At 42.9% G+C, this 115151-nt stretch overlaps 2 protein-coding genes across 13 annotated transcripts; both read right to left on the bottom strand.

The window, feature by feature from the left end:
* Positions 1-9241: 9241 nt before the first annotated feature.
* LOC115788596 (doublesex- and mab-3-related transcription factor C2-like) lies at positions 9242-12093 on the bottom strand. Its single transcript, XM_030741698.1, has 3 exons — positions 11533-12093; positions 10146-10375; positions 9242-10050 (listed from the first exon to the last, which is right to left on the bottom strand). The coding sequence occupies exons 1-3, from the start codon at positions 11924-11926 to the stop codon at positions 9913-9915; spliced, it is 762 nt and encodes a 253-aa protein (XP_030597558.1). The 5' UTR covers positions 11927-12093; the 3' UTR covers positions 9242-9912.
* An 8146-nt stretch (positions 12094-20239) lies between these two features.
* pleca (plectin a) lies at positions 20240-107107 on the bottom strand. 12 transcript variants are annotated; one of them, XM_030741671.1, is made up of 35 exons: positions 106980-107107; positions 58464-58525; positions 55906-55920; positions 53705-53794; positions 51363-51440; positions 51161-51253; positions 46708-46874; positions 42768-42883; positions 42272-42378; positions 41948-42067; positions 41751-41846; positions 41404-41531; positions 40751-40844; positions 40499-40653; positions 39991-40357; positions 39423-39500; positions 39076-39237; positions 38884-38988; positions 38688-38783; positions 38350-38475; positions 38086-38238; positions 37760-37914; positions 37537-37663; positions 37066-37249; positions 36880-36900; positions 36169-36326; positions 35893-36071; positions 35675-35813; positions 35228-35584; positions 34934-35017; positions 34735-34839; positions 34020-34118; positions 28666-32013; positions 21140-28131; positions 20240-21044 (listed from the first exon to the last, which is right to left on the bottom strand). In XM_030741671.1, exons 1-34 carry the CDS (start codon positions 107068-107070, stop codon positions 21925-21927), a joined length of 13662 nt encoding a protein of 4553 aa, XP_030597531.1. In that variant the 5' UTR covers positions 107071-107107; the 3' UTR covers positions 20240-21044; positions 21140-21924. The 12 variants fall into 12 exon arrangements, with proteins under 12 accessions (XP_030597531.1, XP_030597535.1, XP_030597536.1 ...); XM_030741675.1 differs by lacking the exon at positions 106980-107107 and adding an exon at positions 89698-89758; XM_030741676.1 differs by lacking the exon at positions 106980-107107 and adding an exon at positions 71024-71129.
* Positions 107108-115151: the final 8044 nt, after the last annotated feature.

Raw genomic sequence — 115151 nt, 5'->3', positions numbered from 1 at the left:
CTAAATTGCCCATAGGTGTGACTGAGGGCGTGAATGTGAGTGTGGATGTTGTCTGTCTCTCTGTGTTGGCCCTTTGACAGGCTGGTGACCTGTACAGGGTGGACCCTGCCTCTCGCCCTATGTCAGCTGGGATAGGCTCCAGCCCCCCCGTGACCCTGAACAGGATAAGCGGAAGTGAATGGATGGATGGATGGCTGGATGAACAAACTGCAAAACAGACACAAGCTGGTCTTTCACCAGTCATGTGAACACTCACTGATATCACACATTTTCTACAGCCAGATCCTGATTCACTCTTATCTGCACCCAAAGCCGACTGCAATAGTGCAGCAGTGTTATTTGAACAGGGTAAAGTTGTACACTGGCTGGAACTGATTGCAATATTTGATCATGATTGTTGCAACAAAAAAAGGCCACTTTTTTGCAACATATTATTACAAATCCAATTTTTAACTCGTCACCCGGAGACTAAACATCTAATTCTGTTTTTTCGTTGCATTGAAGAAGGTTGTTTAATGTGATGTGCAAAAACAGACTTGAGCACACAGCAAATGTCCATGCAGACCATCAGTCACATACTCTCACTTTATCAGAAACCTTAGCAGTGCTGTGTTGGGCCCTTTTTGCCTTCAGATCGGCTTCAGTTCTTCGTGGCACAGATTCAACAGTGTGCTGGTCTGAGCTCTGTGACATGAAAGCAGCCATCAGAAGATGGGTACACAAAGGGCTGGACATGGGCAGCAGCATTTGGTATCAGAGGCGCACCGCCACCACCACCAGCAGGCTGAACTGTTAATACACGATCCGGTGGTGAGTACTCACTGAACCACATTAACATCCAGTATGTTCTCATACCAGGGTGTCAGAAAAGCAGCATCCTGCTAGTTTGTTGGAAAAGTTCATTTTTAGCTTCAGCCGATGGATTTTCTGTGTGTAAAAAAATCCGCGACCACACCCGGCAGCTTTTTAGTACCGGTTGTGTTATCTCAGGCACGCCCAGCATCTCTTCACATACATGAATAGGGGACAAAAGTCCTGACAACGTGTTGACACATGTCAGAAATGCTCAGCTGCTCAAGAATACGTTTAAAACTCAAGGTTAAAACTTACAGTTGTTTCAGCTGCGTGCACAATCGTGCACATTTAGTGAAAGTCTGCTTAAAAATTTAACATGACTGCTAAGTTAGAGCAGCTTCTCTAAGCTCTAATAAAGAAACAGGATTCAGAAGTTTCTTATAGTTGCACAAATGCTGGCACATCACAGATATGAAATTAAAACATAGAACATAAAATAATTTTTATTTTAAGGAAAGTTTGAGCATTTTGGGGTAATGGTGTGCTAGAAACTTACTGCACATGGGGGTGGGGTGGGGTGGGGGGTGGGGGGGTGTCTTGCATATTAGTGTCAGTAAAAGCCAGAACAGCTTGTTTTACGCTCTGCTTTCTCTGGGAAAAGTGACACAGAGATTTAGAGGGTGATGGTAGATCAGGCACAGCTAGGCCTACTCTGTGATCGCTGCAGTTTTCTCAAAAAAAATGATCAAACTATCCCTTTATTTCAGTGTAGAAATGAATGAGAAAAAGCATGACATTTTGATATCATTGCTTACACTAATTAGTATAAATAAGTAGAACCATCAAGATATTCTATTTCTATTCTATTTTAAAGGTGACAGCAGTGAGGTAGAGGAGGGAAGAGGCATAGTGTCTTCTCCTGAGTGCATGTTATCTGAAAGGTCTCAGGATGATGCAGTTTTTTTACTTCTCATTGTTTCCCCTGCACAGCCGACAGTTACAATAAATCCTCACCGTCTGTGGCATGTGATGATTTATTGTAGACATGTTTTATGAGTATGTTGTTGGTGGTGCCATAAAATCTTTCTGTGCAAAGCAACGTGAGCACAAACTGAGATACAGTGAAACCTGAACTGAATATGGACATTTCTGTATTTCTATGTTCAACTCCACATGTGTTTGGTGGTGGTCAGAGGGGCCGTAGGCGCAAATTGGCAGCCACGCCTCTGTCAGACTGCCCCAGGGCATCTGTGGCTACATTAGTAGCTTACCACCACCAGGTATGATTGAGGTGTGAATGAATAGTGCATGACATTGTAAAGCGTCTTTGGGTGTCTAGAAAAGTGCTATATAAGACTAATGCATTATTATTTTATTATTATTATTTTCACTGTCAAAATAATAATAATAAAATAATAATGCATTATTATTTTATTATTATTATTTTGACAGTGAAACTGATTTTTGAGCCCTTCTTTTGCCCAACAGCCACTTATGGAATAAGATACACAGAGGGGAAAATTTGATACACTGTACTGTATTTGATACACTGATTAAATTCAAATAATTAATTTGCATTTGAAATAATATTTGATACAATAGAAAAACAGAACTTAATATTTGGTACAGAAACCTTTGTTTGCAGTTACAGAGGTCTGACATTTCCTGTAGTTCTTGTTTGCACACTGCAGCAGGAATCTGGCCCCCTCCTTCATACAGATCTTTCAGGTTTCGGGGCTGTCGCTGGGCAACATTGATATTCTGCTCCCTCCAAAGATCTTCTATTGCATTCAGGTCTGGAGACCAGCTAGGCCACCCCAGGACCTTCAAATGCTTCTCATGGAGCGACTCCTTAGTTGCCCTGGCTGTGTGCTTCAGGTCACTGTCATGCTGGAAGACCCAGCCAGGACCCATCTTCAATAATCTTACTGAGGGAAGGAGGTTGTTGGCCAAAATCTCACGATACATGACCCCATCCATCCTCCCTTCAGTACGGTGCAGTCGTCCTGTCCCCTTTGCAGTAAAGCACCCCAAAGTATGATGTTTCCACCCCCATGCTTCACGGTTGGGACGGTGTTCTTGGGGTTGTACTCATCCTTCTTCTTCCTCCAAACACGGTGAGTGGAGTTGATCTGACCACAGGACCTTCTCCCATACATCCTCTGGATCATCCAGATGGTCACTGGTGAACTTCAGACAGGCCTGGGCATTTGCTGGCGTGAGCAGGGGGACCTTGTGTGCCCTGCAGGATTTTAATCCGTGACAGCATAGTGTGTTACTAATGGTCATCTTTGAGACTGTGGTCCCAGCTCTCTGCAGATCATTGACCAGGACCCCCATGTGGTTCTGGGCTGATTCCTGACCTGTCTCAGAATCATCCTTACCCCACAAGGTGAGATCTTGCATGGAGCCCCAGACCGAGGAAGATTTAACAGTCATCTTGTGTTTCCTCCATTTTATAATAATTGCACCAACAGTTGTTGCCTTCTCACCAAGCTTGCCCATTGTCCTGTAGCCCATCCCAGCCTTGTGCAGGTCTACAACTTTATCCCTGGTGTCCTTAGACAGCTCTTTGGTCTTGGGCATAGTGGAGAGGTTGGAGTGTGTGTGTTTATACAGGTAACAAGTTCAAACAGGTGCAATTAATACAGGTAATTAGTGCAGAATAGGAGGGCTTGTTAAAGAAAAACTAAAGGTCTGTGGGAGCCAGAATTCTTGCTGGTTGGTAGCAACCAACTGCATCATCTTTAGTTCATGTCACTGAAATGCTGCAGAAAACTTGTTGCACATCTTGAATAAAGTTTCTCTGAATGATCAGAATTATTCACAAAGACACATAAAAGCATAAATGGACTGATCTTTTTAACTTACCTTGAACTTTAATACTGCAGAGCACGCCTGGCTCCACTCCCGTATAAATCAGTCTGAGACGCGCTCAGACTGATTTATCCAACATACCTGGAAGGTATGGAAAACAATATAGGCTGTATTCTAAGGATAATTTGCATCTCTTGTTGGTTTCCTTGGATGACACTAGATTGACAGCTGCGTGACAATCATCACTTTATTTTTCACGGGGTAATTTTAAAACCATTAGAGTGTTTAATCTCTGTACAAACCAAACCTGCCCAAGCAAGTATGGCTTTTAGATATTCTTCATCATTCATTAAGATGTTGGTGCTTATTCATATCAGGCCCCGTTCCCATTAACAGAAGAACAAATGAGAAATCAAAACATGCAACCTTACTGTCTTGATGGCTGAGCCACCCAGACATGCTGATTTCAATAAAAACTCATGTCTGTACAAAGTTAAGTTATTCATTGATGTGATTTCTTAGTGCATCTTTAAATGACCGAGCCGGTGTGGTCTCATTCCCGCTCACCCTGTTACAGCTTCTGTTTTGTCTATGAAGGTAAAAGTGAATTTTAGAGGAAACCAGTTCTTGTGAAAGTCTTTTTGTTACAGCGATGACACAATAAGATAAGTTTCTGTTATCTTTGGCTCACACCCAATCAGACGTGGTGAAGCACAGTTTTCAGCGCTGTTATCTCTCCATCTGCTGTCACTGCATTAGTGGATGCTTGTTCGGGGTGGAGATTCTGAGGAACAACAAAAACTCTTCCCTCTTACTTGTGGCCCGGCTGTTGTGCTGACATGCTTTTCAGGGGAGTTTTTAAAAGGTCATTTTTGAGTGCTCGGGTATGCTGCGGAGCATGCTTTCTGTAATGATGCATGAGATTTTGTTGTATAAGGTAAAACTTTGAATCGGCGCGAATTTATAGTATTTATTTAATCTTCGAGTGACTATAGCAACAGGAATATTTTATTTCTGTTTATCATTCAATTCAATTCAGTTTTATTTATATAGTGTCACAGTAACAGTCACCCCAAGGTGATTTATGTTGTAGGGTAGATCCTGGAAAGAAACATGACCACTCAGACAACCCCCTGTTGGGGGGGTGGGGGTAATTATTGGATCCCCTGCTGAATTTGTAAGTTTTAAGTTAGGAAACATTACACGAAAGTTATGAACCGATTCTTGCAGCCACAGGGAGAACATGCAAACTCCAAAGACCCCAGACTGATGTCATCATCTCCTAAAAAAATAGCATGTGACTGCCTGTATAAGCTTCTATATTCAAAACATAAAATCAGGTTATAATATGTTCTGTTTTATCCTGCAGGCACAATTAATCACATACAGGATAAAGACTACATTCAAAATCAAAACCTTAAAGCAACACAAGTGAATGCACATGTAATTTATCATTATCACTAATTGCCTTGCATTGTTATAAAAGAGACATGCTTGCACACAGTATGAAATTCCAGGAGCAGTAAGAAAACAGATTAAGGGACTTAATAAAGACGGGAGGGGCTGCATGGGCATTAATAATGAATGACGGGACATGAGCTGAAACACAGCTGCAGCGATGGTTAGAGGTGGAGTCGCATCACCAACAGCAACAAACAGTGCCGGAGCCTGACATGGATCATCACAGGAACTGCACTGTGACCCTGACCTCTGCGAGGGTCACACTCTCCGTGTGAGTGTGTGAGGTTTGGTGTGGGTCAGTGTGAGGCTCTGAGCAGATGACCCAGCTGTGACAGAGTCCAGATGCTGGTGGTGGTGAAGGTGAGACGGAGGCTCGGATGGAGGTCTAAGGGTGAGGCAGAGATGGGGAGGAGGTGGGTTGCCTGAATGAGTCTGGAAGGCAGATAGAGAGAAGATCACTGGGGTTTAACGCAGGTAGAATGGAAGCTGATTGGCTCGGAGAAGGCAGGAAAGAAAATGATTGGACTAGAGCAGTGGTTCCCAAAGTGTGGGCTGCGGCCCCCTGGTGGGCTGCGAAGGCACTGCGGGGGTGGGGGGTGGTGTGCAGTAATAACAGCAATCCGGTTAGAAATTACTCACAAGTATGTATAGTTACATATTTATATAAATGTGCTTATTCATATAGAAAGTGAATTCAAACTGGTAATAGGAGGTGATATCGGAATTATACCCGATGTGTTAAAGTAAAATATTTTTGTATTGCAGTTCTCAAAGGCTGCATGATGAAAGTAGGCCACACTGGTTAGTTTGCACTATTGTGATAGATTTTACAGTAGTGTACTTGTTGCATGTTGGATGGTGCAGAGCATGCAGTGGTGCTCACGCTCAGTGTGAGGTTACATCAGGAAGACATTCATTTCAATTTAAGGTGATGCTGATTACAGTCACTCACCAAATTGTAGCTTTGATACCAGCTTTGCGCTGCCTCGAGGTTGGAAATCAGCCTCAGATTGTGCAACATCTGGTTACATTTTCTTGAATTCAGTTGTGTAAATACAGAAAGATCAGAGAATCTCAGGATAGCAGCGCAGGCCAGCTGATCACAGCCTGTACACAAACACTGGGCTGCACTGTACTGTTCTGGAGCTCATGATGATAAATGACTTATTTCTAAGAGATCCTTCTCCTCCTGTGGCACCACGACACTCCATCTCAGGGTTCCTGAAGCTGCCAGATCCCACTTTCAGCCTTGACTGCAGCCACTGTTTGTGCTCTTTCATGGTTTTTTTTTTTTTTCTTGCTACATCCTCCAGAACTCTGCAGTCGCTGCTTTTCCTTTTCAAACCAACTTTCTAACCACTCAGCAGTCTGTCTGACCACAGACTTCCCCACAGCCCCTTTATCTGTGTCACCAAAGACAACCACTGAAGTGAGACCATAAATCCTGTTTGTTGTAAAACCTTGAAACAGGCACAAAATCTGCTTTAGAACCCTCGACTTTTGAAGCCCAGCTTCACGTCTCCTCTCTGCACTTATTGTTGTTGGTTGATGCATCGTGTCAGGTTTTCTTTTCTTTTCACTCTGTTTGGAGGAAAATGAAAAATAAATGATTTGAGTTAGAAAAAGAATATGAATTGGTCCAAAAATGACCTTTTACAGCTGTACACCAGTCTTAGAAATGCTCAGTTTTATAGGTTACAAATCTGCCAAGTTTAATGGTGAACACACCAGCAGACGTTTACATGCGCTGATGGGGCTGCTGATGGTCATTAACTTTAAAACTGAAGGGTCACAATTACACAAACAACTTTTCCTGTTGTTTTTTTTGGGGGGGGTGAGGCAGTTTTGTGAGAAAATGCATCGTTAGGCCTCGAGGATGCAAACTGTGAAACTCTGCATGGAAACAGTTTAGAAGAAAGCTCCACTGAGACCTTCAACATGCTGCAAACAGATAAAAAATCTAAGAATACAAAGATGACATGAGGCAGTGGCTGCACAATGAGTACTTTTGCTTTTTTTTTTTTTTTTTTTAGACAGAACTAAAGGAAATCTGAGTGTTTTTCCATTTCTGGTCTCCACAGACTGCGCCTGCGGCTGGCTTCAGCTCTGCAGCCAACAGTATAACCGTTTTATCACAGCTCGGATAAAATAAGTTCACCTAAGCTGTTTGTGTGTTCACTGCGACCGATGCCAACCTTACATAACTGGCTGACTCGGGAGACTCTTTCCTCAGTGCTGCCTGTGTTGCCATGATTTTTAAGATTGTGAAAGCTGCTTTTCTTTTTAGATTTAAAACTAAACGCTCCGTAACATCAGACCTGTCTGATCTTTTTATACCAAACAGGAATCTGAAGATCTTTGAAGTGGAAGAGCTGCATAAAGGTCAAGAAACTGAAAGTTGTTTGTGTTGTTTCAGTTACGTCGAGAATCCTTCGTGCGGATGGTAAATACACCTGCTTCACTATGTTTAAAGTTTATAAGCTGCAGACGGGCAAATACAGCATTTAAAGATCAGGGTGAGGGCAGAGTTTTATTTTACATCCTTAAGAACTGCGTGTTAGCAGTGTTGATCTTAAGAACCTGTTCTGCAGATTTGCATTCATGCAAGTAATGTTGTTGACTCACTTTATTTAATCTGTGTTGATTTCAGTTTGTTTCTTTGTCCTACTGAACTTTTCTTTAAAACCTTTAATCCTAATAATCTCAGACACGCTGTGAGCAGTGGAGTGAATCCTCAGCCCAGACGTAAACTCAGATTTTACATTTTCAGAGAAGAGCAGGACCCACACTTATCAGTTATCGCTATGATGAGTAACATTAAGTTAGCTTTTCTTTGCTTTTGATTTGAGTGTTAAAAAAAAGGGATTCAAGCTCTTAGTGCGTCTAAACTTCCTGTAAGTCCACTGGGACAAACAAAGGAAAAACCAGCAGGGATGAGGAAGACGGAAGAAGAAAAACAGAGAGGAATGCAGGCTGAAGTGATTCACTGGCATTCTCACGAATTCAGACAATGCCTCACCTCCTGGCTGCTGCGCTTTGTAGCAGGCTCGAAGTCGCTGCCGCCAACATTAATCGTTCTGATTAAGATCTCAGCAGCACAGTGAAACCACATCACGCCTCCTCCTGGAATTCCTCGGAAAGCTCCAAGTGCTAAATACTGCAGATCGGCATGAAATGGTGCAAGGGTCAGTGTACACCCACTCTACACTTAAGGTTAAGCCAAGAGTGCAGACAGGGCTGATTGAGATCCTCACTTTAGTACCAGCCATGACTCAATGCTGGACCACCGCAGTCCTGATGGATCTACAGTGTGCCACGGCTATTTTAAGACTTTCCTTGGAATTGTGAATTATTCCTCTTTAGTTAAATACCTGAAATACAGTGAAGTGACTGAATAGAGAAGTGGTCCTCATGCTGCAGAGCAAGGCCCTCTAGTGGGGTGCAGAGGCACTGCAGGCAGGATGGCCTGTTGGACACATTTCTGATCTGATGGAAAGTTTGACTTAAAAAAAAAAAAAAATTAATGCACAAACTATACAGATCGCTTTTTTTTGGCATTTAGCATGTCAAGAAAAAAAATATATGGTATTTTATTTAAATGCAACTTTATTAAGTCCACCTCTAGCTACAATAAGCATAAATGGAAGCTCAGTATAAACTGTGAGAACTGCCCTCCCCGATGGCTGTAGTGGAGGCGCAGCTAAAGCCTTCCCTCCTTTCTTCACAGCAGCTTCATTAGTGTCTGTCCTGCAGTCAAAATGGGGATAATGGGGGGAATAAGGCATAAAAATGCTGTGCAGTCTAAATTAAGTGGGAAAATTAGTCACCCTGACTGCAGGTGGGGTTTAAAGAACCTGTGGGAAAATATTTTCCATACATTTAAGAGCCTACTGATGCAATCGTGTTGACCTTTATTTCACTCAACTCGAATCCTTTCAATGTTTAATAAAACGCTGCAGTGGATTTTTCTGTCCCTCGCTGATCTGATCTGTGGTGTCACTTTTTCAGGTGTCCTGTTGAGACGTCTGTATTAAAACTGCAGTTTGGGTTAAAAAAAACAAACAAACAAACAAAAAAAAAAAAACAAAAAAAAAAAACCTTTTGAGGTGCAGGTGAGGCTACAGGAGAAATCAGCTGCACAACTCAGTGATTAAATCATATGCAGAACTTTTAATATATGCAAAGTTTACAGCAAGTATCAAACATGGGACTCTGGGGCCAGAACCGGCCCACCAAAGAGTCCAATACGAACAATGAGAACTGCAGTAAATATCTTCAGTTTTAGAATAAATGCAGCAGTAAGTGTTTCTAGATCTCGACAAACTGACCCATAGATTAAAATTACATTTGGTTTTAATAACTCACATATGAACATTTTGTGCTTTTGCAAATTGCAGAAGCAAATAAAAATTAAAGCAATATTTTTAAACCTTTTCTCTGCCCGTGAACGTTTTGGGGGGTGTGTGGCCGACTTAAAGCGTGCCTGCGCCTCCGTGTGGACAATTTACAGATTTCAGAAACCAATTCAAGGTCTTAAGAAAAATAACTGAAACCATTTGGTTCACTTATAAAACAAACTAAAGAGGAAATGCTGTGAGGCATCGTATTTGTCAACACAACCAGCTACACACACGTTTACAGACACCGAACAATAAAACCTGAGCAAACCTTCTCTGTAAACTCACTGAACCTAAATATAAAATCGTAATAAAAACTTTAATGTAATTCTGAAAATAGAACAGAGGTCTTCCCTTTCATTTTTAAACACTTCAAGGCTCTAAACTTTATCAAAAAATGAACAAAAAATAACAGCATAACAGGAAATATATAGGGGGGTGTTTATGATTCATTCCCCCTGTTAACTTGCTCTGCAGCGTCTTGCTCAGGGGTCTTGGGCACAGGAGGTGGAGGGCGCTGCTCATCCTTAAAAGTCTGTGAGACAGGTTGTGGGTGGCGCATGAAGACCTGCCTGCAACCCTGACACACACACACACACACACACACTGTATTACACACCTCTGTGTAAACAAGAACAGCCATCTGTTTTTAGTGTGTTAGAAGCAGTGGCTTACAGCTGGCGGTCTAGGATTTGGGGGTAGAGGGTAGTTCACAGCACCCTGGTGGGGGTGCGGGAACATCAGGGGTCCAAACCCAACAGCTACGGGGGGCACCCACTGCATGTTGGGCATTAAGTGTGGAGGTGGAGATGAATAGCTGCTGGGGTAACAACTTGGCATCCTAAATGGAAAGGGAATAAAAGGCAGAGGTCCCACCTGCCCGTGTTCATCGAAACCAGGTGTATCTGGAAGGGAAGAGACGGCATCATAAGCAACTGTGCGCTTTAACACAAATTCCTCCTTAAGTCTGCATTTTACAGTGAGGGCTTCAAAATATGGGGGAAAAAAAAAAAGCCAGGCAGAGAGAAGTTACTCCTCAGTCAGTTTATATTTTGAGTTTTTAAGCCTAAATTTTGACTTACGGATGAAATTTTTTTAAAAATTTTAATTCTGTGGCAGAAACATGCTTCCATACATCACCCATAATTTAAGATTAAAGCAAAAAATTCACTCTAAAACACCAGGAACACAAAAGACAAATCAATTAGCATGGAGGCACACCCAAATCAAAAATAATTGTGTAAATATAATCTATTAACAGAAGACTGAATGAGTAGAAAAGGGAGCAGATAAAATTATCCACTTAAAATATTCTGTTGAAATATTCAGAGCTGAACCGGTTGATCTAATAATTGATTAGATTATTAAATATTAGTTGGGAAATCTTCCTCCTTTTTTGCACATGCAGCTGTCGAATCCACCACTGATGACATCAGCCCCACTGACCACACCACCATTACTTTTACCCTTTATAAAAGAAGCTGCGGTAAAATGTAAAACAGTGGGTTGGATATATTTTTGTTCACATTTTTTAGCTTTGATTCTAAAGATTTAATTCAGGATTCAGGAACAACCAACAGAGCAGCATGTTTTTAAAAGGACTGTGTAAATAAAAAAATAAAAATAAAAAAAACACCACTCTGATCTTCTGGAGGCTCGTTTCTGCTACTGAAGAAAAGCAAACAAACAAACAAACAAACAAACATCCATAAGTCAAAATGTTGGACATTTATCTCAAAACTATGATTTACAAACTTAAGCTTCTGAGAAATAACTTCAAGTCAAAATTTTAAAATAATAAATGGAAATTTCTACTTATCACTGCCAACGTTTATTTATTTTTGGCTGAAACAAGCTTCCATAGCTACATGCTAACACAAAAAGCCTTTGTACACTCCCCACACCTAGTGAGTTTTCTATTTTGTATTTATTTATATATAATTCGTGTTTGTTGGTGTGAAACAATCAGCTTATATTAACTTTTCCCTGCGTCCTTGTAAGGAGGTTCACATTAATCCAGCCCAGTGAGCTCAGCATTTCCTAATTAACAATATTAGCTTACTGAGAGGAAGACGTTTCCCGCTAGTCGACGGCAGCTCATCCCTCCTGCTCGAACCCGACACGGGTTGTCCTCCCGACTCAGGCCTTCCCCAGGGGTCGGCGGGTGTGCCCTTCTCCGGGGCCCATCCGGATTGAGGGCCCATCGGTGCAGATGTAGATGGAGCTCGGCCGTCCCCACTGCCGGCTCCGGGTTGCTGCTCTTTCTTGGTCTTTCGCATTTCCCTCTGGAGAGCGGCGATCTTCGTCCTCTGCGTTATCAGGGAACACTTGGAGCACTCGCACTTGATATAAGGGCAGATTTTTGTGTGGCCCTTCTTCAGAGTAACGATACCGTGGTGGCGGCAGCGGGCGCATTTGGGCCTCCCTGAATTGTCGAAGCTGTTCGGCAAAGACATTTAGTTTACCGGGCAGCTGCTTCACTGAAGCTCTACTTGGTGTCCGCATATATATCAACCGAATGACCCCACTCACTTGACCCAAGCCGAACTATGTTTAAAAAAAAAAAAAAACGAGAAAAAAAAAGTATCATTTTCAAGCCTGGGAAACCTGTCACCGTCTTTGTCCCACGGGCGGGGAGCCAATCAGGTGCGGGTATCGTTGGGCCCCCCCTATTAGTGCTGATTGGTCAGAGCAGATTGCTGTTGGTGGGTCACTTGGGGGCAAAAATGTATTTCAGTATGAAATGTACATTTTTGACCAGTGGATGCTTTGGAGTGCATTTTTACATGAAAATTTTAGCCAGTGGACAGTTGTATGTGCAGTCAGACTGTCATTCATATAAATTTGTTAGCTTAGGTAACAAAACTATGCGTGGATAACCTGGGAGCTCTTTTCTCCACCCGTGCAGGTGTCAGCTGCAGTGGATTTATGCACAATAAGCTGTAGCATTTTATCAGGTTCGTTAACACCACAAACCAAAAGCTGTAGCTAAAGCTTATATCACACCCACCCGTGATAAAATAACCAAAGTGTAAGGAACAAACCTCATTTTAAAAAGCTTCTGGATATCAAGTGTTAATTGTCTGTTGCATGCTTTGTACATCATTTGAATAAATAGACTTTTAAAAAGATAACTGCACCACTTGCTCCTAACAAAGAACAAATTTATTTTATCCCACAACTTTAATTTTTTTCTGGATTTTAATCTATAGCAGGAGCAAACCATCCATTAGGGTTCAGCTAAAAATGAGACCATAAGGTGCCATGTGAGTTATTTACATCAATGATAAATGAAAATGAAAATTTTGGCTTACATTTCTATATTTACAGTTGTGTTAAAAATAATAGCAGTCCAAGATGACTAATCAGATCATCAATATTTTTTTTTTTTGGTTGAAATCATATAACTACATGACAAATAATTTACCAGTAGGTCTAGTAGAGTCATAGAAAACCAACAGACCCAACATTCATGATATGCGTGCTCCTGAGCCTGTAATTGAATAATTCATTGAAAGGGGTGTGTTCAAAATAATAGCAGTGTAGAGTCCAATCAGTGAGGACATTCTTTCTGTGAAAAAAAACAGGCGTCAGTCAGGTGGCCCTCATTTAACACATGTGGTACATGCATTTCTGGACATTGTTCAAAAGAAGAGCGTACTTTGATTAAAATGTTGATTGGAGAGGGGAAAAAATATAAAGAAGTGCAGAGAATGACAGGCTGCTCGGCTAAAATGATCTCCAATGCTCTAAAATGGAAAGAAAAGCTGGAGGGAGATGTGGACGAAAACAGAAGACTACCATTCAAATGGATCGAAGAGGAGCCAGAATGGCCACTGATGAGCTCAGACGGTCTGACGTTACCTGTGAGGACTGAGAAAATTAGAAGACACCTGTGTGAAGCTAATCCATCGACAAGAAGCCCCCACAAAACCCCACTGTTTAAAAAAAAAAAAGGCATGTGCTGCAGAGGATAGTTTGCCAAAGAACACATCGACTGGCCTGTAGAGAAATGGAGGAATATTTTGTGGACTGATGAAAGTAAGATTGTTCTTTTTGGGTCCAAGAACCACAGACAGTTTGTCAGACGACCCCCAAACACTGAATTCAAGCCACAGTACGCTGAAGCACGGCGGTGCAAGCATCATGATATGGGGATGCTTCTCTTACAGTGGTGTCGGGTCTATTTATCGCATACCAGGGTGTTGTGTTATGTAGCGTCACGCCACTCCACGCCACTAGGTGGCGCTGCTGATAAAATGAAAATGGTAGGCAGAGTGAGAATGAGAATGTTTACATATACCTTACGGGACTGTGCTCCTTCGTTTTAGTTTTGTGCCTGATGTGCTACGTTGAATAAATGCACTGAGATATACAAGAACGTGCTTTACTTGTCACACTACTACAAATTGGCGACGAGGGATCCTGCGTGTTTTTTTCTGCCGATGTTTTTTTCTTCCTGCTGAATTAGCATGGCTGCTAACGTTCATCCACCACCGTTGTTTTTACCTTGCCCAGGAGAACCTGCTTTACCATTCAACATGTGGATGCGTATGTTCAGCAATTACTTGCTGGTAATTAATGCAACAGGGAATGCTTGGCCTGATGCCCGGAAGAGAGCGACATTATTACACTGCTTAGGAGCCGAAGGTCAACGAACTTTCTACTGCCTAACAAACACAGGTGACACTTTCTCTTCCGCTGTTGCTGCTTTGGAAAAACACTTCTCGCCTAAAGTCAACATTGTTGTAGAACGGCATGCTTTCAGAAAGCGAACACAAGCACCACATGAGACAGTTGAGCAGTATGTGACTGCCTTACGTGACCTTGGTTCTAAATGTGACTTTGATGATAAGACAGAGGAAATGATCCGTGATCAGTTAGTCGAACACATTTCCAACTCCAGCATAAGAGAGAGACTTCTGCTCGAACCTGACCTGACATTAGATAAAGCTGTTACTCTCGCAGCACAAATGGAATCCGCAGCTTACCAAGCTAAAGCACAGTTAACAGCAACAGACATGTCCAAGCCATACAATCTCGTTCATACTCAGCTACACAGCGTAATAAATCTGGTGTTCGACCTGTTAAGTCACCTTCTGCTACATCAACGCCTGCTAAAAGTTGCTTTAGGTGTGGTTCAAACAAACACCTTGCTAATGCTCGCCAGTGTCCAGCTGCTAAAGCTACATGTAACCTCTGCCAAAAAGTTGGTCACTTTGCTCGTGTCTGCTGCTCATCTAAGACAAGACAAGTTCGTGAAGGTCAGCTACCAGATCTAACTGTGCTATATTTGGGAGACACTTTGCATGCATCAAAAACCCTACAGTGTGACATTGAATTAAGCACGCCTACTTCACCTACCAAGACCCTTCGTCTCACTGTCGATACAGGCTCTGCAGTTTCCATACTGCCTCATCAAACCTACAAAGAACACTTCAGTGGAACACCACTGTGCCCCCCTGACCTCCGCCTAGTTACTTATACAAAGAAAACAATCCCTGTACTAGGCTGCTTACAAGTTGAAGCAAGTAGAGGAATTACTACTACGCCAGCTACATTTTTTGTTGTAAAACAGGGAACTCCTCTTCTTGGCCGTGACTTGATGGAGACACTGCACATCTGCATCGCTGGAGGTGCTGTTCTTCCTCCATGCACTGCCCCTGCTGCTCCCGTGATGACAACAGATGGATCACCTACATCGCCCATCCCTGCTGCTCCTGATATAGGCTGTGTGAAATCCTTTGTTCATAAAGTAAAACTAGATCCTTCAGTTAAACCTGTACGGCAGAAGCTTAGACGCCTTCCTTTCGCAGTGAGAGCTCCAGTTGCAGCCGAACTGGACCGCCTCCTGAAAGCTGGAGTCATTGAACAAATCGATGCATCACCATGGGTTTCACCAATTGTGGTAACAGGACGTAAAACAGGAGGAATACGACTGTGTGCAGACCTCCGTGAACCAAACAAAGCTGTGATCACAGACTGCTATCCTCTGCCACATGTGGATGAGTTGTTTGTCAGTTTACAAGGTGCCACACTATTTTCTACGATTGACCTGGCCAATGCGTACTACCAGCTGCCTCTGCATGAAGATAGCAGAGATTTAACTGCATTCATTACACATGAAGGTCTCTTCAGATTCCGCAGAGTTCCTTATGGACTTGCCAACGCGCCCTCAGCTTTTCAAAAAATGATGTCTGAGATTCTCCAAGGTCTTCCTGGTGTCCAGAATTACCTGGATGACCTCATCATCTACGGTAAAACTCCTGCTGAGCATGACAGCAACCTGAATGCAGTGCTTCACAAGCTCAAAACTGCTGGCCTGGTGCTAAATGAAAACAAATGCCACTACAGAAAGACATCTTTACGCTTTTTGGGTCATGTCATAACAGCAGATGGCATTCTCCCAGACAAAGAACACATTGATGCTGTTTTGAATGCTCCTCCACCCACTGATGCTGCTGCATTGAGGTCCTTCCTTGGGTTGGTGTCTTGGTATTCCAAGTTCTTGCCCAACTTTGCAACTATTGTGGCTCCAATGCGTTCTTGTGGAAGTGGAACAAGCAACTATGTATGGACCACTGAAGCACAGAAAAGCTTTGAAGAAATTAAGCAGCTTCTGGTGAACAGCCCTGCTCTTGCACTGTTTAATCCTAACCTACGCATCGTGATATCCACTGATGCCAGTGATTATGGACTGGGTGCTGTTTTTGCCCAAGTTCAGCCTGATGGAACAGAGAAGCCTGTGGCCTTTGCTTCCCGCACACTTTCTGCACCTGAACAAAAGTACTCTACTGTCGAGAAGGAAGCACTAGCATGCGTGTGGGCTACAGAGAAATGGAGAACATACTTATGGGGTCGACGCTTCACCCTTCGAACGGACCATCAAGCTCTGACCACACTTCTGAGCACAAAAGGAATGAACAGAGCTGGAATGCGCATTGCACGATGGTCTGCCCGCCTGTTGTGTTTTGACTATGATGTCGTTTACCGACCGGGTTCTCAGAACTACACAGCAGATTGCCTATCACGCCTGCCTCTGCCGGTGATTTCGGATCTGGTACCAGACGCTGATCCAGAAATGGTAGCTCAGATTTCTGCTACTCTGTCTGCTCTTTCTGTTACTGACTTTGATTCAGCTTGCTCCTCATGTCCTGAACTGACAGGTCTGCGTGTGCAAATGGAAAAAGGCTGGCCCGCCTCCATTAAATCAGTCAGTGATTCACTTGCTCCTTACTACAAGATCAGAGATGAACTCTCCACCTACAATGACTACATTCTCAGAGGTACGAGACTCATCGCACCACTTTCTGTCAGACATGCACTTGCACATGAAAGTCACCAAGGAATTGTGCGCACAAAACAGCGCTTGAGAGACCTCTACTGGTGGCCAAAAATGGACTCACAGGTTCAGGCTGCCATAACATCATGTGTCATGTGCCAGTCCAATGACAAAACTGCTCAGACACGCCCTGCCCCCCTTCAGCCTGTACAGCTGCCAGACGGGCCATGGAAAAAACTTGGACTTGACATTGTAGGACCGTTTGACACGGCTATTCCTTCCTGCAGATTTGCCATTACACTGACTGATTATTATTCTAAATGGCCTGAGCTTGCTTTCTCACACACTGTAACTACGAATGACGTTGTTCAATTCTTATCATCGGTTTTCAGTCGTCATGGCAACCCTGAGAACATTGTGACAGACAATGGCACTCAATTTACATCTGAAGCCTTTGCATCATTCCTCCAGAATAGAGGAATATCTCATACCAGAACATCTGTCTACTATCCAGCTGCCAACGGGGCCGTCGAAAGGTTTCATCGCGCCCTCCGCACCTGCATTCAAACTGCAATCCAACAATCTACACCGTGGAAAGCCACTGTGTTAGAATGGCTACAAGTATATCGTGCAATGCCTCTCATCGCCTTGGGTTCCCTGGAGCCCTCGCTCCTCGACTGGGGGGGCTCCGTCTGAGACCACCCTCTCCCGTCTGCTGGGGTAGGTGTGCGGTTGTCTTTGGACTGAGTGGCCGGGGGTCTTCCTGGCTCTTGGTGGGCTGCTGGTGGCCTGGGGTTCCGGGGGCTTTCCGTACCTGCCTCTGGCTTCTGATGGGTGGAGCTGCAGCGTTTTGCCCTCATTGGTAAGTACGTTCCATGACACAGACACAAACATGACACAGACACAAACGCCCACTCAATCACAACTCAACAAAATTGTTGGTGTGCGTAACATGCTTTGTTAGTTTTGTTTTTCACACACAAATTTATTTTTGCAAGTATTGATAGTATTTTTTTATATGTTAAAGTGATGAAGTATCTGATTAATAGACTTGTGCTCTTTCCCCTTTTTTTTTTTGCTCCCTTTCTCTCTCCCTTTTTCTTCTCTTTATTTTCCTCTTCTTCAGCCTGTCAGCTCTGGCTGTTACATAGTATGTGGAAAAATAACTCAGATAAATAAAATAAAGGGTTAAAACATCAACAAGAAGAGCCTATTGAGAACCTATAGAGCTCATCTTGAAATAGCAAATATGTTTGGCACAACAACGCATTCAGATCACAGTTCTGCTTGCAAGATCTACCAGACATGACAGGCTTTAAAAAAAAAAAAAAAAAAGAATGGCTACAAGTATATCGTGCAACGCCTCATGCCACCACCGCCACCTCTCCATATGAACTTCTCTTTGGTAGGAAAATGCGTACTAAACTGAACATACTCCCCTTGTCTCCTGCCACATCTCCACTACATGACAGGGCACAACGTGAAGTCCTATAACATCAAACCAAAATGAAACGCTACACTGATGCCAAACGCAGTGCAAAGGTGCCTTCATTCCAGATAGGTGAGAGGGTGAGGATACGGAATCCACTGCACGTTCCAAAAGGTCACCCTAGGTTTACCCCTCCTGCAACTGTCAAAAAGATTAAAGGTAAACACACCTATATGCTGAGTGATGGAAGGAATTGGAATGCATCCCACCTAGCACGCTGTGCTCCAGTTGCTGAACAGGATCCTACTGCTACAGGACTGGAAAATGCCCAGCACGATTCACATCCTCTTCGGAAGCTTCCACGTGCAAAATATAAACCTAGTTGGCACAGAGATTTTGTCATGTCATAAACATTGTGTAGAAACATGTTGATAATTGTTACCTAAGATTATAGAATGGTTGAGAAAATGCTATTACCGCCGTTGGTTACAAAAGTCTTCGTTAAGTATTGACATGGGTTAATTTGTTCACTACAGGAGTAAAGTGGAGAGGACATTTCATTAAAATTACAGGATTACTTTTTGTTACTAGTACCTTTGATGTACAATGCTGTTGCTACAATGTGCAGATAATTTTCAAATGTATTTTCTTAATGGGTTAGCCTCTTTAGTAAATTCTGTTAAAGTATTCCTTGGGAGGAAATTCAAACCTTAAGAAGGGAGGAAATGTTGTGTTATGTAGCGTCATGCCACTCCACGCCACTAGGTGGCGCTGCTGATAAAATGAAAATGGTAGGCAGAGTGAGAATGAGAATGTTTACATATACCTTACGGGACTGTGCTCCTTCGTTTTAGTTTTGTGCCTGATGTGCTACGTTGAATAAATGCACTGAGATATACAAGAACGTGCTTTACTTGTCACACTACTACACAGGGGATCGTGGATCAATTTGCATATATCAAAGTCCCTGAAGAGGTCATGTTGCCTTATGCTGAAGAGGAAACGCCCTTGAAATGGGTGTTTCAACAAGACAACGACCCCAAACACAGCAGTAAGAGAGCAGCATGTTGAGTCCAGACCAACAAAGTGAAAGTTATGCAGTGACCAGCCTTCATCAAAAATGCTGTTATTGAGACAAAACCAATACATGCAGAGAATTGTGGAAAGTTGTCAAATCGTCCTGGGCTGGAATACCTGTCCACAGGTGCCAGACGTTGTGCCATGCAACACAGATGGGAAGCAGTTCTCAGAAACAGCAGTTAAACAACTAAATATTAGTTTAGTGATTCACAGGAATGCCAATTCCTAAAGATTTTTCAGTTCATACAGTAAATATTTGAGTTTATAAAGAAAAATGCAGACACTGCTGTTTTTTTTGAACAGTCCAACATTCATTTTTCTTCATTTTCTCTAAAGTAATTGAAAAATTCATACATTTTTCTTCATGTTTTGATTTAGAATATGATGTGCAGTGTTCCCAATGCCTGAAAATAAAAACTATTATAAGGATTCTGAGCTTTGCTCATGTTTTTAAATGCACTGCTATTATTTTGACCACAGCTGTATCTATTTTTTTTTTAAACAAAACCACTGGAGCTGGGCAGAAGAGCCTCAGGTCTGAGACCCCTGCTCTGCTTAAATCAACCATTTTTTTTTTTTTACCTCAGGCAGACCACCTTTAACTTTCATATACAGGCTACAAATAAACCTTCAGTCGTAGCATTTTTACATATGACAGAATAACAAAAGGAAAAATGTGTAATGGGAGCACCTAAACATTAATGGAGGTGCATCAAAACGAGTGTTTGCACTCGTGAGACCACTGAGTCAGTAATTTCAATCAGTGCATGTATTCCTCATAGCTGACTGAAAACTGATGGAAAAGTGCTGCATATTCTGCACTGTAATTATTATTATTATTATGCTCCATTATGAGGATAGTCGAGCTGCAAAAACACTCATTTGTTTCCCACAATCTGTTAATTCATATTTCATATCCGACCTGTTCTTTTTAGATTTACGTGCCAACATTTCAATGAACACACTTGAGCGAAAACATTTAATTTTCCTGTTTATTTACACACGGTGGGTATTACATTAAAATTCCATGTCACCATTTGTATTATAAATACACCATTTTAAACAAGGCTTGATGACCCTCAGTAAAATACATCCTTCAAACCTTTTGAAACATAAGAAAACAAAATGCTTTAATGGATACAGATGGATTTCGTTTTTGCACCTTTTAAATGTTAGTAATTCATGCAAAGTTTAGAGTACGAAAATAAAATGATACAGATCCGATGTGTTTACAAAGGAAATTTTAAATCAAACAGCTTTATGTAGTGTAAAATACAAATACTGGGTCTGGTGCGAAGCTTAAAGGTCTTTCTCAAAGAAATGCCAACTCATGGCTTATAGCAACTGCGCTCTATATAATCATCAATGTACAGTACAGACATTACATTTGCCACTGAAGGGAAAAAAAAAATACTTGAAATATTTGTGACATACTGTAACAGACAGTAAAAAGGCTTACCTGATAACAAACTATTCATTAAATTATGGGTAGCACTGCTTCTTCAGTCAGTTTACAGTGTGACCACTGCACCATCTCCTCATACTCATCATCCCAGTAAAGTGTTAAACAGTATTTTTGCAGGCACTTACAAAGCATGGTTTAGGCCTTTAAATGAGCTCAAGGTTAGATGCAAGTCTCAAAATGGTCCACTGTTAAAAGAAACTGATAAAACATCATATGCACAAATGTGTTTCAGTGCTGTTGCATAAAGTCCTCAATTACAGTGAAGGTCAAAGTCAAAATTACACCATGGGTCTCTGGAAGACATCTGAGCAAGGTGAGCTGTGAAACAGAAGAACACAAACATTAGGCTTCACTGGATCACACCAGCAGAGCGTAAAATCTAAAGTAATTAAATGATAAATGTGTCTACTTACCTTTTAAAGTGTCTGGAAAGGCTGGGATTTAATTGTGTTGGTCTTGAAGTTTAATATGTAGAGTCCAGAAGTGTCTGATGGTGATAATGGCCATATAAAGCTACATTATTGTTTCATTTGTGGGAGTTTACTCTTGGAAGTCCAGGTTTAAAGACAGACAAATGGGAATGGAGAAGACTTCGGATACTGGCAGAGTGTTTACGGCAGTGCTGCCCAGGAGAGAAAAGATCTTGAAGCTTGGCATCCTTAAAGTGTTATTCATCTTCAGGAGACTAGATATTCTGCTCTGCAGAGTTGCTTTTATCTTTCTTGCTTTCTTTACTAAAGTTTTCTCAATATTCAGAAATATACACATGTACAGGAATTTTAGTTTGTACATCCAATTTGGTTCTAACGGTTTAAGCTACGGGTCATGAACACTTTTGGTTACAGTGTAGCACAGTGTTTCATTTGAGTGTTTTTGGAACAGTAAATGCTTATGATGTTAAACTTAAAAATATCGTGTACGTTTGAAACATCTGTGATAGAGACTAGAAATAAAGAGCGGTTGCTAACTGCTTACAGTACATAATCAGAAAGTCTGCTGAGATAGCATAAACACTAAATGTAAATGTGACATATAAAATAAACAAAATTATTCAACTTAAAAATTAAATATTGAAAGTTATGTAACAGCCCCATGCAGAGCAGAATAAAGGTAGTCTTTATTCCACTGAGAGTTAGGCATCTGGTGAGCATTGTGGCTTTATAGCATATCCTTCCCTTAGAAATTCATTCCTTTCAGTTCAGTATCGGCGGCCATAGCTTGGTGAACTGTAGGAAGAAGAGGAGAAGGTTGTTGTTGTTGTGAAGCTTGATCCTGTGGCATCAAAGCTGCCTCTTCTGGAGCCTGACCTGGAACCAGTTCTAGAGCCAGATCGTGAACCAGTAGCAGAGCCGGACCCACTGATGCTGTAGGGACTGTAAAGGCCTTTGCTTGACTGAGAGGACGCTTCAAGTAGTCGCAGACCAGTCCCCTCTTCCGTCATGCTCCTTTCCATTGCATCCTTGTAGGAGATCTTCAGCTTGGTTTTAGGGCACGTGAGGTATTTTGAATATGCACTAACGTCTCGTAACTTCTGTGCAGTGCGCGCATCTAAGGCGCCCTTCCTCACGGCCTCATCTATGGAGACTCTGCCTGTAGCATCCGGTTCAATCAACCCACCGGTGAGATACTGGACCTCTAGGAACCGTTGTCCGGCCTCATAGTACAGCCAGCCTTTCTTCAGGGCTTGGGCTGCTGACATTTTGGTTTTAGTCCTGGGATCTTCAAATCCATTGTAGGCCTTCTGGGCTAAACTGATACGGTCCACCATAATTTTATCCACAAGCCCTTTATTCATTGCATCTGCAACTGTGAATTTCTCTCCGGTGTTTGGGTCGATGATGCCTCCTGTGCAGGCCTGAGCTTCCAGCAGCCGTTGACCTGTTATATTGTCCACAAGATTTCTGTGAATGGCCTCCGTGACAGACACTTTCTCCAGTGTGTCTGTGTCTAAGATTCCAGCTATAGGGCCAGTTTCCTCTGTTGGGTCGTTCCATGTGGTTGCTGGTGTTTTTATGGAAGGTATTGGGCTCATGGGGTAGGAGGAAGAGGAGCCAAAGGAGGATGACCGTGATCTACTTCCACTCATATTTCCAGACAGCATGTCTGCAAATTCTGTGATGGACAGCATTCCTGATCGGTACTGATCCAGGGCCGACTTATCAATCAAGCCCCTTGAGATTGCATCATCGATATCATACTGCCGACCAGACCTCCTATCAATGATCATGGATTTCACAACTCCATCAGATGACGTGATGGTAATTTCCTCCCATTCACACTCCTGCTCTGCAAGTTCTAGATAAGTCTGGTGGTCAATAAGTCCTTTCTGATAAGCCTCATACACAGACATCTCTTTGCCTGACTCTGGGTCGACAATAACGACCCTTCGTTTGCGAACAGAAGACTTGGACGATGTCTTCCTCTCACGTTTCTTTTCTTTGAGCAGTAGAAGAGCAAGGCCAGTCTCTGGGTCTATCATACATCGCTCCATCAGCTGCAGGTAGGTGAGGTTTTCCTCAGTGTTGGGGTCAAAGAAGCCCTTTGTGTCATCAGAAGGGTCAGTGAGAATAGCATTCATTTCTTCATCAAAGAGGCCACGTTCGTACGCGGTTTCTACTGGCAAACGAAGGCTCTCCTGTGGATCAATTATTCCACCAGTAGCGATCTGAGCCTCCAGCAGACGGATGCCATGGTCTTTCAGAATCAGTCCCTTTTTCATGGCCTGGAAAAGAGAGATAACCTTGCCAGAATAAGGGTCTTTGTAGCCTGTGACAGCTCGCTCAGCTGAGAGGAGTTTGTCTTTAAATTCTGGGCCAACAACACCCATTTTAACAGCTTCATTGACATTTAGTTTCAGGTTTTTAATTGGATCAATTACATAACCTGTGGCAGCCTGAGCCTCAAGGAGCTCAAAGGCAGTCCCTGGTCTGATCATGTTTTTCTTCATTGCTTGGTAAATTGACAGACGGTCTTTGCTTGATTCCACATACACGCCAGCAATACAGCTGATCCCCTCAAGGTACTTCTTGACGTCCCTGTTGACCTCCTCCATTGTGATGACCCCCTCAGTGAGCTCGTTGTATGTTTTTTGGTTGATAATCTGCGACCGGAGCAGCTCCTCTACAGTGATTTGTTTTCTGAGACCCTTAAAGAGAAGCCTTCTGTCTGCCAGCGAAAGCAGCCACAAACCGCTCTCTTTGTCCACTCTGCATCTTTTTAGTAGCTGGGCATAGGACTGTTTCTCATCAGTTGTTGGATCAGTGTAACCACGCACATCTGCAGTAGGCTCCGTTATTCTCTCAAGTGTCTCCTTGTTGATGTATCCACGCTGCATAGCAACATCTGTGGGGAGATGGAAGTAGTATTCAGGATCCATCAATCCTCCAGTGGCATTCTGGGCCTCCAAAAGCCTCAAGGCATAGTCTTCGGGTATGAGGTCTTTTTTCATTGCCTGGAAGAGTGAAATCACTTTTCCACTGTACGGATCCTTGTAACCTGTGACTGCTCTCTCAGCAGAGAGAAGTTTGTCATGAAGTTCAGGGCCCACGAGCCCCTTACGTACAGCTTCATCAACTGTTAGAAGTTCATCTTTAACTGGATCAATCATGAAACCTGTTGCTGCTTGGGCCTCGAGGAGATTCAAAGCAACTTCAGGCTTAATCTTTCCATTCTTCATAGCCTGGTAAATGCTGATCTTTGGAGGACTGTCTGACATAATTCCAGCAATGCAACCAGTACCAAACAGGTACTGCTTTACTGATGGCATTTCCATTACTTCCCGAATATTCATCTTTTCTTGTTTCAGGAGGTTGTATGTGTGCAAGTCAATAATTCGAGCATTGTACAGCTCATCAATTGTAACCCTTCTTCTGATGACATCACATGACATACCCTGCTCAGACTTTAGCGTCTCCCTTTGTTCAATTATTTCAATAATGACAATTAGCATTCTTTCCCTTGTTATTTGCCCCAAGCGATACTGCTCCATGAGACGGCGCCTCTCCTCTGCTGGAAGCAAATTTGAGTTCATGACTTCCCAAATAGTCATACTCTTTCCTGCAAAGCTCTTGAGTGGGATCTCAATTTGAGTATTGGCTAGATCTGTTTGGGCTTGCTCCTCTGAGTACTGGTAAGATTTCTCAACAGGAGCAGGAGCTTCGACTTTTGACAGAGGCAGGTAGCACAGACCAGTGTTGGGATCTCGTCTGCATTTCTTCAGCAGCTCCTTGTAAGTCACTCTTTCATTGGTGTTGGGATTAGTGAAGCCCTTAACATCACCTGTAGGTTCATTGAAAGATTTAGTCATTTGTTTGCTGAGGTAGCCACGCTGAATAGCCACATCATTGGGAACACGATGGCTGCAGACAGGATCAATCATCCCTCCGGTGGCAAACTGAGCTTCAAGAAGAGGAATGGCGTGCTCCCTCAATACAAGCTCTTTCTTCATGGCTTGCAATAGAGAGATTTTATTGCCTGTATATGGATCTTTGTATCCTATCACTGCTTTTTCAGCTGACAGAAGTTTCTCATGAAGTTCTGGACCAACAACTCCAACTTTCACAGCATCATCCACAGAGTATCTCAGGTTTTTGACTGGATCAGTTATGAAACCAGTTCCAGCTTGAGCCTCGAGTAATGTGAGCCCAGTGCTCTGTTGCAAAATACCCTTTTTCATTGCTTGATAGATGCTTAACTTTTCATCTGAATCTTCCATAGTGATACCATCAATGCGGTCTGTGCCCTGAAGGTACTTCTTGACTTTATCAGTTTCACTGACTTCTTTGGGCGTCTTTTTACCCTGTAGGAGTTGATCGAATGTAGCCTTATCGATTATGTTGGAATCGAGTAATGAGCTGGCAGTGACTGGTGCCCTTAAGCCATTAAAGCAGGCCTCTTCCTTTGTTTTGTCCTCCTTTTCATCAACCATTGTTATCACAATCTTTATCAGCTTCTCAATTGTCACGTGTCCCATTCTGTACTGGCGAATCAGTTGTATCCTTTGTTCCTCAGTGATGTATTCAGAGTGTATAATTTCCCAGATTGTGACTTTCCTCCCTTTGAAAGGTCCATACTCCAGCTCCATGGTGGCTTGGTTCAAGGCTTCCTTTGTTTTAGCCTCTGTAATCTGTTTGTCTTCCTTTGGCTTTGAAGCCTTCTTTGAGAGGGAGAGCAATGGGAGTCCAGTTTCTTTGTCTATGACACATTTATTCAAGAGCTGGGCATATGTTGCATCACCTTGTGAGGTGGGATCATAGAAGACCTTTGTCTCATCAGTGTTTGTGTTCAAGGTCTTGCTGATTTCCTCATCAAAATATCCACGCTTGCAGGCAATCTCATGTGGGATGCGATAGCTTTTAATGGGGTCAACAATTCCACCTGTTGAAAGCTGTGCTTCTAGCAGACGGATGCCATGTTCTCTCTTGATAAGGCCTTTATTCATGGCTTCAAATAGAGACACCTGTTTTCCTGTGTATGGATCTCTGTAGCCACTGACAGCTCGTTCTGCTGACAGAAGTTGCTCATGTAGCTCTGGGCCAACAAGACCCGACTTAACAGCTTCATCAACAGGGACTCTTTCATTTTTTACAGGATCGATTATAAAACCTGTTCCCGCTTGAGCTTCAAGAAGATTCAGGGCTGTCTCTGGAGAAAGTAATTCTTTTTTCATAGCTTGGTAGAAAGGCATCTTCTCCTTGGTTGGTTCATAAAACAGTCCAGCAATGCTAGGCGTTCCATGCAGCGCCTTCTTCACAGGATCCATCTCAGAGATCTCTTTAACTGTTATCTTTCCATTACTCAACTTGTTGAACAAGTCTTTATTTATAACCTTGGACTCTAGAAGTTCATTGGCAGAGACTGGAGCCCTCAACCCACTGAATACATTTTCATTGTTCTTCTCCTTGTCTTCCACAACAGTGATGACAATTTTGATGATCTTTTCCACTGTGATCTTGCCAGTCTTGTACTGACGGATCAGCTCTCTTCTTTGTTCTTCTGTGAAATATTCTGAATTTATGACTTCCCAAATGGTGACAGTTTTTCCTTTGAACCTTCCAAAAAGAACATCAACATTTGATTTACTGAATACCTCTTTAGTCTCCTCATCTGTGTATGTTCTCTCTGTTTGAGCTGCTTTCTCTGTCACTGGCAATATCAGCAGGCCAGTCTCTGCATCCTTGGTGCATTTCGCCAATAACTGTTTGTAAGTGAGTTGCTCCTGAGTGCTGGGGTCAATGAATAATTTGGTGTCATCGCTGGGATCGGTGAGTTTCTTGTTCAGGTCTGGATCAAACTGACCCTGCTTGTAGGCTGTTTGAAGTGGAACTCTGTGGCTATTGATGGGGTCAATAATGCCACCAGTTGCAAGCTGTACATCCAGGAATTTGGTGGCCTGCTCCTTCTCAATAAGTCCCTTCTGCATGGCCTCAAAAAGAGAGATTTTGGCTCCAGTAAAGGGATCTTTAAACCCAGTGGCTGCTCGCTCTGCAGACAGCATCTTGTCATGGAGTTCAGGGCCGATTAACTCCTCCTTAACAGCCTCATCTACGGAGAGAAGCTTGTTTTTCACTGGATCGACAATGTAGCCTGATGCTGCTTGAGCTTCCAGGAGCATTGTAGCAGTGTTGGGAGTAATCTTGTTCTCCATCATGGCTTGATAGACACTCATTTTCTCTTTGGATGGAGTCAGGACGCCTCCAACACAGCTCTCCCCCTTAAGATATGCTTTTATCTTCTCTGTTTTTCCGAGTTCTTGTACAGAGACTTTGCCCTTTTTCAATTTATCAAACTCCTTCTTGGTCAGGACACCGATATCATGAAGCCTTTCGGCGGGAACCTTCTCTCTTATTCCGTCAAACGCCAACACTGATTCTCCATCCTTCTTCACTCCCTCCACTTCAACAGAACCATTGAAAACCTTCTTTGTTGTTCCCACCATTGTCATAGCAATGAGCTGCTCCTCTGGGACCTCATCAGTCTGAACTTCGATCTCCTTCGTTGTGGACGCAGCCTGCTTTGAAGCAACCTCAAGATTCTGAAGTCTCTCTCTGAGCTTTTTGTTCTCCTCTTCTAAGAGTTTTTCTTGTTCGACCCTTTTCTTTTCAAGCACCTCCAATTCTTTCTGCTTGTTTTTCATTTCTGCTTCAGCCTCCTTTTGCTTCTTTACAGCTTCATCCATAATGGCCTGAAGTTTCTTCCTCTCCTCGTCCATTAGCTTACGCTGACGTTCTTGTTCATCTTTAAGAGCCCTGGCCTTGTTTACTTCATCCTCAAACTGCTTCTCGAGCTTCTTTTTCTCATCTTCAACGGCCTTTTCTCTTTTCAGCAGCACCTCCTTCTCCGTGAGGAAAGATTGCTTAAGTATGGCTTTCTGCTGCTCAATTTGCTCTTGTTGGGCATTTTCCATCTGTTAGAAAAAAATGAAGAAAAAAAAGGTGATAAACTAATAATTAAATTGATATTTGAAGAAATAATTCAATATATCCATATATCTAGAACATCAATACCGCTTTCTTGTATGAAGCTACAGTTAGTAGTCAGCATCTATCTTAGCTAGCTTAGCATTTAGACTCGGGACTTCAAGTCTTTCTTTGTCCAATGGAAACAAAACCCAGCATCTTAAATGTTATTTTTTTCTAACAGTAACTCTAATTTAATTAAGATTCACACTTACAATAAGACCATGCATTGCTCCTGGTCAAACAACAGCTATGCTAAGCTAACTGTCTCTTTGCTTTAGCCTCATATTTAGCATATAGAGTGACAGTGCTCCATTTGTCTAACGCTCTGCAATAAAATATTACATAAACTGAACAATTTCTGTCTGTAATGTATTTAAGTATGCTTCCACAAACATTGCACTGTGGTTTACGTGTTTAACAGGACTATATTAATTGTAAGGGGTCAAACTGACTAACAGTGTTAAATCATGTTACAATACCTCTTTAGATTTCTTCTGAAGTGCCTCTGCGTCCTTTTTCAGTTTCTCTTTCTCCTTTTCAAGGTCACTTAGGGCTTTTTTCAAGTCATCAGCTTCTCTTGTGCTCTGTAGCCTCTGTGTCTCCAACTTTTGCACGACGATTTCTGTCGTTTGTTTTTCCGTCTCTTTAAGACGAGTTTTTGCTTCATCAGCTTGTTTCTTGAATTTCTTTGCCTCCTCTTCAGCTTTAGCTTGAGCATAGCTGAGCTCTTTTACCTTCAGTTTCAGTTTCTCGGCCTCAGACGCAACTTCGAGCTGCCTCTTTCTCTCGGCTTCCAGTGATTTTTGGAAGTCCTCTGTCTCTTTATCAAGGCGCTGCTGGATCTGTTTTTTGTCCTCCAAAAGTTTTTTAGCCTTTTCCTGTGCCTGGTCTTTCTGTTTCTGGAGTTCCTCTGCTTCAGCTTTCAGTTTTGTAGCCTCTTGGATGGCCTGCATTTTCTCTTTCAGCATTTTCTCTGCAAGGGCCCTCTGCTCAGCCAAGTCAGACTCAGCAATCTGCCTTTGTCTGGCAGTTTCTTCAGCCTCCACACTGAGCCTAGCAGCTTCCTCTGCGAGGCTCTTCATTTTCTCTGCTTCCTCTGCAAGTAGTTTCTGTGTACTGTCTTTGTCCTTCTGCATCAGGTTCCGGTTTTCTTCCTCAATTTTGATCTTAAGTTTCAGAAGCTCCTCCATCTGGAGCTTAACTTTTGACAGTTCATCCTCCACCTGTGCTTTTTGCTTGACAGCATCATTCACTTCACCTTTGACTCGCTGAAGCTCCTCATCCAACACCTTCTTCTGCTTATCGGTTTCATCCAGCTGGAGTTTAACCAGTTTAAGTTCCTTTTCTACCTGCGACTTCTGCTTAAGTGCTTGTTCTGCCTCTTTTTTATGCTTGGCCATCTCTGCATCAGCCTGCTGCTTCTGCTTTAGCGCTGCTTCCTCAGCAGCAGCTCTCTTAGAGGCCTCTTCCTCCGCCTCTTTCCTCAGTTTTTCTGCATCTTTCTGAGCTTTGGCCTGCTTAGCAGCTTCTTCTTCAGCAGCTTTTTTCAGCTTTTCAGCCTCCTCGGCTTTTTGCCGGAACAAGGCAGCTTCTTGCTCTGCTTTCTCTTTGGCCTTCTCAGCAGCTTCTGCAAGTTTCTTAGCATTTTTGAATTCATCTTTCAGCTTCTCCTGAGCAAGACTGTCTTCTTTATTCTTACTGAGAACATCCTGAGCTTTCTGCTCAGCAGCACTGCATTTTTGTGCTGCCTCTTTGGCTAGAATGACCTGCTTCTCTGCCTCTTTGGCAGCTTGCTCTTTCTGCTTATTTGCTTCATCGGCTTTCTTTTTGAGGCGTTCAACTTCCTCCTGAGCAGCTTTGCATTGACGAGCTGCCTCCTCTTCTGCTGCAGTTATCCTCTTCACCTTCTCCTCGGCCTCTTTCCTCTTCTTCTCTTCCTCTGCAGCAAGCTTTTTCAGTTTCTCTGCCTCTTTTTCAGCCTGAAGCTTGCTCTTCTCTGTCTCATCTGCAATGGCCTTCAGTTTCTTTAACTCGCCCTCTAAATCTGACTTCTCTTTTGAGGCCTTGTCAAAGTTGATCCTGATGATATGAATCTCCTCTTCGACTACCTTCTTTTGCCTCAACGTTTCTTCCACAATAGTTTTTTGTCTCTCCAGCTCAGAGTCAGATGAGCTCTTAAGGTGTGTGATTTTCTCCTCAATCTCTTGCTTGTGCTGAGCAGCTTGGTCCTCCAGCAGCTTTCTTTGATAAGCTTCTTCCTCAGCTTTTCTCTTGAGTCTGTCATTCTCTGCTTCCTTAGCTTTGAGGGCGATCTCTGCTTCAGTCTTCAGTCGAGTCGCCTCATTGATGGCAGCCAGTTTTTCCTTGAGGATTTTTTCTGCCTCAGCTCTTTGCTGCGCAGCCTCGTCCTCTGCAATCTGCCTCTGCTTCTTTGCCTCTTCAGCAACTGATCTCAGTCTAGCGGCTTCCTCAGCAAGTTGTTTCATTTTCTGCACTTCAGACTCAAGAAGCTGTTTGCTCTTTTCCGTGTTTGACAGTGTCACCTTCTCGGCTTCAATCTTCATCTGCAGCAGAGCATCCATTTCTCTTCTAACTTTAGCCAGTTCGTCTTCGAGCTGTTTTCTCTGTTTTTCTGCAGCGTTCACCTCGTTCTTCAGTCGCTGGAGCTCACTGTCCAACAGGCCCCTCTGCTGTTCAGCGTGCTCAAAGTCAGCCTTTAGGCGGATGCATTCTTGCTCTGCAGATAGTTTTTGCTGAGCTATCTGTTCAGCAAATTTCCTCTGTTTTTCCAGCTCTGTTTCTGCATTGTCCTTCTGCTTAAGTGCAGCCTCTTCAGCTTTTGCTCTTTTCTTGGCATCTCGCTCTGCTTCAACCTTCTGCCTCTCTGCTTCCTCTTGAGCCTGACTCTTCTTTTGAGCTTCCTCCTCAGCTTGTAGCCTCAAGCGGAGGGCCTCGTTGGCTTTCTGTCTCCATGTTTCCAGCTCTTTCTCTGCTTGCTCCCTGGCTTTGTTAGCTTCCTCTTGTTGTTTCCTGAGTTTGTCAGCTTCCTCCTGCAGCTGAAGAACAGTTCCCTGCTCTTTCTTGAGAGATTCTTCCAGTTTTGTTGCCTGTTCGTTGAATGACATGGCTTTGGTTTGCAGCTGTGTGGCAGCAGTCTTCTGTGCCACCTCTTCTACAACTTTAATCTGTCTCAATTTTTCCTCCTCAGCTTGTTTCATGCGCCTCTCTGCCTCTTCAGCTTGTAGTTTAAACTTCTGCAGGTCATCCAGCGCTTTCTGCTTTTGTTTGGCCGCCTCTTTCTCTGCTTCAGATTTGCGTTTGAGCTCATCTTCGGCATTTTTCTTTTTCTGAGTCTCTTCAGTCACCTGCTTGCGAAGCCTTTCCGCCTCCTCTTGAGCAGCCTTCCTGAGCTTCTCAGCCTCACCAGCTTTGTCTCTGAGCTGCTGTAACTCATTCTCAGCTGTGCTCTTCTGTTTCATCGTTGTTTCCAGCTGAATTCTAATTATGTGGATTTCTTCCTCGATCTTTGTACGACTGGTTAGCGCGTCTTCCAGCTGCTGGTTCTTGGACTTGATCTCCTGCTCTGACAGACTCTTCAGCTGATGCAGCTCCTGCTGAATGTTTTGCTTCTGTTTTTCAGCATCCACTGCAACATCTTGCCTCTTATTGGCCTCTTCCTTCATCTTTAATTTGAGCTCCTCTGCCTCTTTCTCTGCTTTGGCCACAGACTTAGCATGAGCTTCAGCCAGCTGTTTCTGCTTATCTAGTTCCGCCTGCATCTCTGCCATCCTTTTCCTCTCCTCTTCTTTAACCTTTTCAGAAGCTTTCTGCATCAGTAAAAGCAAAGGAGGAGTGAAGGGAATTGAATGTTAGAGGTGTTAGATTATAAAATATAACTACAGGTACATGAAAATATGTTAGAGTTACGGCTCATGATACAGAACACTTTTAACTGGAGGGAAAATACTGTATTGAGAAATGCTTCTCATGTCCATTTAACGTATGGCACACAATGTATGACACTTTACTTCACAACACAGGACGACACTACACGTTGCTTTCATGCACAATCGGTGTAAAATATCTGGTAATATTTTACAGTTCTCTATATTATGGAGTTGCTATAAACAACTGCAAATTCCGTTTACAAGTGAACTCATCGCAGTGTCACTATCTTCAAGGTGTGAAGGTTTTGCTGCAGCAGAAATATTTTAGTGATAAACTTTGAGATGTTATTGCTGGGATTTAAATTGTTGTATAATTCAGTCACAATTTGATAAGTATGGGTACGGTTATTTCTATGAATAATTTAATTTCTTAACATAAACAGATTTTAGTGAAAAGTATAAAATAATTTTAAAAAAGGCAAAGAAGAAGAAATAATTGACAGCATGCAAAATGTAGTGAGTGCAGATGAAGCTGCCACAGACTTTTATATATATATATAAATAAAATAAAACATCAGCAAGAAGAAGAGCATAGTGATGCAGCAAACACAGCATGATGTCATGTACAATGACACAGATGATTTCTACTGTTTAGTTAGAAGGTGGTGTTGCTGTGGCGACTGATACCCTACAAGGAAGGTTCATCATTTTAGAAACCTGTCATATTGACCCTTCAACTGAGCTCTGGTTTTGGGAGCAGCTGATTTATTTTAAGAAAGCAACAGTTTCCTGATTTTATTTCCAGGAGAAAATCATTAGAAGTTTCCTATTTTGATGATCAGATACTTTTGGCAGCTCCCTTATTTTGAAGGGGCTGCCACAGCAGGCGGCTCTGCGTGTTTGATTTGGCAGATTTATGAAGCACAACAAGTGATGAAAAAAATAAATAAACGCTGACCAGATCTGCTGCCTGTTTTTGTCTCACTTTAAAACAAATCTTTGGGTTTTGGAAAAACAAATCAAGACATGTGAAAGCATCACTCCCATCACTCCCACTCCCACTCAACCTGCTGTTGATGTTTCATCACACTCAGCAGAATAAACAGTAAGTTATTCAAAAGAGTGGAAAAGCCTCTATGCCACTGCATTATACTTTGGTTTATTAAGACAATAGAAGTTATTATAATAACTTGCAAATCTCATTAAGTGCTGATATCTACACTTCCAAAGGAAACATCTTACAGTCAGTCGATGCCAACCGCTCAGCCGGGGAAATGAAAGTTATTAAACTGAGAACAGTCTCAATAATGAGAGATTTCCAAAGACTCGTGAACCTTCCCTTCACTGCAGGGACGGGGATCTGATGTGAAGGCGAATGAAATGGACCGAGAGGATTGTTTTTAAATACCTGGTGCTTTGGGGTTAATTCATCTCTTAAGCACGTGACTAATATTCATCATGAAAAAGCACTGCGAGCAGGTCAAAAGGATCAAACACAACAGAAAGTTAGAAAGGAAGAAAAAGGAGGGGGGGGGGGCAGCAAAGATAAATTTTAAAATAAAGCATCCGAGAAGGCAGGAAGCCAAAGTGAAGCCTTCAAACTGTGAGTGTGGGTGATTTCAGGAGGAAATAAAGACGTGAACATCAAATTAAAATTGTTGGAGAAGCAGTTTGAAAATGTGACTGAATTTAGGGCCAAAGCTTGAAGCCAAATCAGAGTCATGTTTACAGACTGTGTGACATGATTTGACTAAATACACAGAGTGTGAGGGAATGAGAGACATGTAGTGTAGTGGGGATGTGATGTGTGGGAACGCTAGGATGAAACATAGGTCCTAAAACGGGACTCTGAGTAACAGACTGAGAAATTCGACTGTATTTGATGTCACGTTACATTAGTGAGGATTTTAATTGCACTGCTGTGTCCACTGAGTGTGCACACTTACCTCCTCCTCCTCCAGGCGGCGCTGTGTGTCTATGATGAATTTGATGTACTGGCTGGTGAGAGTCATCAGCTCACTGTAGCGGGTTCTCAGCGTAACATACTGAAAGAAATGAAGTAGCAGGTTTAATTTTCTCACATTCAATTAAAAAAAGAACTCTTAACTAAACGGCATCAATGATGTTTCTTCTTTTATTATATTTTGGACTCTAACCCTCCCCCCTGCCCCTCCAGCAGGTAGACACTAAGCCATATACCTGCTGGCTAATCACCGCAGCTTATATTTAAAGGTATGGAATTCATATATGTTCATATTTGTTGCTTCCTTCTTACATTTTAATGTGGAAAATTAAGCAAACTATATTCCCAAATGCCAAATGAACGCAGTTGGCAGTGATGGTATAGTCAATGAGTTCGTTTCATGTGCAAAGAACGACGATATCTGATTTAAATGCAGCGTTCAGCTCTTTATTGTCACTGCCTTTGGATTATTTTGTGTTCGTCTCCATCAGGTTCTGCTGAGATCTGCACAGATTTCTCCCTGCTGGCAGCAAAAGACAGCGACAGATTAACCAGTTTGCCCCATCATGAAAGCCTTCCCTGCTTCCTTCACAGCCCGAGTTTGGTCCCGCTGTGGCTGACTGCTGAAAATTCAAGTGTCCCAATATGATGAAATAAACATGCTGTGCAGTCACCTGGCCTGTGTTTGTGAGCCCTACCTCCTGAATGATGTTATCTGATGCACACTCCATTTTGGGCTTTTTTAGAGGAGATGCGATGGGGTCCTGGAGGGCTTTGTATGTCAAGATCTGGAACTCGTAGTCCTAAAAAAAAGAAGAACCAAAAAAAAAAAAACCTCATGTTAAGTTAAGCAATGAACTTTACTTTATTAAAAAGATGAAAATTTTCAGTATATACCTTGACAGAGTCGATATAAGCCTTTGCATTTTTCTGGCAGTTTTCAATCTCCTCCTTGTTTTTCTCAATTTCTCCCAGGAGTTTCTGCAGATATGATTTAAAACAGAGAATATATCAATATTAAGAACAATTTTGTTACATTGTTATAGCACAGTTCAGACTTTTTCTGCTAAAAGCAGGGGGAATCGATAATATTAGTAGAGTATAATGTATTTTTTGGTGCCATCACAGTGAACAGCAGAGGGCACGATGACTCTTCTACCCCACACAGCTCATTGGTTCCCTCTGCAGTACCTTCTCCTGTGCCAGCTGCTCCTTGAGAGCCTTGCTGTCACCGATTGGTACAGCCTGGATTTTCTCCTGCCTCTGCCTCGCGTCCTCGAGCCAGCGGATGAGCCACTCGTAGCTTTCACGGTAAGAGTTCATGTTGCGCCCGAGGAGGCCTAGCTCCCGCTGCCTCAGGTCCATCTGTGCAAACACAGCTTGCCAGCGCTCCAGGAGGCTGCTAACCAGCTGCCGGTAATGCTCCAGCTCGGCATCGCGCTCGCTGTGAATCCTCGTCATTTTGTCATTGATGGCCGTCGCCCTCCTGAGCTCGTCCTGTAGGCGGTCGAATACCACCTGGTCGGTCTCTGCTTCAGCACGCATCGACTGAGCGGAGGAAACAGCAACGTTAGCACTAAAACGATGCAGCCGTCTGACACACAAACAAACCTGGAGCCTGTAGAAACATCTCGATACCTTCAGCTGACTGCGTTGATCCTCCACTTCCTTCTCATCAGCTGGCACTTTGCTGACGTCACGCAGACGAGTCTCGTAATTCTTCAGTGTGTCTTCTGCATCTTTAGTGTTTCTGATCACAATGTCGATGGTCTTCAGCCTGAAAACAAGATGTTCACCTTTTAGAAAAAACAGAACTGTGGCTTAAAATTCATCCTTGGCGAATCATCGAGCCTCACTTGTCCAGGTAGACGGAGGAGAGGCCGTAAACATGCTCCATCTTTTTAAGAGTCATGTCCAGTTCGGAGCGCAGCACCGGGGCGGAGCTGGACTGCTGAGGAGATGCCAGAACCTCCTCCGTCTTCTCAGCAATGGAGCTCAAGTCTTTCTTCAAGCCCTCCAGCTCAGACTGGACTTTCTGTTACAAACAAACAGGCAGATGACTTGTTAGAAGAACCCTTTCACGTTTACTCGTATTTATTTCTGCATTCTTCTTTGTGCTTTTTATTCCTCACCATTTGCTCTGCAGTCTTCAGGGCGCAGGCTTTCAGCGGCTCTTTGTCCACAGGCTGCCGAAGACGCGTCACCGTACGATTCTCGCAGCCCTCCAGCCTCAGCCGAAGGTCCTTGATCTTCGTCAGGTAGGTTTTGCACACGGTCTCGTCTTGCTCTCCTGGTTGGAGCAAAAACATACTGGATTTTATGTATCAAAGAAAACTAATCCTGCATATATGAGCCCTTTTTAGTTCAAGGCACCGCATGTAAGATTAGATTTAAATATCAAACAATTGCATCAAAATTTTAACTGTAAGAGGTGCAGAATTAGTTTTAGGGTCCTAAAAGTTATTCAACAGCTCACAGAGTCAGCCTGAATGAATTAGATCAGAATTATCCATAATTAGTGAATGCGTCTGCACACTGAATGTACTTCTTCATGCTTAATTGGTTCTATGTTGACAATTTTTCACAAGTGCTCATTTTATCAATGCTTTGGCCATTCACTGATTAATACTGAGGATCAGCTGCCATTAAACCCATGCAAAGAGACAGGAGTCCACTGATAAGTGATGTTAGGAGGGATACCCAGAATCTGAGAGGGTGATTAGGCTGATTGAGTTGAAGCATGAAACGACACACAAACAGTACAACAGCTCTCAGTGCACACACACTGTTCAGCCAGTCAAAGCTCCTGCTGCACTTTGGCCACTTTAACAGAAACACCTTACCTGCCCGGGGCGGCACATAGTCTGAAATGTTAACGCAACAGTCAACTTACACTCAACTGAAAATTCAACTCATGTGAATGAGGAATGAAACAAATAAATGCAAACAGAAGTTATGAGAATGTTTCGAGCCGTGCTAAAGGTGACGAAAGAAACCACAGAGACACTCGAGAGACAGACGGTGCACACCTTGCTCTGCAGAGCTGACCATTGTGTTGTAGTGCTGGTTGGCTCGGTTGTAGTTGGACTCCACCTGCATGCGGTCCTCAGCCCCGAACGTCTGAGAGTCCTGGCTGTCTCTCAGGAAGTCCTGATAGTGCTGCTCGAGGTTCCTCAGTGCTAGTCGGTACTCCTCCACCCTCAGGGTCTTAAACTAGAACGTCAACAATGAAGGAGAACAGAAGGTGGATATCAAGATTCATGAAAACAACAGTTCAACACAAATATTTAAGAAAACGGCGTTTTAACAAGTACTGTAAGTGTGTAAATTATCAACCTTAAATAGAAATAAAATGACATAAATACTGTTGTTAGCTGTTCCATTTAACAACTAATCTGCAAATGCATAATCTTCACCCATAAATAATCTTTGGGGAAATCTATTTTAATGAGCTTTTTTTTTTTGTTTTCCATAGTGATCGACGGGCTTTGTGTTGTTACCATGCTGATGTTCCAGCTGTTGATGATGTGGATGTCTCTCATCAGGTACTGCCAGGACAGCAGGCTCTTCATGTCCACAAACAGCACCTGCCACATGTTCTGCAGCCTCTGGAGGTTTCCGTCCAGCCTGAGGAAGGCGAGATGGAGGTGAGGTTGGAGGTCAGTCTCCAGTGTGTAGCTGTGTGCACGCATTACAATATCAGCCGGGTCACTTCTGACTTACCCAGCGACGCTGTTCACAGCATCCCTGTTGGCAGGCGGAATCAGGAAGCAGATGGATGGTACGGCTGCCTCGCTGCCTTTATCATTCAGCACTCTCCACTTGTAGGGTTGCGAGTTGTTCAGCAGAGTACATTCGTCTCCTCTGTGGACGGTGATCTGCAAGAAGATGAAAACAGATGCTTGTGACTGACGGTAAACAGAGGCCATTTACGCATATTCTGTAAGTCCTATCAGGTTATTAGAAGCCAACCAGAGCTGGACACAAATCTTACACGCAATTAAGAATTTAACAGTCGTCATAAACATCGTAGGATGCCTCTTGCTCACCTCCATCTGCTTGAAGTCACAAACAGCCTGGATGGGCAGCTTTCCCTTTATCGGAGTAGCAGGGTTTCGTGGTTTCAGCTGGATGATGGTCTTGGCTCTCCGCTTCAGGCCTTCCAGGTGAGTTTTAAACTCATTCAGCTGCTCCTTCTCATCCTGGGAAGAGCATATAAATTCCTCATAATTTCAGATTCCAATAATTCATAGACACGCAGCTTTAATGACATGGATTCATTTGCCAGTTAAAAACAAACCAAAACAACCCACAGCTGCATCCTGCAGTAGATCCTCCAGCCGCGTGACCGTGATGGAGCGGTCGCAGGTGTACTTCCTCTTCATTGTGTCTTGCATCTTTTTGAGCTTCTCCTCCGCCTCCTTCACGTCAGAGAAAAACTAGATGGAGAAAAAAGTCGATCATTTAAGCTACAGTGGTGCAAAACATCAAAACCTGCCTCACATGTGTGAGCAGCAACAGTAAGAAAAAAAGGGAGATGGATTTATAAGCATCAAACCTGATATCACACCCAAATTTATTCTATGTAAGTTGCACACTTTGCATTGGAGTGAACACTTAAAGACTGATAAAGTCAAGCTAGTAAACATACTTGGAAGTAGGCAGTGTTTTCTTTCAGGTGGGTTTCAATGCAGCAGCACAGCTGGAGGATCCAACTCCACTGAGTCTGCAGGGCTCCAGTGAAGGCCTGAGGAGGGAGGAGGAGGGAGGTGAAGCACAGATGAGAAGAACATAATCATGTAAGTTTAAATTTAACGTTCAACAAGGTGTCGTGCTCAGAGTCTCACCTCTATGGTCTTCTTGGCTGGGTGTCCGTCCCTCAGCAGTTTGTCTCCTGTGGTCTGGACACCGTTCACTTTCTTCTCCCGGAGCTCCAGCTCTCTCATCAAACCCTGCTCCACAGAAACATCATCATCATATCATTATCATCATCATCATCACAGCAAGAAACCAACGAGATCATCTCACTATTACTCTACCGAGTAGTTTTCCTTCTTGGCTGCCATGTTGGTGTTTCGCTCGCTCCAGTCGTAGTTGACCTCCTCTTCCTCTTTCTCATTCAGCCACATCAGCTCTTTGGTTGCTGCGGTGACAAAGGCATGAAGCTGGTCCATGTAGCGCAGACGGGCCTTTGAGGAGTTCTGCAGTGATGACACAGTGACACGACATGTTCAGAAACATGTTTGAGGGTTCAGAAGCAAACTAGTTAAAAATATTTTCAGGGTGTTTCCACGAGGCTGCTGGAGAATCAGCAGCTGTTCGGTTTCGACGTTTCTACAAGAGGACGGTGTGTTTTTCGACATTAGTGACTTTTTTTGTAACTTACCAGGAGCTTGCCATATTGTAGCTCCAGTTTTCCCAGATAGTCACGGTATGCAGCTTTACTGGCAGGTGACACCTGATTCTGGAGCAGGTGAGAGGTAATAAGACACCACAGAAAGAGAGCATTCAGAAAAACTACTGATTGTTACAAATAAATAATACGTTCTGTCTGTTTCCACATCAAAGTCAGTCCACATCCATCCATTTCAGTGCAACTGTCTGAAACACGAGGCTCTCAGGTCAAATCCACCTCTTTGCAAATTCACTTTAGGTTCTTGACCAGCTTAGCTGCAGTCTGCACAGCAATGTGTGCACATGCCAAAATAAATGCAGTTCTATTGGACCTGCAAGCTAACGAGCCATTTAACGTGAAAGGGCAGGAAAAAAAGAGTTCATACTGAAAACAGAATCTCTCCAGAGGTGGAGATACCATGTTTGTAACTGACTCAAGCATTTATGCAGGTGAAGGCTATATTGGACATCCATTTTTGATTAAATTAAAGCTAACGTGCTACTGCTAAATACCATTAACTCTCTCTCTCTCTGCACTTCACTCATACTTTATGGCATACCTCGTCAGCCTTGGCCCTGTCTATCTTTGAGCGGAACTCCTCCACACACTGATGGAGGCCTCGTTGGCTGCCCAGCTGGGACTCCACACTGGGCAGGTCGGAGCCCCACTGTCCTTCATCCACCCGGCGCTGGTTCTCCTCCACCCAGCTCAGCAGATCCTGGATATAGCGCAGCGTGACTTCATCCAGCTCGGGCCGCACCCTCACGGGAGCCTGCTGCAGGACCTGGGCGGTGTGGACCTGGGTCGTGTGGACTTGGGTCATGGGGATCTGTGTCATGGGGATCTGCGTGATGGTCACACCTGACTTGAGGCGCAGGTTATACTCGCTGCGGAGGTTTACGAGCCGCTCGTGGAGGCGATAAACTCTGAAGACAGAAACATTAAAAACACTGTGATTTTTAATTTTTTACCATTCGCCAGTTTAAAGTGCCTTTTTTTTGCAAAGTGATGTCAGGGGGAAGTCATTTAAAATGCTGCAGACTTTGGTTGGTTTATTTCTTTTGTACCTGCGATACATCTGCTCAGCTTGCAGGTGGCGTCCATCTTTTAGCAGCTGAACGTCATTGAAGAGGAGGCGGATCATCCCTTCTGCTTTTTCCAGATCTGCCTCCATCTCTGCTGTGTGCTGCGCAGGTTTCCCGGAGCTCATCAGCCTCACATCCTTCAACAAAGAGGGGGAAAAAAAACATGTTTAATTGACTGCAGATAATTTACAAAAAGATGCTTTCACGGTCCATCGTAAAAAGTTTGTGTCTCACCGTCTGCAGCAGAGTCTCCACCTGGTTGAGCTGCTCCTCGCACACCCCCGACTCCATCTGGACCTTGCTGACGATCCTCTGAAGTCGCTCCAGCCTGCAGGGTGGATGCAAGGTCAAAGGTCAGAAAGCATTTCAAACAAAGGAGTAGCCATCACCATACAGGATACTTTTTCTTCTTTCTCAAGAGTAAAATTGTTAACATATATTGTTACAAAAAAACAGTTAAAGCACTCACGCCGTCCTCCGGCGGAATAAATACTTTAACTCATATCCCTGATGCATGAAAGCCATGATGTCGCTCCTTTTGAGCTCTGTGTGCCCAGTGAAGCAGAGATGATCTGAAACAACCGAACTCACAGCTATGCCCCGCCTTCCTTGTGATTAGAAAACGAGTCTATGAGAGACTATTTTTTGTTAGATTGTCACCATGGCGATGGCGCAGCCATCATGTGTTTGCCCTAATATGAGCTTTACTTCCTAATCCACAAAGCCGACTCAGTTTAATTTCATTGCCAAAGTGGACGCTATCATTAGGAGATGAGTCATGCTCGTGGTCAAACAGTAACAGTTTCCTCAAGCTTTGCGGTTTCGCTGCAGTTTTGTGCTTTGGCAACACAGAGCATGTGATGAGGTTTGGATCGTAGCCTGGTTACCTCTCAAATTCAGTCCTGAGGAGACGCTCTCGCTCCAGGATGGCGACGTGCAGACGACCCCATTCTTTCTCCACGTCTAAAGGATGATAACCTGGCGGCACTTTGACCTGACCGGCCTGAACTGCACCCTGCAAAAGATAACACATAAAACCACATGAGAAAATATTTGTGGCCTGATTTTTGTTTTGCACTTACTGTACAAAAATTATTTCCTTTATTTGCCAAGATATCTTTTTTGCATGTGTGCGTTACAAAGGGGGGAAATGTATTTACAGCCAAGCTTATTTATGTATGTGCTACAGTTTGAGGCCTTCATTTCTTCATATTCTTTATGATTGCTGGCTCACCTCAAAAGACTTGAAGATGTGTTTGGAGCGGTTCTTGTCTGCCTCTTTTGCAGGGAGCTCCGTTTCCTTGAACTTCAGAAACTGACGCCAAAGAACCTGCAGATCAAATACGTAATAAAGGCATAAATAAGTTCATCACCAGCTTCTTGATCGGTGTCGCACTGATTCTTTCAGACTGCAGGACAGGATCCAGTCACCTCAATCTCCTCATAGCTGGTGGGGAACTTCCGCTCCTCAAAAACAAGGATGTGGTGCCTGATCCACTGCAGCAGCATGGTGACCAGCTCGTAGTACTCCTGCCAACGCAGCTCCAGCTCCTGAAGCACAGATGCAGACAGATGTTCAGATTGTGCACCTTACATGTAAAGGTGAGTACAAGTAAAGCTAAACTTACAATGGCTATAATGCAGACTCGTTTAAATAAGTCAGATTGCTGCATTTATATTTTGCTGCAGCTGCACGGTGGCACCTAAGATGTTGTCTCTGCTGCTAACAGACATTTAAAAAGAAGGAGGGCTCACATTGGCTTTGACACCATCTTGGATGTCTGGTACCCTGGGCATGGCATCATACAGAGAGGACACATATGTGATGATGGATTTCTCATCTGGATGCGGCACATCAACATCTGTACAGAGCGACAAAAAGAAAAAAAAACTGTCATGTTGCAGGGAAATAGAAAAAGCTGGGCGAGCGGTAACTTGAAATTTCTTACCTAATGACTTCTATAATAAGCTTATTTATAAGACTTCTCAAAGCAATAATTACAAATTGCTCTACAGAGTAAAGAAGCACCAAAACATTAAAAATAATTAAAATTTAAGATGTAATATTAAAACACAAAAACACTCACTGATGTTTTGGTTCCCATTTTGCAGCAGATAAATATCAAACTTGAATAACTATCAGAAGCTAATATGGAGATTTTTACTCTCACAGATGGGACCAAACACTGGTTCAAAGTGACCAAACCCACATCTAAGTATAAAGTAAATGTTTCCGGGTGACTCCGCTCACCTTCGGGATCCAACAGTCTGGTGACGCCCAGTTCTCTCTCTGCCACGCTGAAGGCCTGCTCCAGATTCTCCTGGTTGGACTGCCGGTACACTTGACTCATATCAATCAGAGTGGGCCTGCAGGCAGAGACCAACCAGGGAGAACAGATCAATACACTTTATTGCTGCTGATCGAGATTTCATTTAAACGATGAGGTTATGGGGAGAAAATGTCAGTGAGAGAAACGTTAGCCCAGATGATGTTTTATCCTTTCTCTCTGATTTCAGGTGGGCGGGGCTTAATCACTGATGGTGATTTGTTTGGTTTAAAATCTGGTTCATTGTCATTTGTGAAAAAGAAAAGCAAGAAAAACTAATTTAAAAGCCAAAAGCAGCAAAAATGCTTCTTAAAAACTATTATTTGATAGTGAAATTTTTCCATTAGCTGACTAATACAAATGTCTGCAGCTCTCCTGACAGGTTAAAAACACACTTGTTGCTTGTTGCATGAGTGAAGTTGCTGGAGGCGAGCTGGTCACGTGTAGTATGATTATTCTAATATGAAGGGCAAGCAAAGACTGGACTAATTACCACAGTGAAAATTAAAATTTGGTTCATACAAAAGCAACACAGATTTTCTCTAAGTGCTCTTTGCCAGGAAGCTAAATGCAATATAATAACAAGCAGGAACAAGATCAGGGCTTCTCAGACCTGTCAGAAACACCAGAGAGAAAGGTCACACAAGGACACAAAATATACAGGAAATTCTCCTCATACACTTCTACAACTCTCTGCATGTAGTACTCCTTCTGGGCTTCTCTGCCACCGTAGCAGGCCTGTCTGTAGGAGTTTCTGTCTCCACTCAGGTGGATGATGTGAGGCTGTGATCCTAGTCCCTGCTCCTCACTGTGGGAGCCTCGACTGGAGCGGGCACAGAGGCTGTGGGAGCTTTGGCCCAAGTCCGAGGAGCTCTCGGTGGGGATATCCTCACAGAACATGATCACCCGGTCGTCCAGATCAGTGATGGAGCCCACTGTGCTGCTGGAGGCGCTGTTTAGACGCCTCTTCGAGCGGAGCTTTCTCTTCAGGCTGTGCATTGTGGTAAGAGCCGCGTTTCCAAACTTCCCTTTTGCAAAAGCTGAAGTTAATTAAAAAAAAAACACGAAGCAATGGAAACCCGCTAGAAATTCCATTCTTGCCGCTCCCTGCTGGGATTGAAATAGTTTTCTTATTGTCCGAGGGTTTTGTTTTAGATTCCTCGCTGCAGTCATCTGGACATCCTTCTCTTCCTCTACCCAGAAAGAATCTGCGGCAGAGACGTTAGCGTAGCAGCGTTTTGCTGTAACCTGCCAAGCCTCCACCTCCAGGGCAGCCTTTTTTCCTCAAGTCAGTGTGAGCCATCCTGGCTCTTATTTCACAGAATAATGCCAGCTAAGGTCGACTTTCTAATAGTGTGTGCTGCTTTGTCTGCCGTGTTGCACAGAAGCAAAGTGGCACTCCACCCAAAGTGCATGTTTTGAGGATAAAGTCACCTCCTGTGGGTTTGATAGGGGGCTGTTAAACACTAGTTTCCTTACAGAGGAGGAGGATGGCAGCTGTAATCCACTGGATTCTTATAGTGACAATTTTTAACAGCATTAAACATTTATTTTGTTGCATTTTTGGTATAAAAAAACAAAATAAACTATTTCCTTTAGAATTAATTTCTATTTAACCTCTGTAGGATACATTTTAGGGGTCTCCATGTTCCTTTTTGACCGCAAATTAAAACCCAATTAAACCCATAGTTACCAACAAATCACAGGGTTGAGCAGGTTCTGATGCAGGCTGTTTATATCTCTCCGATCGAGGAGAGCCCGCGCTGAGATTAAGTATGAGTCCAAATAAAATCAAACTGTCCAAATGATCCATGGCAATGAGCAAGCTCTGTTGTTACTAGTACTTAGAAATATACAAACACAAAAAACAAAGGACAAAAAGCAAAAAGGTAAAAGCAAGAGGCCCTCCCGGGAGGTTGTGCCTTAGTAGTTGCTGGAAAAACGGACAACACGGACAAAGACAGTCGCTACATCTTCTCTCTCCTCCCTTCCCTCTCCTAACCGTGGTATTTATACTCTTTCCCTTTCTTTGTCTACGATTTGTGCTGAGTCTGCACTTTGCAAACTTTCGTTAGAAACTGCCATTAATTCTACTGTCAAAGGCACAAACATCCCGGAGCATTTTCAATACATCAACAAGACAAGAAAAATTCATCACATTAATTGTCAGCCACAACCTCCTTGAGGCCATCCTAAGGCACTCTTGGAGAAGGATTTACACTGCCCACACTTACACTTGACCAGATATGAGGGAGAATGACCAGATATGAGGGAGAAAATGAGGCCCATTTTGCCCCCGGACCTGTTGCATGGACAGATTTATACTTTCTTGATTTGCATTTCCAAAGTTTTTGGCTGTGCTACACAAGCAAGTTAGCCTACAGCTAGGTCCACTGGACAGAATTATCCCTATAACCAGTATAAATCAAAAAATGGGCAAACAGGATGACTGGTGTCCTGTACATGAACCCAAAAAAGGCAGCTTTATGAGCTGAGACCCCTAAGCATGAATTTGAATGAGCAACAGGTTCATCACGGGGCTAGAGCAGAAGATGAGTATGCTCTGAGGATGGTCTGAGAGGGCCTGCTTGGCCACAGCAGACTGTTAGGGAGGGGTAGCAGAGCTTCTGGGGCCCTGATCACAAATAAGAGCAACTCAAACAGGCCTCAAATCTTTCTGCTACTTTTAGACACACAATATGCATTTATTACAGTGTAGAAAGCAGTTTAGTTGCAAATAAACAGAAGTAGGAATAATAACTTTAAATGTCAGTATTGGATGATAAAAATAAATCCCAACACCTCACCGTGATGAAACAGCTATTTGGGACACATTGAAGAGCAGAATATGTGATTAAGCTTCTGTGGGAGTCACAGCAGTGAAAACTTCTGCAACCATCATGGTCAATTATATGCATTTATTTATTTATGGTCTTTTCTACGCTTATAGAGCACTTTGCACTAGAAGCTGCATTCACACATGAAACAAAGGGAACCACAGCTGCTTTTTAAAGCATCTTTTTAAGCCTGCAGTAAAGCGTCTGATATGTTTTCCCTTAAACTCCCCTTCAGTGCATCATTGTTACATCCAGTTTGCATGAATACGGAGTAAAAGTCTTTGGTTCCGACTCCAGCACGAGCAGCACGTGCAAAACAATGCATGATAAAATAAAATAAAAACAGTTAAAATGAGTCAGATATCATAACGGACTAACTGCAGAGACAGTTTATCACTGCTTCACTGACTGCACTGCAGGGTTAAAACGTACAGGTGGAATTAATAAAGGCTCAGGAGTAAATCCAGAGAGTGAAGAAGCAAACACAAAGGCAGGAGTGCAGCACTCATGAATGCACCTGTGCTTTTCCTGCTGCGACATGTCAGACGTCTGTTCCCGACCTCGGAGAAAGGTAAATGAGTTTTAAAGGTCAAACTCATAAATCCTAAACGGTGGAGCTGAAGCAGCAGATTTATAATTACAAAATGTTTAAATCTGGAATGAATGAGCTAAATAACGAATGAAAGAGGAAGTTACGCTCTCACTCGGCTTTTCTCTTACAGTAACTGTTCCACATTTTGTCCTGACAAGTCCAGCAAGCTACTAAAAGATTCAAATATGAATCTGGCATTCCTGCCTGAACCTACGGCAATAAATAAAAGAAGACACAACAACATGAAATATGCAAAAGGTTAAACGTGTGTAAAATTCATGTCCTGAGGTGTTACAAGATCCCCAAGTCCAGGCAAGTCGTCCCGACCTGAAAACGTGTGTGAAACTGGAAAAAACACCTCTGTGCCGCAAACGTCCTCGATCTCCATCCCTGCAAAGGCTGCGTGAGAATAAAGCTACAATCAAAACCCCTCACCTGTGTTTGTGGATGATGGCGTTGAAGAGCTTCCCGTCCCTCCAGCTGCCGGTGAAGTTGTCGCAGCGCAAGCCCTGGTATCCCTCCACCATCCTCTGAGACCACAGCAGCAGCTTCTCTTTGGCCGTCATGTCGTCCGACTGACCGTTCACCTGAATGTCCGAGATCTGGAGGCCGAGAGGGGCGACACATGAAGGAGGTCATAAACGTGTGCAAGAGCCACAGTGTGGCTTTAAATTTCATGCAAATTTCATAACTCCAAAATGAAGTCATGTGCAGAATAGCGTTAGCCAAGAGATCATGTCGTTTTTCTACCGTGTGACATGATGTGATGTAAAAATGTGCTTACAGGTCATCAGAGGCTTATTTAGACAACTTGCCCCCATTAAACTCTTTAAAGAAAGCACCACTAATATTAGTTTTTTGATTTTCCTGCTCGTTTCCTTTAAAGAAATGGGGAGAGACGCTGCACTGTATCATAGGAAAATGAAATTTCCTGGAAGAGCTGGAGGTGGTGGCCAATGAAATCTAATCTGGTGTGTCTGCTTAGACTGCTGTCCCTGCAGCCCCGACCCGGGTAAGCAGCGGAAAATGGGTGGATGGGATAATTACTTTTTTCCAACTTGGCATTAAGTATGAGTGAAATGCTAATTGGAAGGCAGACTAAAACTTTCCACTTTCCCTGCCGATTTCTTCCAGATTTGAGGTGAGTCACATTTGAAGAGTGTCCGACATCCATTCAGCTCACTGTTTGGAGAAAACGCTTTTTAATTACACGAGCACAAAACAGTAATTTTAGAGTGCGATCGTTTATGAGTCACAGAGTCACAGATCTTGTAAAGTTAGAGTGTATGTTCCAAACAAAACTTTAGGATAAATACCCCGGTGGCTGTAAATCAGAGCTGGACTGTGCAGCAAAACCTCCACAGAAAACTTTTTTAGGCGCTGCGAGGCTGAGCTATGAGTCACAAGAACAAGCTACTAAAATTTCCCACAGCAAAATGTTTGTTCCTCATAAAAGAGGAGAAAGCACAGAACAGAACACTTTCAGTGCTTCAGGTTTTGAACCACTGAGCACCCTCAGTGTGACCATTTGCATGAATCCATCACCCAGTAGTTCCCTGTGCCGTATCTATGATCAGATGGTGCTTTGGTATTTGTTTTGGTCTGGCTGACGCAGCAGACGGGCGGAGGTCTTGCCTAAAACTACGCACATACTGCAACAATCAAAGGAAACCTTTTGATAAACTCTTCTAGTTGCCTTTTTGACTCTTCGTAATGGAGACACACTGCCTGATGGATGATTTCAAACAATATCATCAGCTTCTTTCTGAGTATTTATCGTCTCCATATTAAAACATATTAACCTTCAATCAACCAGATGTTTCAGTAATTAAATATTTTTAATCATTCTGCACAAGAAAGATGTTTGTTCAGAGTTTACTTTAAACAGAAGCTCAGAAAAAAACCATCCTGACGACGACTTCATTGTAATTTGTTTTTGATCAAAATATTACAAAGTTACCAGTTCATCTATATTTGGTGTAAAAATGACACAATTTGCCATGTTAAACGTACCAGACAAGGATTGTCTCATTACATTTACACTCTTTTCTGCATAAAAAGTATTATATAGAGTTATTTAAGTGTTCGTGTATGACCCCGATCGGCTTGATCGGGGTCAACTTCCATCGCTGCTAAATTTCACGGAGTGTAACTGGAACAAGCTCGGCTTCATTACCACCATAATCTGTTTCCAGTGTTTTGGGGGGAAGCTGATGAGTCACAGCAGAGCTCATAATTTTACTTACATTTTTTTGCAGGAAAGGGTGGAGAAGGGAAAGAGAAGGCATTTCTTCCTTCTGCTATTTTTCCGTGATGAAGGAAGCCCCCGTGCTACAGCATGGGCACAAAGTGACTCAGAAACTGGGTGGAAACAGGACCTCCACGCCTCTCTTTTTAAAATGTTCCCCTTTCTTTGTCACGAAGCAGGGCCATCATGTTTTATTAATACACAAATCACCTGCGCATTAGTCAGCTGGAAGCTGCACCTGGGGAGCTCAGAGGAAATCCACCATTGTTTTCAATAACGAGCATGTGCTAAAACAAACATTATGGATTTGTTTTGCTGAAATAATGTCTGTCGGACAACTAAGTGCATCTAAATGGAAAGTTCTGCTTTACTACTTGAACAACAAACAGAATATTCGTCCTTTAATGGCACCGATTAGCCATAAGTTTCTGAGTGAGCCTCGAGCTTCCACGTCTCCTGCCAGCTTTCTCACGGGAATCACTGAGTCATACTGAGGGACACGGAAAATGATCCCACATGAGCATCTCAACATAACCATCATACTGATTATAGCATCAAAGAATCTTCAAGTTCTCCCACTTTTTCCTCCCAGAGCAGGGACACGACCGCCTGCTGACTGATACTTTCCTCCACTGTGGTTTGTGCCAGGCAGCAGAAGCAACTTTATGGTGTTTATATTATAAAATAGGAAGTGAAAGCTCTATATTTAGTTTAGTGGAAGCCTATATAGCTGTAAAAATGACCCTGAAATTCACTGGACATCTGACAATCCATCTTCTGACAAACATCTCCTCCATTTGGTGGACTTCACTGTAACCGCTGTGTCGACATCCGCCCACTCCGATCCCCAAAAAGGGAGCGGCACTTCAAATTTCTGTACCGCAAAACAGAAGCAAACTAATTACAATGAAGTGAATTTAAACTGTATGAAATATGTGGAATAACCTGATCTCCTGCAGCTCAGGGCGAGTGTGCAGTTTTAAAGTAAACACCACAGGAGCTGTGACTCAGCTGTGCCCCTCAGTCGGTTTATGCTGAATACAAAATTCCCGTAAATGCAGATAAAAGAATGAAAACTCAGAGTTTAAGCAGAAACACGGCACTGAATGTAAACTTACAGAACGATCAGAGGTGGTGGTTTTACCACTCCTCCCCCCAGTGAGCCAATCATCTGATTAATTTTACAGCTACACCAGGAAACATGACCTATGACCTTATATTTCTGCACAAATGCAAGAGTACAGATCAGGTTTCAACCATGTAGCACTAAATATGTCATCATCAAAGTAAAGATCCAAGTAAATATCCTTCTTGGCTAACTGTATTCTTAAGTAAAGGCTGTCACAATAACATTATAAATCTATTGTATTGATGAGACCATGTATATTTATTAATGACTTATCAATACTGTGCATCAATAATATTGCAAATTACTTAAATAAATGTGTAATTGTGGCTCTTCTGGCAACCTCCTTGCAACAAGGATAAAAATAGTTTGGTGACTGCCCAGTGATTGCATTATTTGGCAACCAATTGCAAGTAGTTGAAGTGCCCAACTGGTTGCCCAGTTGCCTCAACCTCTGGGCAACCATTTTTAATCACAAGACTGAAAATGCACAGGTGATCTGGTGGGAGGTCCCAAAATATTGCCGCTTGGACTGACTTCAATCAGTCTCAGACAGATTGGTGAAAGTTTGCAAAGAACTGCTGTCTAATTTCTAAACACAGACTTCCAACATGTTACAATCAGTCTGAGTCAGTCTGTACCGATGAGTACAACGCATCTGTGACGCGTCTCTCTGCAACAGGACAATCTAATCAACTGGGTGTGTTCCTATACAAAAACAAGGCTGCTGAGCTCCTACGTCATGTTGCAGAAACGACGTCACTTTGAAGACGGCGGCTGACTGCAGATCTGGTCTGTGTCTTCAAAGAAGTTATTTCAAAGCCAGCTTGACTGCAGGTTTAATGCACATGGTCACACCAACCCCTGATTCCCTTAATGTTCCTGGAGCATTAGGCAGGGGTCACATTTAGGCAGGTCATGCTAACTGCTGACTGAAGCTCTGTCAGTTACCTTATGAGCAGTTGGTTGTTGTTGCTACAATAATTGTGCTGACAAAGATCCCCCCCCAAACATTAGGCACATGCGATGCCGAAACACTGTATGAACCGTGCCTCATGGTTACAAACTCTTTCGCTTTCTGTGCATCTAATTTTTGGAGTTTAATTCATGTCTAAAAAAAAATTAAAGCATAATTATTGTTAACTTGAGATGAATTAGCATGGCGTTTGTTCAGTGCTGTGGTGGGGTGAGTCAAAGTTCTGGTATGAACCATAAATTAAGCTGTAATGTGGAAAAAAAAAATCATATGAGTACCAAAAAAAAAACTTCAAAATTTATTTGGCACAATAACTACCTTTACTCATTTACCTAATTAACTTTTTCATTAGATTTGTCTGTGTTTCTACATGTGCCACTTTTATTTTCTACTTTCACTGCAGTTGATTGGACTTGGTCTTGTTAACTTGAGATAATTGCCCAGAAGCATTTCCAAACTGGCTGCCAATTGCTTCTAGATTAATTTTCCTGCCATACAGTAATTTATAGCAAAATGCCTGCTGAGTGTCCTGCATTACCTGGAAGTGAAGAATGATGGTCCATATCAGGCCCAGAGTCAGCTTGGGGTTTCCATCTGCAATGTCATCATTCCTGATGTTGACCAGTTTGACCTGAAAGGGTGTGAATAATAATATTTTTACTCCACTGAGACACAGAGGTGAATACTAAGTCAAATAAAACATAATATAAATATGTATTTAAATAGTTTTTCTTTACTACCTGTCTGTGTTTGAGGAAGTCCAGAGCGATCTGGACGTTCTGCAGTTTGTGGAAGCGCATTCGGCCCTTCTCCCGAGGCTGAAAGAGACCAGAGGAGGCCAAATATGAAGAGAAGGGAACGCTTTAGGTCAACAAACAGCAAAGCCCCATGACTGAGGAACAGGTGTTTCAGGCTGGAGTAACACACAGATCTATTCTACCCTACATATTTTCACAGTCATGGACTCGAGAACTTAAATGAAAAGAAAGCAAATTTGAAGTGTGACTTAAATTCTGCGTGTTTGTGATTAAAGCATTCAGATCTGACCCTATGTGACCCTGAAGGGTATCAGAGGTCCAGCCGAGATGTCTGCAGGTAAAAGCATGATAATGATAATGAATGATAAACATTCTCAGTGATTCTCCCAATCATCAGTCACAACTCTCCTTTTTCCCAAAACCCGCCAAACACCTTTCCCTGCACAATGCACGGTTACATTTTGTCCCAGGTGTCAACTAATGACTGATAAATGCTGCTTTTCTATTTTAACCCAATCGAGCATAAACTCATTAACTCATTAACTCTTGGTCCTGACATCCACTCGTGCTTTACATTTTAAGCTGCAGAATTACTCAGCAGAGTTTGTAGTGATGATACTCTGGACTTTAATTTCACCACAGTGACAGAAACCACTGTTTGAAATTCTTGTTTGCCCCTAGATGTCCCAATACAAACAACTATTAAAATCACCATATAGTTGACTTCACATTTAAAGACAATTAACTATAAATTAAGTATAAAAACAGCAGATAGAAACTCATACTCAGGCATATTCCACTGACAAAAGTTTTGCTGGAAACTTAAACCCAGAAGACAAACCAATTCTGAAATCTGGGATGTGCAGCTTTCTCAGATATACAAGGCACAATCATAAAGTTGCAAGACTCCAACCATAAAAAAACGAATTAACAGCGTGATGTTTTTGGTGGGACAGCACGGTGGCGTGGTGGTTAGCACTGCTGCCTCACAGTTCGATTCCACCTTGGCCCTGGCCCTTCTGTATGGAGTTTGCACGTCTGCATGGGTTTTCTCCAACTTCCTCCCACAGTCCAAAGACATGCTGTTAGTGGGGTTAGGTTAACTGGTGATCCTAAATTGCCTGACAAAGGATAAAAAGCTGAGGCTGTCTTGTCATACTTGGAAACTGTTCACTCTTTTCCTGAAAACTTGTGTTGGGTCTCTGGGTCTGAGACGAGACGTGACATGAAAAGTCAAATCACAGAGACACATCGAGGTCCACGGGGAAAGTGCTGATGCACACATGCAAGCGGCCATAACATGATTTCCACAGATGAAGTGATCTAAAACTAGCATCCATGCTGGAGTGTGCACAGGGAGAAGAAGATACGGATACGCTTCTTACTTTATGGGTGGAGTCTGCACTTTGTATGGTATGGTGCTTCAACCAGAGCACATCCAACTATATTAGCAAGGATGTTCTTCTAAGCTTCTATTTCTAAAGATATTTTAAAGGTTAACTTAAATTTTAAAGACTGATGACTGCTCACTTATGAAAACTCTAAATATAAGTAATATAATTAAATATTCAGAATAAAGCCACCACTTTAACAACTCATCTGCTATCATGACTCCTGAACCTGCCGACTCACTGATAAAATGAAAGAGGACGATGTTGACACAGAAGGGGACAATACACAGGGAGTGTGACTGTCATCATGCACAACCCAGCAGCCACCTGGGGTGGTGACACATGCTACGCCCGCGGAGGCAGCCAGCCACAGTCCAGGCGCCACTCACCAACCGCACGTTCCTCACAACGTCACGTTCCCTCGGCTACCACAGCAAGAGCATCGCAAGAGAGGAAGGCGAGGCAAAGGGGGAAAGGTCAGGGCAAAGGTCAGCAAACAGGAATTAGAAAAAAGAAAAATCAGGGGTCAAACAAGTCAGTGCAGAGAGGTTACACGATGGAAGCAAAGAATGAAATTAGTGTTTTAAAGCTATATCACTAGAAGCTGTGTTCCCAAAAAGACCAGTGCTAAGGTAAGTAAAGTAAAAGTGTGCACAGCCTCAGCATCTACTGAAATGTCCAAAAACCTCTTAAGAATTAAAGTCAACACATGCAGAGGTGGAAACAAGAAATCCAGAATAATATCTGACTCAGATAAACATTGAAAGCAGTTGAATTAACAATGAGTAGACTGGACAGTAGAACAAATATTACAGCAAATAAATTCAGTTGGACAGTAGAGCTGGGATCATAAGAAAGGCTCAGACAGCACAGGGGGGTTACAGAAGAAGCAGGAGTTCTCATAATTGAAGTGAAATACCACCAAAAGCTCACCAGAGTCTCTCCGGAGAGCACCTCCAGCAGGGAGATGAGGTTGTGCCCATCTCTGAGGTCCTCGTACAGGTCGGTGATGTGTCGCTGGGCCTGCAGAGAAAGGGAGGAGGGTCGGTTTTATACAGGTACATCAGCTTTTTAAAATGAATAAATAAATAATTCAGACCCATCAGGTCATCACCAGCGCTGAACCACCGCGCACAACACAAACAGTTACTGAGCACAACAGACATTTAACTTCATAACTCTCAACATGAAAAGAAAAATGTGAACACACAACAGTGGGGGACTGCTTTTACCCTCTGCCTTCTGCAGCAGCAATCTGCTCCGGCTTTTTAAGGATTTCACCCCTTTTATTACCACTTATTTCAAATAATAATGACCTTAAAGTTTATTTTCATTTGAGACACCAAATGAACAACAGCGAGGAAAACAAGCTGCTGGATGACCGGTTATTAGTCAGCTCAGCTGAACTATTGTAGTTCGTGGACGCTGGAGTCTATATGAGATGTGATATGTTTATGATATCTTAATTATTTATGGCAATACTCATTAACAGGAACTAAGGAGTGTATCATTGTTTGCATGTTAAAAAATATAAAAATGTAAAATTAAATTTATGAATTCTATTGTTTTGTAACTTATTACAGTTTCCTCTAATCCCTCAATCTCACAGCCAAAAAACTTTATCATAAAAAAAGTTCATTCTTCACCAATATGTACAGTTTTACTAGTTTTCCACAATAATGTGGATTAAGATTATTCACACAATTTATAGTTCAAAATAACTTAACTAAACTTAATGGTTGCTAGCTAAATACCTATTCATGCAGGCCTATCAGTGTTTTCATGTTGCAGCTGGTTGCTAGGGAAGTGTTTTATTCTGCAACCAGTTGGCAAGTGTTGTTTAGAGGCTGCTGCTGTTAACATGAAATGGGTCCTAAAGAAGTATATGGTGCTGCACCAAAAACCTCCTTACAGCTGCTTCCTGGTCGCTAGCAGGTTTTACTGTGAATGCAAACATTCTCAGTTGGCGTCTTTCATGCAGACTTTGGGCCAACCGGTCAGGAAAAATACATTTCTCCTTCACAGCTGCTGGTTACCAGATGCTTTTGGCCTGCGTGACTGCAGCCTAAGATGAAACATTTATGGATATACATTATCTTTGACTTGTATATTAGTAAGTCTGAATTCTGAGCTTACTTAGTAGCTTACAAATGCTGAAGCTATTGGAAACTTTGGCCATGTTCACCTGTGTAACAGTATTTGTATGACAGAAAATAGGAAAAGCACAAAAAATCCACTGTAAGAAAGGGGTTGACTAAGTTATCCAATATCTTAATAAGCGGACAGGGAACTAAAAGAAGTTACAGGTCAAAGTTTCACAAAGATGTTGGCCTGCACGCCTTATTTAACTCGAAATTTTGACCTAATAATAATTTCGAGTTATTAAGTTGTAATTTTGAGTTAATAAGTCAAAATTTGGAGTTAGCTCCGTGAATCACAAAACTCCGTGAAAGAGGTCATTTCCTTATTACCCGGAAGCAGGTGACGCCAACGCATGCGCACCCGAAACCGGGTACCAACAGTATCAGCTAGCTAACAGTGTATAGCAGACGTGAACAAACTGTCACCAGGTTTTTGACCTTTGAATGTCTTCTAGCTGTATAAAAGGAATCAGTGTTTTCATGTTGAACTGTTGTGCCTTCACGGAGCTTCCTAATTAAAAGGGCTAATTAAATCCAATTTTTGAGATACTTGAAATTTAGAGTTATGGATGGCATGTTTTTTTTTAGTGTCACCTGTAAAATCCTTTTTTTAAGAAGACTCCAGGCAGTTTTAATATTTTTATTCATCTTCCAAACAAATGTAGTAATTTTGTTTCAAATCTGTTGTGTCCATTAAATAGTAATATTCTTATTATTTAAGAAGAATAATCTTCCTATGAGATTATTACCATGCAAACTGTAATTTGTCATTTTTAGCTGATGTAGCTACAGAACACATAGATACAGGCTGCACTGCAGAAAAGGCTCTAAAAGCAGTTAGAAAAGAGTTAAAGTCGGTGAGGGGAAAGATGAGAGGTTAGTGGTAAATGAGGAAACACTGAGGGTGAGGGAGGGTAAAAACGTCAACACAAACATGCAGGGAGCAACAAATGTGTGTGTCCACTCAGCACTCTGCTCACAGACAGCACCTACCTCTGCCTTCCAGTGCTGACGGGAAAGAACAGGATGAAGGATGGAAAGAAGAAACAGTTTGATGTGAGAAGATGTCAAACTTAAGGGACTTGTGAGGAAAAAGTGAGACAGAAGACAGATGCTGGTTTGGTCTGACGGACATTAGACAAGGACAGTTCATTTGATTCCTTCTATCCTGCAAACCAATGAAAAACGCATGAAAACATGTTTCCATTTTAATTTTATGAATATGAATTTGCTTTAGTTCTCTACGGTCCGCCCTGGTTGCAGTGGGATTAACCCTGATAAAAAGGAATTAAATAAAACACAGAACAGCATCTGGTTTTCATTCTCCACAATCTAATGTAAGATGTAAGCTTTGCTACAGTAGATGGCACTTTTGAGATACTGTAGCTGACCGTGAGACTTCTGGTTCTCATTGTTTAATCCCATGACTCTGTCGTGACCATGAGTCCAAAATGACTCGAGGGCCGGATTGCCTGGAGTCTTCGGGACCCAAATCAGAGGGATTTCCAGAGAAATACACAATAACTATTAACAAACCCTGGGAGTCATCTCAGACTGAGCCCCGTGTCACAGGACACACACACAGACAACAGCAGACATCCCTCACACTTTCACACGCTTCACCTTCCACGTGAAAACAAAAGTGACACAATAAGATCCAGCTGACACGACTCAGGCAGGACTGTTATTATTTTCTTAAGAGATGGTTAAAAAAAGGAAAATATAATAAGTTTGATGGCTGACGTGTATTGAAGGACTTCACACAAGTGTAATTTTGCTGTTTGTATTAAAGAAAAATGAAATAAATCGTTATTTGAATCTCTGGCCATGATTAATCATCCACCACTGTAACACTAATGATATGACAGAACAGGTACACTCTGAATAATATCACAGACCTGCTGCTCTTTTTTTTTCTCTTTTTAGTATTTTCCCGTTGTCATAACACAACATGACAAGTTGGGGTTTTTTTTAAGCATCCTTTTAAGAAATGCCTGCCTGTTTCCCTTATGAGTAACACAGTGACTCATAAACTGACTGTAAAATGTAAGAATTTGCTGTCTTATGTCATAGAAAATGATTTCTTGGATTTTTCTTACGTTTATTCCGAGCGACTGTCCAAAACCCAACAAGGCGTGAAAGGCATTTCATTACAATCACTGCTTCTTAAGGCCAGAAAAGAGGGAAAAAAACAACCTCACGTACTGATGCACCAAATGAGACACCATCCCTACTTCAGACTCTAAACTTTCCTTTTTAATATAGTTTATAGTCAGGGCTGGATCAGGTGACACTGAACCCTCCCTTAGCTCAGGCTGCAGGTGGACTTCCCATGATGCATTTCTTCTCCTCTTTTCCATCTCCAAGTGTTTATTCACCACTGCTGCATCTCATTAAATTGTATCTTCTCTCTTGCACGGTGTATCTTCTCCCCGTGCTCCCCCATGCTCTCCTTTTTCTTTCCCCTCACCCCTGGACTGTCACAGCAGACAGCTGCTCCTCCCTGAACTGGTTCTGCCTCTTCTTCCTTCACACCGTCGCCTAAAGCTGCTCATAGAGGATCGTCTGATTGGTGGGCTCTTCTCCAACACTGTCTTTAAACATTTAAAGGTGACTCCTGCTGTGATTTGGTGCTGTATCAATAAACCTGAATTGAACTGAACTGGATTAACAGGAGATTTAGATTTACTCGTTACAAACCACAAGTTCCTAGAACCAAAAATTTCTATATTAGATGCTAAATTACTCATTTTGTCAGAGCATCAGTACAAAACTCAAATATATTCAGTCTGTGATGACTATAAAATTTATGAGCAGCAAATCAGATCTCAGAAGTTGTTACTGTCTTGTTTTTTTTAATTAATAAATCAGCTTAATTATATTATCAGCCCAGATAATTAACTAATTAATAGATAATGAAAATAATTCCTTTTAAGGCTCATGGGTCAGAACGTTTGAAGCTGTTGTTTTACAGCAGCGTGGCCGCACACCCATTTAACACTGAAGCCCTCACATTGAATCCAATACTAATTCAACATGGAGTCCCGGAGCTTCCCGTTCCCCTGCAGAGCCCCGAGGAGCCGGCCCGACCATCTGGATCCCAGATGTGTAACCTGACCGAGCTCGGCCAACGATGCTGCTCTTCCTGAGCGCCGAGCTAAAGCGAGGCCAGGTGTGTGTGACTCACACGCATATGGCTAACGGAAAGAGCGCGGTCACTGTGATATCGATGTTGTTCACCTTTTCCAAAGCTTTTAAAAGGAGGTGTGGAGAATCGTAATCTGATTTAGCTTCAGATTCTCTTCCCAGTTTATCGTCAGGTAACGTTTCCCAGCAGTGGGATTAGATAGATTCCAGGTGGGACATGAAAGGAACTCCAGGGTTTTTGGTGTTATTTAAGGACAGCAGGAGTCCTTTAAGTATTACAGCTCTGCTACAAACTCCACACGACATGAAGTCAACACTTTATTCACTGTCTGGAGTTTTCTAATCTGGCAGTAAATTTGTTGTAAAAATGATTTTCATGGGTGACGGTTGTTGGAGGAACTCACCTTCACGAGGTGTTTGTTGACCCATTTTGTGAAGGTCTTCTTCTGAACTCGGTCCCGTTCATCTGTGGAAAAACACAGCAAATACACGCTCTGCTTAATCAGTGGATTAATATAACAGCTTTCACATACCTAACAGTTATTAATCATTTATTACAGACTCAATGGTCCAGACTTAAAACAAACATGTCAGAAGCACAAAGAATATTTTATTAAAAAGTCATAAAAAAACAAATCTTGTATTTGATTTTCCAAAAAAGACTAATTTATAACCGTCTAAGCTGCCAGCAGAGCCAGAGTTTCATTTATGGTTAAAACAAGACGAAAGCCTTGGATGATGAATGAATGGCAGTTAATCGCTGTAAATATCCTCCTCATCAAAGCTAATTTCCTTACTTAAACATAATTATGAGCAAACACGAGAGCTAAATCCATATAAAGTTGGAGAAGTTTAGAACAATGATTCCCAAACTTTCTCGTGTCCCGCAGTCACATGTTGCCCCATCTAACCCTCACAGTTCTTCTTCTAACCCCTCCCAGCCATCGTCTCACTGATAGGTTCGGATACAAGACGGCTGAAAGTAAATATAATTTGTATTTATTGAGCCCAAACCGCCATTATGGCCCCGCCTCTGATCTTTGGTTTATTTTGTTATCTGTTCGCCCCGGAGTCTCAGTCTGATAAATATTTATCTGCCCAGAGACAGAACCTAAAGTCGCATGTGACTTTAACATGAACGAGGACATGTGATGCCCAGCAGGGACAACACACTACAGAAGATGCTCCTGGTGACCCCCTCAATCACAACCAAACAGAGAGTCTTCCTATCAGGAGAACCTCAAGCAAATTCCCCTTGGCATCCTCTGGAGTAGCACTTCAGCTGGAACATGTTTCAGCCTGCAGGGCCATTGCTGTTTTGCTTTATATTTCACAGTCTGATTATTCTGAACAAGGCTCTCAGAGATATCATACATATACTGTGCAGTGTGCTTCTTAAATCTTAATCAACCATGCAGCAGCTGTGAAGAGATAACCACCAAATGTACACTTTCACCTCATCACTGCAGTGCTGCAGTTAGTGATGAGGATGCTTGTGAAATACAGAGTCTGAGAGAACACACAAATCTTTAACTGAGACTGGGCACAGTGACACTGCAGTTTTTATCCTGGTCGCTGACACGGTGCGTTATCTGGATCCGCTCTCAGATCAAAGCTCGTGTAACAGAAACGATCAGACGGAGAGGGAACCAAAGAGGAGGACGTGCCGTGGCACCAACGCCCACATCGCGGTGGCTTTAATGACTCACAGGCACGCTTGTGGATGAGCCGGTGTCTCAACAGAGAAGTGAAACAAACGTTAAAAGCGGAGAAATAAGTTCTGCTTTTTTCACTGGGTTTGATTTCACGCTAATGCCTAAATGGCTTCACACGTGCTACAAACCATAAAAGATGCTCTACTGCTCAGGACACATGACACAGACGCTCCTGAGTTTTGTAGCCCGAGGCTGCAGTATTAGCCTGGATTTATTCTTTCACTCTGTGACAAAGAAAAGGTGCGAGAGATCCGATCACCTGAAGACAAGTGTGTGTGTGCACGGATGAGTCATGTTGTCAAATCCTGTCACAAAATGCACCTGAAATGTTGATTTATGTGCTGCAATGATCAGAATAGGGTGTTCTCTTCCTTCTTAAGAAATTCAGTGTATCTGTCACGTCTTTAACAGACTAGAATTCGTCTGTGCCGCAAATGAGGTAAAACAAAACAGATTCTTTCTGTCAGTCAGGACAGATGCCCAGTAAAAAAGGACAAGCCAGGGCATAAAGGGGTGTGGCCCATTTGATAAGAGAGGCAGACCACTTCACCCAAGACTGGTTTCTTTGCAAATTCATTTAGACACAAGTTTTATACTTTTACATAACACAGAAACAACAAAGCCCACCCAGGAGCTGAAACACAAGCCAAACTGTTCCCAAGCCAAAGAATGCAACTGCAGAAAAACACAAAACTCAACAGGCAGCGCTGCTGAAACACTCTCTACCTTTTCTGTGGTCCATGGCCCTGAGCACCCCCTGGTAGTAGGAGTCCTCTATGAAGACCCTGTCACTACCCATACTGTCAGAGGAGTAGGCTCTGAATCTCTGCTCCATCGCCATGCTGCTGCTCTGTCAGCTACCAAAACCAAACAGAAGCTTGTGCAGGTTCACAGGCGATGTTGTGTACTTCTACTTTTTCTTATTGCCTGAAACACTGCTTCTCACTGAGGGCTCCTGGAGGTAAGTGGGAGTGTTCAAGCCACGAATTCAGTTCCTGAACTTGCTCCCTTTTTTCTCCCTATCTCCATTTGCTGTTACTGACATTCAACGCTAACCCCCCCCCCCCCCCCCCCCCCCCCCAAACACACACACACGCACACACCACCACCCCCACCCAAACAGCTCTTGCAAAATGCCTGCCTGCAGGCAGCAATGTCAGAGACCGTCGTTCACCACAGAGGTCTGCGGGGAAGATTCTCCTCCTGGCTCAGCCCTGTTATGAGCACCCAGACCCCACCCATCTAAAAACCCTCACAGAGAACCCAAACAAACCAGAGCTCAGACCTCAATTAACATTATTATTTGTATTTCTAACATAATTAGTGATATTTTCTGTTTAATCTGAGGATGAAATAAGCAGCTACAGCTAACTGCTGCACAAAGACTGCACAGATCACTAATCCAGAACAGGACACATTCCCTCATTTGGACCAAGCTGTACAGAAACGGGCCACTGAAGCTTGTTAACCCCAACTGAACTCCACGGCTCGAGCTAGCAGTCACCAGTGTGTGGTCAGAGCGGCGGGACATACCACACCACCACAAAGACTCGATGGAAAGTAAGACCGGGCGAGGAGGCAGCAGAAAAAACATCCTCAGCCATTTCCCAACATAGAACAATCACAAAAAACCTCGAGCGTGAAAGCGCTTCTTCCATCAGGAGACAATTAAGGCGTAACGGGTACTGCGGGGGCCGAGAGAATAATGAGAACAACCTGCAAGACTTCAGTTTTTATTTGAAGCATTTGATTTAGAATATTTTTCCTTAGATGGACCTCCAATACCCTGTCGTGCCAGTTCAATACCACAAAAACAGAAAAGAGTGGGGGTGGTGGTGGGGAACAAGCATCAGACAGTAGAAAATTATCCAAGACACAAAGCAGCTATTGTGGCTGCGCCTGGATAGACTGAACAGCGTGTGTGCACGATGAGAATCATTTTAATCTCGCTCATGCAAATAACCTTCAGTCAAACTTCAGTCAAACATCTCTGAAAAACAGAGCGCAGAATTTATTCTTTTTCCTTTTGGCTCCAGGTGCTCAAAAACAGCACCTCCACATTAAATACCTGCAGCACCTTTCACCCTTCAGAGCATCAATTTGACGCCATCATCAGACTGTAAAGAAAGGGAATTTTTTGGATGCCTACAGAGGGAGGTGGCTTGTTGGGGCCTGAGACGTGAAAGCTTCCTTGACTACACATTCAGACTTTAACCAACCCTGAAGGCTGAGAGGCTACAAATAAAAGCAAAGGCTTTATAATATGACTTAAAAGTCTCTAGATTGGGTGTAGGGGGACACACACTCACTCTAAAATTAGCCAGTAAGTTGGCTTTTGATCAACACACACTAGAATCTGTCGAATATGGTTTTAAATTTCAAATGAGAAGAGTATTTGTTCGCAGGCTTATGAACAGAAAACCTCAAATAATCACTTCCAGTTTCCAAACTTGCTAAACTGCATCTGCAGCGCTGGAAGTTAAAAGAAATCTTGGTGTAAACAGACTCGGCAGTTGGACTAATGAGATTTATTCATTTTTCCTTAAAAAACAGCCTTTGTGTCCTAAGGCTTTAAAACAAGCGTCCTATCAGCCACTATCTGAACGACTCTCGGGCCACACAGTGCAGCACTGTGTGGATATTACTCCTTTCTCTGTGCCTGAGAGCGCACAGTGATAATCCTGAATACTGAGAGCTGATGGGATTTGTAAGGTGACAGTTCAGCCATGAGGAGCGTCTGCATTCCTGCTGAGGGGGGGGGAGACGCCTCTCTGCTAGAAACCACACCCCTGTTCATGTGTTTTTTGCAAGCGACAGCACGCGATGTCAGTCACACTGAGGACGGGAATGTTAATCAACACCTTCCATCATCTGGTCCGCAGGTCCTGATGGGGTTCATGATGCTATGAATGTTGAATGATTCCTGAGGAAACTCTGCCAAAGTGAGGAATGGAAGCCCCAGGGCACTGTGGGGCAGATCCAGTCTGGAGCTGACAATAATGACAAGTGCACAAAAGCATGCAAGACAGAGCTCTGCCTGTTATTAGATCTGAGTGGAATTAATTGCTTTTAAAAGCAAACACAGCTGGACAATAAACTTAAAGACCCCAAAGGCGGCGCAAAGATGCTCCCTGACCAACGCTGTAATTTAAAGCTGTATTTTAACTCCCTCATATTATGTTTCGCCACCATCATTATAAAGGGCTCACTTTTGCAACATCAGTATCACTTTCAGGCACTTTGCACACAAAAACATGCACAATTAGCCGCACATGGTGTTTACGATCTCGCGGTTATGAAAAGATGGGAACTGGGTAGTTGCTGGATTTATGATCTTCAGCTGTGACAGCAGAGGCCAATCAAAAAGAATAAATAAATAAATAATTATTACTGCTCAGCACAGTTTGTCTCCCTCTTCTGGTTGAAAGGCCACAGCACGAAACACAGGAAACTGAATATTTAATGCTCTAATAAATCCATTTTAATGTCACAACAACAAGTAGCTGCAATCATCACTGCGCTGAGCTCCTAAAGAGACCCGGGACCACGCTCAAGAAAGCCGAAGGTCACTCGGGGCCCTGCAGTGTTTACACACGTCTGTGGGTAAATGATTTTTATATCTGGGAAGACTGGGCTGTGTACATGGTTGCCATGACAACCCAGTAAAAACACACAGTAGCTGAGAGTCCATCAGAGTACTGTTCTGGCCCCAAAACATCTGGGAAACACCAAGTGCGGGGGGGGGATTTCTGCTGAGAGCTGCAAATGTCAAAGTCCATAAAACATCTCACATTCAGAGGGTGTTATCAGAAGGCAAACACAAACATTAAGAACAGTTTCTTCTGATTACTCAGGTTCAGCCAGAGAACAACAAACTCACTGTTTACTCAGTCACTGGGGGGTGGGGGGGGGGGGGGTTGTATTTAAATTTAAATGTTGGTACAAGTGATCGCGTCAAGAAGCCACACAGAGGGAAACAAAGTAACCGTGTAAACACTTCATTGAGCTTTCTCTGCATTTCAGACCTCTGAAGGATTAAAACAAAGAACATAGTGAAGTGAACTGAGCCCAAAGAGGGGCATGAAAAAGGCTGAGTTTAAAAAGAAATCACCTAAGAACCTTTAAATAAATGACTTATTATCCAGAAGTGTTGCTGCTTAATTTTCTGTTGATGAACTGATCTACAGTTTATCAGACTGTCATCACTGATGCTGCTCATAAACAATATTGCCTTACTTTTGATTTCTATAAATCTGTAATATTTATATGTTTACTTTATTTGAATTTGTTGCCTGGATACAGCAGCAAACAGGATGGTATTTATCACGACACAAATCCATGTTTATCTGTTGTGGTCGACTCTGTGCTGCCTGAATGAAAAGCTGAAAGACTTTAAAAGATGTCAGTTCATTTTTACAAGTTTCTTTTTTCAAAAAGACAATATGGGAAATAAATTACAACAAAAAAAAACTAATAAAAATACCAGGATAGTAATTGGCTGTGTCAATAATTAAACTTCCACTAAGAGAGCTGGACGGCCACTGTTTTGGCCCTCGGGGCTTGTTGTATTCTGGGTGGAGGCATGGAAAAGGTTAACATCACCACCATCAGCAGCCCAGCAGCCCCTCCCAAGCGGAGCCTCCTCCTATTACCATCGCCGAGAGATGGAGAGAGCGGCGGCGCGCTCGGACCTACCTGCGCAGCACATTCGGCTGTAGAGATGAGACCCAACTTCTCCGCAGCTCATTTCATGGATGTAATTAGTTTGTCGATAAAAAAATCCGCGCTCCAGCCCGCCGTACCAAGACGGCCCGACAGCCTGCGCCGTGTCCTCCACTTCGGCCATCCCGGTGTGCGTTTGTGCGGCGCGTAAACGCGGTGCGCGCTGGAGTTTCGTTTTCGAAAACACCCCCCGACTCGCGCGTTTCTCGAGTGTGTAGTAACCAGCCCTCAAAACTTCTCCCTCTCTCTGAGAGCCACATGGAGGAGAGAAAACAGGCTCGAGTCAGATTGCAGACACTTTGTCACAAGCCCGGCCCACTCGTTTTGTTCAGCGAGATGAAGCGGAGAGCTCCCGGCTGCTCCATCCTCCTCCGATGTCATTTTCCTTCATGCTATGTGTGCCATTGAGGCGCGCCTGAGAGGGGCATGCCGAGGACGGCACAGAGTCCTTATTTTAGCATGTGTGATAACTTTGCCTTTCCCAAGCTTACATAACCGCCCCTCTCCCATTAATGCAAATCAGAAACAGGAATGACTCCTGGGAAGACACGAACACTGCCGGCGGTGACAAATGCTTCGTTTCATTGTTTCACAGGAGGGCAGAGTACAGGTTTGACGGCGCACACATTATTACGCTTCACCCCCCACCCGGTAATAAATCAGCACTTTCCCTCCACATCCACAGCAGCTGTGGCTCATAAAGATCCCAACAAAAGAGGCTTGTTTTTATGTCTTTCTTTGCGCAACTTTAAGAAATATTTCACATAGCTGAAAAGGTGCTGGCTCCTCGTTAATCATACGAGCAGAATACAACTGCCCTGACCCTGAATTAATTTATGACAGGAATTATATTTATTTTTATTGCAGGGTGAATTTTTTTTTTTAATGTACAATCTGACCTCAAGATTGCAGATTAAGCAATAAAATACCAGAAATTACTCTCAGGATGAACCGTGTTGTGTCTACAGATAACAAAGAACTAATTTTAAGTTGTATCATTAGTTACTTTGTTGAAAGGGAAACAGCTGAAAACTTGGCATACCTCAGCATGGTGTGCAGTTTGTCCTAAAAAAGGAGATTGAGGGAACTGGAAGTGGAGGACAAAAGAAGAAGTGGCAGGTCTAAAAAGCAATCCACAGTATCTGAAACTCACGCCTTTAAGACAGTAGAGAGAAAACAAAGACCTGACAGGGTCTGAGAGATGCACATGGCCCTTCAGTTAATCCATCTGCTTTTCACCAAAGACTCATCAGAGATGGTCTCAGTGGAAGGGTGGCTGTCAACCAGCTATTCTTAAGTAAGGAAAATAAGGAGAAAAGGCTGAAGTGCCACATTAGAGTAGAACTGGACGGGTCTGGAGGAGGTCAGGAGAGAGGTGCAGCAGTGAGTGTGTACAGCCATCTGCAGAGCACAGTGGAGGCCCTGTCGTGGTTTGGGGCTGCTCTCCAGCTGTCAGCTTCATTTCTGAGCCTGACAGTGACAGCAGAACAAAAGGCAGAAACATCCAAAGAAGAGCTTTGAATGTCCTTCAAGAAGCCTGGACTTGTTGCCTCAGATACTGTATTTCCATGCATGTTTGCACATTTTTCAATAAACTGCTGCATGTATTTTCCTCCCAAAACAAAGAAATGAGGGGTGGCTCAAGACTTTTGCACAGTACTGCATGTGTCCCAAGATTTTAGCGAGTGACCTACAAGAAAAGATCTGGGCGTGTACAGGGACACGGTTTCTAGTTCACCCTGTGAAATATGAACAGAGATAAGAGCCGCAGCCCTGCCTCAGCAGGGACACACACTGTAACGTATGTATGACAGACAATGAAGCCGACTACTACTGAAGTTTACCACTAATACGCTTTATGTGAGGTTGGGTATTGGGAAGGGCATGTAGGGACACGGTGGGTGTGTGTTGTTGATTGTTTTGGTGTCCTTTAGTAACAGCATGTTCTCTCAGTTTTCAGTTATAGCCCAGCGGGGCGTCCTCCCTCCCTCTGTTATTACCGCCACAGTGAAAGGAGGCAGGAAAGTGAGTCACAGCTGAACACCACGAGACAGACTCTGAAACCGATCCTACGCTGCGCTGTCTGTGTGGCGTGTGGTTTAGCAGACACGGCTGCCAGTCTGTTGGGTCTTCCATTAACACTGGTGCAGATTTGGGTGTGGTTTCCTGCATGGATTAGACCTCTTGTTAAGGATTTTTATAGTGGTGCGACTGCAGCTTCCTAATATTTAGAGTCTTAAAGGACCTTTGCACAGAATAATAAAAGGAAATTTTGAAGTTTACAGGGAAGGGCATTAAATGGTAACAAAGAACGGATCAAGATGAGCAGAAGCCTCTAATAAAGCTGATGAACTTGGATTCCTTTAAGGTCCCAAGGATCTAAATGAGCATTTGCTATGACTGTATCCAGGATACACAGTCCCCCGTCCTCAGTGTCGAGTTTACTACATTAGTCAGTCACCATGTGTGAGCTTTTTTTAAACCTGGCTCTGGGTGAAGTCCCTTTTACCTACTTCCACCTTCCCCCTGTGTCAAAGGCACCTTGTTGCTCCAGTTCAGCTTACACAAGTGGACACAGGTTGTGTCCTTAAACTGAAAACTGAACAGACAGCCTGTTATTGATCATGACACCACCTCCCCATGTTTAAAATGCATAATGGGAGTACAGAAGATTCCCTAAAGAGAGAATATGACCCCCCCTGATGTGCAGCCCTACTGTCTGCACTGCGGCACTGAAAGCAGATCTCCTCAAATGCAAATCACCTTGATATCGACAGAAGCTGGTGATGATACGCGGCCTAGTTTCGCAGCGCGGTGTTGGCACACGATTTACCAGTCAAACAACACTTCCTGGCAACCTTTGATCGGTGCCTCAGTTGCGTGCAGTTTACAAACCACATGAAGTCAGGTCATACAGATACGGAGGGGATGAGGGTAAATGTGTGTTTCGCTCATGTTCTGATCATATTTTTCGAAAGTCGGTGCATGTGCACTTTTGTTTTAGGAGAAAAAAAGTTTCCAATATGCTGTGAAAGTCATTTATTTGGTCATAATGTGAGGAATGTTGTGATAACTGCTCTTATCTCCTCGAGATGCGCCCTCCTCCACCTGATTGCAGAGTGACTGTGTAGTTTACAGCTGAGAGCAGTGGGAGGGATAAGAGTCCAGTAATGCTTTAGCACAACAACTATTCCACGATGCTTTTTTGTTTTGTTTAAGTGAGTTTTGATGTAACTCAAGGCCACTTTGTTTCATGCAGCTCGAGCATCCTGTAAATCCACAGGTGTTAAAGCGCTCGGTGACCAAACAGGTTTCTCATTTGAGAGGCAAAAAAAAAAACAATTGTCCTTTTTTCCTACCTGCAGACTGTCAGTCCCTTGAAGCACCTCAGGGTGTGTCACCTGCAAAGGTGTGTTTGACGGCCACCACAGTGTTAAGCTGTGTCAACAGTAACGTGGGCCTTGCTGAGGTGTGTCTCGGGACGTTAAAACGTCTGCAGGTAACCTTTAGGCTGCATAGTTTGGTCAAACACTGTGCAACTCCTCTCCTTTGCCTGCGGCGTTGTTGGTAAGTGAGAAAGATATTGTTAACTTAACAATGGCACGAAATGCCAAGACCAAACAGGTTGAACCAGCACGTTAACAATGCAGCAGTCTCCACAACTTAGGTAGCTCTGAAAAGTGGAGAGCTTAAAGTTAAATGGAGTCACCTCGAGGGAGTTACACACATACATCTTTAGCCAAACATGTGCAGAGGCAGAAAAAATCATTGGAAACGATAGAAACATTTTCAAAAGGGGAAAAACTGCAACTTAGGAGCAAAGCTGAAGCTGAGGAGTGCATATCAGAGCTCTGACTCCCTAAGAACACTCCAGACGTCATCACATCCCAACCAGCGTTTACAGGGTTAACTGCAACATCTCCACACCACAGGAAACTGAGATGTGTGAGGGGAAAAAAAAAGAGGGGGGGTTAGTGAGGCAGAGAGAGGAGTGTGTGCTGCAAAAACACACAGGACGGGAGAGAGGACAGAGGAGGACAGCCGGCAGCGAACTGTCTGCAAAGGAAAAGCGTCAGCCTCGAAACGATGAGGTTCTCGAGCTTTTCTTACCTTGCTTCTTGCGTACTCTCCACTGCCAGAAAACGATCAAGGTAACAACGTGACCCACAACCACCAGGGCCGGGAACACATTTCCAGGGGGGCTTGCCGGCATCGGGCCTAGTAGAAAGTGGAGAGTCCCAGGCTCTGAAGACAGGTGGGAGGGTCGGGGAGGGTAGCGAGGAGGGGGGGTTGGACGGTGTAGGGGGAAGAGTGAAGGGGAGGCGCAGGGGAGCGCCTAGGGGTGTGGTGCCATTCCGGACTTTAAAACGAGCTCTGCAGCCAAGTTGTCCACGACTTTTACAAGACAGCAGAACGAAAGCGCACCCCTCCCTCTCCTCTCTGCTCCGTGACTCAGTCCTCCGGCAGAAGTGGCTGATCTCTCTCACTCCCGCACTCTTTCCCTCCCCCTTTTAACTCTCTGCTTTTTCCCCTCGCTTTTTCTTATATATTCACTTTCAAGTCATTTAAAGTTGCATTTCTTTCAAAAGTAGCTGCAGCAGCACGCGCAGCTTATGGAGTTAAAATAAGTTTTGTCTCCCTCCACAGTCCGAGTCCACTGGTTTTCCCCTACAGGATCTGGCTCTCTGCTTTTCTTCCTAGCCGCAGCCTATCTGCAGGAGTTAATAATATATGAGTCTGTTTTGTGTGACTGACAAAAACACACACACACACACACACACACACACACACACACACACACACACACACACACACACACACACACACACACACACACACACACAGAGCGCGCTGACTCAGGTCAGCCTTGATAAGAAGCAAACTAAAAGCCACTGTGAGCCACTGTCAAAGTTTCCAGCTAATTCACTCCATAAGTTTTCTTTTACCCACTGAAGCCCAGTTTCCATCGCGGTTTACGAGTCACAGACCATCCCAGGCCAATCCCCTTCCGCCTTTTCCAAATATTTATACTGAAGCCATGCCTCCCATCTTTATTTTACACATAATAGCCCACTCCCTATCAATTCATTCCCCTTATGCAACTCCACAATTCCCCGTAATTCTAATGGCTTCCTCATGTTTGGACAGCACATCCAGTGTGTATAAGCTTCCCAAAGCCTGATTAAACTGGATCCTATTTTACAACCAACCGTTTCAGCATCTCTGATCTACCAGCTGCATTGTTCGCCTCTAAATCTTCAAGTTCTTTTCATTTTTCGCCATCTAATCCTGGCACCGCTGTTAAAACGCAGAAAAGCCTCGAGGGAAAATGTTTTCTCAAACCGGACTGAGCGCCTTCCGAGGATGCCTCTTTAAGCTCAATCATTTTCAGATCTGTCAGTCAGCTTTATTAAAATGCCGCTCTGTCACAAACGATCACAAGCAAATTCCTCTGTGGGAGCTCCTCCTCACCAGCCTGACTCAAAGCCAAAGGTGTGAGAGACTCACTACACCTGCAGGGATACACGCACATCACCTGTTGCATCACAAATAATAAACCTTGCTGGAGGTAAAACAGCATCGCTGCCAGTGTCTCTGATGTCTGATGAACAATGGAAATGATATTAGGCTGGTGTGCAGACACCCAGACACACAAAGCCAAGATTAGTGTCACCCTCACACATTTACAGCAACATGATGCCGCACACTAACAGTGCACCATAAAAAAGCAAAAATAGACGAGACAACCTCAACCTCATGCTGTCTTTGGCATGAGCACTGTGTCAATCTATATAAAGAAGCATATACAGGAGCATGTGTAGGACTTATACTTAAGAAAAATGTTCAGGCACAGATTGAATGCATTTAAAATTTGCTCCAAAGACCAGTAGCTGATCCAGAAGCAGAAGTGTAGCTGCAACAAAGGAGGAAAAGCTCTGTGTAAGTGGGTGCTGTTGGTCTACAGTGTTGGGAGAGACCTTACATGATCTCTGCTTGAAAATGTCAACCAAATCCCCAAAGCCTCAGAAACTGGCACTGCAATTTGGCAATCAGTTACAGTGAGGATTGAGCAAAGGGAATAAATCCAGGGGAGCAGCAGAGACGTCTGGAATAAATTAATTCTGCCACTCCTTCGTGGGAGGAGCCAGCCCACTCCCCCTCTTCTCACATGGTATGCACTCGCTCAATGATTCCCATATTGTGATGCATATTCTGCATACTCCCACGTAAGCGATACAGCCAAAATCCACAAGGATACACAGTTAATTAAGTAAGAAGTTCTTAAAGTTTCAGTTAAAATGCCTCCGATATTAATGCCGAACATTCACATAACAGCAAAGGTAAGGTCAGGGAAGCAATGTGAGGAATGTCAGAGATTTTTTTAAATCTAAAAAAACTGACACTGGGAGCGGCAGCGTCCTCACATGGCGAGCATAATGAACGAAATTACTCTCAGCATAGTTTACTGTTGATGCAGCATCCTTAAAAATCTCTGAGAAAAGATTCCTGGTAAAAATCAAACCTACCATTTGGGGGTCCTGGGCAGAAGCAACAGCACAAGTCCATCTTCTCTCAGCGTCTTCACAACTTTTAGAGAAAATGCAGAACTGCCAAAGAGTCAAAGCTGACCTCATGACATTATGTTCTGATAAAAACACGGGGGGGGCGTGCAGTAAAGGCAGCAAAAAAAAGGAAAGAGAGGGAGAGAGAGAGAGAAAAGCGGAGGCACGGCTGGGAAGTACGAAACTACTCAGCGCTGCGAGTTTGGTTTAATTTGTGAGGCTTTCCTCAGTGGAAACAGCATCTCATGCGTGGAGGTTTCTGCGAGCGCCGCTGGACGGGCTCCATGTGCAGGGCTTCAGAAAAACTCCCAGGGACACATTCACATTTTCTTACAGGATTTAGACAAAGAGTGGAAAACGTGACTTTTGCCAGCTATAACAAAGGCTGCTCTGTGAAAGCCATAAAAAACTGGCAACAGTGCAGCTGTGCCCCCGTGTCCACAGGATATGCATCAGTCTGTATGACTGCTGCAGCTCGGCTTTGTTTTAAAGAGTCGCAGATGGAACATTTTAATCAGATCAGACACGTATTAGCTCAGTTCTCTGACAATATGTTTGAACTAGACTAGAATAGAATAGAATGCCTTTATTGTCATTATACAGGATGTACAATGAGATTGGAGGAATGTGTGCAGAAGTGTGATCTAAGATGCTGGTCATATGCTATTTAAAGTGCAAAAAAGTCCTGAAAAAGTTCTCTAATAGTCAAAGTGTTGCGATATCGATGGTCTTTCACTAAGAAAACTTTTCAAATGCACATATTTTCTCCCTTTTTTTTTTTGTTCTATATAATTAAAAGTTGGTTCTCTTTATTTTTAGGCTGCTCTTCAAACAATATTTCCACTTTTTCTTTTTTTAAACAGCTGAATAATGTGCCCAAAAACTAATCAACACAGAAAGAAATAGGTTATTGGTTGCAGCCCTGCAGATAAAGGATGCAAAGGGCATCTTAAGATATGTTATCCATGCAGCTGTGCATTACTCCTGAACCCACCCAGGTCTGCTTCTTCTTCACCGTGAAGCATCCAGTCAGAGGCCGTCCTGCTGCCCACACCCCTCCGTATTTTACAGCAGGAAACCTGATCCCGGACACATCCCGGCAGCCTGGGTGGTGTCTGACTCCAGGTCTTCAGTCTCAGAGTTCTGAACTATAATTTGCTTTGCTCTTAATCTCTAAATAAACACACATTACTTCTTCTGGGATCAAAAATAAATCAGACAATAAACATGTAATTGTGTTTTTTTAAAGTCTGTTGATACTTAATCACAGACACAAAGGCCGTTCCTCGGCTGTTATCTGATCTACTGACACACCCATACCTGCTTCACCCTCTCTGGTCCGCCGCAGACCGGCCATAAAGCATTTCTGTGCTGACACCTTTTGGTAAGAAGACAGAACTGTTGCAATAATAAAGACTTCCTACCTTGGCCGTGTTGAATCAAAGCCTCCATAAAGTCTCTAGAAAAATTCATTTCCATCAAAGCCAAAAAAGATGTTTCCTGATGATTTTTCTTTGTTTCTGTAATCACATGAAAAGTGCAGCACATACTAGAGTAGGAGTCAGCAGGTTGCACACTGTGTTCTGCTGTGGCTAATCCACTCGAGTACAGTATGGTCTTTTTTAAATGTTGGAGTTCATGTTCTCTGCTGGCTGGGCTGAGTGAAGGTTAGATGAAAGGTGGCAAATGCCACATATTCTGTTTTGGACTGCTTTGCTGCTTCGCCCTTTTTGTGGACGCACAGGCAGGAAAAGCTGAGTGTGGCTTAATGGCACTCGCATTTTTCCAGGCTCTGCTGAGTCATACATCAGCCCCGACAATGGAAAGTTCTCAGGCAGATGTATATTAAAAAGGTAGAACCAGGGAATTCAATTTGTGGATTATGCAGAAGCATTCATCATGATCAAAATCTTTACAAGTCTTTATGGTCTTTGTAAATAGCAGGTCTGGGAAGTTTTAATGAAAGCCAATATGTTCTGTAAGATGAGGAGACACATCCACACAGAGGAGGTGGAAGTGAAGTGCACGCAGCTGCAGAACAGCAGATGCCCGAATTAACTCAAATCAGTCGCACAGACACACGTTGACGTCTCAGCAGGATTCTGCAAAGGTGTGCGTGGACTTCAAACTGTCTTTAATCAGCCGCAGCTGCCCCAGACTCCAGTGGCCAGAGTTTTACGCTCATACAGCAGTAACTGCATTGCCTTCCAGTTAGATTTATAATTGTTTGAAGCCCCATAGTTAGTAAGCCATGAGCCAGCATGAACAGGCCTCCAGGTATTCCCCCGGGTCTCCATCAATCCAGAGAAGCTTTATCTTTTAGGCTTCAAGGTGTGGTTCAACATGACCGGTGTTTCAAACCGATATTAAAGCATTTGTGTAGTTCCTGCTTTTAAATATTATTTTTACCTGATTTCAGATTGTTTTATTATTTTTAATTTGTTGATTTTTATCAAATTTACTGATTTTAACTTATGATTTTTAACATATTTTCAATGTTAATAATTATCTTTTTAAATATCTATTTCTTCCTGCCTCGTTTGTTTTGAGCAGTTATAAAACCAGGTAATTATTTTACTAATTAATGTTATTTTGCCTCTTTTGGTTCAGTTTTTCATGATCTATATATTGTTGTCCTGCAGTCTCTGTTGTTGTTTATGCAGCACATTATGCTTCTACCTGGAATTAAGCGTGCTGTATAAATATACTTTTGAGGGATAACAGAAGGAATAAGATGTTCATTAAATATTAAATGAATTACTGGTTTGTTAATGGGGAACAGGACACACTGTTTTTAGTTCTGACTGCAGGAAAACCTGCCTGACAGCTTGAACATGCAGTAATTTCAGATGTAATCTATGCATGTGTGTCCAGTTCTTAACAGTTCTACAGAGTTAGTTTTAGTCACAGTGAGTCCAGTAAGCAGATGTTACACATATGTAAATGAAATAAGAGCTTATGCATTCAAAAATATAACTGTCATAAATGTCTCCTCACTAACACGCAGTATGCAAACATGTGCATGTCTCAGATTTAGTCATAAGCCACCGGTTGGCAGTTTGTTGTTATTTAGTTACATGAAAAATGACAGGACCATTACACGTATCTGAGAGATACAAAATTAAATTATCCCTCCATCATCCACATAAACAGAGGCAGTGCCCATAGCAACATCAAGATAGCCTCTACTGCAAAGGAAAGAGGAAGAAACAGAGGAGGAGGAGGAGGGGGAGGTGGTAGAGGAAGCTCAAACCTTCAGTGAAGTCAGGCTTGGTCTTCTGAACATCTTGACCTTTTTCAGGTTCTTCTGTGGCAGAGGTACAATCTGCCTGAAGCAGAAGGACCTTCAGAGCAGAGAATGGACACTCTGGTGGGACTACAGGGACGGGACAGTCTGCTTTAGTGGCCGCAGTGGACGAGGTTTCAGAAGCAGCACGAGACTTCAAGATGACTTCTGCAGAAACTACCGTCTCCTTGACTTTCTTGTTCTCGGTATCAGTAACGTCAGAATCCGTTGCTGTTTGCAGTGGTTTGTTTGAGTCGTGTTCAGATTCACACTCAGATGTTTCACTTTTATCCACAGGGCTGAAAACCTCAGTCAGATGCTTTTTCTCCTCAACATCACATGGAAACTTCTTGTGGGGTTCTCTTGTCACTACATCAGAGATGATCACTTCCTCGAGAACATCGTCATCCTTCTCTTCATTATCAATAAGCTCTTCTATCAGAGGGTTTGTTTGGGGGTCCGCTACTATGTGTATGCCACATTCACCCTCAGCTAGCACTTCTTCGAGCGCCCCCAAGGACAGATATTTGGTTTCTCTTCTAATCGCATCTGGGATCGGTTCTTTTTCAGGTTCCTCAGTTGTAGCCTTCTCCATAGATACACTTACAGACTCATAAGCTGCTTGTGGTTCAGCAGCTGCGTTCTTCACTAATTCCTGCAGGACTTCTGTTACTGGGACACTGGTAGTCATCTGAACGGTCTGGATCTTTCTGGGAAACTTTGGCACAACTGAAGAAGAATTGAGACCTTGAGGAGGTGGTTCCTTGGCCTCCTCGACTGAGTGATGACCTCTGGTGGCTTCGTCCTCATGGTGGAGAAGAGAAGCTTTGAAAACTTTACGGTGGCCTTCCTCTTCTTTGCGGAAGTCTTTGTCTACCTTGAATAAGGGAGCGTTTTGAACTCTAGGCTGACCAACTGATAACTGGTAGGAGCCTCTGAAGGTTTTGGGAAGCCTGTCAGGTTGTTTCTTGTGGCGGTAAATGTCCCTGTCCATCAAATCCTGTTTTATTCCTCTGGCCTTCAGTTCTGACATGGAAGATGTTTGGCCTTTCACTCTCTGGACTCGAGCAGAAGATGGAGGGCAACAAATGCGGTGAAGAGTTGTAGGCATGATTTCTGGAGGCAGGTGCAGGTAATCTCGCAGGTACAGGATTCCTTCATTGGTCAGATAATAATAACCATGTTTCCAGACAAAGGTCTCCCTGACATAGCCTTTAGATTTGAGAGAGGCCATTGTGCGGATCACCTTTAGGTTGGTCACCCCTTTGAGATCAGGGTGCATGGACTGTGGCCGCCTGTCCTTCTTAACCACAATGACGCCATCTCTGAAGAGAAGCTCGTAGATTGCTTTCAGGTTGGCTAACGGCATTACCATTCCAGCCACCATTATGTCTTCCTTCAATATTTTTTGAGATCCTCAAGGAATTCCTTCTACAAATACTTCAATCTACAGTATTTACATGCAGAAACAAATCTCAAAGTAGACCTGTGAAAAAGAGGTCATTCTACATCATCCCTGGATTCACTTTGATGAAGGATTTATCTACCCAGTTATCATCATGAGTCAGCATGGAGAAACAGCGATGCTCAGAACCCCTCCTACCTCCTCAGTCCCCAGTCGAAAGAGAAAGTGTGGATGAGAGGCGAGAGGGAAGAGAGGAGGAGAATCCAAAGGGGTGTGTGCACACAGGATGCAAACAGAAACAAAAAAGGATCCAAACGGAGCCGAGTAAAGGAGGTTTGCAGCCTGTGTGGGTAATGGGCAGCGCTGCTGCTACCAAACCTTCTGCCACCTCAGCCAGCTCATAAACAGGATGTGCAAAAATCTGTGTTTGCATCCACAGCTTCAGTTGTCTAAATCTAAAAGTGTTGTTGTTTTCTTGAATCTATCATTGGTAAGAATTACTGAGTCAATCAGTTATTTCCTTGCTTAATTTTCCTCAATATTTATGCAGTTTATTTATACACAAATCTGACAATAAAAGGCAAAAATCTAATTAGTAATAGCTGACATTATATAACCATAAAACAGACCTACAACATGCAAGCTATTATCCATATCTAGATACTTAATGTGAGCCCATTTCAATGCTGTTGCTTCACTGCGGGTGCCAAACAGGAAACAACAGAGCCGATGATCTAAAAAAACTGCATCACACACAGAATCACCATCACTGGGTGCTCATCTTCATCCTTCCTCACCAGTCTGAGGTGAGGAAGACAAGAGCAAAGTTTACCAACAGCACTGGAGACATAAACAACAAAAATAATAGGAGCTTCTTGAAGTTTTTGTAAATATATTTATATCTATTTACAAAATTAATTAAAGAATTACCATAGAGAATGTAGAAATAATCAGATTGACACATTTTCAATAAAACAATGTTGATTTAAAAATGTGCAGCACTCTAATGTATGACTGTAGCCAGCATCAGATGCAGAGATATGATAAGTAATAGACCTATAACATCTATAATGTGAGTTTCACTCTGATCCCTCCTGACTGGGATGTTATCAGTAGCATGCAGTGATCCAGTCATCTGGAAATCAAACATACTGCAGAATATCACATATTCTGTGTAACAATACTTTAACATTCAAATAAACTGGGGGAAAAAATCACCTCTCCGACAGATTTGTGGATTCGTAAGAACAGGAGGAAACAAGCTGACAGATAAACGTCTGATACAGGGATGATACAACCATAGGCCTGAGGTGATAACCACCATGCACACAAACAGCACATAATAGGGCCAGCTGTGGCAATGTTCAGCTTTGTGAAGGCAAGAGGTTTTGAAAATGTCACTTTGACAAAACACACGAGTACAGAATGAAAAGCTGTCTTTGTATGTTTAACTACTGAATCTGCCCAATATAATACACAGTCACAGTCACTAATTCTTTCCAAAGGTTCTTCTAAGCTATTCAGAGACTGAACCTAAAGGTCAAAGACTCAGCACAAACAGTGTATAATCTTTGGTCTCCCTGCTTTCCTTTCAACACTCTCAGCCCACATCCCCAGCCAGCCAACTCCACAAACCTAAATGGAAAAGCCATCAACTCGTGGATTTCCCCATAAGAGAAGACAATTGCGCCTGTGTTTAGGTCCGTGTTACTCAACCTTCTCCGAGACCCAACGACACCAAACAGCAGTATGGGGTCCAGGGTAATGACAGCTGCCAGTAGCTAAAAATACGAACAGGAGGTTTGGAAAATGTCTGCAGGAGATGGTGATTTTTCCTAATTTTCCCTAATTTTCCTTCTCCTCTCTGGCAGCTGCAACATTTAACAGTCATTCAGTCATTAATACGATCACAATCACTTTTAGAGAGAAGCAATGAAATGACTAAGTTTTCTAATTATTCTTCCAAGCACTCATATTTTAATCTCCTTCATGAAAATCAACTTTTGCCTGTTTATATGTCAACCCCCATTTGTCAAGAAACTTGATGGCAAACAGATTCCTGCTCCACTGGGAGCAACGTTTCATAAGAGATTACTCGGAATAACAGCGTGCGGGAGAGGCAAACCTTGCCACAGATGCATCAGGATACATCGGAAAGTCTTTTTTCACCACTGAATTTTGCAGATTGAAATAACACCACCCTTATGGGGCAACGTTAAAACAATCAGTGCAAATTATTTCTCGTGCCAGACGAGGCTCCGCTGTGGATCATACCAGGCAAACGATGTGCTGCCAGTTCCATCCTATTTTGATGGGCTGTCATAGTTCTAGAAATGATATACTGAAGCGTTAAGTGAAGATGTCTGGAAGAATGAATCACAAATCATAAATAAGGCTGAACTGCTGCCTTTTTCACTAGCAGGGATAAATTCTTGCTGCATGGCAGATAAAAACTCTTCTGGTAAGAGAAAACAGACCTCTCACAACACAAGAATTTAGTGGTACTGGGAGAGATCGAAAACCTTGAGGTCTGTGTTGAGTTGGTTCATTGGATGCGGAGGCTTTATCGCCATGTGCTCCCCATTACCTGTTCTGTGGCTCTATTTCAAACAAAACAGCAGCAACAACGGTGTTTTTGTTTGGTTTTCCACCACAGAATCCCAGATGGAGAGAAGTGAAGCTCTCAGTACCTGACTCATATAATGTAGTTAGTTTATTGAAGCCCACTTTAAGTCACAATGAGAACTCATTGCCATGGTGGCAACGGCCAAGGTCGAGGGAATGAAGACAACTCAAAGTGACAATGGCTGCTTTAAAATAAACCCATTCAACTCCACTGGCAGATAAATGCTCTCTGCATTCCAGTGCGTACTTTATAGCAAGTCATTTAAGTTGTACAGTCGTCTTCCAGGTCGTTAAATTCAAGTCTGCATTTTGACATTTGGAAATGGAGCAGTGGGAAAATGCCGGGACCACTGTTGCTTAAACAGTTCACACACATGTGGTGATAAATTCTGCAACTATTGCACTTAAAACATGCTTCCAGCATGCTGCTCTGTTAAGTCCTGAAGCCTTTCTGCTTACTGAACTGCCTGGATGGATGGATGGATGGATGGATGGATGGATGGATGGATGGATGGATGGATGGATGGATGGATGGATGGATGTGTGGGTGGGTGGGTGGGTGGAAGGATGGATGAATGAATGTGTGGGTGGGTGGAAGGATGGATGGATAGATGCATGGATGGATGGATGGATGGATGTGTGGGTGGATGGATGGATGTGTGGGTGGGTGGACGGATGGATGGATGGATGGGTGGATGGATGTGCGGGTGGGTGGATGGATGGGTGGATGGATGTGTGGGTGGGTGGGTGGACGGATGGATGGATAGATGCATGGATGGATGGATGGATGGATGGGTGGATGGATAGATGCATGGATGGATGGATGGATGGATGGATGGATGGGTGGGTGGGTGGGTGGATGGATGGATGGATGGATGGGTGGGTGGATAGATAAACTTGTCAGCCATGTCTGACACTGATTTTAATGTTAAAATCTCTTAAGTAACAAAATCTACAATCCATAGAAAGCATTAAGCTTTTTTATCAGTGGTTAAGAAGAAGTAACTAATTTAACCTGCAGCTGCGTCTCTGCTCGCAGTAACAAGTCTCTGTTAATAATAAACACTGTGTCGCTGTCCCAGATGAAAAATGACCGATGTGAAAGAAGTGCCGTTATAAACGGAGCTCCAAAACATCGCCCCTGCATCACGCTGACAGAGGTTCAAAGCTGCCCAGAGTCAAGGTCCTCCAACAAAAATACATAAATAAATAAATAAAATGTTTGGCGTTCCAACAAAGAAGAGAATCTACTTGATTTGGCAGCAGAAGCGTGTTTGTATGAAGCATCTTTATGCTGTTATCACAACAGCACCAAGGAGGATGTAGCACGACAACAAACAGAAGAGGAAACGCAGCTGTGTGTCACAGCCTCTGACTCAGTGAGTGTGATCATTACAGTCTAAATATATCAAACAGGACACATGTTTATTAGATATATGTATCAGATACAAGATGCAAAGTGTGGGTTTGAAATGATCTGGGTGTTACTCATTCTTCACTCTCACAGCTTGTAGACACCTTTAGCTGCACACAATGATCACTTGATTTAAGACCACCTGGGACCGACACTAGTCATCCATGTGTGTAAATGAATGAACAGGCAGCCCATGAGGCCATTCAAGCTTTCCTGACTTCACATCAGCAGAATGCTGCAGCGTCTTGTTCTGATGCAGCAGCGGTGATAAACAGGAAGCAGATCACAAACACTCAAACAAGCGTCATGAGTGGTATCAGGACCGGACGGGCATTTCAAGCTGTTTGATGTTCAGTGGATAATGACTGTGCATAAATGGCAGACTCGTTAGCTTTCCTTGGCTGGGCCTCATTTGCATATTATTCTTCCTGAGCTCCGGCACTTTCTGATGGCTGCAGCCTTTTTCAGCTTTGTGCTGTACGTTCCTCCTGTTTGTTCAGTAGCAGCTAATCTCTAATCTAATCTCTAATCTACTGCAGTCTGGCAGTAGTATCCTCCTGTTGTTGGGAAACAACTTCTGAATGTAAGACTGCATTTTTCTGTGAGATCAGCATCCTTCATCCTTCATGCACAGGTAAACTGTGGGAAAATACGTATTTTAAGACAGGAAATGGTTGCATCACATTCTTCTTCTTCTTCTTTTTTAAGGTAACCCACTTCTAACTTGTTCCACACCAATCAGCTATTTTGAATTTAGCTACAAGGATCACAGAGTCAAAGCAAACCTATTTGGACTGCAAGTCTTTTCTGATTTTGCACAAACCCCCATAAATAACGTCCTCAGCATAAAAGCTTTGGATCTCAAGTCGTCTACAGAGACCTGAGCTAAAATGGCGGACGCTCTGAGAAGCTAATGGATCCTTGAGCCTGTCTGAGGAAATTCTGAGATCGTAAAGCAATTAAAGTGGAAACGCAGCTCAGTGCAAAGGTGGTTTAAAAAATCCTCCACCTAAAATGCTCAACTCAGAAAGCAGCAAATGGATGAATGCCAGACTTGGCCAAATCAGATAGGAGCATCATATGATTAAGAGGAACCACAATGTAGCAACGGAAATGTAAGTGTGTGTGTGTGTGTGTGTGTGTGTCTGACCACTGCAATGAGTCATCAAAACCCATGGCAGGGTGTGGCAGGCCAGGAATGCCTGCAGCCACAATAACATGACGCACCAAAGAAATATGAGCACGTCCAGAGCCAGAACGGTGGTCAGAGGCAACAGCATCGCTACTGACAACACTAAAAACAGACACACTCGTCCAGATGTGAGAGCTGCTCACCGCTCATCAGCACACATCCCTGACCGGAGCATCCAAGAGTGTCAGATGATAAAAACATCAAACGGCCCTCTGCTTTTGACATTATTTTGGAGTTGCTCGGTTACACACATCAACAAAAGAAACTCAAGGATTTCAAAGGAATATTCCCCTAAAAATACAACCTGCTGCTGAGCTGCACGCTCACCACATCCCCACACACTCAGTCTGCCTCCAACAAAGATCACCAGACCTCCCCATAAACTCTGGATCACCACTGAAGATCATTTTAATTGATTTACTGTCAAGGAAGGAACTGCCGAACATACCGAACATACTGATCGAGATGCCTCTGTAATAGCTGTGTGAGAACTTTAATACTCTGGTATTCTTTTTTTTTTTGTTGCCTCGATACTGGCTCACCACTGGAATCCACTTCAACTGCTGAGAATACAAGTGGATTACACACAGGTCAGCCACAGCAGTCTCAGGAGACGGACGTAAACACTGCTCACTAGTTATGATTAGGGCCACTGTAGATACCCAACACTTAAATCTCAAATGGTGAATTATTATTAAAGTGACGTCTTAATTATATTTCAGTTTTATCTTTGTTGAGCGTGTTTTGCTGTATATCTGTGCACTTTCACCTTTCACATTTATTTGACCTGCCTCAGGACTGCAGATGTAAATTAGCAGCTCTGCTAAAATGTGGTGTGCTTACATTTTATAATTTTGTATTAAAGACCATAAACACGCATTGTCCTTGTTATATAAACAAGAAGTTATACTGATAAAAATCAACCTAGATTATTTTAATCCTCAAGTTACTCAGAATTCCATAAAAAAAGGAATTCAGGGACTAAAGTCGGAGGACGTCAGACATGTGAGTGACAGGAATGCTCATTACCATGTAAAGACACCGGACACGATGATAAAGGAGACGACACCTGGAGACGCAGCCTGAGCTAATCAAGTCGAGGGGCGGAAACACTAAAATTCCTTAAACTGCGCCCACGTAACCGGATGTGGAAAACCTTTTCCTCAAGTCACTGCACCACAAATCAAAATCAGTGTTGGACTCTGAGATTTCTGCAGCCACACTTGTAAGTGCTGCTGCCGCCTCTGGTTTCTGGAGGGAGGGTAGAGAGTAACACTGAGACGTCTGGTGCTGGTGAAAGGATGATAGTGTGTGTGAAACGTTTGTCAAAGCTGTTTTTAAGTGCAGCAAATTAAAGGTTGAGTTGTTTAAATCCATTTTCATCTGATAAAGAAAGATTTTGATGATTTTCTTTTATGCATTGAGATCAAATAAATAAAACTGAAGAATTTCACCAAAACCTTTTTTCAGTGTGCATATCATCACTGAAGAACCCCATCAGACCATGTCTCATATAAACCCAGGTGACAGCCTCCATGTTGACACCTGCACACGGTCACACTTAACTGACTTTCTCTCCACGGAGGCCGCGGAGCTTCAATCCGGCTGCTCCAGCGTTTCTTTTTGTTAGGAATTCAGTCACGGCTTATTAAAACTCCCTCATTCTCAGACTTTAAACAGACCCAACTACCAGCTGAAGAAGTTTAAAAATGTAGCCACTGTGGGGATGTTCCTCGCCGAGGTGATTTAAAGTAATGGTGATAGCTCCACCGTGGTGCCACGATGCTGTTTCTGGCTGCCAAATGAACAAGAACTAAACTTAAAGGCACTTTGACCCTGTTTGCTCCACAAAAGCCCCTGAAGCCACTTTGTCAGCATGATATGTGCTCAGTGCCATTAGAGGAGTCCTATAAATCAGCTTGCCCTCCTCTTACACCCAGTCCTCAGGGTGACGGGGCCTCCACCTCCACATTCCCCTCTCATCAGCCCCTTTGCAGTTCACCCCCAGCCTGTCACTCCAAAGACAAAAAAAAAAAAAAGCCTGATAGTAACTGCAAACCTGCATCACAGAGAGCAGCAATGAAGGGGTCTCATGAGAAGAGAGCAGGGCCTTTCATGCAGCAGGGCGCCTCGCTGGCTGTTTTGCCTGCGGTGAGGGTTGGCGGACAAACAGCTTCAGCAGCTTTTATAACTTCATCTCATGCCAGGCAACTTCTGGAAATGGCACCAAGCTCGAGGGCTTTAAAACTTACAATTACTGACAAACTGAAATGTCAGTGGGAGGGATGTGATCCTGATGCAAAATATGGTGCATGTGTATATAATAATATACATATATACATGTATATAAAGAAAGACACCTAAGCAATAGTAATTTATGTTACTGTAAATTGAATATATTTAGATTTTGGAATGGCTTGTTGACCAAAACCAACAAAATAAACCAAAAAAAAGTTAAAACAATAACAACAAAAATATCTGAGCCCTAATCTAACTCACAAAGTGGACTCACAGATTGCAGGAACAAACTGTGAAGCACATTCAGCTCCTTACTCTCATCAAGATTTCCCCGGAGGTATAAAAGTAGAAAAAGAAAGAGAGACATGGCCTCGAGCTGCAGATCCAGTTTACTCACTTGGCTTTGCATCAGAAGAACGAGTACACCAGACATGATGGCAGACACCCTGCAGCTCTTCATGCCACAGAGAACAACAGCACTGTTGTACCAGCGACTATTATATCAAATAAAAAGCTGCATTCACTGGAAGACCGTAACACACAGAGGAATACAGAATGAACAGTGACACACTGTCATCAGATACAAAACTCCCTTGTCTGATCGTGCCACTACATTAACAGAAACAAGAAGACACTTCAGATTGAAAAACCAGGAAAAGAAACATCACGTGTCAGTTTGAGCTGCTGTGCAAGCAGGAGGAGCTCACCCTTTCCCCGACACCTGACGGCCTCCCACTGACACCTGAGAGTGTCCTACTGTCACCTGACGGCCTCCTACTGTCACCTGGGAGTCAAACCCTCAAAGTTTTAAAGGCAGGAGCAGCAACTTACCTAGAAAGAGAAAAACAAGAGGGGCAAACACAGTTAGCAATCATCAACTTTCCTCCAAAGCAAAAACATGCTCACTAACATTTAAATCATAGTAAAAAAAAAAAAAAATAGAGTCTACAAACAAGTGTTATTGCAGTAGTTTGTGGATTAATGCTGCTGGAGCTCCAGGAGAACATGGTTCTAGAGACCTGATTAACCTGGCAGAATTAAAGAGAAATAAAACTCAATCTCATAGCAATAACTATATTTACAACAGCTGCCTTAATAACACTTAATTCTCTAAATGCAGTCTCATTAAGGCTGCCATCAGTCTGCAGCGACTGCACTAACAGTGCCACCTCCTGGCCACTTCAGGGAAAGAAACTTTGCAGCGTAAGCTGTGGCGTCAGAGTCACCTCGTTTGATTCCCTGACAACACAAAGTATAAAGAATGTAATTACGCCCCATGGAGAGCGCGATCAGAGGACGGATCCGATGATTAGACAGGATGTGTCAAATTATGGAGGCAGTTACTCCTCTGAATTACAGGAAACCCGAGGTTAATGAGATTAAGTAATCACATCATCGGGGGGGCACTCATTGGGACTGTTTCCACAGTTATCAACCAGCATGAATGACACACTCACTGACAGCTCCAACACTACACTACACTGGACTCCATCAGGAGGCTGCACTGACTTTGTTTGGTTGTACGAAAGAGAGTCGACAGTGTTTTCTGACTTAATGAAGAGCTGAAATCACTTCATTATTTATAAAAGCTGAACAACCGTGAGATCCGTGTTTGTGCTGTGATCAACAACTTTGATCAGAAGCTTTGAAGATGGCGTGCTGGCTGATGTGTTGATTTTTTGGACCGTGCACAGACTGTTGGACTGCAGGCAGTAAAAGCTCACTCAGAAGTGATTGATCAGCATGACTCATACTACAAACAGACTGCTAAAAGAAACCAACAAACCTTAGGTGATCACTCATGTATTTATTCGATCTCAGAGACAGTGCACAGTCAGGCAATTTGATAGTTTAGAGGTAAACACGTTGTGCAACAGGCCTTAGTTATAGTTATCCACTAATTCCTGCAGCTCACATAACAGCTGAAGCATCTGAGAGCCACTGAAAATAAGAATATGACATATGAGGATGTGTGTATAAATGCAGCTACTTCCACATCACAATCACAGCTGTACAGAAATCAGGATATAAACATTTAGATTCCATGCACTTAATATTTTTATGAGTATCTAATATTATAAAAAGCGTTCCTTCCCGATGATGCCAGCCCCTCATTTATACCCCACACTGTCTTCACAGAAAGTGCAGCAGGAAGGGGAACGCTGTGCTGCACTCAGCTCAGCTCATATCTGCAGATACACGTGAACAGGAAATTGTAGGAAAATGAGTAAGTAAATCAAAGAGGGATACTTATCGATCCCTGAATGACAGATTCATATCAAATCCATATGGCTCTTCAGTAACAACACTGTCATGATGTTTAGTTATCCAGATGGACGTGGTCATAAATAGTGTCTTACTGAATTTACAGTCAGTCACAACAATATCACCATATGATATTGACAAGCACCTCGTGTGTGTGTCTCTGTTCTTGTTGGACACACAGGTCTGCACTCGGGGCTTTAATGATGACAAAGGCAGCTGATGGGAGCAGTCACTGGTCTAACTGGCAAACAGGCTTTCAGCTGCTGCTCTTTCAGGGCTTTGTACATAAAGCAGATAACTCAAAAACAATGGCTGACCCTGAGCACCAGCTCCTGTTATTGTAAAAAGAGAAAAAGGGGCTTTAACTAAAAGAATCCAGCAGAGCTGCACATCACGTGACCACCGGTGCCAATGTGATGCAACGATCAGTCAGTGGCACGATTTCTAAATTATTTTCTGACTGAGATGCTGAATTCAGTATTTTCTTACATTCCTGAACAGGAAAATTCATTTTATTGGTCAAAATTTGGGTATAAGAAAATCATGAATTCAGTAAGTTTTAGTTTTAAAAAAGGTTTTTTGATTTCTAATAAATGTTTTGAGTTCATTTACGTACTGGACAATTATTCTAACACAGAAAGCTCTCTGAAGATATCATCGTGACTTCTGGGAAATTGCTAATTAATTATTAATGATTACTTTTGTGTTAAAAAAAACCACACAAATAATCAATAAACTAGGCAGCAGATTAATCATAAATACTGCAGCTATGCATGAAATGCACATGCACTTGAACCGCATCACATTTTAGGAACATTTCTGCCATAATCAGGTATTAAGGCTTCATAATATTTAGATATTAGCTGGATTAGGATTTTATTGAAAGCAAATGAAAGCCTGCCATCATTAATTGGCTTCCTCAGAAATAGATCAGTAGTTGATATTATAGCAGATAGGTGCAGCTAAATGATTTACGTATGAACAAAGGTGTGAGGATTTAGATTTAGCTGTCTGACACTTACACATCATGTTCACAGATTATCATCGTGAATATGAGGATTGCTAAGCTGATGGCACTTGTGAGTGATCTGTTATGTGTTTCACTTGGTTACAGCAGTGAGTCGATGGCAGCGATGGGACGGGAATAAATCCAACAGGGTCGAGAAAAGAAGCGGTCGCCTCGCTGCTTTTAGTTTACGACACATGCTGCCCTGGTTACATTTTAATGAAGGAACATTTCTGCAGCCCAGTCTGGAGCTGCTGGGGTTATAGTGTGGGGAGTAAAGAAACTGTGGGTGAAATTTAGGTATAAAAGTGTGAATCTGGTAAGTTAAAATAGTTAAGCTAAAATATCTGTCTCCTTGTTTTATCGCAGGTGGTCAAACATGTCGAGTGCTGTAGCTCCGCATGTCTTCCCGTATTCTCGTGTGGTGTTTGAAACCCTTTGCCTTCAGGGATTAATAATGTTCGCGTGATTCAATACCATCAGGAAAGCACATGATCTGTAGCTCAATAAAGGTCATGAGATATTATCTTCAGCATCAATAAGGAGCGACTGCTGTGGTTCTCTCCAACCTGCAGCACGTTTGCACACAGTCTGAACAAAGAGTGGAAAATAAAGGGTGGTCACACCACACATTAATCTCTTCTTTTTCTTGGTTGTTTCATTTCTGATAAATAAATATTTTTTCTGGCAATATAAAAAAAAACACCCTCACTTTGGCTGATTTCCCCGAAACCCAAACTGTTCTGCTTCATGTGTAAACCTGCTTAAAATGCCTCTAAGAGAAGCAGGGACCTGCCAAATGACCTGCTTCACCTTTTTCCCGTCTCCTCCTGCAACACAACCCCTCAGAGAGGTCAAGTGCTGTGACTCCTGCACTGAACTCCTTTTAACTGGAGATCCTGCCGACATGCTGCTGAAAAGCTCGGCCAGCTTTCTTTCACCAGCACACATCCTTCAGAAAGCATCAGAAAACATGCTGATGAGGGCTGGAGAAACACCGGGACACAAAAAGTGTAACAGACAGCTTGAGACTTGGGGGGAAAGCTGCTATATAAGTTTAAAGTTCAGCAGAAGGTCTTCATGGTGCATCGCAGCTTTTTTTCTAATTTGAAATAAAAAGTCAAGCTGAGCCCATCTGAAGATGTGAAGCAGCCACAACAAAGCAAGATAAAATCCTGCAACAGATTAAAGAGAAAAAAAAAAAAAAAACAGGCAATAAAAAGTAAAATAGAAGAATGATTTCAGTGACTCAGTGAACGCACTTTAATCTGCCTTTTTGGGATTTTTTTTTTCTCCAAAGGTTTTCCCTCAATGCCTCCTCTCAGAGAAACATAAGCCTGAAATGAGCTCAAAATATTTGGGTCAAGACTGAGAGCAGGTTTACAGAAAGAGGTAAAGAAAAAATATGCTCTTTTTTTTTAATAGTTGCTATGCTCCTCTCAACACATGCAGCAGATCACCAACAGGCTCCTGACTCCGTTCCAAGTGTCTGGGAATAAGTGACAAAGAAGGGACAATGGGAGTAATGGTCCCGAGGTGACGACATGCTTACAAATGAACTCAGTCTGACTGAGTAAGCAGCGCCGTTCAACATATTAAGTAACTCCAGTGGGAGCGCTCAGTGAAGCGAAGGAGCCTTTGTCTCCACGGCCCTGGGGAACACATTCTCAGCCTATCCAAATGGGCAGGACTCCTTCAGATCCCGCTCCAGGATCATTTAAATGCCTCCACTGCCTGCAAAACTTTTCCAAAGTGTTACCACGTTTTGCCAGAATACTCCAGACAAACCACAGCTCCACACACACACACACACACACACACACACAGCCTGGTTGTTGTTGTTGCCTCAAATTGGAGGCTTTATGTCTCTATAAATGTGCATCAGGCACCTTTCATCTGTTTCTTAATCATATGAAGTAAGTACAATAATATCCATGACCTGAATAAATGTGCAGATATCACTGTAGTACCTGCAGGCTACAGACAGGCTGACATTAAAATAAATGAGGATGCCTCAGGGATAAAACTTTCTTAAAATATTCACTCAGTTGTGCAGGTGCCAGATCGCTCCGAGTTTGTTTTAATAAGCAGAAATGCATAAAAGATGTAAATGCATGAAAGCAGAGCGATTAAGAAACCACAGCTAGAGTCCCTTAAACTTAACAGGATCGGCATTATTCTCATTTTTCATATTAGTGCCATTATGATACTTAAATTTAAATATCAGTACTCCCCCCTTGTCACAAGGGGTCGACACAGCGGGAAGCTTCACATATTTAATTTGGCAGATTTATTACACAAAGCAGGGAGTATCAAAAAATAAACCCAGGAATCTTTTAAAGGTTGATTCTGATACTCTGCAGTTAAATGATAAGACAAACACAATCTGTAACAGAAAAGCTTAAATAAAGTGGAATATCTCAATGCAACAAATTCAATATGACAAAATAAAACAAAGCAGCTCAACTATAGAAGCATTCCTCCAAATGGAGGGCAGTAAGTGTTAAAATGCCACTTTGCTTCACTGTATTTATGATTTCTGTGACAGTGAAGCGCAGCTGAATGAGACATCTGAAAGCAGAAAGTGGGTGGAGCAAACTTTGATGATGTGAGCACTAATTATAAGCAAACACTGGACCATGCTGCAGCCAAACAAGCAGCAGAGCGAACACAGGCGAATGCAGCTGCAGCTCTACGATCGGTTTTAGCCACGCTCCACCTCTGCACCACCGCCGCTCTCATCTCTGAGAGCGGGGCTACACTTGGCCATATTGCTGCTGTTACCACAGCAATGCAGCAGCCGCTGAGTTCTGCATCTCCCGGCGCAGACGCATTCAACGTGCCGCATGCAGCAGCACCGGCAGCCTTCCTCAGCATCTCTCTCACACACACACACACAGGCTCATAAAGACACCGCCTCATCCTGACCCCTGGTCCAACCCCCGAGGTCACGCCTGGACATCAAAGGGAACAAAAGATTTTCGCTTCACTTATCCGCAAAAACAAGGAGGGAGAACAGAGAAGTCGAACCCCCCCTTTAACTCCCTGAAACACTCACAGCTGAACTTTTTTTTTAAGCCTGCATCTATACGATGAGGAAGTCCTCAATGAGGAAGAATTGTGGGAAAACAAGGCGGTCCTAAAAGCATATGATGGTGATGACAGGAATCAGGGAGGAAAAAACATGGAAAAAGTCAGGAGGGGTACCTTTGAGAGAGCTGATCTCATGCTGGATAGACCTTCCAGGATCCATGCTCACGACTGCCTGAGGCTCCAAACAGCAGAGTTTGAGCTCTGCAAGGTCAGCTCAGCACTGAAACACCACGCTGGAGGATGTAAACGTCCCTCAGCTAATGGCAGGCTGTTTCTACCCCTCCCTGCCTCCCTCCCTCTCTCTCTCTGCCCCCACAGGACTTGGCAGCTCAGTGTTTTTGCTCACTCTCACTCACTCTCTCTCTCTCTCTCTGCCCACTTGCACACAAACCCGTCAGCAGAGAAACTCTGAAAGAAGAAAGCACACCTCCTTCTTTTCCAGCTCCTGCCCCTCCCTCTTGTTGTCTATTCTCATCCTTGTGGTGTTTCACAGGGAGGTGCCTCAATCACTCATCCTCTACCATCATATCACTACCACACATGTAGCTGGTGCCGAGCAGTGTTGAATGTTTTGGCTCTGAGTGAGTGTCAGGAAAAAAAAACTCCTCCCTTAAGTGAAGGTTAAATGCCCTGAAAAAGATATCCAGAGTCTATGATATAAAAAACAAAACCATGACATCTAAAAGATCAAATCAAGCTAAACTTGACAAGTAGTCAGTGAGTTGTTCGTTTCTCCACTGACACATTAACTGTGACTCAGCATCTCCCACTAAAGTATTCCACTGCTGGACTGGAAGAGTACTGCAGTGGGGACCTCGGGGTGTTTCGGATGACAGAGCAATTTGAAGGAAGCTAAATTTTGGAGTCAGTAAAATGTATTCATCCATCTTTCAAGGCACAATGTTTCCATGTTAAACCGCAAAACTCTACAATAGGACACGCTCAAATTTTTACATCTTAAATCACTAATTAAGGCTGTAAAACAAACTAAATTCATATGTCAGGATATGATTTGTGACCTTTTCATCTCCTGGATTAGCAGCTGTATTCACCAATAAATGCCATAATAGTTTCATAAACCGTACACGTAATACTGTCAATAAACCAAGGATCACAGGGCTCCCTTTATCAGAAATATTTTAGAAGATGACAGCAAGGTCATGTTGACTTTGACTCAGCAGTCTCCTCCGGCCTCTGGAGACTGGCTGACACTGCTGTGCTGTGCCTGAAGTCAGCAACAATAAAAATGCTTTTTCTTAAGCACAGATAAACTGACAGAGGATTGAAGCGTGATCAGGACAGCACACGGCCTCTGTATGAAGACTCGGCCTGTTTTTATAGCTGCAGCTGTGAGCTGCAGATCCGAGCAAATGCATGCTCTTAAACAAAGAGAAATAATTCCAGTTATTCAAGAAGATGATTTTATTTGTATGCAAATGCACTAACACACACCCGCAGACAGATACATGCATCACTGCAGTGTAACTATGTTACAGTCCAGTAAGACAGAAAGTTCCCTCTTTGATGTGGAACTATCAGACATCAATAACAGAACTATTAAATGAACTATAACATGATTGTATGGCTTTTTCTTTGAGCCTTCTTCGTGCAGCAGCTGGAGTGGGGAGATGGGGAGGTCAGGGCAGGTGATGTTACCTGCAGGGTTTGTTTGGAGTAGGAAGGCACAGTCCTCAGTTTGTGATTCCTTTAAACATCTGGAAACTCTATTTTCCAAATATTTGAAGTAAATAGTGCTGATGTGCAGACTCACATGAGCTTCTATACACACTTATCAGAAATACATTAAATTAAAATTACAGCAAGAGATATAGGTTAATTTTCACTATAGCCTGACTGTGGCAGCGCTGCTCTCTCCACCACTGACCAAGCTTTGAACAGCTGGCAGGTAAAGATTATGAGGAAAGCTGGTTCAGCTACAGGTGAACATGTACAAGAAGCTCAGAGTCTCCCTGAGTCAGCGCAGAGATTGCTTTGGTAATAAGCTTATATGACCTGAGTCACATCAGTCTGATGAAGCTCACTCATATGGAATAAAGGGCAGTAACAGAGTCGGTGCTTTTTCAAGCTAAGAGGGTTTTCTTCTTCCTAATTAAGTGTCCGCTGGTCAGACTGCTTAAAGGCACCTTTTCCAAGGAGAAGGTTTTAAGGTTCTCAGGACTCCAGAAAGTCCTGCAGCTCCACAGCGAGCAGATCTGACAGCTGCTTTCCATTACAAAAGATAAATAGCAGAAATATTTCGCACTGCCTCCAAAACGAGTGCTGACAATAAATCATCTTTAAAGAATTTTAAAATGTAACAAAACAAGGCTGCTTTTATGAGGTATATGAAAAACATGAAACATGCATCCGTCACAAGGGACGAATGTCTTCAAACTCCATAGACGCACTGAGACATCGTGAGCTCACATGTGGACAGACAGAAGCAATAAAAATAGTCCCGATATTCCCTGGAAAGAAATAAAAAGCCACTGTGGATGTTTTCTCACTGAGCCACTTTACAAAGACGTATCTGCTCTCCTGACAGGGAGCTGCTGAATTCAACAGCTAGTCTCTGACCTTAAACGCTTTCACACTGACACCTCAGTCAAGTGTGAGAAAAAATATATAAAAAGGTACTACAACTGTAGAACACCTGCATGACAAATAGCATCATGATGTTGGCACATTTTAGCAAAAGGTGGGCTACAGCCATGGAGGAGGTTATTTAGGGAGGCTGCACTGAACACTTCTCCACTCGATAGAAAAATCAATGGCTCATCACAGATTCAGTTTCAGCAGCAGCGAAAAGGTAAGCGAGAAGCAAGTGCTAATTGGGAGGAGCTGGAAGAGATCAAGTCTTTAAATGATGACAGCAGGTTGTACAGCGCAAGCATACAGTTTGGGATAGATTAACAGTATATATAGATTAAATCTCTGTTCTCCACAAAGCTGCCTTGTTTATTACTCCCTCTAGAGTCCAAGGAAACAATTACCAAAAACCCATTTCTCAACCACATTACAGTTATTTTAGTCCAATATTTATTTCTCTCTCTTTTTTTTTGGCTAAAAAAACCCCCAAAACAACCCCATATGTAGCAGCTCAATCTCAGACCATGAGCAATACAGCGCACTGAATACAGCAGCCACTGACACAGATCCCAAAGTGCTGAGGCGCATTTAAGTTTTGAAAATCAAGTCATCAAGTGTGACAGATGGATGAATAGTTTAATGCAAATACAGTGAAGTCATTTCAGAGGGAATGACTCAGAAACAGTCCATTCATGTTGGTCCAAACCACTCATATATTTTAATCCGGTGGTGCAAACCCTGACTGTTATTTACTCCTCATACACACATATCTAAACCTTCAGATGTTATTAAATCAGACACATGATGCAGCATGTGATCTGGCAGCAAGCAAACCTGTTTAATCTAATGACTCAGTTTCTGAAACTGGGGCATTCCTCCTTGTATTAGCGCTTTGTGAAAGTATGTTAGGAAGCACAGCTTACTGACACCAGGCTGCCTCAGATCTGCAGTACAGAGAAAAGCAAACGGCCTCACACAGCTTTGAGGAAATGAAGCCACTGGTGACGACAAGCTGTAAACACAATAAAGGCCCACAGGCCAAATCTGGGCCTTTGCAAATTCTCATACAGCCCATGCAAAACTTTAAGTTCATAATAAGGCCCACTCAGTCGTAGCTGTCTTCTGTACAATGTCGTGCACACATGCACATCCCAAACAAAACAGATGCACCTCCACTGCACACACCACCTTACAGCAATGCATCAAAAAGCAAAGCTGTTGCTGAAGGCTGACAACCTTAACTGAGTGACCTACATCTTTACAGTGTGAGGAGAGGCCTTGGCATCCATGTGCCATGAGATCATTTCTGATCATTTTTCTGTTCACTGGCAAAGATATGAGGCAACTACAGCACAACATGTTTCTTTGGCCCCAACCTCAGGGTCATGGAGCTGTAAAGGCAAGTTTCATGGCAGAGGGCTGAGCCGTATCTTACAGGTAAACTACATCAGTGCTCTAAAGCACACCAACAAACAAGCCTGTATTCATATCAGCAAAAAAAAAAGTCTCCATGTCATCTGTAATATTATCAGTTTTGCTCTCAGATTAATGCACTTTTGTGCATCACACCCACATTTTTGGGGATTTGCGGTAAAGGTCCACTGTATATCAGATTTTTTTCACACAGTCTGACAAACAGTCTGTTCCTGCTTCTTATCCACTGAACTGTTGAAGTGGGCAAAGTTTCTCCCTGAAGGAATTCCTGGTTTCCAGGTGCCTCTTAAGCTCATTCTGCATAACTCTGGCATTCGTTATCCAGCCCCCGAACATGAACTTGAGCTGAAGGCTGACGACTTCCTGCAGCAGTTTCTCATGACTGCTTTTTTCTGTGGCCTTGTGTGGAACTAAAAACCCAAAACAAACTATATAAACCCCAAGCATAGAAATAAAATGAAAAGCAGAGGTACATTTTCCTCATGATACAGCATGTACACTTTTCACAGGGTGCAAAATGAACGATATTAATGTGTTTGAACTTTTAATCATAAAGAAATAAAAATCTCACCTTGATGAGGAACACTAGCAGCAATGAGCATTTTCTGAACACCTGCACGCACTACATGTTTTGAGATGTGTGGACATAGGTTAGTGTGCAAAACCAAAGCTTACATAACACCTTAGGAATTTCCCAGCATGCACTGGAGCCAATAATAAAGAGACATACCTCTGTGATGATTTTCTGCTTTTGGCTATTTTCATTCCTGAAGTTTACTCTAAAAAAATACTAAAGCACCAGACAGTAAAGCTACTGTTCCTGTGCATATTTGAGGAGTCAGAAAATTCAGTTTCCTGCATAAACATCATTGTGAGGCAAACTGAGCCGCCCGGCTCCAAACCAGGAGACGAGCTCAGCCAAAGCCTCGAGACCCTTTTAATCCCAGGTGGAATACCTGATACACCCTCTCCACCCCTCTGTGGGATGTGGCTGGAGTGGGACCAACATACTCTGGTCTTTAGGGTGGGGCATGGGGAAGAGGCGATACCCCCCCCCACATCTGCTCCTTTCTAGATCCATTGGTGACATGAAACCCCCTGTGCAGTTGTTGGAGTTCAAATAAACAAGGTGAGAATTCAGAGGTCAGCAGCTAAAAATAATCTCAGTACTACTGCCCCTCCCTCATTATCTCACACATAAAAAAACACACCATCACCATCATGATATCCAGTTCTCAGCCTCATAATGGTCTCAGTTACACCGTACAGACAGATCGATTGGTTAGTGGACTCATCATGAAACCAGACACCATGAGCGATGGGTGACACCACCATATACTGCAGCTACACACATAAGCTGTACTCAGATTTTTTTGAGTATTTCAAAGCCATAGTTTGGACCTAGTTAGTGTAAAAGTGTCAGGTATATATTATATTATAATAGGTAAATAATATTGTTTTTGTCCAAAGTGATGAGTCATCATCACGCTTCAGTTCACCAGCTACTTTGTAGCAAGATTTAATAAATCTTCGCAGCCCTTAGCAATATTTTCTTTTTTGCCCCAACAGTGCTCAGTAAGCTGCAGTACCCAGCATCAGCTGGCCAAACTTTTGAATATTGTAAGTACTATTTTTTGCTGCACTGAATTGCATGTTACGCTTTGACTCATTCATGTAGTTACTCATTTTTATTGGAAGCTTTTTAATCTTAATATGATTATTTCATCATACCCAATTTTGGTTACATATGCATCACAGACGTTCCTGGGAAAGGAAAATAAAGCAACTGCAGATGAATACATGTATTCATACACATGTATTCATCTGTGTGTGCGTGTGCGTGCACATTTTTCCAAAGTCCTTTCAGAGAGGAGCAAAGGAGTACTTTTCAGGAGGACCACAACACCAGAGGAATTCACAGAATGTGTCAGGATGACAAACGCTTTACGGCCCACTATCTGTCAGATCTGCACTGTGAAAGAGACGCATTCAGGATCTCCGTTTTCCTTTTGTGTGGCTCTGACAGAGATCCACCACAGTCTGTTCTCAGGACACCCAGAAGTATTTTATTCACACAGAACATGTCCATTCTCTGTGTGCGTCGTTTCACATTAATAACCATTAACATAATAAACATAAGTGATGACAATGCTAACATATTTTCAAATACTTTTGCAGTAGCTTTGAGCAGGAAATTAATACGCACACTATTTTGTTCTGCTTATAGCAAAACACTCCAGTGCTGCAAACTAATTACTTGTGATAACTTATTCTCTTTAAGCTCTACAAATCAGATGAGGTGAGACAGAAATCAGTTCAGATGTTACTGTTGAATCACTGCAGACAAACAGAGAGAATGCCGGGCAGCTCCCCACTGACATTCCTGGCATTAGTCGGGATTACTGTAGCGTGCCAGAAACAGGGTGCTAGCACTGTTGTTCCACGCTCTCAGGACAAACGTAAGGCCGGGATCTCTGCGCTCCCTGATGCTGAGGTTAGGCTGAGAGATGAGCAGTCAATATGTGATAAGTATTCAGGTGAGGCTGAATACAGTGAGACAAAAGAAGTGAAGCACTTTGTGAATGACAGACTTACTCATATGAACTAATTAGATTAAAAACCCACGAGTACAACCTGTGTCATGATCCTGGTGTTCAGTGATGAGTTATAGTTTTTTGTTTTGGTTGTTCCCGTGTGTGTCTTTCCTTTCTGTCTCCATCTTCCTATAAGTTTCCTCTGATTGTCTTCACCTGTGCCTGGTTTCCACCCATTTTTCCATGTGTGCATTTACAGCCCCGTCTTCCCCTCAGGCTTTGATCGGTTGCCTGGTTTTCTTCTGTCATTTTGTGGATCCCAGTTTGCTTTTTCACTTTGGATTTTTTTTGTTCTCTAATCAGCCGAGAGTGACTCAGAGTCTTGTTTGTTGTTGCAATTCCTGCCTGATCGGCATCTTGTTTTGGGGTCACCTCACGATCCCGACCTGAAAACTTGTTGCCTGGAAAAACCTCCAGGAACCCCCTGGGCCGTACAGCCAAGTAAAAATGTTTGTAGGGTTTAGAGAAACAATATATAACCTATTAATAGCATTATAGGAAAGCAGATCTTTTTTCCTGTATGTGTTTTGATTACATATTTATTTTTCTAACACATTTACACTTTATTCCACTCTTCTATTTTTATTCACTTCTGTTCACTGTTTGGGGTCATTCTGCCCTCATGGAGCCCCCCCTTCATTTAGAGCTGCTTTGTCTTGTCTGCCTCCTTGTGCCTGTGGCTCAGGAGGCAGAGCAGGTCATCTACTTATTGTAAGGTTGGTGGTTCGATTCCTGGCTGCTGCAGTCTGCATGCCAAAGTATTCTTGGGCCTGAGGTGCTCCTGATGTGAATCAGAGTGTGAATGCAAATGTGTTGTATAAAGCACTGCGTGCTCAACTAGAATAGAAAAGCGCTATAAGAAGTAGTCCATTTACATTATAGTTATTCCACTTATAAGATGTGTTTATACTTCCTTTATTTATCCAGCTAAAATGCTCATTGTGATTAAAAATCTCAATGAGACCTAGCCAAGAGGACAGCAGAAATTACAACAAATATAATATAAGCAAGTAAAGAAAGAAATACATTGTAGCGAACAAACGTGAACAAAAGCATCCAAATCAAATGTAGTTACACATCATTCTAAGAGCAAAAGCAGTCACAGTTTCCAGCAGAACTTTTCTCTCTCAGTCCTTTAAAATGGATTTAAACTCCATCGTAACCACTTCAGGTCCAGGAAACAGAGGCGGCATATTTAAAAGTATTTTTATGGTTTTTGATTAATGATTTGGCTGTTTTCACACAGGAACTTTTGGTATAAAGTGCATCTTATTATATCTTTCTGCTGAGAGCTCCTGTTTGGGGTTCTATATTGAACAGTAAGGCATGAGAGTTTTATCCTGTTTCTCATCTAACTATAAGCAACAGAAAAACCAAAGCAAAGCATTCTTTATTCCAAAATATAGACCTTTTCCTTTAATCAGTCAATATAACAGATTTGTGGATACAGAACTCTGTGCTGCAGCGCACTGTGACTACAAATCACAGCGCACAGTGAGGAACTATATTTTAATCTATTTTTGTAAGCACTCGCAATCTGTTATAGCACGACTGTGCAGAGCGCTCAGGACGGATAAAATGACAGTTTGTGTACGGCTGTATCCCGGAGACTGAACTCTCCCAGCGACCAGACAGATTTTCCCTCCAATGACATCATCCACTCAGACAGATTAGAAAGTCATCTTTCTGTGTGTGTCACTGCTATCAGTCAATAACATCCCGGACACGCTGTGGACACCTGTACCTCTGAGCACTGTGGGAAGGTAAACACTGACATCACGCTGTTCAATCACCTGAAGTTAACTTTTAAAACCTTATTGATCCTTTTTTCCCTCTCTCTCTGTCTTTTGGCATTGAAACTGATGGTAAAACAATGAAAGCAGTTGTGCAGTAAGAGCAGCCAGAGAAGAGAACGATACCACAATTCTCTGTTGTGTGGTTTTCAGTTTTATCATCTAATTTGTTGATTTGATTAAGTAACCAGTCACTTGCATCTGCAGCCTCTGTGCGTGGGAAACTTAGCCAATGCAGAGGTGACAGAAACTGCAGCGTGATGCTCCACAAGCAAGTCAGTCCCCACAGCCTCCCAAGTTAAGATACTCAGATCTAGCTATATTTACAGCCTGGGAAACAACAAAAAAACAATCTTGGTCTCGATAGAAAATGTTCACTCTTTGGCAACTTTACAGAAAGCTGGAAAAACACCTCAAAACAATTTGTGAAGTTTGTGCTTAGAACATTTTAATACAACATGTTCTCCCCCTGTCAGTGTGGGTTTCCTCCCACAGTCCAAAGACATGCAGGTACTGGGGTTAGGTTAACTGGTAAGTCTAAATTGCCCATTGGTGTGAATGGTTGTCTGTCTCTCTGTTTTAGCCCTGCGAAAGGCTGGCGACCTGTACAAGGTGTACCCTGCCTCTTGCCCTAGGACAGCCCCTCCCCGTGACCCTGAACAGGATAAGCAGAAGAGGATGGATGGACGGACAGATGTCTGGCAAATATGCTAAAACTGACTGTTCAAGAAGTCTGTGCTCCAGTATTGGTGACTAAGTATAGCTAGTATGTTAGCTAGCATATGGCAGTTGGCAGGCATCTGTATTTGTGCCATGCAGCCTGCTCACCAAGCTTCCTACTCATCACCCCATCCTGTAGTTCAAATATAATCACTTGTCCACAATACCATGAGAGACAAAAGTTCAAAAAAATATTTCATGACCCAGTAAGTGACATCAGGGTGGCTGCACCTGCATCATATGATCATCATGTGTGGATCTAGTGCATATTTTTAGCTCGGCTGTTTCGAAGAAAAAGTCGTGGTTTTGTCGTAGCCTTGGCGTCAGCAGCGCGTATGCCACGAAAACTGTAACATCGGCCATTACTGGAGAACGATGTGACCTAGGATGTTCAGATTCACACCATACTAAAAATCTTGGAGGAATATGAATCTCAGCCACCTTGACCTCATGATAAAGCTCAGAGGTCAAGTTTTCTTAAAATTTTGTGACCACGATAACTCGAGAACGATCTCACCGAGGATGTTCAGATTCACACCGCAGATGCATCCAGTTCAAGCTGCACCCATCAAACTTCGCACACGTGTTTGCACACTTTTTCATATATTTTTGCAGCGTGGTTACATAACTAACGTCAGCTGTTGACTCCACGGGTTCGGGAAGGCACTAATCCTCTGCTCCAACACAAATCCCATCTCAATTACACCAGCAAACTTTGCCAGGCTGAGTTCACCTCACGGTGGTTCGCAGTCTGGATTTCCATTCCTCTGCAGACTTAAAACAGTTCCACAAAAGAAACCAGAGACACAAACCAATTACATCTTTGTGTCATTAATCATCAGAAGGGATTTGGACTGCGTGAAAGAATGTGAGCTCATCTATTAGATAAAGCGCCGTGACCAGCAGGGACTGAGCAAGCCGACTGGTCTTACTGCAGGAACCGAAAGGTTTCTGAAAAATCAGAGCAGACAGGTGATTATATCCACTAAGATTTCACAGCTTTGTAGCTTTTCCAGAAATAAGAAGTATTTAAGGTCATTATTGGCTTTAAAATACATTTAACAAGTGAAATGGCCTTAAGAGCATCAGAAACAATAATTTACTGTGGCTGAGGCTCAATTTCAGATCATTTTACAAATAACTTGGATAATTGCACAACTTATGCCGTGCAACCTCATGAATACTGCAGACAGAACTATATTCCATAAAAATCTGCCGCAGCACAAAAAGGTAAAAGCCTGGTGAATCAGTGGTCCATTAAAGCACACTGTTGTGCAGCTAATAAAGGGCCAAGAAACGGGAATCCAAACCAAACACAAAATTCTTTGAAAATAATTATTAAAATTTGTGTTTTGATAAGTTATGTTTGGGTCCTTTTATGTAAATATACTGATAAAAGCCAGATTCAAAGTCAGTCATAGGTGCAACAATCGAGGATTTTTAACTCAAGTGTTGGGAATTCCCACAATTCTTAATTGGTCTGGGAGTTTGGGAACGGGATCGGCTCCTGGGGCTTTTGGTCATGTTCCTCGAGCGGTTTTTGCAGGGTGGTGAGGCACATTGTGCTTGGCCTGCATCCATGTTTAAATAGATAATACATATCAAACCAACATCCATATGAGTGCCAGGACTGATTGCATTGTAACAAGAGGATATTTACCTCGTAGGGCTGCGACTTTATTGTTGCTGCTGATTTGTTTACATGCTTAATGTGCAGCAAAATATGTTTTAGAAGCACATATTAACTAAAAGTTCACCCTATAAACTCAACGGAAGTAGCAGACAGACAGGTGAGAGGAGCCTACTGCAGCTTCTGAGTCCTCAGTGATCTACAGGACACTGAGCCATGCTGCTGACACAGTGGGATGAGAGTAGGTGTGAACATATGGCGATAATACATGAGTGTCCTCTGTCAGAGAACAACCTTGAGACAATACATGCCCCTTTATTTCTCCTGTCTATTGTTCAAATGTACAAAAAGATTTATGAATTTTAGTGGCTGATTCTCTATAAAATAAGGCATCTCTACAAACCCCTAGAAATATACTGTGATCAAGCTAGAACAAGGCTGGTTTTCTTCGCGATTATATTCAGGCTTTGGGCTGACAGTGTTGGCAGACAAGCTCAGGGAAGATGGCTCCTGTTCATGCATGCAGACCAAATCCTATTCCAGGACTTCAGCTTCTCTGGATCCATGATAAACACAGGTTGCCTTCCAGCTGCAGAGCAACTATCAGCAGATGGAAGAGAAAGTGTGAGGGGACAGAACTCGACATGTGTGTTTTCCTTAGAAGCTCACAGAACTTAACATGTTTAAAATTAACTGAACAAAAAGCAGACGCAGTCGACTTGACATATATTCAGTGGCACAAAATTATTTTCCATTTTTACAACCTTTACACTGGACACATCTGCGTGTACGTGCAATCGTGTGTGCATAACTGAAGCACTATTACTATTTTTGAAAGTGAGGTCGAGTTGCATGAAACTGATCTGAGGCAAAAACTGGAACTGAGCTGAGGGTTCTTCTGGGGGGGGGGGGGGGGGGGCTCAAACTTGACAGTGATTCACAAGATAAATTTATCACAGCGCTTTTAGAAATCCACTCGGTTAGTATTTACACACAGAACCCTGCAGCTCCTGCAGCTGCAGGGTTTTCACAATGTTGTTTAAGTGTGTTCGCACGATCATCGGGTGATTGTGAACGTTTAAAGAGCAACAGAATTGCTTTCTGTTGCCTATTAGAATATTTTCCATTGTGTTAAAAATCATTCATGTGTTAAGTTATGAAAAATAGGGAGAATTAAGTAAACACCTGACTGAATTCTCTTTTCCTTTTCTAAGGATGAACAGTCAACCTGTGTTTGAAGGGTGCAGTTACTGCAGGGTGACGCTGGATGATGTTCAGTCCAGCCTTGGAGACGTTCTTGATACCTGCTTTGGTCGGTTCCTGGGACCTGAACAAAGGGGGTCCCGTGACTCAGTCAGGCTTCGTGCTTTATTTTCAGTGGCGATTGCAGATATCGTGAACACAACCCTGAAAAATAGTATAGTGGAGACATCTGTGTATTTGCTAACGTCCACAGCATTAGAGGACTTGAACAGAATAGCTCTTGAAGTGATCAGCATTTCAGAGAAATGCACGGACACCAAGTGTGCTCCAATTTGTGCTCAGAGCATCCAGGACAGTGATACAGACAGCCTAAGCTGCTCCGGCTTGGAGGGAGATGTCGACATTCAACCAGACCGTTCAGGAGGCTGCAGAGCGATTCTGACTCTGCCAGGGAATAAGATTCCTGGCTCCCCAAACTTTGACGAAGTTGAAGATGTTAAAGAAGTCCCTGAAGAGACCTGCAGAAAGACCCTTGCTCCTCGTCCATGTGTGGTTAGACGATATCAGAGTAGCAATGGCAACAGTCCTGACTTTCAAATTACTGAGGCTAAAAATCTTGAGCAGCACCGTGCGGAGAGCTTTGAAACAACTCACTCCACACAGCAGAGGACTGAGTCTTTATCACGTTCGACTGCATGTCCACGTCCACAGCTTCCTAAGTGTTCAACTGATGAGAACTTTCTCAGGGTCTGTCTTACAAACTTAATCGATCATGTTGCTGCCACAACCCATACATCAGCTGCAAACTTGGATTTCCATCAGTTAGTGAGTCATGTGACAGAGAGGCTTGTGGGAGCAGAGAGTTACACAGCACCACAAAGCGTTAAAAACTTTCACATCACCATCTACAAAGAATTGTGTCGCAAATTTAGATCCAAATATTTGCTTCAGTTTTTGATGGAAAAGTGGAGATGTTAAAAGGAAAGCTTAAAAAAAATCCATGGAAAAAAACAAGCAAGTTTAAGAAGATGTGGAGAAAATATAGAAGCAACAACAATGTTTCTCATGCCTGTGAGACTAAAGCAGCGCTTCCATTTTTAGTAGTTTGAGGAATGCATTCACTTGCTGCATAACCAAGCAGTCAGTAACAGAAACAATTATCTTGAAAAATGATCACAAGTTCATTTTACAAGCTAAATAATATCCAAAAAAATGTGCTAGCTTGAGAAAGTAGGGTTGAGTCCCAGCTCTACTCGGTCAAGCGCTTAATTTTAAAAAAGATCTCTATAATGTGATGTTACAACCCTCTTTTCAAATGGAACAATTTCAAGTATTTTAAAGTAGCCTAAACTAATGCACAGGCAGAATGCTGCTCCTCCCTGAGCCTGGTTCTGCTGCAGGTTTCTTCCTGTTAAAAAGGGAGTTTTTCCTCCCCACTGTCGCCTAGTGCTGCTCATAGGGGACTGTCTGATCATCGGGGTTCCTCCCTAATGCTGCAGGGGCTTTACCTCGCAGTTTTTTGATCAGACTACAGGACAGTTTTTAAAATCTGACTCTGTCCACCTTAGATTGATTTTGAATGAAAGCAGAGTTGTAAAAGCAGCATGGTGGTTCTGTGGGCCCTCCCACGGTACAGACATGCACCTTAATTGAACACTCAATGGTTCAAATAATTTGTCTCTTATTTGAAAATAAAATGAATCAGGAAAATTAAATAAATGCATGTTTGTGTCTTTCTCCAGAATGTTTGACTTGACAACCACAATATGGAGACAAACATTGTGACCCACCTGTCACTGGTTATGTTGTTGTAGGTTAGATGCAATAATAAATGCATTACTTATTATTTGATTCAAAGGAAAACTAAATCCTGTAACGGACAAGTTTTGGCTCAGTTTTGATTTTAGCCTAAATGATGAAGGTGTGTTTACTCCCATTAGCAGGTTTTCACTGTTTTGAGCGACAGCACAAAATGAAAAACTGAGACTTTGTGATTTTTTCTTTTCTTTTCTTGCAGGTTTGTTTCTGTTTCTTTATAGTATGATTTTTTTTTCTCATTTGAAGCACATATTTTTGTTTAACACCTTTTTTATTTGTTTGTTCACATTGTATTTTATCCCTATTGTGGTTGGTTGCTTCAGTTGTTAGTCTGTGTCCTTTTCCACTTGTCTGTTTTCAGACAAGACCAAACAAACCCCTGTACTCCCCTCTCGTCCTATGGCAGCTGGAATATGCTCCAGCCCTCCACCCCCCACCTCCATGATCCTAAAAAGGATAAGCGGAAGAAAATGGATGGAATTTCATCTGAGAGAATTCCACCATCCGCTATCAATTTTACTAGTGGAAAATACCCCTGGGGTTACCATGAAAGTTTAACTGTTGCTAACCAGCTTTCCTGTTGCTTGTTTTTCCTTCCAGTGGCTGTTGTGGCGATTGTCAAAATTATTTAACAGCTGCTTCCCCCAGGAAGGATCATGTCCCGTGGTCAGACTTATTATAACTCCATCACCTTGGACTACAGCCGGCAGTGATGCTCCTTTTAACCTAAACAGAACCTGCAGCAGGTAGATGAACGGCTCGTGTGGCGAGGCTGCAGAGCAGAACCAGGACTACAAACAGCAGCAGGAGGCAGTACGGGAACAGAGAGATTCCTTTCTTTGACATTTGGTTACAAAACAGCAGCTAACTTCAAAAGAATGAGCATCTGAGGCGAAGATAACCTAACAAGGTCAGGGTCACTGGAGGAATTAGTGAGTGCTTATCAGGGGACTCATTAGGCTTCTCCAAACTTCAACGCTATCTCAGCATTTTACATTTTCCAAGAAATTCCTGCACTGCAGTCAATCAGCTATAATGGAATAATCTGCTGAGTTTTGTCCAACACACGTAAAATGTGACTGGAAGAAGTTACTGCAACCTTAATAATAAACTTCTCATTGAGTTAAATGCCAGAAGTTATTCAGCTTGTCTTTCAACTGGAATAATGCCAAGACTGAGAGAGTAAACTCCAGGGATATCTATGCAGTGAGTATTTAAAGCAGGGCTGCATGTTTTACACTAATAGATCCGATCTGTTACTATTCCAACACAGAGCTTCGCCCAACTGCCCTTCATCACTCCCACAGGAAGCTGAATTTCACCTGTTGCAATAACTTACACAAATGTTGCCTCAGCAGACGTCTCAGGCAGGAATAATAACTAAGCCATAATCATGTGATACTGTGTATACAGGTGCTGCCAAGAGTAACAGTCCATCTTCCCGCTGCTGCGCCCAATCTGTGCATGATGGACACTTCTTCAGGATCAGATCTCTCTCACCTGTGTTGTGAATGTTGAACTGGTGTCACCACAGACTAAAAATACAAGTGCACCCACCCCAGGCAGCAGTGCAAGTCAAGCATACATTCATGGTAATATCAATAATTCCACCTCCTTACAACAAGACTAATTGAGTAGCATCAGTTTAAGGTGATTGAGGGCAAGCTTAAATTCCCTAATTCAGTTCCATATGAAGGTTTGTCCTTTAACTCTTACTGTCGACAGCTCACACACACACACACACACACACACACACACACACACACACACACACACACACACACACACACACACACACACACACACACACACACACACACACACACACACACAATTTCAATACACAGCTTTACAGAAGGAGCTAGCATCTCACAACAAACTCCAAAACAAGAAAGCTCTTTTTAAGGAGACCTGTAATATTTCTTCTAGATGTACAATTATCTGAAACAAGCAGCATCCGGTTAAAAAGTAACAATAAGAAAGAGTAACAGGAAGTCGGGTCTTGGCAGAGAGACTGGAGGTTACGAAAGGGGCGTGGAGCATCAGACTGGTGCCAGAGAGACCCAGCAGGAATGCTGCCCACAGTGACATGCACAGTAGGTAATCACATGGGAAGAAAATTACTAGACTGGTGTGACTGGATGGAACAGCTCAGTTCCCAGCACGCCAAGACCAAGAGCAGGCTCGTACTGATGGTTTGCTGTAACTGGGATTTTAGACCCACAGCTGTGAGTTCTGTTTTTATCTGCAATCACTCACGCAACAGCGATCCTCTTATATCAGTGGAGTTACAGACATGGGGGGGCTCAAGAAAAAGAGTCGCTTCCTCACTAATGTGTGATGTGGGTGACAAGTGTAACATGAGAGCACAGCTGCTCCTGTCAGCCTGTGTCCTAAACTAAATTGCCTACATATGTTGATGTAATTCACCTGCATTCACAGGTTTGATGAGCCGGAGGCTGACACGAGAGGCAGCAGGTCAAAAATTGGACAACACTTTGGCTCTGTGAAGTTCTACATATGTTTGACTTAAAAATTATAGGTTATTTGGAGCTAGACTCAGAGAATCAGATTAGCGTTATTCTCATTATACTTCACATATGATGACATATAATGACAGGTGCTTCTTCATTTATTCTCAGTGGGAAAGGAATGGTGCTACATGGTAAATGAAATGCGGCTTTATTTACTGTCCATATATGTCACATATTTCATGTTTCTTAAATGTTAAGAGACTCTTAAACTGTTATTCTCTATAATGAAGGAGTAAAAATTAGAAAAAATAAGGAGCAAAAAACAAAATTGTGTGTATTGGTATCATTTATCAGATAAATAATGATTTTTGTAGCTATACAAACTAGGAGTACATGGTATAAAAGCCCGTTTCAACCTGCTGCTTCTTCCTACCCTGAAGTGATTTCCTTGAAGGATTTGCAAACCAGGTAAGCAAATGAGATGCAGGTGCATCTTCAAGTTGTGTGGACGTCCTGTTTCTATCAACTCTGCAATTCTTTCTGAAACAAACATAAAACACTATCACGTAAGCCTTTACCCACACACGGTGTAACTGGAGAATGTCCACCATGCTGGCAGGCAGCTCTTATCATTCATGTTGCACCGTTGGGCCTGTGCCATTCAACCGAAGGCCAAATGTCTCACCTCTCTGAGCCCACACTACCCAGTGATTCTCCTGTATGCAGAGAAGGCAGGCAGGTCTGAGAAGGACACAAAGCAGGCGGAACAGGACTCCTCTTCGTTTTATTGATGGACTTATTCTGTTACTGTACCTGTACAAGTGCACCACTTACCCTCCTGTATTGCTTTAACTACAACAGAGATATCTTTGGGTTTTTATGTTACAGCTGACTTAAATCCACAGGTCCATGTTATAGAAATATTATTCTTCCTGTGTCAGCAGAAAGACCCCCCCTTGAAACATCATTGCAAACCAATATGGAACCAATTAAGAGGAGTAAGTTGGCCAGGGCTTAACACAGGATCCTCAGTGAGGCATGCACTCACTCCACACACCCACCTCCCATTCAAACATGCTTTCAACATGTTATCAATTGAGTTCAGGCCACTGAAAAAAGAGAGAACAGGAGGTGCTGTTACCTTTATATTTCTCCCTGACGTTTTCATAGGCTTGAACATAGTCTTGTTCCTCTGGCAGTCGCTGACCTGGGTCAAACATGGGCATGGACATGGCCTGGCTGATACTGAGTCAGGTTTCGGGCACCTTTCTCTCTTCAAACTTTCCTCTTAACTTTCCCCCTGGCAGTGTGAACCCCTCTGTGAATCTTTGTGTCCTCAGTGCTGATAGAAGCCCTCCTGGCTATCTGTCCACCTATCTCTCTGTCCCCACCTTCTTCCTCACCCACACTCAGCCACAGTATTCCCTCTCTGAACTGTAGATATCATTCCAGACCACCACCACTCCCCTCCTGTGCTTGAGAAATACCCGCACACATTTATATCAGACCCTCCTCTTAAAGGCACAGAGGCGAACACACACACCACAAGACAGATACCATCTGAGACACAGCTACACACACACACCGACACATGCCAACTCCACCCCTTATAGACACGGCTACCTCGATGAAAAAACAAATGACGGAGCTGCGTGGGGTTATTTGAGTTCCTGCTGCTGGAGAAACTGGGGCAAGGCACAGCCTCGTGGATGCTGTACTACTGTATTTACAGCTTTAAAAAGAACTCCCAGCACGCTTACACGCTTCTTCTCAAAGTCACGTCATATTCCCAAAACTGAATGACGGCATAGGTTTGAAGAGGACCGCACCTTTTCAGCACAGAACACTGGATAACTCAAAGCAAACAGCAGCTATAACTTTTCCCACAGACTTTCTGAGGTTCTTCAGGTAAATAAAAACGACCCCTTAGTGAAGAAATCAACTGAAGTGATACAGAATACTGACACAACCATCACTCGCTGTATTTGTTGTTATTTCAGAAACACACATGATTAAAGTAAGAAACATTTGTTGACATAAAATTATTTCACAGACCCAAAATTTACACATTTCCTATACAGACCATCATTTATGGGCTTAACATTAGGACTTTCCAGAGGACTGCTCTTAACTCAATTTTTATAAATCGGTTTTGTTTTTTTATTATTTGGTGCATAACAGCCAAAAAGCAATTTTAAGAAAGTGTGTGACATACATGTGACAAAGAAAATGTGTCAAACACATATAAGTAGTTTTATTAGTGACACTGGTACACTAAAATCCAGCTGGTTTATGCATGCAGAATTATTATTTTCTCCACATCCACATGGTGACTTTTTTATTGTTTATTACTGGTTTGCGTTAGGCCTGTGTTAGACTGGCGACCCACCGCGCCTCTCGCCCTTTCACAGCTGGGACTCTAGCTGATTGCACCCCAAGGTCGGACAACGCTCAGAGATGCTCAGAGAAACAGCAAAAAACCCAAGAGTAACATCTCAGAGTCTGCAGGCCTCAGTCAGCATGTTCAAAGTTAAAGTTCATGACAGCACAATTAGAAAAAGACTGAACACGTGTGGCTTGTTTGGAAGGGTTGCCAGAAAAAAACCCTCCTCCTTCTTTCTAAGAAGAACATGTCAGCACAGTTTGCATAGTCACAGCTAAACAGACTCCAAGACTTCTAGATCACTGTCCTTTGGACAGATGAGCCCATGGTGGAGATGTTTGACTATACTGCACAGCACCAAATTCAGAGAAAACACAGCATGTCAGCACAAACACCTCATATCAGCTGCTAAGCATAGTGTTGGAGGGGGGATGATTTGGGCTTGTTTTGCAGGACCTGAAAACTTTGCAATCACTGAGTCGACCATGAACTCCTCTGTGCACCAGAGTATTACAGAGACAGTTGTCTGTCTGAGAGCTAAAGCTTGGCTGAAATTGGGTCATGGAACTGGACAATGATCCCAAGCACAGCAGCAAATCTAGAACAGACAATGTCCCGGTAAAAATTCAGACCTGAATGAAATTTTGTGGTGGGACTTTAAGAGAGCTGTGCATAAACAAATGCCTGCAAACCTCAATGAACTGAAGCACCGCTGTAAGGAGGAGTGGGCCAAAACTCTTCCGCAAAGATGTGTGAGGCTGATAAAGTCATACAGAAAACAATTACTTCAAGGTATCGATGCTGAAGATGATAAGGTACTGCATCGTGCAGCGTACATAGTTTTTTCACAGGACTTCACAGAGACCACGAAAACTCTCTTTTTCATGGCTGAATGCTGTAAGTACTGCAAAAATGTGCAGTCAGTGAAGATTTTTATCAGTGCATCTAAATTATGTCTTCATGCAGCTATGAAAAAGTTTAATACATCTGTGCAACTAATGTAAAAAGCTAGTTTAAGGTATCCCAACTTTAAATTCCCTTCACTAATTCAGTTATGATAAAGTAAACCTGAGCCATTTAAATTAACGTGCACATGAATATTCAGGCGATGCTCTTATCATGTGTAAATGAGGGCAAAATACAGAACTGGCAAGTCTCCATTTTCCTAGACCGCAAAGTTTATTACAGTGTCATGACAATAGTAACGAGACCTACGGTTAGATTCAAATCAGTCACAGACTCTCATGGATGAAGCAGGGACAATAGCAAAGGATGATGCCAAGAAAAAGCCTGGCTGCACTTGGATCTTCCAACAAGGAAGGAAGTGGTGCTTGGAAGGAGCACTGAGGACTTATCGCTGAGAGGAAAACTGGAGAAGTTTAGAGGAAATTTACTTTGGATCAGTCAGAGTTTCTTGCTGTATGTGCACACTGGAAACATCCCAATGACAAGGAAGAATTTTAGTGGTGGTTCTTTGGAAATGTTTAAAGTTATCCAATTATTCTCAGTAACATACTGTAAGTTGGCCACAGATGTGTCTGTTGATAGTTAAAGCACACTGATATTTACATTTTGTCACTGCTGTCTTTAAATTAATCTTCTATAGCAGATGGAATTGAATATTTTCACTATATAATGTCATATAAAGTGTCAAAAACATGACTTATCGAACAAGTATTCATGGCAGCAGCTCGGTGCATTTGAGTGACTCTGACTGTGCTGTGGTTGTTGGTACCAGACGGGACGGTCTGATTATTTCAGAAACTGCTGATTTACTGCGGTTTTCCTTCTCTAGAGTTCACAGAGAACGGTCTGAAAAAGAGAAAGCATGCAGTGAGCAGCAGCTCTCTGGATGAAAATGCTTTGTTGATGTCAGAGGTCAGAGGAGAATGGCCAGACTGCTTCGAGCTGATTGGAAGGCAACAGCAACTCAAATAACCACTTGTTACATCTAAAGTGTGCACAACACACTGAACCTTAAAACAAATGGGCTGCAGCAACAGAAGACCACACGGGGTGCCACTCCTGTCAGCTAAGAACAGGAAGCTGAGGCTATAACTCCCACGGGTTCACCAAAATTTCAGAACAGATCACAGGAAAAATGGCGGCAGGTTTGTTGAGTCTCAGTTTCTGCAGTGACATTTGGATGGTAGGGTCAGAAGCTGGTGTAAATCCTATCCATCCCTTTATGACCACAGTGCACCCATCTTCTGATAGCTGCTTCCAGCAGGATAACACACAATGTCACAAAGCTCAAATCATCTCAAACTGGTTCTTGAATATATCAATGAGTTCACTGCACTCAAACGGCCTCCACAGTCACCAGATCGCAATCCAGTAGAGCACCTTTGGGATGTGGAAGAACCTGGCACCTCCTCCTCATGCTGGTCACCAGCTTGGTCCCACACTGCTGTGGGATGGCATCCCATTCTTCAACCCGCATTTTTCGCAAGTCAGCCAGTGTGGTTGTGTTGGTCACTCTGGGACAAACAGCACACACCCAAGCTGATTCCACAAGTGTTCAATGTGGTTAAGGTCAGGACTGCAGGCAGGTCTCCATTCCCAAATCCTGGATCCTTCCCTCCAAGGATGACAGGCTTGATTGTCAGTATCTGGGGTACCAGAAACTCCAAACAAGAGTCAGTAGAAGTAGCAGAATAAGCTGTTTGGCATTGGCAGAGACGTTTTGGCAACTTTTTCATGGGCAAAACCCACATACTCAACTCTGCTGCTCAACCCACAAATACACTTTCCTTACAAATGTGGCTCCATGTAAGAGAAATAAACAGGCTTTCCAATAGTATAATATTTATTTTTATACTATTATAATATTTATATATCTTTCAACAAAAAAATAATCAACCTTACTCTTTGTGCTAAGTTCATTTACAAATGGACAGCTACAGTATAATAAAAAAAAGATAAAAAGGTCCATCAGCAAAAATTGCAACCGTTGCCATAACTTAATGAACTGCTGATACTGTCCTCCCTTCAAATATTATTTGAAATTTTACAGAAGAATGTTAGCAGAATTTTTTCCATCTAAAAGAAAATACAATACAAATATAGAAATAGAGGTGGTGTAATATCCTGGCGGTCTGAGCACACGTGTGGGTGTTATCAGTTTCTCATACAGCTGGGAGTTCGTGTTTACTCAGCTATCAGGAAAATTTGCAGTTTCGTCAACACGAGACTGAAAATTACAAAATGCATCTCAATAAATCCTTCACATCAGGAATGTGAAAAAATATTTCAACACTCTGAGTCAATCGAATTTCCAGCGTGATCACCAACGGTGTGTCTCCACCTCTGAGTGAGTTGCAGGAACTGCGATGAGTTTCAGCAGCAACATCATTACAAGCTGAGGTTTTCAGAGCCGCGACTGCAGGGAGACATCTGTGTTTAGTCACAGTTGGCACTTCAGATCCAAACGTGCAGGCAGTCTGATTACAAAGCTTTATTACAGCGCTCACCTGATAGTGTAACTTAAATAAACACTGCTTTTGATATTGTTTAAAATTAATCAGAATAATCATAGTTCAGCGGCAGTAAAGGTATAGGTGGAGTAAATATCATGGTCCTGGGCCGTCTGCCCAGCGTTTTGGGTTTAGCTTTGTTTTCACTGAGTTTTGTTATTTCCTAGTTTGTTTTGGTTTCCTAGTTCTCTTTGTCCCTGTCTCCCCTGCGTCTGTGGTCTTGTGTCTGTTTTGTCCTTTTGTCTTGACCCTGACCTCCTGTGTTTTCATATTGACTTTTATCCCCAGTGTTGTCACTAGTCTGCGTTGCTGTCCCATGTCTGTGTCTCTCTTTGTCTGTTTCCCTGTGCTGTGGTCCCCATTTAGTTTTCTGTGTGCCAGTTCCCCGTGTCAAGTCCGTGTGTACTTTGTTTAGTCACTTCCTGTTTTATTTTGACAGTCTTGTGTTCCCTGTGCTTTGTGTTTAGTTTTGCTTCCCCTGTTATTAGTTTCTGTTGCTGTTTCCTCTTGCCCTGATTATCTTATGTGTATTTAAGCCCTCAGTTTTCTTCTGTTCATTGTCTTTGAATCTGCTGTGTGTTTCTCTGTCCCTTAGTTTTAGTTCTGGCTTCAGCCCAGCCCAGTTTATTTGTTTGTATTTCAATAAAGCACATTAAGTTAATTTTCACCATTTCTGAGTCCTGTATTTGGGGTCCGCTTTTTCCTGCCTGCCACAGCAACCACGACAGTAAAGCAAAACACGGGAAGAAAACATCGTTGCTGAACAGCGAAGATGATTTCACAAACGGTCTCGAAGTTCAGCTCTGACCACAACATCCATCACAGCTCAGCCTGAAGAGAGCTCTAAAAACAGACTTAGGATGTAACACTTTGTTTTCTTCCTCTATTTTCTCCATCCAGCAGAACAATGTGGCTTTATAACATTCATGGTTTGTGGGATTTTTCAATTGTGCCCTTGATCCCTGCTCCACAGTATCAGGGCATAAAAAAAAAAAAGCATCCCACTGTTTTCTCATCACTGGCCACCGGATGATGTCTCTCAGAGAGACTGTTTTTCTCTCTGTCTGCTTGTCTGGCTTTGGCTCGAGTGACAGGACTGTAGAGCAAGCCAGCCCTCCCACACATCAGCAAACTAAAGCCTCTCGGCCACAGTGGTGCCACTAATTTATGTTCTCTGCTAAAAGAAAAGAAAACACATCTAAGGAGGGGTACAGCGCCACCCCTCACTATTCATCCACTGTTTTTGTGGCTATTCACTGATTTGTGTTTGTGAGACTTTGCCTTACAGGTTGGCAGCATGAATGTTAATTAGGGGTTGGAAATATAGTTGCTGCTGGGATAATGAGCTCCCTGGTGACACATTACTGTTAAAATGTCCCTGTATCAGTCCTTCAGCCTCTCTTCAGGCTCTACAGCAGCAAAATCCACGACAATATTACCTTTTGGCTCACGCTGCCCTCATGACAAGGCAGATTTTAGTAGAGCACCAAAACACAGTAAACAATGTCAGCTGGGATCAGCACCAGGCCTCCAGTGACCCTCTAAAAGGATAAGCAGGCATCGCTAATGGACGGATGGATGTAAAAGAACCAGCACTAACAGTGCAGGAGCAATAAAGAGCCCCAAACTTTAAAATTCAAATGAAGTAGAGAAAGTTAGGTTTAAATTTAGATTAATTTAGTATGTCATAAGGCAAACATGTTATAAATAAAGCTTGCATGAATTAAATAAAGTGAAATAAAGCAAACAGGTAAAGTAATAAGTCAGTAAAACTCAAAGTCAATCTTCTTAGTCTAATAAATCTCAAACAGCTTTGCTTTCCTTGTTCAGCCATTTAAAGTGTTCATTTCAACCTTGTTTGCCGAGCCTTGGTAGGCTTAGTATGGGTCAGTTTAAGAATTTACTCCTGAGCACACATTCGTCTGCAGGTACACCTGAAAATAATCACCAGTGAAGAGTCAAATATCAGGTTTGAGAGCAGCAGAGTGTTAGAAGGATCCCAAAGATGCAGACATGATTTTATCTTTGGATACTGTCCTCTAGTGACCAACGTGTATACTACAGACACCATCCTGGTTTATTAACATGATTCTGATGTCTGTCAGCAGCAGCATATACCTGCAGCTGGATATACTCTGGAAATGACAGACGTATGAAAGAGGAAACCGTCAGGGTCCCAGAGGTCTGTTTAAAAGCAGTAACGCTGCTGCAAGAAAAGGATCTGCAGTTCAATATTCTGAAAACCTGCACAAACTGAAAGCACCGCTGAATCATTTATCTCCTGTGTAGCAGAAACTGTGACGTTTCCTAAACTCAGTGTTTCATGAAAAAGAAGGAAGTATCGCGTGACATTTTAAGACTCATGAGAGACACTTTCAGGACAAATTGATTATGGGATGTCTGCGCAATTGATAAGACTCTTACCTTTTTTACTTTTTTTCTCGTTTATTCCCCTTTTTCCTAACTGCATCATGAGCAGCTACAAAAAAAAACGCTTTTCCAGCCGGATCTTTGAAGTTCTTCTGCTTGTCTTTAACAGAGATTTGAATATAACCTTGAGACAGGCTTAAATCAGAGATGGCAGAGGGTAAGTAAGGGCATCTGGTTTACCACAGCAAAGATAAAACAAGTGCCACTTTTTTGTAGGTTCTTACAGTTATGTTCAAAATAACCCTAATGCACATTAATCCATATTGTTTAATATGATGTGGATCCACCCTTTGCAGCTATAACAGCTTCAGCTCTTCTGGGAAGTCTTTCCACAGGTTTAGGAGTCTTTATGGGAATTTTTGACCATTCTTCCAGAAGCACATCTGTGAGGTCAGACACTGATGTTGGAGAGAAGGCCTGGCTCACAGTCTCTGCTCTAATTCATCCCAAAGGTGTTCTATCAGGCTGAGGTCAGGACTCTGTGCAGGCCAGTCAAGTTCTTCCACACCAAACTGGCTCATCCATGTCTTTATGGAGCTGCTTTGTGCACTGGTGTGCAGTCATGTTGGAACAGGAAGTGAAGTATATCCAGGGGAGCATCACATTGTCCCAAATGTCTTGGTATGCTGAAGCATTAAGAGTTCCTTTCACTGGAACTAAGGGGCCGAGCCCAACTCCTGAGAAGCACCCCCACACCATAACCCCCCCTCCACCAAACTTTACACAGTCAGACAGGTACTGTTCCCCTGGCAACCACCAAACCCAGACCCCTCCCTCAGATTGGCAGATAGAGAAGTGTGATTCATCCCTCCAGAGAGCACGTCTCCACTGCTCTGGAGTCTGGTGGCGGCGTGCTTTACACCACTGCATCAACACTTTGCATTGAGCTTGGTGATGTAAGGCTTGGATGCAGCTGCCATGGAAACCCATTCAAGAAGCTCTCACTGTTCTTGAGCTGATCTGAAGGTCACATAAAGGTTGGAGGCCTGTAGTGACTGACTCTGCAGGAAGTTGGTGACCTCTG

Source organism: Archocentrus centrarchus, chromosome 11 (assembly GCF_007364275.1).
Source record: "Archocentrus centrarchus isolate MPI-CPG fArcCen1 chromosome 11, fArcCen1, whole genome shotgun sequence".
NCBI classification, from domain to species: domain Eukaryota; kingdom Metazoa; phylum Chordata; class Actinopteri; order Cichliformes; family Cichlidae; genus Archocentrus; species Archocentrus centrarchus.
The sequence above is the reverse complement of the archived record's forward strand: the minus strand, read 5'-3'. Positions and strand labels throughout refer to the sequence as shown.

What these genes read in the sequence shown, in the direction of transcription:
- LOC115788596 (XM_030741698.1), bottom strand. Translation starts at nt 11,926, where the DNA reads ATGTCTTTGCCGAACAGCTTCGACAATTCAGGGAGGCCCAAATGCGCC. An exon ending in CGGGAAACGTCTTCCTCTCA is followed by an intron (nt 10,376 to 11,532) that starts GTAAGCTAATAT and finishes CTTCCCTTCCAG; the next exon opens with ATACACCTGGTTTCGATGAA. An exon ending in CAAATCCTAGACCGCCAGCT is followed by an intron (nt 10,051 to 10,145) that starts GTAAGCCACTGC and finishes TGTGTGTGTCAG; the next exon opens with GGTTGCAGGCAGGTCTTCAT.
- pleca (XM_030741664.1), bottom strand. Translation starts at nt 64,620, where the DNA reads ATGGCCGAAGTGGAGGACACGGCGCAGGCTGTCGGGCCGTCTTGGTAC. An exon ending in ACAGCTGGAACATCAGCATG is followed by an intron (nt 37,250 to 37,536) that starts GTAACAACACAA and finishes TTGACGTTCTAG; the next exon opens with TTTAAGACCCTGAGGGTGGA. An exon ending in ATCAACGCAGTCAGCTGAAG is followed by an intron (nt 35,585 to 35,674) that starts GTATCGAGATGT and finishes TCCTCCGCTCAG; the next exon opens with TCGATGCGTGCTGAAGCAGA.